General features: G+C 43.5%; 2 protein-coding genes and 1 long non-coding RNA gene across 9 annotated transcripts; 1 reads left to right on the forward strand and 2 right to left on the reverse strand.

Annotated features, from left to right (window-relative positions):
• Window positions 1–20,496: 20,496 nt before the first annotated feature.
• On the reverse strand, window positions 20,497–59,457 carry LOC147268734 (uncharacterized). 7 transcript variants are annotated; one of them, XR_015118988.1, is made up of 11 exons: window positions 59,314–59,457; window positions 58,777–59,054; window positions 57,620–57,860; window positions 47,889–47,934; window positions 47,354–47,635; window positions 46,743–46,817; window positions 46,210–46,290; window positions 45,858–45,932; window positions 45,660–45,737; window positions 23,386–23,483; window positions 20,497–21,630 (listed from the first exon to the last, which is right to left on the reverse strand). XR_015118988.1 is itself a non-coding variant. In XM_086222426.1 (11 exons), the coding sequence occupies exons 4-10, from the start codon at window positions 47,925–47,927 to the stop codon at window positions 23,418–23,420; spliced, it is 489 nt and encodes a 162-aa protein (XP_086078552.1). In that variant the 5' UTR covers window positions 47,928–47,934; window positions 57,620–57,860; window positions 58,777–59,054; window positions 59,316–59,457; the 3' UTR covers window positions 20,497–21,630; window positions 23,386–23,417. The 7 variants fall into 7 exon arrangements, 3 of the variants coding, with proteins under 3 accessions (XP_086078552.1, XP_086078560.1, XP_086078543.1); XR_015118990.1 differs by lacking the exon at window positions 46,743–46,817 and adding an exon at window positions 46,899–46,947; XR_015118989.1 differs by having other exon boundaries at window positions 47,354–47,640.
• A 12,272-nt stretch (window positions 59,458–71,729) lies between these two features.
• On the forward strand, window positions 71,730–100,196 carry vstm2b (V-set and transmembrane domain containing 2B). The gene is made up of 5 exons (XM_086222403.1): window positions 71,730–72,450; window positions 73,083–73,270; window positions 74,019–74,048; window positions 77,517–77,958; window positions 99,222–100,196. The coding sequence occupies exons 1-5, from the start codon at window positions 72,378–72,380 to the stop codon at window positions 99,308–99,310; spliced, it is 822 nt and encodes a 273-aa protein (XP_086078529.1). The 5' UTR covers window positions 71,730–72,377; the 3' UTR covers window positions 99,311–100,196.
• On the reverse strand, window positions 91,389–93,747 carry LOC147268736 (uncharacterized). Its single transcript, XR_015111137.1, has 7 exons — window positions 93,709–93,747; window positions 92,975–93,269; window positions 92,737–92,822; window positions 92,373–92,428; window positions 92,242–92,275; window positions 91,968–92,023; window positions 91,389–91,493 (listed from the first exon to the last, which is right to left on the reverse strand). It is a non-coding gene; the product is annotated as an uncharacterized LOC147268736 (long non-coding RNA).
• Window positions 100,197–144,179: the final 43,983 nt, after the last annotated feature.

Here is a 144,179-nt window from a genome sequence, read left to right on the forward strand (position 1 = left end):
AAGCACGACCAGTTATTATCCAGCTACTGACGCTCACACAGATGAAGGTCAGGTGAAGCTTGAAGAAACACTGCTGGAGCTTCACAGGTTGCATGTCTACCGAACTACTGAAGTGACTGGAGGCTAACTTCAAACATGAACACTAGATAATGAAACCATAATGTCTCCACACTGCTCATCTAACATGATCCAGGAGTCCTTGAGCATCGACTTGTCGAGCTGTTTGTGATGTACGATCAGCTTGCTGATGGACATGAGACACAAGTTACACATGACATGTAAAGTCATGTGAGGGTGACTACTTAGAACACACACAGCCTGAAAACGCACTATTGCATTAAAAGTGAGTTATTTTTTTGATCGCCACTTAAAGGAAGTCCAGTCCTGTTTGATCACCTTCACAATATTGCTACATTTGGCTTCTTTTCTTTCAGCTGCAACTGTGGATAAACAAATTCACCTCTGTTTCATCAAGCCTTTGTCTTCAGAGGAGTGTGTGTATTACACACCTCCATTATCTTGTGTAATGTGTGTCATGTCTGACAGGGCCACTGGAGACAGAGATCCTGTGAACATCCTGTTCCACCTGTCAACAGCCACAAACCCGGTGACTCGTCTGGATGTTAATATTTCATTCACCATGAGTAACAGTGTTGCTGGTCCTCCCGAATGTCCGCTAATACAAACCAGAGAGGAGAGGAGCTGCCGCTGTATCTCCCCGCCTCCTGCTTCTGTCTCTGTCTGGTCCACATGGAATCTGAGATGCCTGGCTGATGATGGATGTGGAGTCACACTGCTGATGGGACAGAACACAGGACACCACACAACACATCACACTCTTTAGAACTGGACCTATTACATTAAAAGTAACATGATTCCCTCCAATAAACTGCTGAGATGTTCAATGACCTACGCAGGTTACATATGTGAACATGGCTGCTGTGTTGGAGATTCAGAACTTGTCCCAGTTCCCAACACCCCACAATGGGAACAGGGTACTGGCACCTTCTCCTTCTGCAAGCGTCAAGCACACCGTGTGTCTGTGTCTAAACATAGATCCACTTAAACCTGAGTGTACTGAGGAGGAACTGAAATGAATGAGATGCGTGCGAGAAATAAAACCTTTCCTGTGACGGAGTGATAGAATGCTGCCACCAGCCAAGCAGTTCATACATCTCTTGTTATTGCTTGACTCCCCGTCAGTGAGGGTGGACTTTTAAAGAGGCCTTTAACTCTGCTTAGTAGCTCTCCATGTGATGCCTGTGTGGTACAGGGAGGAAGCAGCTGATTGTTGCGGAGAGCTGGAGTTCAAGACATGTTGGCTCAAGAGTGGCTTATGTTTATTCCCTGATATCCAGCCATTGCTCCTCAACTGGTGTCATTTAAATGAAGCTTTCTGGTTCTCTGATTACCTTCCATCCATCCATTCATTTTCTTCCGCTTATCCTGTTAAGGGTTGCGGGGGGGGGGCTGGAGCCTATCCCGGTGGCTTTCGGGCAAGAGGCGAGGTTCACCCTGGACGGGTCGCCAGTCCATGGCAGGGCCAACATATATAGACAAACAGTCATACCTACGGTCAATTTAGAGCAGTGATCCCCAGACTACGGCCTGCGGGACGGATACGGCCCGCCTCCACATTTGGCCCGGCCCCCTGAACAATACCAGAGATGCATTTTGATTTTTTTTTCCATATGTGTATTTGTATTTGATAATAAAATTGATAACTAGCTATTAACTATTTTCATTATTAACTATTAAGGTGTGTTCACGAGGGCTGCAGCGATTTTTGTTGACGTTGTCGACAAAAATCGATAATAGAAATAGTCGACAATGGAATTCATCATCGACTATTGTCACCAGACGCGTTTTCCCAACAGAGTGAGGCATCACACTTGATTATAATCTCTGCCGAGAGTCGCTCATGTGCAATAGCGTCTCTGTCTCTGAGCGGTAACATTCAGGAACGCGGCATCAACATCAGGTCAGCGTACCAAAACGTCTAAAGTTTGGTGGCATTTTAGCCTGGATACGGCGAGTAAAAAGACTACTTGTAAAGTTTGCAAAGCAGACCGTGCGTATCATGGCGGTGATGCACAAACATTTAAAGAAGCCCGTCGGGCAGTTGAACGAAACGGAGTCTGACTCGCCTCTGTGAGATTCAAGAAACATTCAAGCCAGTACGGTTTTCATGACATACATTGTACATTTTAGAAGCGTATTTTGGCTATAAAAGAGAGCTCTAGCGTTATGAGACTGTGCCTGACAAACGTATTTTAAATTAATGAATGTCAATAAAAGATGTATTTTTCATTGTACCCATCTTTCTTGTTTATTATCATTTGCCACATAATTAAATCAACTTCATGCTAAATTTAAGAAAAAATTAATAATTATCTGATTAGTCGACTAATCGTTTCAATAGTCGGTGACTAGTCGACTATTAAAATAGTCGTTAGTTGCAGCCCTAATGTTCACACCAAACACAACACGAATTTTCACGTCACTTTATTGGTGCGAATTTGATCGCTGGATCAATATGTTTATATTTGTGAATAAAGCGACGCGAAAATTCACATTGCCGTTTGGTGTGAACACACAGTCAATTGGGAACTATTTCATACATGCATAGAACGTGACATTCTATTCCACCCTTCTGCAGTCTGTGCCCCTATCTGGCAAGCCCAGAAAAAAATCCTGGACCTGAACCCAGAGAGGGTTATTTGGTTGTGTCATTCTAGATTTCCTGACTTTTGTTCTCTGAAGAACCCAGAGAGGGTTATTTGGGAGTGTCTTTATAGATTTCCTGACTTTTGTTCTCTGAAGAACCCAGAGAGGGTTATTTGGGAGTGTCTTTATAGATTTCCTGACTTTTGTTCTCTGAAGAACCCAGAGAGGGTTATTTGGTAGTGTCATTCTAGATTTCCTGACTTTTGTTCTCTGAAGAACCCACAGAGGGTTATTTGGTAGTGTCATTATAGATTTCCTGACTTTTGTTCTCTGAAGAACCCAGAGAGGGTTATTTGGTAGTGTCATTATAGATTTCCTGACTTTTGTTCTCTGAAGAACCCAGAGAGGGTTATTTGGTAGTGTCTTTATAGATTTCCTGACTTTTGTTCTGTGAAGAACCCAGAGAGGGTTATTTGGTAGTGTCTTTATAGATTTCCTGACTTTTGTTCTGTGAAGAACCCAGAGAGAGTTATTTGGGAGTGTCATTATAGATTTCCTGACTTTTTTTCAGTAAAGAACCCAGAGAGGGTTATTTGGTTGTATGGCTTTCTGGAAAACAATACATTTTTACTTTTAGGCAACCCCATGATTGTCACACATTTTCTGTTACAAACTGCCCCCGGCCCCCCATCAGAGAAGGGGAAAGTTAGGTGGCCCTCGCAGAAAAAAGTTTGGGGACCCCTGATTTAGAGTATTCAGTCAGCCTAGTCCCCATTTGCATGTCTTTGGACTGTAGGAGGAAGCCGGAGTACCAGAGAGAACCCACGCAGGCACAGAAGAGCACATGCGAACTCCATACAGAAAGATCCCATGCTCGAGCTGGGACTCGAACCCGGAACTTTCTTGCTGTGAGGTAACAATGCTAACCACTGCACCACCGTGCCGCCCTCTCTGATTACCCTCTTCAGAAATTGGATATCTAAAAAAAAAAATACACTGACTTTATTTTTGAATGAGAGAAATACAAGCAAATTAAATGAATTGCATAATATAATTTACTAAGATTTGTAGTGGTAATTAACTGTTTATCAGGCCATTATTTAATTCTGAAAAATAGCACATTGTAACTTGGTGACTGCTGCTGAAGGGCCACCATAGAGAACAGCATTTGTATGTGTGTGTGCGTGTATACGTGTGTACGTGTGTGTGTGTGTGTGTGTGTGTGTGTGTGAGTGCATATAAGATTGGTGAAGCACATGTTCATGGAAATGTGACACCTCCAGTCTCTGGGTTAAACTCGTCTTCTCTGTTGTGCGCTGCTATAGTGGAGGCAGTCACCCACTCTCATCTGGACTCACAGACTCATGAACCACAACAGCTCGTCAGCATATTTAACCGTAGTGTCAGGAATCGGTCCTGGTTGCCAGGGTGGATCCCAAGGAAGCTGTTGGGTCTTTGGTCGTCATCACGTGAATCGTGTAAATGGTCAGTGGGGTTGGGATTTGTTGGGAATTCAACGATTCCGAATCCTTAACGATTCCTTCCAAGCAGTTCCAAATCCTACAACAGATTCATTATACTTGCTATAAGTACCTTATCTGTTTTTTCTGGATGGAACCTACACTGTTCTTGACTAATAGTGTCTCCAGCTACTGAGAACACTTTCTCTGATGGGTTTGATGAGGCTTGCACACACATATGTGGCAGACAGATGTGTGTGTGACAGATGGGGATCTCCCACCACAATCTGTGCTTACAGCCAATTTCGATCAATAACATTACCAGTAGTGTAACGTTAGACAGGCAACGAAAACTAACACTTTTCAAAAAGTCATGCTGTTAACATTAGCGCTCTAGCTAGCCATTAACATTAGCTTATCTAAATGGCCAGGAGCACAACAATACACAGCATTTGTCCATCCATCCATCCATCCATCTTCTTCTGCTTATCCTGTTAAGGGTGCCGGGGGGGGGGGGGGGGGGGCTATCCCAGCAGCTTTCGGGTGTCAGGCCGGGTTCACCCTGGACAGGTCGCCAGTCCACCACAGGGCCAACACATAGAGACAGACAACCATTCACACTCACAACCACACCTACGGTCAATTTAGAGTACCTAGTTAGCCTCGTCCCCTCTTGATGTCTTTGGACTGTGGGAATGAGCCGGAGTACCAGAGAGAATCCATCCAGGCACAGGGAGAACATGCAAACTCCAAATAGAAAGGTCCTGTGCCAGAGCACAGGCTCGAACCTGCAACCTTCTGGCTGTGAGGCAACAGTGCACCACCATGCTGCCCACAGCACTTGTATCATATGAAAACAGGTCTACAGAGATTGTCATTTCAAGCTACGTAACTTAGTTAGTAGTTTACACAGACATGTGGGCTTGTATTGTTAGCACTAGCCTGGAGGGGCCCTGGCTACAGGCTCTCCTGGAGTGGGTTCATCCTGCACAGTCTGCTGGTGTGACTGACATTGCCTGAGATTATTGTTGTGTTTTAGGAGGTGTTTTATCATAGCAGATATGATAGTATCATCGCAAGTGATGACTGCTCCGCACTTCATACACTTGGCATCACTTTGTTTCCAATTCTCCAAGTACAACAAGGCTTTGGATGACTTCTGTCGCATGCTCATCTTCTCTCTCGCTTGATTGACACTATTCTGACATTTTTGGGCGGGTCAACTTGGCTCACTCATGGAGAGTGACGTGAAGTTACCACAGTCTTTCTTCTTTTTTTTTTTTTAACAATCTAGGAACTGTTTGTAGGAACCGTTGCTCCTACTGTGATGGAACCTGTTCTGGATACGGATATTTGGATCCATGAAAAAGAAACGGACCTGGATCCCAACTCTATTGGTCAATAATTGAACCAGCAGTGACTCAACGCTAAACTGATCTTTTGAAACCACTGATGATTATAATTAATCTGGAAGACCTTAAATAAGTGGATGGTTGTAGAAATGCCACCAATGTGTGTGATCCATCACTGTGATATCAGCACCATATTAGGATATTCCCATAACTGTTACAAAGGCATGCACACACACACACACAAACAAAAGCACAACGCACATTAACAAGGTATTACATTTGTTTTAACTGTTGAAATAAGAACACTGCCCCCCAAAAAAGTAGAAAAACGTAAAGATCACATTTTGAAAATTTTAAACGTTTTTAGACATTAATGAATGTAAATGGAAGTTTATTTGTGTGTGTTAATTAAAAACATATTCTGTAGTAGTTCCAATAAGCAATAAGTATAGCAATTTATGATCGACCTATAACTTTATCTGTAATTCTCTAAAGTTCCAGCCTCAAGTTAAGTCCCGCCCACTTCCATGCCAAACTGTGCCAGTTTCTGTTGGTGGTGCTGGAGTGGTTTTCCTGCTGAGTTGCACAGACATAACACAATGATTGCAGTGCTCTGGAACTGACATAACACTGATGGGCCAGTGTGTGCAGACCTATCAGGTGTGTCTCAGGCAGATATATCCATTAGTTTCATCTCATCCGTCCAACAAATGACATGTGATTGGTCTTTAGTCTACAGTTTGTAAACAAGCGCTACTGGCTGGATCTATCTTTAGCCTCGTCACTGCACATCCATGTCAGCAGTCTGAGCCCTCGTCTCTGGTGAGTACATTCTTTACACCATTTATCAAGGCCAGCGGTTTATAAACGCCGGTTCATGGATCTTCAACTTTCAAAGATCCTTGAACAAATTCATGTCTGACATACCTTTCTATCTGATCCAATAACTAAAAATGTTAGTACTTTATAAATATTGCCGTATTCTACCTGTCTCAAAAAATCTTTTTTAAAATCTCACCAAAATCAAAGCACTAATCAGATCTGACAGGTAAAAAAAATGGAAGCCTTCAGTCCTTTACTGACTGAGATTAATAGAGGGTTTCGAGATGCAATTGATGTGCTTTTCTAACATTTCAGCTTCATTTACAATCATTGAGTTTGAGGTTTTAAAATTATTTACAATATTTAATTGAGATTCAAGCAAAATAAATATTTGTCTGCTCTCACTGCTTCTACTGAGGTGCATGACATTATTCTGCAATGAAAGATAAGAAGTGTCAACAGCCCCGATACGTCTTTTCGATCTGGTCAAACCACTGGTGTGGTGGTCCCCCCCCCCCCCCTCTCTAGTTAGTGGAAATGTTTAATAAAGTGTATAGTTTTATAATAGAAGATATCCCATGTAGCTCAATATTAAGTATGAAATTATTTTTCAGTTATTTTATATCCATCACTCAAATGTCTGGTGAAAGAAAGGGGATCAACAACCCTCTTACTATAAAAGTGAACAGGACAGCAATTTATTTCAAACAACTGCCATACATTTGTCTGCTTTTTATTTCTACATTACTTGACCTCACCAGTTCAACGCCAGTTTCAAGAGAGAAAAAATGAGCACACAAGTGTTGAAGAGTTTAAAGATCAAACTCCAGTTTTTCAGGTTTTAGCCCAATGAGCTCTATGAACATCATCTTACACTAGCTGACGTTGTTCTGTCAATTAGGTAATGAGCTAATTAACACTGGAATTACATCGTCTGCATGTACCTATGAAGCTGAATTGAAAAAGCATATGAAACTAAAGAAAAACAATTAAAAAACACATTGAGCACGAAACAATATGCGGTGATAATGAGGAGACTGCCTGCTGAGGTCAGTCACACCACTCAGTACTATGACCTCATGTTGTGTGTCCTCCTTCATGCCCACACAGCCACAGGCCGTCAGTCGTCAGAGCAGCTGTGTGAGGTGGATTTCTGCTGCATCGTAAATTTTGATCAGAGTGGATTAGTCGGCAGGCTGGTGTGTCTCCCTCCCTACACTTCTGTGTACTGTACCATCTTTCTGATCTTCATCCGCAGACTTGAGCGAAGATGAAACCGGTAGTTGACATGTTGAAAACAATCAGCACAGCCCCTCCTGGCTGAAGCCCATCTGTCTCATGCATATAGCCTGGACACGCTGCAGACATGTGCAGGGTCAGCTGGTTGCAGTGATCCCACTGCTGATCACAGTCATGCACCTTTAGGTAACTGGTTTCCAAACCAACATTCCCACGGTCCCTCTGACAGTCTGTCCACAACAAGACAAGCCAACACATTTAAAACTGTCTTCCTCCTCCGCTGAGCTTAATGCTGGTACCTGGGCCTGGTTCTGCAGCACTAATCTGATCAGACAAAATAGCACACCTTCTCTGACACAGAAAACAAAAGTCTGACATCAAATTAAAACAAGATCCATCCATCCATCGTCGTCTACCGCTTATTCCTTACTAGTAAGGGTCGCGGGGGGGCTGGAGCCTATCCCAGCATCTACGGGCAAGAGGCGGGGTTCACCCTGGACACGTCACCAGTCCATCACAGGGCCAACACACAGAGACGAACAACCATTCACACTCACAGTCATACCTACGGTCAATTTAGAGTATCAGTCAGCCTAGCCCCCAAATTGATGTCTTTGGACGGTGGGAGGAAGCTGGAGTACCAGAGAGAACCCATGCAGGAACAGGGAGAACATGGAGACTCACACAGAAAGATCCCGTGCTGGAGCCGGGACTGAGGCCACAGTGCTAACCACTGCACCACCGTGCAGCCCTTTAAAACAAGATGGATAGTACAAAAAAAAAAAGTATCCCATGCATGTATATGTGTTTAAACTCAGATGTGACTTCAATCAAGTCAAGTCAGTTTTATTTGTATGGCACCAAATCTCGACAAAAGTCATCTGATAACTCTTTTCTAGTAGAGCAGGTGGAGTCCCTCACTCCTTCAGTCTCCACCCAACAATCCTCCTTGATCCAGCACATCTGAGACAGCAGAGATGAAAAACTTCCTTTAGCAAGCAGGAACGTGGAGCAGATCCAGGCTCAGTGGGGACGCATGTCTGCTTTGACCTGCTGGAGGGCGAGGGAGAGCAGGAGAACGAGGGCAGAGACTGAGACGGGTAGAGAAAGAGAGAGACAGACAAAAAGTGCAGAGAGGATTTGTCAGTGAAAAGAAAAACAGCATTAGTCTGTGGCCTCTGGTATTTCCCTTGAAGGCCAGCCCCTGACCCCGCGCAGACCTGCTGGTGACAGCACTGTCCTGACAGTAAGTCTGGTGCTTCAGTCTGGCTCACCTACCAACATTAATAGCATTTTTCCAGAGTGCAGGTCAGTGTTAATCTGTCCCTGGTGAGAGGGCTTTATCCCACGGATCACCAGCGTGGTCGGATTTAAATTGGTCAAAGATCAGTGAACAGCCCGAGTCACTATGAACAGACATCTGCCTCTACCCACCTGCAGCATGGCAGTCTAGTTACCACACAACCCAGTGAAGAGGACATCTTCAGGCTGACTGTTAAGGATACACGGAGGAAGCATTCCATCACTGAATTTATTCCCTCTCAACTGAAACCTCTGATCTGTTTTTTATTTTTATTTTATTTTCTTTCTCTAAACCAAATAAGAAATACAGAAAATGGACCTGATCTTTTATTTTTTTCTTTTCTAAAACCACCACTGACAAATTGTAAAATGAACAGCAAATAAAACACAGGTTTTCTAAAAGTTTTTCTTTTTCAAAATTCAAAAGGAGAAATGAAAACAAAATAATAACAAGTTAGGTTTCCCCGTCAATGCATGATTCACTTGTTCAATAATAGATTTGCACGACTCGCACCAGCCCGTCGTGAATGAACTCTGCCTTTCATTAAACCTTTTGTTCCCCTTCCCCTGTTTTATGTTGGAAGAGAAAGATCCTAAATGGCAAGTGCAGGAGGGTGAAGTCTCCAGAGTCTCCTGTCTACATGCACACATGATGCTTGAGTGTGAGTCAGAATGTTTCTGAGGGTTTTTATACTGCAGAGCTCCGCAGTGCCACATGCTGCCAAACAAACCTGTAGGTCCTTTTTCATTAGCGGATCACTGGATGTCTTCAGTTGTTACTCATGTTTCCTGTCTCATGCTTTTATTTTGGTTCTCACTTGTTGCTGTTTCATTTCAGATCCTCCACCTCCTGCCTCACCTGGCCCTGCCCTCATGACTTACACCTGTCTTATTGTCAGCCCTTCTCAGTGTATGTAAGACGTGTCCCTTTGCACCAGTTGTCTTGTCTCCTCTGTCAGCATTCCAGGCTGAGTGAGTCTGACCGTTTCCTGGTCTTGTCTGACGATTCTGAGCTGAAAGATTATATGTATTGTGACCCTGGACTTACTAAACTCTAAGCCAGTAGTCCCCAAACTACGGCCCGCCTCCACATATGGCCCGGCCCCCTGAACAATACCAGAGATGCATTTTGATTTTAATCCATGTGTGTATTCGTATTTGATAATAAAATTGAGAACTAGCTATTAACTATTTTCATTATTAACTATTAAGGTGTGTTCACACCAAACGCAACGCGAATTTTCACGTCACTTTATTGGTGCGAATTTGATCACTGGATCAATATCTTTATATTTGTGAATAAAGCGACGTGAAAATTCACATTGCCGTTTGGTGTGAACACACAGTCAGTTAGTAACTATTTCATACACGCATAGAACGTGACATTCTATTCCACCCTTCTGCAGTCTGTGCCCCTATCTGGCAACCCCAGAAAAAAATCCTGGACCTGAACCCAGAGAGGGTTATTTGGTTGTGTGGCTTTCTGGAAAACAATACATTTTTACATTTAGGCAACCCCATGATTGTCACACTTTTTCTGTTACAAACTGCCCCCCGTCAGAGAAGGGGAAAGTTATCCCTTACAGAAAAAAGTTTGGGGACCCCTGCTCGAAGCTGTTAGATCTTTTGTGTGAGTCTGCATCAGAGTCCTTGTACATAACCCCTGGTGACAGAATGTCATCATTGCTTCAGAAGCGGACAAACGAACCTCAAGTACTTCACACTTCTCTGCATTGACTCCCTGTCAAATTCAGAATAGAATTCTGAATTCTTCTTCTAACAGTCAAAGCCCTCAACAATCAGGCAACTTCATATCTGACAGAGCTCATAGTTCCCTACTATCCAGCTAGAACCCTTTGCTCTCAGGATGCTGGGTTACTGGTTGTTCCTCTCTGGTTGAAACAACATCCTCTTTCATGTTGTTGGGGAAGATAGCGAGGCATCACTCAGACGTCCTTGCGAGGACACGCCCTCAATTTTCATTATTAAGAAATGCAGTCTGGTAAAGCTTCAAACGAGAAGGATTAGTACGGGATCACCCACTTGTATATGATATTGGCATACCACCTGTGTGTGTGTGTGTGTGTGTGTGTGTGTGTGTGTGTGTGTGTGTGTGTGTGTGTGTGTGTGCGTGTGTGTGTGGTGTATGGTGTGTGTGTGGGAGCGGGCTGTTATGGACTTGCTCATTCTAGATGTGGGTCATTAATGATGTGCACTTAACCACCGTTACTTCTCCCTCTGCTTGGAGTCCATCTTCTCGTTAACTGCTGAGAAAATTTGGAAAAGACCTGAAATGTTGTGTCATTAATTTGTCAATCATCACCTGCAATAATGTCCGATTCATGGGATAAACATGATTGACGTTTGAGTGAGCAAACATTCACAGCCTGACCATCAGTTTATTTTACCTTTGTGATTGACAGCTTTTATTTCATGGTCAGCTTCAGTACTGAAGTCATATTTTCACTTCAAAGTGAAAAATCTAAGATGGCCGTTCTGTAGTCCATCTACAGGACATTGTAGTTTCATGGCACAGACACACATCAGCAACATGGCCATGAAGGTGTGGCTGAATTCTCTCAGCACAGCCGTTCTCTACGCCCGTCTCCTCAGGAAGTCCCCTAACCACCCTTTCTCAACCCCATGATCTTTTCCACTGGGGTGAAGGACAGATGGATAGCCACAGGAGATAACTATTTGAAATTATCCATCCATCGTCTTCCGCTTATTCCTGTTAAGAGTTGTGGGGGGGCTGGAGCCTATCCCAGCGGCTACGGGCGAGAGGCGGGGTTCACCCTGGACAGGTCGCCAGTCCATGGTAGGGCCAACACATAGAAACAAGCAACCATTCACACTCACATTCATACCTCTGTCACATACCTACCTATTGCATGTCTTTCAAACCAGAGTACCTGGAGAGAAGCCATGCAGGCACGGGGAGAACATGGAAACTCCACACAGAAAGATTCCATTTCTGAGCCGGGACTCAGGGACTTGCTGTGAGGCAACAGTGCTAACCACTGCACCACCGTGCCTTGAAATCATCCTTCATCCAGATTTCTCTTGAACCCTTAAGCCAGAAAACCCTCCTTCTCTCCAACTGTAACCCTAATGATCAGCAATCTTGACTTCAAACTCGTGGTGATTTCTTTTGATGGCTCAACATTGCATGGGTCGATCTCACTAGTGGCTAGTACAGTGATTATGAATGCCCTTCAGCTTGTCAAAGCAGCTTGTACCCTTTCTTATTTGAAGAAATGGACAATCACAACCTAAATTTTGAGAGAACTCTGATTTCATGCTTTTCCAAGGAATTCCAAGGTGCAGCCACCTTCAATCACAACAAATCTTGCATCCGCCATTTGTGCATTTGCTGGAGATTGCTTGGAAAACTCATTGAAGGGGGGTATTTCCAGTGGATGGAAACATTACTAATTATTATTTAGGTTCTACAGCACCTATTTGTCACCTTTGTTAATGTCAGTCCCAAACAACAAGTGTGCAAGCGCATGTGCTAACATTAGCCACAGATGAGGCTCCTTTGAGTCGCCAACAGATGACACTGGACTAGTGTGAATGCAGAAGGTCTCTTGGAGTGTGAACTGGTGCAAAGCAGGATGATCAGAAACATTTAGGTGTGAAAATAAATGACAATTTTCACATAGTTGTGAAGAAAACCAGGGTCTTTGGTCTCTTAAAGGCTGAGGCAGAACTCATCAGAGAAATTATGATCCAGCGATGTGATTGCATGCAACAAGCCCACAGTCCACACCCCATGGTGTGAGGTCAAATCTCCAGAGAATCAGATTTGGATGTGTCTAGAGCTTGACTGTATAATGAACTATCTTTAAATCAGCATTGTTTTAAGATTCAGTAGCAATGAGAACTGAATCCAAGACTTTTAGGGAAAAAGCTTGATGTTTATTTGAACTGTATTTGTCTTGTGGTTGTTGAAAACACTCCAAGTCTGTAGAGTGTCACAAGACTGCTATGGTTGAGGTTTACGTATGTTGAACAAAAATCTTATAGCATCATGATTATGTCCTCTTGACTTTGTGTAGATTCCACAGAATCACACTTCTGATAAAAGATCAATTCCAGATCAATCTGTCATTAAAATACTCTTTTTGACACATGCAGCACAGTTGACACAGTCCATCACATGCAAACAGCTGTCCATGTTGGTCTGTCCTTACTTCAACTGAAGTATTTGTAGTATACAAACCTAAACAGATGCAGTGTTTCCACGGTTTCAAAGTAAAACCTCACCCCTACCGCTCACAGCCTCCCCCCAGGGTTCCATCCATTTTAGCTATAAACTTAATCTTATGGTTAACTAAGTATCACTAGTAATTAATGAAGCATGAACAGTTGGTCAGATTACTGGCCGTAATGTGTATCAGTGAGAAAATGAGACGACTGGTTATGTTTTTATTCAACTTCAACGTCTTTAACGTCTCATCTCTGCTGCCAAAAGTACCTGCAAAGCTGTTGCTACTGATCCTGTCTTTAGTATCGCATCAGTTGGGGTTTTTCCGTCTTGCCTAAACAGCAGGTGTTCTCTGGTGGACTGCAGCTCAAGCTCAACAAATAAGATGCAAATAGAAGAATCCAGCTCAACTTTTATGCAATTTAGAAACCAGCCAACATTGTTTACGACCACATTGAATCATAAGAATCCTCCGCAGCTCCAAGGATTACCCACAATCCCATGCAGTATTGTATTCACTGGTACCAATCCACAACCGCGGATGGTGGATTTGGCTGGATTTAACCAGAACAGTTTCAACCATGTAACTCTACATTGTAGAAGCACATTGCAGGCATCCTTCCAGAACTGACACTGAAAAGATAAAGTGCCCCCACAGTGAATGAGACCAGAACAGTGGGACTCAGCATAAGAGGTGCAAATGAATGAGTGTGTTTTTGTAGCTTTATTTACATTATTTTATCACCATGCAAATCGGCAGTATTTCTACGGAAGAAAATTCTGTTCTTGAGGTTTCGGCGGCAAGGATTGTGAGATTGTCCTTTTCATTCAATTAACCTTCTACGTGTGTCCCTCTGTTGAATCACATCCTGGCACAGCTGCCTCAAGACTGAGCGGCAAATTACCGTGAGGCCAGTGGATGTTTGTGAAGGTCCGAGTCTGTCTAGAATATTCATGTCATTTAGTCAATGTCAAAAAAATGAAGAAATAAATGTAAATGTCCCTTACCATTCTGATGGTTACTGCTGGTGCCGAATTTGATTTTACTATAAATCAAACTCTTTTTTTTTAAACTATAAATCAAACTGGGGCAGCACAGTGGTGCAGTGGTCAGCGCTGTTGCCTCACAGCAAGAAGGTTCTGGGTTTGAGCCCTGGCTCCAGCATGGGATCTTTCTGTGTGGAGTCTCCATGTTCTCCCTGTGCCTGCGTGGGTTCTCTCTGGTACTCCAGCTTCCTCCCACAGTCCAAAGACATCAAGAGGGGACGAGGTTAATTGGATACTCTAAACTGACCGTCAGCGTGGCTGTGAGTGTGAATGGTTGTCTGTCGAAATGTGTTGACCCTGGGATGGAAAGGTGACCCATCCAGGGTGAAGCCCGCCTCTTGCCTGTAGGCTGCTAGGATAGGCTCCAGCCCCCCCGCAACCATTAACATGATAAGAGGTAGAAAATAGATGGATGGATAAATCAAACTACAAAACCAAACCACAGCTGTGTGCCTGTCACAGAGACTTTGACCTCTGACCACCACAATTACTGGGGTCATCCTTTTGTCCCAGTGCTATTATTGAAGAAATTCCCTCTAAGCGTCCAGATATATGACCAGAACAGTGGACAACCTGGAAGCTTAAGGCCTCGTGATCTTTTTTCAATGGCAATAATGAAAACTGTAGAAAGCAAAAAAAAAAATTCTAAAAAAAAGGAAGAATAGTGAACATGAGTCCAATACAATTAGCAACTCAGTGTAGCTGCTACCTGGGTAGCAGCCTGCAACACCAGCATCCTTAACCGGTCTGCAACATCGGCACCAACCTTGTACATACGCCAGCCTGCCATACCAGCATCAGCCTGCAGCACCAGCCTTCAACACTGGCCTGCTACACCAGCCCGCCACACCAGCCTGCTAAACCAGCTTGCCACACTAGCTTGTTACACCAGACTGCAACACAAGCCTGCCACATCAGACTGCTACGCCAGCACCAGCCTGTTACACCAGCCTCCTAAACCAGCCTGTGACACCAGACTGCTACATCAGTCCTCCCTGTCCTTCACTGGCTACCTGTGAGTTCTGATTTTAAGGTTTTGCTGTGTGTTTTTGATGCATTTAATGTGGATTTTTTTTTAACTCCCTTTGAGCTTGATGGCTGAGATCATCCAGTCAAATAGTTCCAGAATCATGACTTGTCTCGAAGGTTGACTGGGCCTTCTTCTCAATCTGGACATTTAACAAAAACCCTCTCAAAAAAACCTCTTGACACTAATATGAGCGACCACAACATTCAACAGTGTTTCCTCTCCTCATGTTTCTGAATCATTCCTGCACCGTTTTAGGAACTGAACATTATCTCATAGGTGTTATCTATTGACAAACCAAAAGCCAATACAGCCTCCAACATGTTTCATGCTCAGTGTCAAATGTGAATTATGTACCATCATGATATTTCCTTTATACTAAGTCTGAGACCAGACCCTGCCTCCGTGCTGTCACTTTTAGGGCGCGTTTCCACTGGCTCACTTCGGCTTGAGTCAGGTGGGGACGACTCGGTACAGGTGTATTTCCACTAGCACTTGGTACCATGTCAGCGTGGGTGGACTCACCGGCCGAGAGTTTCCTGGCGTAATTTGTGTGCGACACAACAACAACAACAATGGATGACACAGAGGCAGCGTGATGCCTGTTGCTCGGTCAGTGGTTTTTGCTTAAACTAAAAGTAAGGGATGACAGACAGGCAAGGCTTCAAGCGGTGAAACAGAACACCCAAGAGAAGTATAAAAGACTTTACCAAGTGATCAACCAGTATTCTGCTGAGGCCAAGAAAATATGAAGCAGTCGACATAAGTGGGTAAGTTACCCAGTCAGCGCCCGCTATGTGTTTACATCACATTTTAGTCCCCGCTCAGCTCGCTTGGAACCCCAGCAGAGCAGGGACCAAAATGGTAACAGTTAGTACCATATTGGGGCCAGTGGAAATGGGTCCAAACCAACCCACCCTGACACGAGCTGAAGACAGCCAGTGGAAACATACCCTTACACTTGTGTAATTTTCTTCATCACTAATTGGTTCAGAGGACTGAGTAGAGCTGTTATCCTGCTGCAGAGATATATTTGGAATGTGAAATAATTGCGAATTTGAAATGTTTTTATTAACAAAGCCAAAGACACAAACTGAACCTGCTACTACAGGCAGCTGCAGCTGAGCTCAGAAAGGAGGAGAAGTGTTGGATGCGTTGCTGAAGCAGCCATGGTGCATAATTAATGCTGGACAAAGCAGCAAGTGCACAGCGTCCTGCTCTCAACACTCCTGCTGTAGGGATGGAAGCCCCCACACCAGACCGTCGCACATGTTTAGCCTGAATCAGCTACCTGTACCGATGTCAAAGTGATAAGTCATAAGTTATCTGATAAGGTGATACAGTAAGCATGACATGTAGAACCAGACTCACTGGGTCTGTCTAACGGGCTGTCAGCTCCTTCTGTTTAATCCAGATGGCAAGGTGAAGGAGATTTCAGCTGAGTGAGCAAGATGCTGATTCTGTCACCATTGTTGCACAAAATCAACATATAACCTACATACTTTATAGACCGTGCTGCATGTGCATTAAAATGCACAATATTCAAATGAGAAAAATTGCAAAACACAACATTAAAAGCAGTGAAGATGAAAACAGAAAGCCAGTGAAGCACAAACGTACATATATGGGGATAAAGTATGGAGGCAAACAGGAACAAACAGCTCACATCCCAGGGGGGTCTCTTTGCTGTTCAGATTATCTACAAAAACACTTTTTTTAAATTAGATTAAAATGCTGGCAGCTGACTTGAGGCTAAGGGGGGTGAACGCTTTGTTTTTAATTCTGACTCTGGAGCAGCCAGAAGACCCAAACTGGCTGACCTGAGGGACTGATGGAACCGTGTGGCGTTGAGAGCTCAGTCACATGTACAATGCTGGTTTGTGGTTTGTATCAAAGTTCCAGTACTCCTCCATACATCAGTGTTCTGGAAGGCCCCTTTTGTGGAAGGAATTAATCACTTTCATGGTATTTCTGCATCACTGTCCAGTCCATGCTGAAACCTTGTCAACGCGTTCCTTTTAGACCGTGTTAACAAGGGTGAGACAGATATTGTGTACGTGACTTTGACTTTTGACCTCCAGAACCTTTCCAGCTCATCCTTTGATGGGGGGGGGATGTTAATGTGATGGACTGACAGACAAATTTAAGACACAATGCCTGCATCGAATGACGAGTGATATGAAAACACCAGAGAAAGTAAATGACAATCTATACGAACACCTGGGCTGCGTAATGTTTATACATAAAAATATTTCAAAGGATGAAAATATTTTGTCCAGCTTTTTGTTACAGTGTTGCCTCAACATATTTAATTGCCCCAATTTGATTGAAATTTTAAGAAACCCAAAACAAAACAGAAATGTTTCATGTCTCTCTGCAGTCAAGTGTCAGCTGGCTTCTCCTGGCAGCCTGCTTGTCAGCCTCAGTGGCTGCTGAGAGGCTGCCGTGACGCCCAGCATATGCATCGGCCCCAGTGGAGTGTGGCAGGAGGAGAACCAAGGTCACCAGAGACTTCCAGGTCCAGCCCCTAAGGGTGGAGCAGATGGCCTGTAGTTCACACGATGTTTAACTCAGGACACTCATGTGAAACTAGCACATGTCTCCAGTTTCATAGCTAACAGGCACCCTCCAGTGAGGTACAGCAGCTGAAAGCTGAAATATTCAGAATTCAACAGCTTCAGAAGTATGTTCTCTAATTGCTCTGTAGCTTTAAATCACTCTTTTTTTCACCATACACATTTTAGAAGGGTGCACTTTGGAGAGCTGGTACTGGGATCAGCTCTGGTTGAAATGTGTAGTCTCTCAGATGGCTTCCACTGCAGCGTAACACTGCTCAGTTCTCAGAGGATAATTCGCATCAGTTTAACCAGCATCATTCGACACTGATGGATTAAAGTATGTGCATTGAGAAAAGAAATCCTGGTACCAGATGTGGAAAAGTGGCCAAATACTGGCGTCTGCACATCCTCCATTAATCATGAAGATTTGGTTTCATGCGGTTCCCCTTCCTCTTTCAGTTCTTAGCCCTGAATTAAGCTGTACAGCAGCGCTGTGACTTCCAGCATCTATATAAATGCTAATGATTGTCAGGGCAGTGAGAGGCCACGATGCTTTTGTCATGTTAATAATACATTTGCCTCAGAGGAAGTTGCAGGGCTAGGAATGGGACTACTGATGACTTTTCAGGCTTTCAAGATTTAACACTTTATTATCGAAACTGAAATCACACGAGAGAGCAGGCAGTCTATCGTGGAGGAGACCAGCTTTTGAGGAAAAAACACATTTTCTCTTCCATATGGTGGCAGAACAGGATGAATGAGAAAAGATGAAACACTGGTGCTATGTCAGGTTTGATTTTTTATTTTTTTTTGTCACATTAATACAGGGACTCTTCTGTTTTGGTGCTCAGATCCATTCCAGAGAGCCTCTTGTCTCCATAGTTTGATTCCTGTATTTCATCGATGGATGGCGATTTCCAGCCTCCAGCCCTGAAATGCGCTCTTGTCAGGGTTAATTAAAAACAGCATGCAACCATTAACACTGACACACTGATGTCAGGAAAAAAAGAGTCTTCTCATTGCCAGAGTGACTTGTTTCGTCCTTCTATCCGTCCATCCATCATCTAGCCAGCGGTAGTGCTCTCTCTAGTGGTACGCGGGGGAATCCCAGATATTTTTTTTTAATAAGCCAAATTATTTAGAAACAAACAAAACTGTCCAAACAGTGAAAACATCTATGTGATGTAACTTGTAATTCACAACAAGTTCTCTCTTGTAATAGTTTTGTGTTGGACTGCAACATGGTCACGTTCATTCATGTTGTGCGATGGAGGCAGGTTGTCCATGGCTAAACCATGTGAAACTAGCTAAGCTACTGCCATGGTGAGATGATGAGTGAAGGTGAAATGAAAGTTTCAAATACTCTACAATTATGTCATCAAAAAGAGGCTGTCAAGAAGAGGGGTGTGAAGCAGAACGACATTATTTCCCGCAGCACTGTTGAAACTGAAGTTGATGACAGCGAGTGCAAGCGCTAGCAGCTGTTGGAACATCTCATGTTGTAGGGACATAAATCTGTAAACACACTCACATTGTGGGGACTCATCTCTCCTATGAGGACAAGATATATGTCCAAATAATGTAAATCATTAAATTTTAGGTTGAAGGCTTGGATTGGAGAAAGGTTAAAACTAGGTTTATGGTTAAAGTTAGGGTTATGGTTAGGCAAGTAGTTATGTGGGGGGTTAGGGTAAGTCTCCAGAAACTAATGTTACTTAATGTCATGTCCCCTAAAGTGATGGTCGTGCGTGTGTGTGTGTGTGTGTGTGTGTGTGTGTGTGTGTGTGTGTGTGTAAGAGTGATGTAATAGGGATTTGTTTTGACCAGCCGTCTATGAGAGGAAGGTCAGTCCCTTGGTGTGTGACAGTTGTGCAGCAGAAATGCTGGGGTCCCCCTTGGCCTTGCATCACCTGGGGTCAGCTATGGCCTTTGGGTTAAATGCCATCTCCTCAGTCTTGGTCACATTTAGCACAAGAAGGTTGTTATTACACCACTGGACAAATTCCTTAGTTTCAGAATGATAAGCTGATGATGTAGTTCTCAGGGTGTAGTCAAGTACAGTTGTTGGTAAGCAATGAAAGAGGGACTGAAGAGCTGACGGAGCCCTGAGGGTCACTGTGCTGACAGACCTGGGCTCTGAGAAAGTCTTATTAGCTCCAACCCGCTGGACACGATTTGTTAAAAAAACAAAAAAACAAAACAATTAAGAATAAAAGAGTTAACACTCATGTTTTCAGTGTCTGGACAGGTATGTGAGGCTGCAGAGTGTTAAAAGCTGAAATAAATCCACAAATAAAACGTGTGCTTAAGCTTTTGGAGTCTTCAAGGTGTTCCCTGGCCAGATGTGTAATGATGAATAATAATGAATAGCATTGCTGTGGCCACGCCCCTGCTATCAAGCACGCTGAAAAGGATCCTGATGCCTACCAATGTTTTGATTAATAATGACACCTTTACCTTTAAAAGACATTTCCTAACACAACAACAGGCCTGAAATCAATGTCTCCTTTGGACAAGGTTCTTTTTTGGTACAGGTGTAGTTACTTGTTTCCTCCACAAGGTGAGGATGGTGTGTGAGTCCCAGGAAATTCATCCCAAGCATGATTTGGCACATTTTGTGTCATGAGTACATCAGGTTGAGGCAGCGCGCCCTCTTGTACAGGCGCCTGAAGGTTCCTGAATCCACATGATGTCAACTTTTAGCCATAAAGTCAACATAAAACTGCTCCTGCTGCTCTGATTCTCCAGCCCAGGTCTCACTCCGGAGTCCCCTTGTCTGAGAACAGGACCCAAAGATATTTGAACCCCTTCCCTTGGGGGTCAGGACTCATTCCCTACCTGAAGTGGATGATCCTGCTGGGAAAGAGGGTTGTAAAAGTGGTTACAGCTAGTTAGGTATGATGATTCACAGTGCCCAGTGATTTAATGGTTGACATTGGCCAGAGGGTCCCATGAACAAGCTGTTTCCCAGGTCTCGAGGGGAGGAGGGTTCATTTCTCAGACAAACCTGTAGCCAGGAGACCAGACATGCGTTATGACAAGTATTCATAACTTGTGAGTGATTATCCTCATTGCAGAGTCAAAATATTTTGAAGATTTGGGGCACCCCGGTGGTGCATCGGTTAAGTGCATACCACATCGGCCAAGGCCATGCAGAGAACCAGGGATTGATTTTGGCCCAGGGTCGTATACTGCATGTCATCCCTCCTCTCCCTCCCCCTTCCTGTCATTTCTTCATTGTAACAATCTAATTTAAAAAAAAAAAGAATCTTTAATAAAAAAAATATTTGGAAGATTTTATAGTGATTCACTTCCATTTATGAACATGAGTTAAGTTTTATCAGCATTTAATACAGTTTATCACCATCAGAAGCTCAAGGTCCGTGTCACAGAAGTAATAGTAAACCAAGCCAGCAGTCAGCACCTGTCAGGTTATGTATTGATGCTCACAAAGCCACCGTCACCTCCAGGAAAGGGTTAATACAACACACCAAACATTCAACAATCCAGGTACTTCTTCCTGAACAGGTCGTGCAGCACCACTGAACAGAGAAGCGGGTTGTCCTTCCTTCCACTTCCTTTGTTGTTGCTGCTTTGAGAGTTTTAGTCCTGCCTGATCATCAGGAGACAGAAGACAGGACAGCAAAGCGCTGACGGAGGCCGTCCAGGGCAGCAAATGTCAGGATTGCAGCTTTTTCCGTCTACAATTACATTTGCCAGCAGGGAAGCTAATGCACTGTAAGATGTCTGTCAACATTCATGCTTGTGCTTAAGAGGCGGATCTTTAGATTTAGCCTCAGATTACCATGCAACAGAGTGCCTCATGTCTGAGAGCTCTCTCCAACATCTGACAGAGCAGTTTTGTCTTTGTGACTCCACTACCGTCCTCATCCTCTCCACCAATGCTCACTCCTCCCTTCAGCCTGCTGGATGCTGCCCAGTTCCCCTAGAAAAACAGGACATTTGTGATATTATGATTATTCTGTCTCAGTGTCCATTTTCACACTGGTCTACAGTCAGGAGGCTGCAGTGGACTGATACTGATAAAACTCTCTGCTGATATCTGAGATGAAGCAGCTACAATGTCAGCGCAAGCAGCAGCGACTGATGTGAACCATCATCGTTAGTCTTCAAATCACAGTAATGTGGTACAGTGTCAGAGGGTGAACATCAACATTATTTTCTTTTAATCTAGTCTGTTAATGATTTCACAAAAGTATTTATTCAAATAATGTATTTACTAAAAGAGAATTCATACAATGCAATAAATTGTCAAAAAAAACTAAGCCAAACCATGAATTCATCTTTAGAATCCAAATTAGATTGCAAAGTGCATTAAGCGACGTTACAGGGGGAATAAACAACAAAAAGGAAAACAAACAGAAGGTTCATCCAGGCCGCACTAGCGTACATACAGTAGTTCTACTACCTACCCTTACAAAAGAAAAATATATTGCAGTATATTGGAAAATATCATGTCATATATTAGGTAATATATTCCCACATATGAGATTTAGTATTTATATTTTCCAATATATTGCAATATATGTATTTATCAATATATACACATATATGGTCAATACATATATTGCAATATATGTATTGACCATATATGTGTATATATTGATAAATATAAAAAAATATATTGCAAGCAATTCCAAAAAAGTCACTATATTTTAACATATATAGTTTGTCTTATATGCTCCAATATAAAGCAATATATGCATGTACCATATATGGATATATATAGTACCATATATCTATATTTATATTGTGCCATATATGGATATATAGTACAATATATGGATATCTATATAGTGCCTTATATAGATAAATATATAATACCATATATGCATGTATATTGTGTCATATATACATGGCAAAATATATGGATATGTATAAAGTGCCATTTATGGATACATATAAAGTGCCGTATATTCATCTATATTCTACCATATATATATCATATATAAGAATTATGATTTATTTTTCTTACCTCTTCTACATTCCAAATAAACAACCATAGCATATACAAGGACCATACATAGGCATTGCTACTACCTTGTAAATAAAATACAGTGAAGACAAAAGAATCTGTATTACACAAATAACAGTTGTATATTTTTATTTATTTAAGACCACATTCATCCTTTTACATTTACTATATAAAAAGATTAAAATAACTATTCAGAGACTATTATTCTTTTTTCCTTAACAATTGAAATGTTATTTGCCCTTTACATTTTCAATCCTCCACACTGGATCTTGGAGGTATGCATGCATAGAGGCTTGCATGCTGTGGCAGATCAATTAGCATACATTTTCTTTTGAACAGTGTCACATCAAATATCTGTTTCCTGCCCCGGAATTCCCTTTTCAGACCAACTACATTTTCAACATTAATCAGTGTGCTATGTGATCTGTCATACTTTCTTCCAAAAGCAAAACATTTTCTGTCACCATGTTGCCCTACTACAATGTAATAGTATACAGTGATAATGTGTCCATTCTGCAACAGCACAGTGAAGCTGTTCCTTTTCACAACTCTTGTGAACTCCTGTGAGTAATACAGCTCCCCTTTGACTAGAGGTCGGCTGAATATTTTCACAACTGTATCTGTGGTGACTGAAAGTTGCTCCCTCATGACCAGTGAAAGTTTTTGCGAATAATGCAAACCAAGGGTAACGAGTGGATCACCTACTCTTTCAAACTGCTTTAGTCTTTTATGGCCAGTCAAGTTATTAAATAGCTGGATGCAAGCTGGATGGCAATAGAATCTCCACAGTCAGCATACAGGCTCTAGATATGGAGAAAAGAGAGAAAATTAAAGCTGCAAGCAGCGTTGTTAGGGCCTGAGCCCCCGCCTAACCGCGGCCGGATCGCCGGCCCGAATCCAACGGTGTAATCGGCAAATCCCTAGGCCTTGTAGTTTAGGAGATACGAGCCTCAGTGCGCTGCACAGTGTGACTGCAGAGCTGAGAGCCGGCCCTTTAAGAGCCCCTCCCTTCTCTGCTCGCTCTCTGCCATCTGTGTCAGAGTGGAGAGCAGAGGATGATTTGGCAGTTTTACTGACAAATACAGTCATAACTCAGCATATGTTGGTCAAAAGTTGAATGTAAAGACATCAGTGCGTAGGGTTTTTTGTCAGGAATTCAATGGTGTGTTTTCTGAAGGTGTGAGTGTTTTAGTTTAGAAGCTACAAGTGTTTGTTTGAGAGTATGTACATGAGGGCAGAGAAGCTCCAATTCTGGTTTCCATGACTACAGTAAACAAATCTCTGCCATCTGTGCTAGAGTGGAGAGCAGCTGAGAAATGCACATTTTTAGTGTGTGAAAGTCAAATAACTCTGCATTTGTTGCTTCAAACTGCAATATAATACCATATTTGTGTAGGGATTTTTCTGAGGAATCCATTGGTGTGTTTTGTTAAGCTGTGTGACTTTCAGTGTGGACGTGAGTAGCGTTTGTTCGAGAGTTTGTACCATAATAGGACACGGCCTCCCCATTGGCTTCCATTATAACGTAAAACGTGTCTCCCTGACTTTGACGGCTTATAAAATCCAAACCGAGCGCGTAGTATATAATTCTTACGCAACTTTTAATCAGCACAGTTGGGAGAGTAATGTGTGAAAGTTTCGAAGCGATGCCATTTACGGTTTAGGAGGAGATAGATTTTGTTCGGGGAGTAAAAAAAGTTGGTTTTTGGACAGTTGTGTCCAATTTGTGGACATTCTGTTGTAGATAGGTCAGAGGTCAGAGTGTATGAATTTTTTGTCTTGATGAGACGAGTGCAACGGTGTTGGTCCCGTGTGTGTGGGACATTCGTGCAAGAAGTTATAGCAGTCCAATTTTTTAGAATTGGTTTTTTGCCTCCCTAGGTGGCGCTATAGAGTTATTGCAATTTTTTTTTTTTAAATATCGAATTTTTCGCCAGAACCGACGTGCGTACCAAATTTCAGCGAATTTCATGCATGTTCAGGGGGTCATATTAAGCGTCAAAGTGGCGGGAGAAGAAAGAAAGAATTAAAGCTGCAAGCAGCGTTGTTAGGGCCTGAGCCCCCGCGCGGCCTATGGCCGCGTCCTTGACACCGGCCCGAATCCAACGGTGTAATCGGCAAATCCCTAGGCCTTGTAGTTTAGAAGATACGAGCCTCAGTGCGCTGCACAGTGTGACTGCAGAGCTGAGAGCCGGCCCTTTAAGAGCCCCTCCCTTCTCTGCTCGCTCTCTGCCATCTCTGTCAGAGTGGAGAGCAGAGCTGAGAGCAGAGCTGCCAGCTGGCCCTTTAAGAACCCCTCCCTTCTCTGCTCGCTCTCTGCCATCTCTGTCAGAGCTGAGAGCAGAACTGAGAGCAGAGCTGCCAGCTGGCCCTTTAAGAGCCCCTCCCTTCTCTGCTCGCTCTCTGCCATCTCTGTCAGAGCTGAGAGCAGAGCTGAGAGCAGAGCTGCCAGCTGGCCCTTTAAGAACCCCTCCCCCGCTGCACTGTGTCTGATCTGTGCTGGAGTGGAGAGAGTGGAGGATTCAGAGAAATGTAGTGTGTAAAAGCTGAATAAGTCGGCATACGTTGGTCAAAAGTCACACAAAATACCATATTTTTGTAGGGATTTTTGTCAGGAATACAGTGGTGTGTTTTTAAAAGCTGTGGAATGTATGGTGTAGATGTGAGAAGCATTTGTTTGAGAGTATGTACCCTGAGAGGACACGCTCTCCCCATAGACTTCCATTGTAAGGCGAAAAGTGTCTCCCCCACTTTGACGGCTCATAAAATCCAAACCGAGCGCGTAGTATATTAACCTTGAACAACTTTTAATCAGCACAGTTGGGAGAGTAATGTGTGAAAGTTTGGAAGCCCTGGCATTTACGGTTTAGGAGGAGATAGATTTTGTTCGGGGAGCAAAATTGTCCAAAATTAGACATTCGTGTCCAAATTGTGGACATCCTGTTACAGTTAGGTCAGGGGTGTGAGTGTATGATTTATCCGTCTTGATGAGACGAGTTCAATGGTGTTTGTCCCATGTCTGTAGGACATTCCTACAGTCTGGGGCGTGGTTTTTTGTGTATGTAGGTGGCGCTATTGAGTAGAGCGCCTCTTTTTTTTTAAATTATCGAATTTTTCGCCGCACCCGATGTGCTTACCAAATTTGGTGAGTTTTCATGCATGTTTAGGGGGTCAAATTTACTTTTGAAGTGGCGAGTGTGACTTTGAAACATAATAGGGTCTTCGCCAGGGACTGGCTCAGGCCCTAATTAAAGCTGCAAGCAGCGTTGTTAGGGCCTGAGCCCCCGCCTAACCGCGGCCGGATCGCCGGCCCCAATCCAACGGTGTAATCGGCAAATCCCTAGGCCTTGTAGTTTAGGAGATACGAGCCTCAGTGCGCTGCACAGTGTGACTGCAGAGCTGAGATCCGGCCATTTTAGAGCCCCTCCCTTCTCTGCTCGCTCTCTGCCATCTGTGTCAGAGTGGAGAGCAGAGGAGGATTTGGCAGTTTTACTGTGAAACACAGTCATAACTCAGCATATGTGGGTCAAAAGTGGAATGTAAAGACATCAGTGCGTAGAATTTTTTCTCAGGAATTGAATGGTGTGTTTTTTTGAAGGTGTGAGTGTTTTAGTTTAGAAGCTACAAGTGTTTGTTTGAGAGTATGTACATGAGGGCAGAGACCCTCCAATTGTGGTTTCCATGACTACAGTAAACAAATCTCAGCCATCTGTGCCTGAGTGGAGAGCAGCTGAAAAGTGTACATTTTTAGTGTGTGAAAAGCAAATAACTCTGCATATGTTGCTTGGAAGTGGAATGTAATACCATATTTTTGTAGGGATTTTTCTGAGGAATCGACTGATATGTTTTGTGAAGCTGTGAGAGTTTTAGTTTAGACGTGAGAAGCATTTGTTTGAGAGTTTGTACCATGAGAAGACACGGCCACCCCATTGACTTCCATTGTAAACGTGAAACGTGTCTCCCCCACTTTGACGGCTTATAAAATCCAAACCGAACGCGTAGTATATTAGCCTTTAAAGATTTTTGAAGAGCAGTGTTGGGAGAGTAATGTGTGAAAGTCTGGAAGCGGTGCCATTTACGGTTTAGGAGGAGATAGATTTTGTTCGGGGAGTAAAAAATTCCTTTTTTTGACAGTTTTGTCCAATTTGTGGACATTGTGTTGTAGATAGGTGAGAGGTCAGAGTGTATGAATTTTTCGTCTTAATGAGACGATTCCAACGGTGTTGGTCCCATGTCTGTGGGACATTCGTGCAAGCAGTTATAGCGCTCCCAATTTTTTTTTAGTTTTTTTGCTCCCTAGGTGGCGCTATTGAGTTTTGGTGAAATTTTTTTTTTAAATATAAAATTTTTCGCCGGACCGGACGTGTGTGCAAAAATTCAGCGAATTTCATGCATGTTCAGGGGGTCAAATTCAGCGTTAAAGTCGCGGCGGAAGAAAGAAAGAATAATAGCCAAAAAAACGCAGCAATTTCAGATATAATTTTTGCCACCATTGGTTTCAATGGGAGACCTCACCCCCCTGTCCCCCCCCGGACCCCCCTGTGATGTTTTTAGAGGCCTGTGATGCTCCTAAGTGTGTTTTTTTACTGCTTTTAGCGCTGACTTCGTGTCTCTCTGACTTCGAAACATAATAGGGTCTTCGCCCAGAAGTACCTTCTGGCTCAGGCCCTAATAATAACCCAAAAAACGAAGCAATTTCAGATATAATTTTGCCACCATTGGTTTCAATGGGGGACCTCACCCCCCTGTCCCCCCCCGGACCCCCCTGTGATGTTTTTAGAGGCCTGTGATGCTCCTAAGTGTGTGTTTTTACTGCTTTTAGCGCTGACTTCGTGTCTCTCTGACTTCGAAACATAATAGGGTCTTCGCCCAGAAGTACCTTCTGGCTCAGGCCCTAAAAACTTAACAGTTTCAGATATAATTTTTGCCACCATAGGTTTCAATGGGAGACCTCACCCCCCTCTCCCCCCCCGGACCCTCCTGTGATGTTTTTAGAGGCCTGTGATCCTCCTAAGTGTGTATTTTTACTGCTTTTAGCGCTGACTTCGTGTCTCTCTGACTTCGAAACATAATAGGGTCTTCGCCCAGAAGTACCTTCTGGCTCAGGCCCTAATAAAGCTGCAAGCAGCGTTGTTAGGGCCTGAGCCCCCGCGCGGCCTACGGCCGCGTCCTTGACACCGGCCCCAATCCAACGGTGTAATCGGCAAATCCCTAGGCCTTGTAGTTTAGGAGATACGAGCATCAGTGCGCTGCACAGTGTGAGAGCAGAGCTGAGAGCCGGCCCTTTAAGAGCCCCTCCCTTCTCTGCTCGCTCTCTGCCATCTCTGTCAGAGTGGAGAGCAGAGCTGAGAGCAGAGCTGCCAGCTGGCCCTTTAAGAACCCCTCCCCCGCTGCACTGTCTCTGATCTGTGCTGGAGTGGAGAGAGTGGAGGATTCAGAGAAATGTAGTGTGTAAAAGGTGAATAACTCGGCATACGTTGGTCAAAAGTCACACAAAATACCATATTTTTGTAGGGATTTTTGTGAGGAATACAGTGGTGTGTTTTTAAAAGCTGTGGAATGTATGGTGTAGATGTGAGAAGCATTTGTTTGAGAGTATGTACCCTGAGAGGACACGCTCTCCCCATAGACTTCCATTGTAAGGCGAAAAGTGTCTCCCCCACTTTGACGGCTCATAAAATCCAAACCGAGCGCGTAGTATATTAACCTTGAACAACTTTTAATCAGCACGGTTGGGAGAGTAATGTGTGAAAGTTTGGAAGCCCTGGCATTTACGGTTTAGGAGGAGATAGATTTTGTTCGGGGCGCAAAATTGTCCAAAATTAGACATTCGTGTCCAAATTGTGGACATCCTGTTACAGTTAGGTCAGGGGTGTGAGTGTATGATTTATCCGTCTTGATGAGACGAGTTCAATGGTGTTTGTCCCAAGTCTGTAGGACATTCCTACAGTCTGTGGCGTGGTTTTTTGTGTATGTAGGTGGCGCTATTGAGTAGACCGCCTCTTTTTTTTTTAATTATCGAATTTTTCGCCGCACCCGATGTGCTTACCAAATTTGGTGAGTTTTCATGCATGTTTAGGGGGTCAAATTTACTTTTGAAGTGGCGAGTGTGACTTCGAAACATAATAGGGTCTTCGCCCAGAAGTACCTTCTGGCTCAGGCCCTAATTAAAGCTGCAAGCAGCGTTGTTAGGGCCTGAGCCCCCGCGCGGCCTACGGCCGCGTCCTTGACACCGGCCCCAATCCAACGGTGTAATCGGCAAATCCCTAGGCCTTGTAGTTTAGGAGATATGAGCCTCAGTGCGCTGCACAGTGTGACTGCAGAGCTGAGAGCCGGCCCTTTAAGAGCCCCTCCCTTCTCTGCTCGCTCTCTGCTGTCTGTGTCAGAGTGGAGAGCAGAGGAGGATTTGGCAGTTTAACTGTGAAACACAGTCATAACTCTGCATATATGGGTCAAAAGTGGAATGTAAAGACATCAGTGCGTAGAGTTTTTTCTCAGGAATTCAATGGTGTGCTTTTTGAATGTGTGAGTGTTTTAATTTAGAAGCGACAAGTGTTTGTTTGAGAGTATGTACATGAGGGCAGAGAAGCTCCAATTGTGGTTTCCATGACTACAGTAAACAAATCTCTGCCATCTGTGCTAGAGTGGAGAGCAACCGAAAAGTGTACATTTTTAGTGTGTGAAAAGCAAATAACTCCGCATATGTTGCTTGGAAGTGGGATATAATACCATATTTTTGTAGAGATTTTTCTGAGGAATCGACTGGTATGTTTTGTGAAGCTGTGAGAGTTTTAGTTTAGACGTGAGAAGCATTTGTTCGAGAGTTTGTACCATGAGAGGACACGGCCACCCCATTGACTTCCATTGTAAGCGTGAAACGTGTCTCCCCGACTTTGACGGCTTATAAAATCCAAACCGAGCGCGTAGTATATTAACCTTGAACAACTTTTAATCAGCACAGTTGGGAGAGTAATGTGTGAAAGTTTGGAAGCGATGCCATTTACGGTTTAGGAGGAGATAGATTTTGTTCGGGGAGGAGCAAAAGTCCTCATTTTGACAGTTTTGTCCAATTTGTGGACATTGTGTTGTAGATAGGTGAGAGGTCAGAGCGTATGAAATTTTCGTCTTGATGAGACGAGTGCAACGGTGTTGGTCCCGTGTGTGTGGGACATTCGTGGAAGCAGTTATAATGATTCTATTTTTTTTTTAGTTTTTTTGCTCTGTAGGTGGCGCTATTGAGTTTTTTTGAATTTTTTTTTTAAAATATAAAATTTTTCGCCAGACCGGACGTGTGTGCAAAATTTCAGCGAATTTCATGCATGTTCAGGGGGTCAAATTAAGGATTTACTTGGCGTGGAAGAAAGAAAGAAAAATAATACCAATTAAAGCTGCAAGCAGCGTTGTTAGGGCCTGAGCCCCCGCCTAACCGCGGCCGGATCGCCGGCCCGAATCCAACGGTGTAATCGGCAAATCCCTAGGCCTTGTACTTTAGGAGATACGAGCCTCAGTGCGCTGCACAGTGTGACTGCAGAGCTGAGAGCCGGCCCTTTAAGAGCCCCTCCCTTCTCTGCTCGCTCTCTGCCATCTGTGTCAGAGTGGAGAGCAGAGGAGGATTTGGCAGTTTTACTGTGAAACACAGTCATAACTCAGCATATGTGGGTCAAAAGTGTAATGTAAAGACATCAGTGCGTAGAGTTTTTTCTCAGGAATTCAATGGTGTGTTTTCTGAAGGTGTGAGTGTTTTAGTTTAGAAGCTACAAGTGTTTGTTTGAGAGTATGTACATGAGGGCAGAGAAGCTCCAATTGTGGTTTCCATGACTACAGTAAACAAATCTCTGCCATCTGTGCCTGAGTGGAGAGCAGCACAAAAATGCACATTTTTAGTGTGTGAAAAGCAAATAACTCTGCATTTGTTGCTTGGAAGTGGAATATAATTCCATATTTTTGTAGAGATTTTTCTGAGGAATCGACTGGTGTGTTTTGTGAAGCTGTGAGAGTTTTAGTTTAGACGTGAGAAGCATTTGTTCGAGAGTTTGTACCATGAGAGGACACGGCCACCCCATTGACTTCCATTGTAAGCGTGAAACGTGTCTCCCCGACTTTGACGGCTTATAAAATCCAAACCGAGCGCGTAGTATATTATTCTTACTGAACTTTTAATCAGCACAGTTGGGAGAGTAATGTGTGAAAGTTTGGAAGCGATGCCATTTACGGTTTAGGAGGAGATAGATTTTGTTCGGGGAGGAGCAAAAGTCCTCATTTTGACAGTTTTGTCCAATTTGTGGACATTGTGTTGTAGATAGGTGAGAGGTCAGAGTGTATGAAATTTTCGTCTTGATGGGACGAGTGCAACGGTGTTGGTCCCGTGTCTGTGGGACATTCGTGCAAGCAGTTATAGCGCTCCAAATTTTTTGCGAGTTTTTTGTCTCCCTAGGTGGCGCTATTGAGTTTTGGCGAAATTTTTTTTTTAAATATCAAATTTTTCGCCGGACCGGACGTGTGTGCAAAATTTCAGCGAATTTCATGCATGTTCAGGGGGTCAAATTAAGCGTTAAAGATTCCCGGATGAAACAAAGAATAATAATAAGAAATTAAAGCTGCAAGCAGCGTTGTTAGGGCCTGAGCCCCCGCCTAACCGCGGCCGGATCGCCGGCCCCAATCCAACGGTGTAATCGGCAAATCCCTAGGCCTTGTAGTTTAGGAGATACGAGCCTCAGTGCGCTGCACAGTGTGAGTGCAGAGCTGAGAGCCGGCCCTTTAAGAGCCCCTCCCTTCTCTGCTCGCTCTCTGCCATCTCTGTCAGAGTGGAGAGCAGAGGAGGACTTGGCAGTTTTACTGTGAAACACAATCATAACTCAGCATATGTTGGTCAAAAGTGGAATGTAAATACATCAGTGCGTAGAGTTTTTTCTCAGGAATTCAATGGTGTGCTTTTTGAAGGTGTGAGTGTTTTAGTTTAGAAGCTACAAGTGTTTGTTTGAGAGTATGTACATGAGGGCAGAGACCCTCCAATTGTGGTTTCCATGACTACAGTAAACAAATCTCTGCCATCTGTGCAGGAGTGGAGAGCAGCTAAAAAGTGTACATTTTTAGTGTGTGAAAAGCAAATAACTCTGCATATGTTGCTTGGAAGTGGAATATAATTCCAAATTTTTGTAGAGATTTTTCTGAGGAATCCAGTGGTGTGTTTTGTGAAGCTGTGAGAGTTTTAGTTTAGATGTGACAAGCGTTTGTTCGAGAGTATGTACAATGAGAGGACACGCTCTCCCCATAGACTTCCATTATAACGTAAAACGTGTCTCCCCGACTTTGACGGCTTATAAAATCCAAACCGAGCGCGTAGTATATTATTCTTACTGAACTTTTAATCAGCACAGTTGGGAGAGTAATGTGTGAAAGTTTGGAAGCGATGCCATTTACGGTTTAGGAGGAGATAGATTTTGTTCGGGGAGGAGCAAAAGTCCTCATTTTGACAGTTTTGTCCAATTTGTGGACATTGTGTTGTAGATAGGTGAGAGGTCAGAGCACATGAAATTTTCGTCTTGATGAGACGAGTGCAACGGTGTTGGTCCCATGTCTGTGGGACATTTGTGCAAGCAGTTATAGCGCTCCAAAGTTTTTGCGAGTTTTTTGGCTCCCTAGGTGGCGCTATTGAGTTTTTGCGAATTTTTTTTTTTAAATATCAAATTTTTCGCCGGACCGGACGTGTGTGCAAAATTTCAGCGAATTTCATGCATGTTCAGGGGGTCAAATTAAGCGTTAAAGATTCCCGGATGAAAGAAAGAATAATAAGAAAAAAACGGAGCAATTTCAGATATAATTTTTGCCACCATTGGTTTCAATGGGGGACCTCACCCCCCTGTCCCCCCCCGGACCCTCCTGTGATGTTTTTAGAGGTCTGTGATGTTCCTAAGTGTGTGTTTTTACTGCTTTTAGCGCTGACTTCGTGTCTCTCTGACTTCGAAACATAATAGGGTCTTCGCCCAGAAGTACCTTCTGGCTCAGGCCCTAATTAAAGCTGCAAGCAGCGTTGTTAGGGCCTGAGCCCCCGCGCGGCCTACGGCCGCGTCCTTGACACCGGCCCGAATCCAACGGTGTAATCGGCAAATCCCTAGGCCTTGTAGTTTAGGAGATACGAGTCTCAGTGCGCTGCACAGTGTGAGAGCAGAGCTGAGAGCCGGCCCTTTAAGAGCCCCTCCCTTCTCTGCTCGCTCTCTGCCATCTCTGTCAGCGCTGAGAGCAGAGCTGAGAGCAGAGCTGCCAGCTGGCCCTTTAAGAGCCCCTCCCCCGCTGCACTGTGTCTGATCTGTGCTGGAGTGGAGAGAGTGGAGGATTCAGAGAAATGTAGTGTGTAAAAGGCGAATAAGTCGGCATACGTTGGTCAAAAGTCACACAAAATACCATATTTTTGTAGGGATTTTTGTCAGGAATACAGTGGTGTGTTTTTAAAAGCTGTGGAATGTATGGTGTAGATGTGAGAAGCATTTGTTTGAGAGTATGTACCCTGAGAGGACACGCTCTCCCCATAGACTTCCATTGTAAGGCGAAAAGTGTCTCCCCCAATTTGACGGCTCATAAAATCCAAACCGAACGCATAGTATATTAACCTTGAACAACTTTTAATCAGCACAGTTGGGAGAGTAATGTGTGAAAGTGTGGAAGCCCTGGCATTTACGGTTTAGGAGGAGATAGATTTTGTTCGGGCCGCAAAATTGTCCAAAATTAGACATTCGTGTCCAAATTGTGGACATCCTGTTACAGTTAGGTCAGGGGTGTGAGTGTATGATTTATCCGTCTTGATGAGACGAGTTCAATGGTGTTTGTCCCATGTCTGTAGGACATTCCTACAGTCTGTGGCGTGGTTTTTTGTGTATGTAGGTGGCGCTATTGAGTAGAGCGCCTCTTTTTTTTTTAATTATCAAATTTTTCGCCGCACCCGATGTGCTTACCAAATTTGGTGAGTTTTCATGCATGTTTCGGGGGTCAAATTTACTTTTGAAGTGGCGAGTGTGACTTCGAAACATAATAGGGTCTTCGCCAGGGACTGGCTCAGGCCCTAATTAAAGCTGCAAGCAGCGTTGTTAGGGCCTGAGCCCCCGCCTAACCGCGGCCGGATCGCCGGCCCGAATCCAACGGTGTAATCGGCAAATCCCTAGGCCTTGTAGTTTAGGAGATACGAGCCTCAGTTTGCTGCACAGTGTGACTGCAGAGCTGAGAGCCGGCCCTTTAAGAGCCCCTCCCTTCTCTGCTCGCTCTCTGCCATCTGTGTCAGAGTGGAGAGCAGAGGAGGATTTGGCAGTTTTATTGTGAAAACCAGTCATAACTCAGCATATGTTGGTCAAAAGTTGAAAGTAAAGACATCAGTGCGTAGAGTTTTTTCTCAGGAATTCAATGGTGTGTTTTCTGAAGGTTTGAGTCTTTTAGTTTAGAAGCTACAAGTGTTTGTTTGAGAGTATGTACATGAGGGCAGAGACCCTCCAATTGTGGTTTCCATGACTACAGTAAACAAATCTCTGCCATCTGTGCTAGAGTGGAGAGCAGCTGAAAAATCCACATTTTCAGTGTGTGAAAGTCAAATAACTCTGCATATGTTGCTTCAAAGTGCAATGTAATCCCATATTTTTGTAGGGATTTTTCTGAGGAATCCAGTGGTGTGTTTTGTGAAGCTGTGAGAGTTTCAGTGTAGACGTGACAAGCGTTTGTTCGAGAGTATGTACCATGAGAGGACACGGCCTCCCCATTGACTTCCATTAAAACGTAAAACGTGTCTCCCCGACTTTGACGGCTTATAAAATCCAAACCGAGCAACTTATATAAATTTTTTTCTCAACTTTTAATCAGCACAGTTGGGAGAGTAATGTGTGAAAGTTTGGAAGCGATGCCATTTACGGTTTAGGAGGAGATAGATTTTGTTCGGGGAGGAGCAAAAGTCCTCATTTTGACAGTTTTGTCCAATTTGTGGACATTCTGTTGCAGATAGGTGAGAGGTCAGAGCGTATGAAATTTTCGCCTTAATGAGACGAGTCCAACGGTCTTGGTCCCATGTCTGTGGGACATTCGTGCAAGCAGTTATAACGATTCTATTTTTGTTTTACTTTTGTAGTTCTGTAGGTGGCGCTATTGAGTTTTTCCAGATTTTTTTTTTTAAATATCGAATTTTTCGCCGGACCAGACGTGCGTGCCAAATTTCAGCGAATTTCATGCATGTTCAGGGGGTCAAATTAAGCGTTTAAGATGTCGCGGAAGAAAGAAAGAATAATAATAATAATAATAATAATAATTAAAGCTGCAAGCAGCGTTGTTAGGGCCTGAGCCCCCGCCTAACCGCGGCCGGATCGCCGGCCCGAATCCAACGGTGTAATCGGCAAATCCCTAGGCCTTGTAGTTTAGGAGATACGAGCCTCAGTTCGCTGCACAGTGCGAGTGCAGAGCTGAGAGCCGGCCCTTTAAGAGCCCCTCCCTTCTCTGCTCGCTCTCTGCCATCTCTGTCAGAGTGGAGAGCAGAGGAGGATTTGGCAGTTTAACTGTGAAACACAGTCATAACTCAGCATATGTTGATCAAAAGTGGAATGTAAAGACATCAGTGCGTAGAGTTTTTTCTCAGGAATTCAATGGTGTGTTTTTTGAAGGTTTGAGTGTTTTAGTTTAGAAGCTACAAGTGTTTGTTTGAGAGTATGTACATGAGGGCAGAGACCCTCCAATTGTGGTTTCCATGACTACAGTAAACAAATCTCAGCCATCTGTGCTTGAGTGGAGAGCAGCTGAAAAGTGTACATTTTTAGTGTGTGAAAAGCAAATAACTCTGCATATGTTGCTTGGAAGTGGAATATAATTCCATATTTTTGTAGAGATTTTTCTGAGGAATCCAGTGGTGTGTTTTGTGAAGCTGTGAGAGTTTTAGTTTAGACGTGAGAAGCATTTGTTTGAGAGTATGTACCATGAGAGGACACGGCCTCCCCACTGACTTCCATTGTAAGCGTGAAACGTGTCTCCCCGACTTTGACGGCTTATAAAATGGGAACCGAGCGCGTAGTATATTAGCCTTTAAAGATTTTTGAAGAGCACAGTTGGGAGAGTAATGTGTGAAAGTTTGGAAGTGATGCCATTTACGGTTTAGGAGGAGATAGATTTTGTTCGGGGAGTAAAAAATTCCTTTTTTTGACAGTTTTGTCCAATTTGTGGACATTGTGTTGTAGATAGGTGAGAGGTCAGAGTGTATGAATTTTTCGTCTAAATGAGACGATTCCAACGGTGTTGGTCCCATGTCTGTGGGACATTCGTGCAAGCAGTTATAGCGCTCCCAATTTTTTTTTTAGTTTTTTGGCTCCCTAGGTGGCGCTATTGAGTTTTGGTGAAATTTTTTTTTTAAATATAAAATTTTTCGCCAGACCGGACGTGCGTGCCAAAATTCAGCGAATTTCATGCATGTTCAGGGGGTGTAATTAAGGGTTTTTTTGGCGGCGGAACCGGAAAGAATAATAAAGAAGAAAAAAACGAAGCAATTTCAGATATAATTTTGCCACCATTGGTTTCAATGGGGGACCTCACCCCCCTGTCCCCCCCCGGACCCCCCTGTGATGTTTTTAGAGGCCTGTGATGTTCCTAAGTGTGTTTTTTTACTGCTTTTAGCGCTGACTTCGTGTCTCTCTGACTTCGAAACATAATAGGGTCTTCGCCCAGAAGTACCTTCTGGCTCAGGCCCTAATAATAATAATAATAGGAAAAACTTTGCAATTTCAGATAAAATTTTTGCCACCATTGGTTTCAATGGGGGACCTCACCCCCCTGTCCCCCCCCGGACCCCCCTGTGATGTTTTTAGAGGCCTGTGATGCTCCTAAGTGTGTGTTTTTACTGCTTTTAGCGCTGACTTCGTGTCTCTCTGACTTCGAAACATAATAGGGTCTTCGCCCAGAAGTACCTTCTGGCTCAGGCCCTAATAATAACAATTAAAGCTGCAAGCAGCGTTGTTAGGGCCTGAGCCCCCGCCTAACCGCGGCCGGATCGCCGGCCCGAATCCAACGGTGTAATCGGCAAATCCCTAGGCCTTGTAGTTTAGGAGATACGAGCCTCAGTTCGCTGCACAGTGTGAGTGCAGAGTTGAGAGCCGGCCCTTTAAGAGCCCCTCCCTTCTCTGCTCGCTCTCTGCCATCTGTGTCAGAGTGGAGAGCTGAGGAGGATTTGGCAGTTTTACTGACAAACACAGTCATAACTCAGCATATGTTGGTCAAAAGTGGAATGTAAAGACATCAGTGCGTAGAGTTTTTTGTCAGGAATTCAATGGTGTGCTTTTTGAAGGTGTGAGTGTTTTAGTTTAGAAGCTACAAGTGTTTGTTTGAGAGTATGTACATGAGGGCAGAGAAGCTGCAATTGTGGTTTCCATGACTACAGTAAACAAATCTCTGCCATCTGTGCCTGAGTGGAGAGCAGCTAAAAAGTGTACATTTTTAGTGTGTGAAAAGCAAATAACTCTGCATTTCTTGCTTGGAAGTGAAATATAATTCCATATTTTTGTAGAGATTTTTCTGAGGAATCCAGTGGTGTGTTTTGTGAAGCTGTGAGAGTTTCAGTGTAGACGTGACAAGCGTTTGTTCGAGAGTATGTACAATGAGAGGACACGGCCACCCCATTGACTTCCATTGTAAGCGTGAAATGTGTCTCCCCGACTTTGACGGCTTATAAAATCCAAACCGAGCGCGTAGTATATTATTCTTACTGAACTTTTAATCAGCACAGTTGGGAGAGTAATGTGTGAAAGTTTGGAAGCGATGCCATTTACGGTTTAGGAGGAGATAGATTTTGTTCGGGAGTAAAAAAAGTCTAAATTTTGACAGTTTTGTCCAATTTGTGGACATTGTGTTGTAGATAGGTGAGAGGTCAGAGTGTATGAATTTTTCGTCTTGATGAGACGAGTGCAACGGTGTTGGTCTCATGTCTGTGGGACATTCGTGTTAGCAGTTATAGGGCTCCCAATTTTTTGCGAGTTTTTTGGCTCCCTAGGTGGCGCTATTGAGTTTTTGCGAAATTTTTTTTTTAAATATAAAATTTTTTGCCAGACCGGACGTGTGTGCAAAATTTCAGCGAATTTCATGCATGTTCAGGGGGTCAAATTAAGCGTTAAAGTGGCGGCGGAAAAAGAAAGAATAATTAAAGCTGCAAGCAGCGTTGTTAGGGCCTGAGCCCCCGCGCGGCCTACGGCCGCGTCCTTGACACCGGCCCCAATCCAACGGTGTAATCGGCAAATCCCTAGGCCTTGTAGTTTAGGAGATACGAGCCTCAGTTCGCTGCACAGTGTGAGTGCAGAGCTGAGAGCCGGCCCTTTAAGAGCCCCTCCCTTCTCTGCTCGCTCTCTGCCATCTCTGTCAGAGTGGAGAGCAGAGGAGGATTTGGCAGTTTTACTGATAAACACAGTCATAACTCTGCATATGTTGGTCAAAAGTGTAATGTAAAGACATCAGTTTGTAGAGTTTTTTCTCAGGAATTCAATGGTGTGTTTTCTGAAGGTGTGAGTGTTTTAGTTTAGAAGCTACAAGTGTTTGTTTGAGAGTATGTACATGAGGGCAGAGAAGCGCCAATTGTGGTTTCCATGACTACAGTAAACAAATCTCTGCCATCTCTGTCAGAGCTGAGAGCAGAGCTGAGAGCAGAGCTGCCAGCTGGCCCTTTAAGAACCCCTCCCCCGCTGCACTTTCTTTGATCTGTGCTAGAGTGGAGAGAGTGGAGGATTAAGAGAAATGTAGTGTGTAAAAGCTGAATAACTCGGCCTACGTTGGTCGAAAGTAACACAAAATACCATATTTTTGTAGGGATTTTTGTCAGGAATACAGTGATATGTTTTTAAAAGCTGTGCGATGTATGGTATAGACGTGAGAAGCATTTGTTCGAGAGTATGTATCATGAGAGGACACGGCCTCCCCATTGACTTCCATTGTAAGCGTGAAACGTGTCTCCCCGACTTTGACGGCTTATAAAATGGGAACCGAGCGCGTAGTATATTATTCTTACTGAACTTTTAATCAGCACAGTTGGGAGAGTAATGTGTGAAAGTTTGGAAGCCCTGGCATTTACGGTTTAGGAGGAGATAGATTTTGTTCGGGGAGTAAAAAAAGTCCTGATTTTGACAGTTTTGTCCAATTTGTGGACATTCTGTTGGAGATAGGTGAGGGGTCAGAGTGTAAGAATTGTTCGTCTTGATGAGACGAGTCCAACGGTGTTGGTCCCATGTTTGTGGGAGTTTTGTGTGAGGAGTTATAGCGCGCGAAATTTAAAAAAATTATCTTTTTTTTGTGTGGCTCCCTAGGTGGCGCTATAGACTTTAGTGGCGTTTTTGTTTTTGATTAGTGAATGTTGAGACATACCGAACGATTGTGCCAAATTTCAGCGAATTTCATGCATGTTCAGGGGGTCAAATTAGATTATGCGCGTTATGCGCATTATGCGCATATAGCGCGCACTCATTGAGAGCAAGAACAGTATAATACCAGGTTTTGAATGGGTGTGTATGTGAAAACTGGCTCCGGGCCGTCTGGCCCAGTTGCCTCATGGGTGTTGGGGGGGCCTGGGACACTGTTTAGTGTGTGTTTTTAGTGTTTTTAGTGCTGCTGATGTGTTGCTCTGCCGAGCAAACATAATAGGGTCTTCGCCAGAAGTACCTTCTGGCTCAGGCCCTAATTAAAGCTGCAAGCAGCGTTGTTAGGGCCTGAGCCCCCGCCTAACCGCGGCCGGATCGCCGGCCCGAATCCAACGGTGCAATCGGCAAATCCCTAGGCCTTGTAGTTTAGGAGATACGAGCCTCAGTTCGCTGCACAGTGCGAGTGCAGAGTTGAGAGCCGGCCCTTTAAGAGCCCCTCCCTTCTCTGCTCGCTCTCTGCCATCTGTGTCAGAGGGGAGAGCAGAGGAGGATTTGGCAGTTTAACTGTGAAACACTGTCATAACTCAGCATATGTGGGTCAAAAGTTGAAAGTAAAGACATCAGTGTGTAGAGTTTTTTCTCAGGAATTCAATGGTGTGTTTTCTGAAGGTGTGAGTGTTTTAGTTTAAAAGCTACAAGTGTTTGTTTGAGAGTATGTACATGAGGGCAGAGACCCTCCAATTGTGGTTTCCATGACTACAGTAAACAAATCTCTGCCATCTGTGCTAGAGTGGAGAGCAACCGAAAAGTGTACATTTTTAGTGTGTGAAAAGCAAATAACTCCGCATATGTTGCTTGGAAGTGGGATATAATACCATATTTTTGTAGAGATTTTTCTGAGGAATCGACTGGTATGTTTTGTGAAGCTGTGAGAGTTTTAGTTTAGACGTGAGAAGCATTTGTTCGAGAGTTTGTACCATGAGAGGACACGGCCACCCCATTGACTTCCATTGTAAGCGTGAAACGTGTCTCCCCGACTTTGACGGCTTATAAAATCCAAACCGAGCGCGTAGTATATTAACCTTGAACAACTTTTAATCAGCACAGTTGGGAGAGTAATGTGTGAAAGTCTGGAAGCGGTGCCATTTATGGTTTAGGAGGAGATAGATTTTGTTCGGGGAGGAGCAAAAGTCCTCATTTTGACAGTTTTGTCCAATTTGTGGACATTGTGTTGTAGATAGGTGAGAGGTCAGAGCGTATGAAATTTTCGTCTTGATGAGACGAGTGCGACGGTGTTGGTCCCGTGTGTGTGGGACATTCGTGGAAGCAGTTATAATGATTCTATTTTTTTTTTAGTTTTTTTGCTCTGTAGGTGGCGCTATTGAGTTTTTTTGAATTTTTTTTTTTAAATATAAAATTTTTCGCCAGACCGGACGTGTGTGCAAAATTTCAGCGAATTTCATGCATGTTCAGGGGTTCAAATAAAGGATTTACTTGGCGTGGAAGAAAGAAAGAAAAATAATACCAAAAAACTTTACAATTTCAGATAAAATTTTTGCCACCATAGGTTTCAATGGGGGACCTCACCCCCCTCTCCCCCCCCGGACCCCTCTGTGATGTTTTTAGAGGCCTGTGATGCTCCTAAGTGTGTGTTTTTACTGCTTTTAGCGCTGACTTCGTGTCTCTCTGACTTCGAAACATAATAGGGTCTTCGCCCAGAAGTACCTTCTGGCTCAGGCCCTAATAATAATAATAATAATAATTAAAGCTGCAAGCAGCGTTGTTAGGGCCTGAGCCCCCGCCTAACCGCGGCCGGATCGCCGGCCCCAATCCAACGGTGTAATTGGCAAATCCCTAGGCCTTGTAGTTTAGGAGATACGAGCCTCAGTTTGCTGCACAGTGTGACTGCAGAGTTGAGAGCCGGCCCTTTAAGAGCCCCTCCCTTCTCTGCTCGCTCTCTGCCATCTGTGTCAGAGTGGAGAGCAGAGGAGGATTTGGCAGTTTTACTGTGAAAACCAGTCATAACTCAGCATATGTTGGTCAAAAGTTGAAAGTAAAGATATCAGTGCGTAGAGTTTTTTCTCAGGAATTCAATGGTGTGTTTTCTGAAGGTGTGAGTGTTTTAGTTTAGAAGCTACAAGTGTTTGTTTGAGAGTATGTACATGAGGGCAGAGAGGCTCCAATTGTGGTTTCCATGACTACAGTAAACAAATCTCTGCCATCTGTGCTAGAGTGGAGAGCAGCTGAAAAATCCACATTTTCAGTGTGTGAAAGTCAAATAACTCTGCATTTGTTGCTTGGAAGTGCAATGTAATCCCATATTTTTGTAGGGATTTTTCTGAGGAATCCAGTGGTGTGTTTTGTGAAGCTGTGAGAGTTTCAGTGTAGACGTGACAAGCGTTTGTTCGAGAGTATGTACCATGAGAGGACACGGCCTCCCCATTGACTTCCATTAAAACGTAAAACGTGTCTCCCCGACTTTGACGGCTTATAAAATCCAAACCGAGCAACTTATATAAATTTTTTTCTCAACTTTTAATCAGCACAGTTGGGAGAGTAATGTGTGAAAGTTTGGAAGCGATGCCATTTACGGTTTAGGAGGAGATAGATTTTGTTCGGGGAGGAGCAAAAGTCCTCATTTTGACAGTTTTGTCCAATTTGTGGACATTCTGTTGCAGATAGGTGAGAGGTCAGAGCGTATGAAATTTTCGCCTTAATGAGACGAGTCCAACGGTCTTGGTCCCATGTCTGTGGGACATTTGTGTAAGCAGTTATAACGATTCTATTTTTGTTTTACTTTTGTAGTTCTGTAGGTGGCGCTATTGAGTTTTTCCAGATTTTTTTTTTTAAATATCGAATTTTTCGCCGGACCAGACGTGCGTGCCAAATTTCAGCGAATTTCATGCATGTTCAGGGGGTCAAATTAAGCGTTTAAGATGTCGCGGAAGAAAGAAAGAATAATAATAATAATAATAATAATAATAATAATAATAAAACGCAGCAATTTCAGATATAATTCTGCCACCATTGTTTTCAATGGGAGACCTCACCCCCCGTCCCCCCCCGGACCCCCCTGTGATGTTTTTAGAGGCCTGTGATGCTCCTAAGTGTGTGTTTTTACTGCTTTTAGCGCTGACTTCGTGTCTCTCTGACTTCGAAACATAATAGGGTCTTCGCCCAGAAGTACCTTCTGGCTCAGGCCCTAATTAAAGCTGCAAGCAGCGTTGTTAGGGCCTGAGCCCCCGCCTAACCGCGGCCGGATCGCCGGCCCGAATCCAACGGTGTAATCGGCAAATCCCTAGGCCTTGTAGTTTAGGAGATACGAGCCTCAGTTTGCTGCACAGTGCGAGTGCAGAGTTGAGAGCCGGCCCTTTAAGAGCCCCTCCCTTCTCTGCTCGCTCTCTGCCATCTCTGTCAGAGTGGAGAGCAGAGGAGGATTTGGCAGTTTTACTGTGAAAACCAGTCATAACTCAGCATATATGGGTCAAAAGTGGAATGTAAAGACATCAGTGCGTAGAGTTTTTTGTCAGGAATTCAATGGTGTGTTTTCTGAAGGTGTGAGTGTTTTAGTTTAGAAGCTACAAGTGTTTGTTTGAGAGTATGTACATGAGGGCAGAGAAGCTCCAATTGTGGTTTCCATGACTACAGTAAACAAATCTCTGCTATCTGTGCCTGAGTGGAGAGCAGCTAAAAAGTGTACATTTTTAGTGTGTGAAAAGTAAATAACTCTGCATTTATTGCTTGGAAGTGGAATATAATTCCATATTTTTGTAGAGATTTTTCTGAGGAATCCAGTGGTGTGTTTTGTTAAGCTGTGAGAGTTTCAGTGTAGACGTGACAAGCATTTGTTCGAGAGTATGTACAATGAGAGGACACGCTCTCCCCATAGACTTTCATTATAACGTGAATTTTTGTCGTAACTTTGACGGCTTATAAAATCCAAACCGAGCGCGTAGTATATTATTCTTACTGAACTTTTAATCAGCACAGTCGGGAGAGTAATGTGTGAAAGTTTGGAAGCGATACCATTTACGGTTTAGGAGGAGATAGATTTTGTTCGGAGGGTGCGCTGGTGAAAAATTGGACATTTGTGTCCAAATTGTGGACGTCCTGTTGAAGTTAGGTCAGGGGTCAGAGTGTACGAATTTTTCGTCTTGATGAGACGAATCCACCGGTGTTGGTCCCATGTCTGTGGGACATTCCTCGGGGAAGTTATTGACGTAAACGTGTTTTTGGCTTGCTAGGTGGCGCTGTTGAGTTTTGCGTGTAAATTTTTTTTAGAATATCAAATTTTTCGCCGGACCGGACGTGTCTGCAAAAATTCAGCGAATTTCATGCATGTTCAGGGGGTCAAATTAAGCGTTAAAGAGTTCGCGGAATAAAGAAAGAATAATAAAACGGAGCAATTTCAGATATAATTTTGCCACCATTGGTTTCAATGGGAGACCTCACCCCCCTGTCCCCCCCCGGACCCTCCTGTGATGTTTTTAGAGGCCTGTGATGTTCCTAAGTGTGTGTTTTTACTGCTTTTAGCGCTGACTTCGTGTCTCTCTGACTTCGAAACATAATAGGGTCTTCGCCCAGAAGTACCTTCTGGCTCAGGCCCTAATAATAATAATAAAACGCAGCAATTTCAGATATAATTTGTGCCACCATTGTTTTCAATGGGGGACCTCACCCCCCTGTCCCCCCCCGGACCCCCCTGTGATGTTTTTAGAGGTCTGTGATGCTCCTAAGTGTGTGTTTTTACTGCTTTTAGCGCTGACTTCGTGTCTCTCTGACTTCGAAACATAATAGGGTCTTCGCCCAGAAGTACCTTCTGGCTCAGGCCCTAAAAAACTTTACAATTTCAGATAAAATTTTTGCCACCATAGGTTTCAATGGGGGACCTCACCCCCCTGTCCCCCCCCGGACCCCCCTGTGATGTTTTTAGAGGCCTGTGATGTTCCTAAGTGTGTTTTTTTACTGCTTTTAGCGCTGACTTCGTGTCTCTCTGACTTCGAAACATAATAGGGTCTTCGCCCAGAAGTACCTTCTGGCTCAGGCCCTAATAATAATAATATTAAAACGCAGCAATTTCAGATATAATTTTTGCCACCATTGGTTTCAATGGGGGACCTCACCCCCCGTCCCCCCCCGGACCCCCCTGTGATGTTTTTAGAGGCCTGTGATGCTCCTAAGTGTGTGTTTTTACTGCTTTTAGCGCTGACTTCGTGTCTCTCTGACTTCGAAACATAATAGGGTCTTCGCCCAGAAGTACCTTCTGGCTCAGGCCCTAATTAAAGCTGCAAGCAGCGTTGTTAGGGCCTGAGCCCCCGCGCGGCCTACGGCCGCGTCCTTGACACCGGCCCGAATCCAACGGTGTAATCGGCAAATCCCTAGGCCTTGTAGTTTAGGAGATACGAGCCTCAGTGCACTGCACAGTGTGAGTGCAGAGCTGAGACCCGGCCCTTTAAGAGCCCCTCCCTTCTCTGCTCGCTCTCTGCCATCTCTGTCAGAGCTGAGAGCAGAGCTGAGAGCAGAGCTGCCAGCTGGCCCTTTAAGAACCCCTCCCCCGCTGCACTGTGTCTGATCTGTGCTAGAGTGGAGAGAGTGGAGGATTCAGAGAAATGTAGTGTGGAAAAGCTGAATAAGTCGGCATACGTTGGTCAAAAGTCACACAAAATACCATATTTTTTTAGGGATTTTTGTCAGGAATACAGTGGTGTGTTTTTAAAAGCTGTGGAATGTATGGTGTAGATGTGAGAAGCATTTGTTTGAGAGTATGTACCCTGAGAGGACACGCTCTCCCCATAGACTTCCATTGTAAGGCCAAAAGTGTCTCCCCCACTTTGACGGCTCATAAAATCCAAACCGAGCGCGTAGTATATTAGCCTTTAAAGATTTTTGAAGAGCACAGTTGGGAGAGTAATGTGTGAAAGTTTGGAAGCCCTGGCATTTACGGTTTAGGAGGAGATAGATTTAGTTCGGGGCGCAAAATTGTCCAAAATTAGACATTTGTGTCCAAATTGTGGACATCCTGTTACAGTTAGGTCAGGGGTGTGAGTGTATGATTTATCCGTCTTGATGAGACGAGTTCAATGGTGTTTGTCCCATGTCTGTAGGACATTCCTACAGTCTGTGGCGTGGTTTTTTGTGTATGTAGGTGGCGCTATTGAGTAGAGCGCCTCTTTTTTTTTTAATTATCGAATTTTTCGCCGCACCCTATGTGCTTACCAAATTTGGTGAGTTTTCATGCATGTTTAGGGGGTCAAATTTACTTTTGAAGTGGCGAGTGTGACTTCGAAACATAATAGGGTCTTCGCCAGGGACTGGCTCAGGCCCTAAAAAACAACAAATTCTTATTATAGATGTTTCACAGACAGGCAGACAGAGAGACGCACGCACGCGCACACACACACGCGCACACACACGCGCACACACACACACACACACACACACACACACACACACACACACACACTAACTCAGTGCTCCTAGCCCCATGGGATGGTGAATGTGACAAGGAGTGCAGACTTCATGGTCTAAACACAGCCAGGTCAATGTAATGGGAGCATTACAATCAAAGACAAAGAGAGCAGGTGCTATGTTGGATAGGACATGGAAAACATTGAGACAGTTGAAACATACACAGACTTCAGCTCCTCCTGATACACTTTGTTGTCCACTGAGAGGAGTCCATTGTTCAGGTTCTGAATCATCGGTTACCTAGAGAACCAGATTACAAAATAAAAACCCATTTATAGTCTGCAACCCAAACTGCACGTAAGATGCAACATCGCTAGCTAAATAAAATACAACATGAAATGTACTGTACACTATACTCACGATAACAGGAGTTACATCATGTGCATCTTCAAGGCCATTGTCAGAGTCGTAGAGAGAGGAATTGTCATTTGGGTTCTGTAAATAAGTATACAAAGTCTTGATGAACTTAATTATAATTATCCCCCCAAAAAACACAGATTTGATCAAACTGTATGTATCCAATCACCTGGCTTTAGAGTTTTTTTTCCCTTTACGTGTTGACCAGGTTTTCCAAATGTGAAATACAGACACTTAGGTGGAAACATTTAACAATTGTGAGAGCCAAGCATCTGTTTAAGAGGCTTTAGGCTGGATTCTTGCTGAGGTTTATAGTATAAATTGTTCGACTAAACACCACACAGCTGAAACTTACACAGACTTTGGCTCCTCCTGAAACACTTTCCTGTCCACTAAGAGGTCTCCATGGTTCTGAATCATCATCATCACTAGTTACCTTAAGAAACATATTACAAAATTAAAATCAATAGATGGTTTACAAGCCAAGCTGCCTAGTTCTTAATATATGTTTAAGAAAAAACCTACAATGTTCTGCACACCAGGGTTTCTCAAAGGGAAATATTTGATCACTATCACTTCAGTTTAGCCACTTAGACCCTCTATACTTGACCTGAGTTGTGATATACTTGGTGTGATCTCTCTTCAATGTCTCTTCACCAAAAATAGAACAGGCTATATTGGTTAAACGCCAAGTATAAAATAAACAATTCAATCAGTCCTATAATGGATACAGGTTTTCTTTCAAGACATTGACTGTAGGGGGAAGGTTTAACATATTTCAAATAAATATAAAGATATGGTACAGTAACAATGTACTTCAGGGTGTTAAGATGAAGTTATTTACAAGTGTGAACTGAGACCAAGATGGGAACTACTGCAGTATACTACTGTAATGTGGCTGTTATCATGTGCATCTTCTAAGCCATTGTCAGAGTCGTAGTGAGAGGAATTTTCATTCAGGTTCTGTGTTTAAGAAAAAGAAAGAAAAAAAATAGTGATTAACTTTTGTTACATGCACAGTCGTCATCCACCAACAGTGCTCACCAATAGTAACGTGTGAGATGCTAATCCAACCAGTTGCCTTCCCTCCAAGCTTGATTAAAGAGATAAATTAGAAGTATCAAAATTAGAAGTATCAGCTCAGTTAGTAGGGAGATACAGGTGTAGTTTTTGCAGCCAATAATACACCACTTGTGTTACCATGACTATCCCTAACCTATCGCTGGCGTACTAAATTGTAATACATAAAAAGATCTGAACAGTGACAAACCCCACACACATCCTACTTTACAACTAAACCTATTCTACTGCTACACCAAGTGCTGTAAACACACGATTACAATTTGCAAAATGCTCAACAAAACTTGAGCTGGCTGGCTGATACCAGCAAAAAGCAAATATGTTAATATTGTTCTATAATGTTAGTGATACAGGCTTGATTATTGAAAGCATTGCTAAAGAATACACTGTATCAACACCACCTTACGGCTGAAACTTACAGAGTTTTCTGCTCCAGACAAACTTTCTTGTCCACTTAGAGGAACCCAAGGTTCAACTTCAGAATCATCTGTTACCTACAAGAATAAAATACAATGGGGGGGGGGGGGGAGAAATTAACACCTGTTCACAGTCTACCAACCAAAATAGCCCATCGACAAGATCTGCTATTTCAAGTTTTCCAGCAGCTGAAACTTCCATTGATAGCCTCTTCTGTAGGTCCTGATAGTCTTTCTGAAGATGGTTCACTGAGGGGGGTACAGGCATGAGAGCTGGCATGGGCTCTTGTCTAAACAAAAGAGAGAACAGTTTCACTGGAATGACTGTAACAAATTTGACCAAAATGTGAATATCAACAACAGTCTAAAAAGCATATTGCAAGATCCCTCACGATATAGTCATTTCCAAAATGTACTCGCAGGTTACACATATTTCTGGATATTGGAGAAGACCCCCGTTACAGGAGATGCATCTGGCAATACAATAGTTTAAGTGAGGTCTAGTCTTACCTATACATATTTGAAGTTCATGACTTACCAGATCCGGGTTCTGCTTATCAGTGCTGGTCTCTCTCATTGCTTTCCTGGGTACAAGTGATAGAAAATATTGATTGATTGATTGAACACTTAAGCAGTTTGCAGAGGAGAAGCACAAGACAGTGCATGCAAGATAAAAGGTCTAATAAAAGGATTTAAACCCAAGAATGCACTATGGGTTGTTTACATTGGGTGTCCTTTTGTACTTAATTCATATTCATATTTTTTTGGAAACACAAAGGGGTTTAAATGTGGTTCCCCTTCTGAGAAAATACATGAATCTAAATCAGTAGTTCACATCCAGTGGTCCTTGAGGGGGTGGTCCCCAGCTAAATGATGGTGAGTTGGTAACCAACTGGACCCTTACACATCTTTGGCTAAAGTGTAATATGGTTCCATTTGGTGTCATATTATTCTATCAAGAGTTATAAACATCTGCATCACGTATCAGGAGGTATATTCAATTAGACAATGAGAGTGTACAAATGGGTCAATTTGGTTCCATTTGTACACTTACATATCATACCCATAAGGGTCCATTTGGTTCCTAACTATCATTGATGAGGACCCCCTGGAACTCCCTCAAGGACCCCTTGGGGACCCCACTTTGAGAACCACTAAAACAGAAAAGGCTTGCTTGGGTTACATGATCATATCAAAAATGCAAAATGTAAAACACTTGTAGAAGATAGCTTCTAGCTAGCATTTATCAACAACAGCTATTTAGCAATAGCACTATTATGTTAACATTATCATGTTCAAGCAAACAAGACTAACCCTTTTTTCCATAATCGTCTTGTTCTTCTTGGAATAGCCGTCTGATCAGAACCCGGTAGAATATATTTCCTTTTCAATCAGATTCGGTCCATTTTCTACCTGTGTGTTATAACATTAGCTGGCAACTAGTTATTTGTTTTGAGCCTCCTTTGAAAGGCTGCTACAATAGGACTACGTTGACCAGAATGCTTAGCGCGACTGGCGCATGTGCAGGTCATGGTGCAGGTGCAGAACCAGAGCCAGCCAATCACAGCACACGGACGTCAAATGCGCATACGCATTGCTTGAGCGGGACTATGAAAGTAGCGCGAGCAGCAGAGGAGACGTACATGCCCTCCGAGGGACCCTTTTCACAGCAGGTGGGTCGACTCTGTGATAGATTCCTGTTGTCCATGACAAATACAACTCCCTCATAACTTTTGGAACAGCTGATGTTTGTTTTTGAGAATTTTAGAATGATTCCTTGAGCATAATGCAACTCCTGGTGAATGACTGGTGAGAAAAATGGCAAGAAAAGGCAACAACACTGAGGTAAAAAAGTGACAGGCTCAGCTTGGGGCAGGGCCACTGGTAAGCTCTTATCAATGTGCCACACATTTAAAATGTGAGTCATAACAGACGGAGGCACACAGGCAGAGGTGGTCACTCATTACACTTTCTTACTTCTCAATGAGCACAAAACACATGAACTCAGGTCTTTTCACTCTTTTTATTGTATTCTTGTTTTTTTTTTCCAACATCTCTTTATTATATTTTGGGATAAACAAATACAAGGACATGACAAACAGAATGGGCAAATAACAATAAACAAATGTATAAATTAGGATTAGGGACACAGGAGAAAAAAAAAGCCGTTTACAATCAATTCAGTTTTCCAATCTAAGCCTCAGTTTGTATCTCATTTTGTTCCAGATAGTTGTAAAAAATATGCCAAATCTTCCAGAATTTTTTCAATTTATTTTTAGTGAAATAACTTATCTTTTCAAGGGCAAAATTAAAGGACATTCCTTTCAACCACTGAGAAATTCCACTGATAGATTGATCCTTCCAAGAACGGGCAATACACCTTTTAGCTTCAAGAAAACAAATATTCAGGAGGGATCTTAGGCTTTTTGAAGCGACAAAATCATCCGGGTAAATATTTAGAATGCATGTTTTAGGGTTACATGGAACCTCTTTACCAATAATGCGACTGACTAGATCCACAACCTTTCCCCAAAAACAAGAAATTTGGGGGCATTCCCACATACAATGAATCAATGACCCTTTCTGGTGATTGCATTTAATACACGTGTCAGGAATATTAGGGTTAAAGTGGTGTAGCCTAGCTGGAGTAATATACTGCCTGCTTAACCTTATATTATAACTGGAAATATTAAAATATTATAACTTATATTGTAGTAATTTGGAGTGTGTTTGCAGTTTGAGTTTGAACTAATGAGCAAGCCTGTGTCCATTCCTCCTGTGTTATATTCTCTGTTAAGTCCATCCTCCATGCTTGTAAGATATTGTTAGAAGATTCTTTGCACTTGCTGATGAATAGGTCATATAATATGGTCACTTGTCCCCTACCTTGACAGTGTTTTAAAATTATTTCTTCCAATGAAGAGAAAGGGGGAAGCTCCAAACTACTACCCTGTCTAGACATTATAAAACTTCGTAATTGGAGATATTTGAAAAAGTGTTTTGTGGGAATATCGTATGTGGCTTTGAGTTCTTCAAATGACATAAATTTACTGCCAATGTAAAGATCAGCCACCTTAAATATACCTTTAGTGGACCAAAGTTTAAAGCCTGAGTCTGCCCTGCCGGGTTGGAAGTTGTCATTGCCAAAAATAGGAGAAAATCGTGATAGTTGTTGTGTTACATCAGTATATGCTAAAACCTTATGCCAAATCGTTATTGAATTCTTCAGAAAGGGATTTTTTGTCTGTTTGATCAATCTTTTTACCTCTGCCGAGTATATGTAAAGATTTAAAGGAAGTGAAATCGAGTGAGATTCAATCGTTACCCACACTGGGGGGTGATCCTCAACAAAATAAAACATGCTTGCCCTAATCTGAGCTGCCCAGTAATACCACAAGAAATTTGGTAGCTTCAACCCACCTCTGTCGTATGGAAGATAGAGCAAGGAAAGCCTAAGTCTTGGTCGCTTATTGTTCCATATGAAGTTTGAAAATATTTTCTTCAAAGATTGGAAGAGAGAGAGAGGAGGAGAGAGTGGGATCGTTTAGAAGAGGTATTTGGGCAAAACTGTCATTTTTAGGATATTAATGCATCCAATCAAAGAAATAGGTAATTTTGTCCACCTATTTATAAGTTGTGTAACAGCATCTGTAAGGGGGTTATAGTTCGCTGAGATAATTTCATTAACATCTGGCGTGATTTTAACTCCTAGATAATTAGATCCTTCTTTTGATATTACAAATGGAGTCGAAACTGGAGGGCTGAGTCTCTCTCTTTCTGTCAAAAACATTATTACAGATTTACTATTATTTATTTTATAACCTGAGAAGAGCCCAAAAGCCTGTGCCAAATTTAGCAAGGCTGGCAAGGTTTGTTTTAAATCGGAGCAGAATAGAATAACATCATCCGCATAAAGGGCTATGCGGTGTTCAGTACCACCAACTGTTATTCCCTTTATAATGTCATGATTACGGATTGCCATGGCCAGGGGCTCGATAGCAAGGGTAAATAACAGGGGAGATAAGGGGCAACCCTGTCTTGTGCCTCGATTAAGGTTGAAAGAGTTAGAAGCCAGGCCATTGGTCAAAATTTCAGCTTGCGGGTTAGAGTAGAGAAGGCGAATCCACCTAAGGAAATTTTCCTTAATACCAAACCTCTGTAGGACTTCAAACAAATACGACCACTCTATCCTATCGAAGGCCTTCTCTTCGTCCAACGACAGGACAGCGTAGCCAGGGATCCCAGACCTCTCAAAGAGAATATTAAGTACTCTCCTTATATTATGAAAGCCCTGCCTTCCCTGTATAAATCCATTCTGGTCCGAGTGGATCAGTTCGGGTAAAATACGTTCCAACTTCATAGCCAGTATTTTAGACAATATTTTAAGGTCATAATTGATGAGGGATATTGGCCTGTAAGATCCGCATTGATCCGGTGACTTCCCAGGTTTCAATAGTAATGTAATTGTTGCCATATTAAGAGAGAGAGGAAGGACTCCATTATTGAATGATTCTTGATACATTTCAAGTAGTGGTGGTATCAGTTTAGATACAAATATTTAATTATTTCTATTGGTATCCCATCTGGCCCAGGAGTCCTTCCTCCATTCAAATTGGATATAGCCTCGGACAAATCCCTGGCACCAAGATTAAATTCCAGAGAGCCCACAGAGTCCTTATCTAAGGGGACAAAATCTAGAGAGTCTAGAAAGTTCTTTTGGTGGTTTGTAGCTAAATCTGAGTATTCAGATTGATATAATCTATGATAGAAATTTAGAAATGTGTTGTTAATTTCAACTGGGTCAGAAGTTAACACCCCTTTGTCTGTTTGAACTGAGTTTATTGTTCTTTCTGTTTGCATCTGTTTAATGCGCCATGCCAACAATTTGCTGGCCTTTTCACCTTGCTCATAAAAGGATTGTTTTAGTTTTAACAGGCTCCTTGTAGCCTTATTTGTGGATAAAGCATTATACCTCGCCCTCAGTTTATGGAGCTCCATATTTTGATGATGGTTAGGATTCTGGTAAATTTGGTTTTCAATTTCTTTTATTTTTTTTTTCAAGTTGTTCCATTTCTCGTCTTTGGGATTTGTACTTAAAGCTTGTAAAGCTTATCATTTGGCCTCTTAAAAAGGCTTTAAAAGCTTCCCACCTTACACACGCAGATGCTTGGTCAGTGTTGTATTCAAAAAACAGATCAATTTGTGTACCAATAAATTTTATAAATTCAGGGTCTCTCAGCCAGCTTGTTTGCAGGCGCCATCTTAAAGAGTGGTGTAACCTGCCAGGCAGTCTGAATATAAATGAGGTTGAGGCATGATCTGAAATTAAGATACTGTCATACCAGGATTTTGTAATTTAGGGTCTTAATTCAGCTGAGATTAGAAAATAGTCAATTCTCGAGAAGGTCTGGTAGGTTCTCCACACATCAATCAAGTTAAAATCCTTCATACACAGAAATAACTCTTTCCTTGTTTGACTGTGTGAGGTGTCTACCCCAGTAGACCTATCCAGTTCTGGTTGAAGTACACAGTTGAAATCCCCACCAATGACAAGGTGACCAGATAAAGTGGCTAGTGATAAGAAAAGATTTCTGAAAAAGGTGGGGTCGTCATTATTTGTCCCATATACATTAACCAGGTTTAGTCTGATTGAGAAAATTTGGCATTGGATAATAAGATATCTGCCAAATTTATCTTGAGTAACATTGATAAGTTGAAAAGGTAATGATTTATGTATAAGGGTGATTACTCCCCGTGAGTGAGAGCTGAAGGATGCTGAAAACACCTGACCATGCCATCTCCTTCTCACCCTGACAATTTCCTCCGAGATTAAATGGGTCTCCTGTAGGAAGACTATCTTAGCTTTTAAATGTCGTATCCTACCCATGACTTGGTTTAGTTTGACAAGGCTATTTAGACCTCTTACATTCCAAGAGGTAAACTGAAGTTCAGACGTCATAAATTGTTTCTTCTCGTTCTTGGATAAAGTTAAGTTGGCTGCTAACAGGAACTACACCAAAACACAAAGAAAGGGGGGGGAAAAAACTACAGAGATGCGCAACTACAACAAACAGAGAAAGAACATTTGAACAATAACTGGGTGAATTTTCTCAACTGAAAAACACCCCCCCCCCCCACCCCACAATATGTAAATCCCGTAACGGGGCCCAACCATAGCGCTTTGCTGGTCCACACCAGCCGTCAGTGTGTCGAGGAACAGCATGCCTAACACAATAGGCCAAGCCCTACAGGAAAAAAAAAATTGTAAGCAAAAATAATGAAAAGCTAAGACAACCAAACATTATAAATCAGTTATTAGCCTGCAAGCAGCTTCACAAGGTTACAGTCCATTGTATATTTAGAGGCCAAACATTAACCAACATAAGCCGAGCAGTAGTGTTATAAAGGCATATTAGAGTTTTTGCACAGTTCTGCTCGTTACCTATTATGCCAAAAAGATAGAGAAGAAAAAAAAATACAGCAGACCAAGCTGTGTTAGTGTCAATAAGGCGATATTAGTATTTACCCACAGCCTGCTCGTTGTAGTCCCCGTATAAATTTCTCTGCCGCTGCCGAGGTGTCGAATACGTGCCGTTTCCCTTGGAGAGTAACCAGGAGTTTAGCTGGGTGAATAATCCCAAACCGTAGATCTGGAATGCTGAGAGAAGCCAAATCCTTCTTCACTTGGTCAAAGATTTTCCTCCGTCTAAGCAAGTCGGCGGAAACGTCGGGAAAGAGCATGATCCTCTGATTGTCGAGTAACAGCAGGCCCTTCGTCCTGGCAGCCTTCATTACTTCTTGTCTGCATAGTTAAGGAACTTCATTATCACTGCTCTGGGTCGCCCCGTTGATTGTTGGTCAGTTACGTTGATTTGGCCGATTCTGTGTGCTCTCTCGATCACGAGCGGCCCTGGAAAGTTGTCCGCTCCGAGCACATCGGTTAACCATTTCTCCAGAAATGTGCACAAGTCAGACCCCTCTTTCTTTTCGGGGAGGCCCAGCAGACGAAGGTTGGAGCGGCGGCTGCGGTTTTCCAGGTCGTCAACTTTAAGCGCCAGCTTCTCCACGGTCGTTTTCATGGTAGCATTTTGAGCTAGCAGAGATGCGATATCATCGTCATTGGAGCTGATTCTATCCTCCGCTTCCGTGACCCGCATAATGACCTCGTTCAATTCGCTTTTCACACTTTGTATTGCGTTCAGTAGTCCGTCAAATCTTGTCGTGAAATCTTCTTTCATTGCTTGGATAGCGGTCAGGACTTGGTCTTGGCTTGCTATCAGGCTAGCACCTGTTGTTTCTTCGCTAGCCATAGCCACGCTGTTAGCTTGCAGTACATGATCAGGTGTGGAGTCCGTTTTCGCAGGTTTTTGAGCTTGTTTTGCTGGTTTCGGAGCCATTGAGAATGAATCACACCACAACTTTAGAGCGAGGAGGAGAAAAAAAAACAAACAAACTGCTGTACAGGATTATTTTAACCGTTTGGTTGTCCAAAGTTCTATATTTTACGGAGAAGCTATGGCATACGTCCGCTCAGCATCGCGCCATAACCGGAAGTCGTATTCTTGTTTTTATGTAACTTTTAAGTTAAAGTTCGATCAATTGTGTGATGACAGTGTGTTGTTTCAACACAAAGTAAAACAAATTAGTAGTATTAATATGGGTAATACCACACCCGCACTGGTAAAAGGTTCACTATCTGTACCTCATTCCTAGTTACACAATGAAGGACTCACTGATACTTCAGATCCTCCTTGAACTTCTGTGTGCACACTCAAGTATCATGGTCAGGTGCAAATGTGGCGAACAGTTGTTGAAGACGTCATGAGTCGACATAGAAGATGTTGAAGATTGTTGATTCTGGATCAGACATCCTTTGTTGTGGGGTACTTGGCAGCAGTTTTTACATCAGTTACCTTGTAAAAAAAATCATGGTGTCTCCCTCCTTTTTTCTAAAAATGTGACACAGGGGAGGGGGAAACAATACTCTCTTGAGATGTCTGTGTAGGTTCTCATTCATCCAGGTCATCGTAGATCGAAGCGAAGTAAAATCTGGTCAACTGGACGTAAGTTTATCTTGAAGACGTTTCACCTCTCATCCGAGAGGCTTCTTCAGTTCTAGTGAAGAGTGTGGAAGCTCCAGCTTATAAACCTATGTGGGAGTGGTCAGTGCTATTGTGGTGGAAACGACCCTCCCGAGACTCACCTGGCCTCCCCAAACGACAGTTGTTGTGAGGTGTCAGGGAGTTTCAGGGGTGGTCGTTAGGGAGTTTCACCGACCACTCAGATGCTAATGGGCTGTGCTGGCATCAGCCGTTCCACATGGGTCTTTCAGCTGAACTCTTTGGGGAAGCTTTGAAAGGACTTGGTTGTAAATAGGTGAAAGGAAATGTCGCAGTCCACCTCCTCTGTTCAAAGATGGTTTCTCTATCCTGACGTGGATGGCTTCTTTAACTCCTCTTTCAAACCATCTGTCCTCTCTGTCGAGGATTTGGACATGGTCGTCCTGGAAAGAGTGGCTTTCTTCCTTGAGGTGGAGGAAAACCGCTGAGTCCTGTCCTCCAGAGTTGGCTCTTCTATGTTGGGCCATGCGCTTGTTGAGGGGCTGTTTGGTTTCCCCTATGTAGAGATCCGTGCAGGCCTCACTGCATCTGACAGCGTATACCAGATTGCTTTTCTGGCTGTGAGGGGTGGGATCTTTGGGGTGAACCAGTCTTTGTCTCAGAGTGTTGTCTGGTTTAAAAGACACAGGGATGCGGTGCTTATTATAGATTCTCCTTAATTTCTCAGAAACCCCTGCCACATAGGGGATCACTATGTTTTTTCTCCTGCCTTCTTCATCTTCCCTCCTCCTGGAGCTCTCCTCCTTTCTGGACCTGGAAGAGGATTTTACAAAGGTCCAGTCAGGGAAGCCACAAGTTTTAAGTGCTCTTTTCAGATGCTGCTGTTCTTTTTTCCGGCCTTGGACGCTGGTGGGGATGGTCTCCGCTCGGTGTTGCAGCGTCCTGATGACACCTAACTTGTGCTCCAGAGGATGGTGAGAGTCAAAAAGCAAGTATTGGTCAGTGTGGGTGGGTTTCCTGTACACATCCACCCTCAGGCTCCTGTCCTCTTGAATGTAGACGTCGCAGTCCAAAAAGGGCAGATGGTTGTCTTTCACATCCTCTCTGGTGAACTTGATGCTGACGTCTACCGAGTTGATGTGTGCTGTAAACGGTTGTACCTCCTGAACCTTAATCTTCACCCAGGTGTCATCAACGTATCGGAACCAGTGGGTGGGGGAGGGTCCACTGAAGGAAGTCAGGGCCCTCTGTTCCACCTCTTCCATGTATAGGTTGGCCACGATAGGAGATACGGGAGAACCCATGGCACAGCTGTGTTTTTGCCTGAAAAACTTCCCTCTGTACTGGAAGTAAGTTGTGTTCACGCAAAGGTCCAGAAGTTGGCAGATTTGGTCCGGATTGGGGTTGGTCCTGTTGCTGAGGGTGTTGTCCAGCTGTAGGCGTTTCTTCACTGTTTCCACAGCCTCCACGGTAGGGACGCAGGTGAACAAGGAGGTCACATCGTAGGACACCATGGTCTCATCTGGGTCCAGCTTGAGTTCTCTAACCTTGTTCACGAAGTCCATGGAATTCTGGACGTGGTGGGGGGTTTTCCCTACCAAAGGGGCTAAGATGGTGGCGACGTGTTTGGCGATGTTGTACGTCACGGAGTTTATGCTGCTGACAATGGGTCGGAGCGGGGCACCTTCCTTGTGGATTTTGGGGAGGCCGTAAATCCGTGGAACTGTGTCTCCGGGGTACAGGCGGTGATACTCCAAGCGGTTGATGATTTCCCCCTTTTGCAGCTTCTGTAGGTGTTCCACCACTTTCTTCTTATAGCTGCTGGTGGGGTCGCGTTTTAAGGTCTCATATGTGTGAATGTCACTGAGAAGAGAAATGATCTTGTCCTGGTAGTCAGTTGTGTCAAGGACCACCGTGCATCTTCCTTTGTCAGCCGGAAGGATGGTGATGTTCTCATCTTTGCTCAGTGCATTCAAGGCCTTCCTTTCCTGGACCGAGAGGTTGGCAGAGGGGACCTTCGCTTCGGAGACGGCCGCTGTGACCTTGAGTCGTAGTTCATACTACTCACACACAATACTCTCATGAGACTTTTCCTGCACCATGGGCATGAAGGTGTATCTGTGTTTGTATGTGTGTGTGTGTCTGTGTGTTTGTGTGTGTGTGTGTATGTGTGACCGACTGTACTCACACCTGCTGAAGTAGAACTCACCTCCCTTTCCTTCTGCATATCTGTCTTCCTCCATCATCTGTCTTTGTCTCTGTCCCGCTCTCCTGCTCTCTTTCCCCCCAACCGGTCAAAGCAGAAGGCCGTCCCCATTGAGCCTGGATCTGCTCGATGTTCCTGCCTTTTAAAAGGAAGGTTTTTGTCGCCGCTGTTGCAGGATGTGCTGCTGATGGAGAATTGTTGGGTGTAGATTCATTGAAGGAGTGTGGTACTAGACCTGCTCTACCTGTAAAGTGTCATGAGATAACTTTTGTTGTGATTTGGCGAATACAAATAAAATTGACTTGACTTGACTTTAATATTGCCAGTAAATGTGAGAAGATTTGGATGAAAACCTTTTAAGATAAATTCATTCTACCTCGCAAATAGTTTTCATTATCAAGTGATTATTCATGTATTCAGCAAATAAACAAAGTGCCTGACACAAGAACTCGGTCAATAATTTTCTGGAAAATATTTTCTGGAGGCGAATATCCCTGGGATCAGATTGACCCCTAGGCTAAAATGCGTTAGTAATATTTGAGGACAATAGGAGGGTTAGAGCATTGTTGCATGCCTTTAGAAGTTTTTTGACCTCACTGCATACCTCTTTATTTCCTTGGTCACTGTGACCTGGTCAGATTCTTATTGTTTGTTTGGTGGGTCTGTTCTGAATGCGGGGCCTGTATGCAGGTGCCAGAAACAGTCAGAGGTAGTCAAAATGTCCAAGTGAAGGGTTGGGGAATGCTCTGTACGCATCCTTCCTCGTACACCTGGCCCAGAATATGGGGACCTCTGGAGGAACGGTCCACATGCTGCTGGAATTTATGGAGCACAGTTCCTAGGTTGGCATGATTGAAGTCCCCCGCTACAATGAAGGCACCCTCTGGGTGGGCGTCCTGCTGCCTGCCAATAGCTGAGTGCAGCTGTGGTGGCACTAGCTAAGCGTTAACTTGAAGAGGTACGTAAACAGCCACGGTGTGAACAACATAAAACTCCCTTAACAGATAGAGAGGCCTACATTTCAGCAGAAGATACCTTAGGTCTGGCGAACAGGAGCTCTCTATGGCAGTGTGGTTGGTGAACGCCCAAAGAGAGAGATATCACAGCTGCATCATACACCTTGGTAGTTATTTTTTTGAGGAACATGCAGAGGAACTCACCTGGTCTGTATCATCGTGATTCTCTCTCTTTTGCGTTTTAAGTTTTCTGTTATTGGGAACTGTCTCTCCCCCATCAGCTGATCTTTCAGATCATCCACCGCTCCACTTCCACAGCAACACAGAAACCTGTTTCATCTCTCGCACCAACTGTCACAGATGGTCCAGTTGTGATTGGATGTCTCTTATGTCTCTTGTCTGCACAGTCCACTGTGGAGACATATGTGGACACCTGTGGAGCCATGACACGCACAGTCCACTGTGGAGACACATGTGGACACCTGTGGAGACATGACATACGCAGCATCACCGTGATCAGATCAGCATGGATCCTAACACACTGATGGCAGCAGCACATATATTTGTCACTGGTGTCTAGACAGGAGAGACCAGCAGACAGACACGTGCCCCCCCTCCCCCGACACACACACACACACACAGAGCACAGAGCTGTGGGGGTTGGGTGGCCAAACACACAAAGTCACACACACAGTCACTCAGAGAGAGAGTGCAGAGGAGCAGAATTGCTTGTTGACTTACACCGATGAGAAACCAGGAGTTCTTCTGGTGAGAACAGCCAGAGTGAATCTCCTGGGGAAACACTTCCTGTGTCCCTGGCGTGGGTTGCCATGGTGATGAAACCAGCTGAAAATTAAACCACCTTCATGACTTAAACCTGAAATGTCCTCACCAACCAGAAAAACTAGTCGCTCCACAAAAATGGCTGTGTCAGACCTATTTTTAGCACCACTTATACCAGGAGGTTCCAGCAGTGCCCCCCCTTCTCTCCTCAGATTGGAGTCAGATACAATTCTTCCATCCAAACCATAAACAATTGTTATTCAGCTGTCACACAGCAACCATGTCCATGTGGGCATTTTCCCTGTAAGATCTTCAGCTCATTTGCATTATTAATGATGTCATCCTGAGCAAATTTGCATGTAGAATAAACCACACCACTAAAATAGTGTCTGTGCCTCCCAAGAGAAGACAGAATACATGCTGAGTTTAAATTTTACATTTATATCATAGGCTTGTTACTACATACATGTTTTCACACAGCACAGTTCATTTGTGTAGTTTGACCAAAATGAAAATTGTTTGCGATATTCCACAGATGAGCCTGATAGTGAGTGAATGAGCTTCTGCCTGGACTGGATCTCAGTCTGTCAGTCTACCACTCGCTGACTAGTCCACAAGACCAGTCACATGGTTACCTAGTATTTAGGAATTTTAAGATTCTGTTGTTGAACTACACATTTCTCACCTGAAATGTGTAGAGAAACATACTTCAGTGTACCATTTGGAGTTTAGTGTAATATACTACCAGGCAAGCATCACCAATGAAGTTGTCTGTTTGTAGGGTTTGTACAGATGATTGTTCATAAGTTTAGTGGCAAATCACAACAGCACATCAAAGTACACAGCAAAACACTTTGATGTGAATAGCAGTGAATTGGGTTCATTGAGGCTTATTCCAGCACAATAAGCCCCACCAGACAATTGGACAAGTAGAGGAGCAAGCACAGGCTTGTTTCAGTCAACCCTTGAATGACAGAATAAGTCCTATTGGACTTCTAATTATGTTCTAATTAGAGGAACTCAATTGTGCCAGATGTCTAAAAGTTGTTGTCAGTTTCAGCACATCTCTCGTGTTCAATTTGATAACTGTTCTAATGACTCACAGGAAATTACAGACATGTCCCAAAGATTAATATTGTGTACCGGAACAGCAAATTAATCATTTCAGTACTGCACGGATTTATCTTGGGACCTCATCTGGCGGTCAGTTGAGCACCACTGGATAAACTAAATAAACCCTGTATAAACCCTGTATGAAGGAAAAGAAATATCACGATGCAGTTGAGTAACACAGTGACATGTGCCTGTCACATGACCTTTGACCAGCAAAATCTTTTCCATCCATTTGTAAGTCCAGTTAACATTATTGACAATTTGGAGAAATTGCATCAAGACGTTCCGAAGATATTGCAGTAAAGAGAAGGTGTCGGATGTGTGGACACCCCCCTGCAGAGATTGCCACCATGTTGTATCTGCTTCCAGCCTCTGTTCACCAAACTGTCAGCGCTCACAGTGCCGTCACTGGTCGCCCCAGGCACAACCTCCTAGCCTGGACCCACTTCACCATATCATCTATCTAGAAATCTCCCGCTAGCTGGAATGTTGCTGTAGGGGTTAAACATGTCAGCTGGAACCTGAGCCTTCAGCTGGTCCGCCATTGGCTGGTCCTCCCATCACTAACTCAGCAGGATGTTGGCGTCCCGCTTGTAGCGCCACCTTCAGCTCTAGAGGGTGAATTTCTCTGCTACTTCAACTCATACAAGCTTTTCCACCTCAGACAGTTGGCGATCGTAGCCTGCATCCATATAAAAAACATACACAACTACAAGGACTTCACTCTAGTCACAGGGGCTGATCTTCTGCATCTCAAATTGTAAAAGTATGTGGGGAAAGAATTTGAATTAATCTTCAGACAAGTCTGAGAGCTTTACTCAGAGTTCCTCAGCTGACCTTGAGCAGGAGGATTGAGGTGAAGCGGAAGCAGCAGCTGTCGCCATGGCATTCAGCTTCTCTGTAGAGTGTTTTTGGCTTCTGCAAGGACTGAAAAATCTGCACTGACGTTGCTCAAACTGTCTTTTTTCCAAAACAAGAAGAAGGGCAGATTTTTATTCTGTCAGTGTGTTTCTCCATCTGCTCAGCAGTGCCTGTGTTCAGCTGCAGTTATTAGCAGGTGCATGAGGAAGACAGACAGATGCTACATCTCGTAGGCACATTCAGGCTCTTTCAGATCCCAAGGAACAATTATATTGTCACCATTAACCCTAGAACCATAATGTTAAAATCAGCAACACCATTTCTAATGTCAGGTATATTTTATCTGATGTAATATTCCTGATAAAATATACTTTTCATCAAAATAAATTAAAGTACTACACTTTGTGTCAAACTGAAGTACTCCTCTTTAATTTCCCAATATGCAATGTCACATAAAATGAGAAAAGGTACCACGGGGGAGCCTAGAAAATAACATGACAAGAATCGTGTGGGTGAAAGTCATCCGACATTGGTGTTTGAGGGTTAATGCTGCAAGGTGGAAAAGGACCCAAAGGACATCAGGATCTTTTAGGAGAGCCCCTACTCAATGATTCATGAAAGTTAAGGCTGGAAAGCCCAGGTGATGGATTGGAACACGTTAGGTGGATTCTTGACAGTGATGCAGGCTGATACAGCACCTCAGAGCGATAGCCTGCTGATGGTCAAACAGCAAAAAAACAGGGATTCCTGCGCGCTACCGGACTGATGGATGATGGCGTTGTTTGGAGCAGTGTGTATGACGGATGGGCGAAGGCATCAGTGACAGAGGCTGACATGTGCAGACTCAAAGCTTCAGTGACCGAAGCAGAGGACTTTGACTGACTGCCTACATTTATTAAAAATACTGGCTGCAGATTTGATAGATTATGAGCTCATAACAGGTTTCGAGTTATGTGCTTGTGTCAAGACCATAGGTTGTTCAGACCAATCATGGTGCTTTGAGAAGGTTAGCGTGGATGCTACTAAAACATCAGGTCAAGTGGAGGGTTAATCTACTTTAGAAGAAGACCAAAGACCACTGAAGACATTCTCTGTGGAAACTCTCACTCTTTTACCGACTGATCAGTGGATCTGATTGGCTGATCAAACCTGATAGATGCTGATAGACAGATGGTTTGTGCAATCATCTGTCAAGTGTTTCAGGAAAGTGTGTGCTCCTCTCAGATGGACTTCTCAGATGGTTCTGTGCAACAAACTGTCTAGCGTGTCAGGTTTTGCTTTTTATACTCAACACACAGTGGCACAGGAGGTTTTAGACAGGATACACTGTTTTCTATTCTGGCTCAAACAGCTGCATCCCATTGCAGATGTGCTCATTTTGTTTTTGAGGCACCCGTCTGTCCATCTGTCCTTGTCTCATTAACACCATGTCTCTGGAAAAATTTAAGTTGAATTTCTCCAAATTTGGCCCAAATGTCCACTGGGACTCAAGGGCAGCCTGGAGCTGTCCACGATGCTCCATGTGCAGCACAAGCAGGACAAGCTCTGAGTTTTGTTTTTGTTTTTTTTAAATTATCATGATAACCGTCCTGAGCCACAGTAAAAGTAGAGCAATACATTGCATGGTCACAAACTTGTTTCAGGCAACTAGTGTGGTCAGTGTTGCTGCTCTTGTCAGGTGTTGAGGAGTATTTCTGGGTTTAGCATTGAAATAAATTTGGTCTTCTTGTAAAGGATCAAGAAAACATTTAATGAACAAAACCATTACCTTTACAGAAATATGATTCAGAGAAAATGCTGTAAACAGCATACAAGAAGTGTGTAGATGGAAAAAATACAGTAAAAATGCTACCTAAAGCAGCTAAAACCTCTTTGAGATTAAATAATCAAATTGAACTGTGTGAACCTGTTTTAATGGAACTGCTTCAAAGTCTTGCATTTGAAGTCGTCATAAATGTTGAACAGAATCCTATTGTATCCTTTTACTCGTTTTTGAGCTCCTAAAGAAATCTGCAAGTGAATGATTCTGTCAGCATGCTGTGTTGTCCGAAGCCAATAAATTGGCTCTGCTGAGGAGACTGTTAGAATCAAAAATGGGAAAAAGCACAGCGAGAGCAGCCAAGAGAGAGACAGAGGGAGAAGATGTGAGCTGAGATGCAAATGACATTTCTATCAGACCGAGAGCTGAGATAAATGTGCAGAGCTTTCCCTTCCTGTTACACAAAATTACTTTTCTTAACTTAAGAATGAGAGTTTTTTTAATTCATTGTCTTTCAGTGGAGGTGATTAAGATTGAGGTCCGATTGGCCATATGAAGGAGAGCCCACACATTCTACTCACTGAGGGAATGAAGTGATGCCTGCATTGACAGATCAAGGTCACTGCAGAAATGGCACATCATGTGAGTGCTATAGAACTGGAGACACACAACATGACTGCCAGATTAAACCATAATTAGAAACAACAGGGGATGTTGCAACAGGCGGTAGCTGTTCCTTCCACCTCTGCAGCCATGAGTCTAAGAGTGTTTGAAACCAAAAAGCATCAAACCCAATGTTTTAGTGGCTACACCTGCTTAACTGCTCCTTTTGTCAACTGTCTCCTCACTCACATGCTTGCATTCTTCCAGACACCTCCAGCCACAACCTCCAGCCTGAATGCACTTTCAGCGATTCAATAATAAGATTTAGATGCCTGGTCCATAGCAGTGGACCAAAGCTGTATTGTCCTCCAACATGCACCAGACATGGCCAAGAGGGCTGGTCTGTGTCTGGAGACGGAGAGCAGCTACATGTATCCCTGCTCCACCGGCGTGCATAGAAGGGCAGACATGCCAGAAGAAATATCATTCAATATCATCTCTGGTGAAAGGCTGCGTCGGCCCTGCAAATGTCACTGCAAAGAGAAACAATGGCGACTGCTGGGGTTTGCTGGCTTGTATGCCTGTTAGAAAAATGACTGATGGGAGTTTCTCATTGTTATGGAAACATGGACAAAGACCCATCTATATCATCTGAATTATAGCTGCTGACATCATCAACTGCCCTCGGTGTCGGGCTGCTATTTCTTCACTCCATCTCAGTTGCTCCCCTTACAGTTTAATGTTTAGCTCTGCATGCAGTACCGAGGTGTAGCACACATCCAGACACTTCTGCTGGGGTGTGTGTGTGTGTGTGTGTGTGTGTGTGTATGTGTGTGTGTGTGTGTGTGTGTGTGTGTATGTGTGGGGCGGATTCACAGCTTTCACAACAATATAGGAGAAAACAAAAAAAGATGATGAGGTGCTCTTCCATCAAGCGATTGTATTGCTGGAAGATGGCTGAAAAGCAACGTACCCTACATGGGTGTGATGAAATAGGAGAGAGAGAGAGGGGTGCTGGAGCCTATCCCAGCAGCTTTGAGCAAGAGGTTCACCTTGGATGTGTTGCCAGTCCATCGCAAGGCCAACACATATAGACAGACAACCATTCACACTCACAACCACGCCTACGGTCAATTAAGAGCATGGATTAACCTCGTCCCCTCTTGATTTCTTTGGACTCTGGGAGGAAGCCGGAGTACCTGGAGAGAACAGACGCAGGCAAAGGAGAACAGGCAAACTCCACACAGAAAGACCCCGTGCCCGAGCCAGTGCTTGAAACCAGAACCTTCTTGCTGAGGCGACAGTGCTGACCACTGCACCACCATGCCGCCTGAGTTAAAACTACAACTAAGAAAAAAGACAAGTCATCACCACATCAATGTACACATTATTAGGGCCTGAGCCCGGAGGTACTTGGGGGCGAAGACCCTATTATGTTTGCTCGTTATGCTTATGTTTTCATAGATGAGCTTGAGGAATGTTTGGGTCGCCTCATTGGTGTGCACGTTTCTGCCACCGATCTACAAGGCATGATGTCAAACTGTCACAACGCCGTCAGCAGAAACAGCCGTTTAATGTTCACTACGTCAGAACTTAGTTTCCATCTCCCAGTTTATCCATTAACTCTTTTTTCCCATGAGTCAAAAACCACCTCAAGCATTAAAACTTTTTTCCAGATTTTGTTGTTTCCTTCTCCCTTTTGTCAGTGTAATGTTGGAGCACAGTCAGGTGCTACAGTGTCCTGCAGCAGAAACTTTCCTCGCTCTTGCCAGGAGTTCCAGGAGGCCTACACTGTAAAAAAAAAAAAATTCTGTTTATTTTACAGATTTTTTTTGTATTTTTCTGTACTGTAAAATACCATTTAATTTACAAAAATAGACTGTGATTTTACACGTCAAATAACATGAAATCACTGTAACTGTGAAAACACACAATATTTCTGTTTTTTTTACAAAAAAAACATTAGAAATACATATATTTATTGTTAAAACTACATTCACAAATGTATCGTGATTTCACAAATATTTGTCTGTTATTTAAGGGAATAAACTGTAAAATTCAACTTTAAAACTCTAAAAAAAGGAAAAAAATCATTTAAAATTACTGAGAAATTAATAGTAAAAATTTGTAATTTTACTATAATTTCTTTGTTAATTGACTAATGTTTTCATTGAAAATAACAACAGTTACTGTAATTTCCTAGATGGTAACATTTATTCACATTATATTAACATTTATTATGAAAGGAAATCTAAAGAGACATAGAGAAAGGGGAAAGCTTGAGAGGCTGAATAATTTGCAAAGCAAAGAGTTGGACTTGAACTTACTGCCTCTGCTTATGGGTCATCAGCACTACCAAGTGAGCTGCAATTAAATGCTTTCAATAAAGAATTTTACTAATAGATATGCTGCTACTTTATTGCAGCTTCTGCTTCAGAACTGAAACAGGCACACTGTTTGATGACTGGATGTTCTGGTGTCACTCATGGCATGCTCATATTGTTAAGGGCAGTTTATTAGCCAGACTGTAAATCAGTTTAGACCTATCAAAGTTAGGATCAGATTTACAGTCCCATTAACACAGACATTTATTTTTGGTGGTGGTGGGTAGGGGGGATGTTATGTTACAGTACCACCACCTGATTTGAATCCAGGAAAACATTTGCAGTCTGAGTATGAATGGCTTGTCATGAGTTTCAAAAGGATTTCCTGCAGACTCTTGCTCCTGAATGACCACTGCCATCAGAACCACTCAACCTCCTGGTATACCTTCAGCATGTGTATAAGTACTGCAAATGTTAACCTTAATGTTGAGGTTAAAACCTAACTGCTATTTCACTTAATTTCATTTGAGCCATCTCGAAAGTGAAACTGCATACATCATGTGAAGATGAATGATTTGGACTGCTCTGTGTAGGCGACTGAAATGACCGTAGTTAATGAAAATAAACATTTGTCAGCTGCCTAGAACTGCTAATATGAAATGCAGTTTAAATGCAGCAATGGTCTCTAGGGAAAGTAAATGCTGTTGTATTGGCAAACAAATCTCAATATCTGTCACAATAAAACAAACCAAGAAAAGGAACCGGAAGTGAAGGAGGCCAACACCAGGATAAAACCACAAAAACTACATGCTTTTCATCTGTTTGCTCAACCTACCACCTGAAAGCATTATATTCTGTCATTCAGAACAGATTTTAATGACAGAGCATTAATAATCTGTGTGTAATTGCTTTTCAGCAATTCAGAGGTAAACAGTGAAAATATAATTTATAGGAACAGAAAGTATGAATCATTGCACACTGTAGGCTATTTATATTATATTGCTATTTATATATTATTTTATACATATATATATATATATATAAATATATATATGAAGGGGTCAGCCTGTCAATGCTCAGACCATACGCCGCACACTGCATCAAATTGGTCTGCATGGCTGTCATCCCAGAAGGAAGCCTCTTCTAAAGATGGTGCACAAGAAAGCCCGCAAACAGTTTGCTAAAGCAAGCAGACTAAGGACATGGATTACTGGAACCATGTCCTGTGGTCTGAGACCAAGATAAACTTATTTGGTTCAGATGGTGTCAAGTGTGTGTCTTTTTGACATGTTTTGAAAGATGAATCACATTATTTTGTGTCATATACTGTTATATTACATGAAACACAAATTATTATACAACCTCTTTCCATAAAATGTCATTAAAACCAATGAATAACACCACATTTCTGTAAATTTAAGCATTATTATTCGTAATGCAACGTTTACTTACCATATTTCTAGGTAATTTAATTGTTTTAAAATGAGAAAGTTTCTAATTAAAAGTTAAAAACAACCTGAAATTAAGGCAAAAAATTACAACTACAAACTGTATTTTAATTATGGAAAAAAAAACTGTATTTTTATGAGAAAGTAATTTTCTGTTATTTCATGGTATTTTTTTGGGCACCCCAGCTGCCGGAAAATTACCGTTTTTTTTAACTTTTTTTTTTTTAACATTGTACAAGCACAAGAAGCTGAGGTACCTCAGGTGCAACAGTCCAGGAAGGCTGCAGAGGGTGGACTGGTTTGGCAAACTCCCATGCCCCCTCCAGTGCCCTAGCGAGGGTGAAGAGCTGATCCATGGTTCCACGGCCGGGACAAAAACAACACTGCTCCTCCTCAATCTGAGATTTGACTACTGCCCTGACCCTCCTCTCCAGTACCCTGGCACAGACCTTTCCAAGGAGGCTGAGAAGTGTGATCTCCTGATAGTTGGAACACACCCTCTGGTCCCGTTTCTTAAAGATGGGGACCACCACTCCGGTCTGCCACTCCAAAGGCACCGCCCCCGATGTCCACACAATGTTGCAGAGACGTGTCAACCAAGACAGCCCCACTACATCCATAGCCTTGAGATACCCAGGGCGGATCTCATCCACCAACAGGGCTCTGCCATCGCGGAGTTGCTTAACTCCCTTGGCGACTTCTGCCCCGGAGATTGGACGACCCCTCCCCCCCAGCACTCCCCAAACTCTGTTTCCTCCTGGCGTATGTGTTGGTGGGATTGAGGAGTTCCTGAAAGTATTCCTTCCACCGCCCAATTATCTCCCCAGTTGACGTCAGCCTCCCGTCCCCACTGTAAACGGTGTGGGAAAGCTGCCACCTACCCCCCCGAGGCGACGGACAGTTTGCCAGAACCTTTTTGGAGCCAACCGATAGTACCTCTCCATGTCCTCACTGAACTCCTCCCACGCCCAAGTTTTTGCCTTGGCGACTGCCATGGCTGCACACCGCTTGGTCTGCCGGTACCGGTCGGCTGCCTCTGGAGACCCACAGGCCAGCCATGCCCTGTAAGCCTCCTTCTTCAGCCTGACGGCTCCCCTCACCTCTGGTGTCCACCAGCAGGTTTGAGGATTACCGCCGCGACCGGCCCCAGCAGCCTTACGGCCACAGCTCACAACAGCTGCCTTGACAATGGCAGAGCAGAACATGGCCCATGCGGACTCAATGTCCCCCACTGCCCCCAGGGTGTGGTCCATACTCTGCCGGAGGTGGGAGTTGAAGATCAGTCTGACAGGTTCTTCCGCCAGGCGTTCCCAACAAACCCTCACTACTTGTTTGGGCCTGCTGGTTCTGCACGGCGTCTTCCCCTGCCACCTGAGCCAACTCACCACAAGATGGTGATCAGTTGACAGCTCAGCTCCTCTCTTCACCCAAGTGTCCAGAACATGCGGTCGCAAGTCAGATGATACGACTATAAAATCGCTCATACACCTGTGACCAAGGATGTTCTGGTGCCACATGCACCAGTGGGCATCCTTATGTTCGAACATGGTTTTAGTTATGGACAAACTATGACTTGCAGAGAAGTCCAATTACTGCACACCATTCGGGTTCAGGTCGGGCCTACCGTTCCTCCCAATCACACCATTCCAGGTCACGCTGTCATTGCCCACGTGAGCGTTGAAGTCTCCTTGTAGGAAAATGGAGTCCCCAGTCGGGGCACCATCCAGTACCCTTCCCAAGGACTCCAAAAAGGGTGGGTACTCTGAACTGGTGTTCGGCGCATAAGTGCAGACCACAATCAGGACCTGAAGGTTCAGGGAAGCAACCCTTTCGTCCACCGGGGTAAACCCGAGTCCAGGGGTGATCGAAAAGCCCACCCCGGCCCTCCGCCTATCACCCGGAACAACTCCAGCAAAAGAAAGAGTCCAACCCCTCTCAAGGACTTGGGTTCTGTACCCGCAGCTATGTGTTGAGCTGAGGCCCCCTATATCTAGCCGGTATCGCTCAACCTCTTCCAGCAGCTTTGGCTCCTTCCCTGCCAGAGAGGTGACATTCCATGTCCCAAAAGCCAGCTTCCATGCCTAGGGATCAGACAGCCAAGGCCCCTGCCTTGGACTGCCGCCTCAGCCCCAATGCATTGGACCATTTCGATTCCTCCTATGGATGGTGGGTCCACAGGAGGACAAATTCATGTCTCTTTTTCGGGCTAGGCCCAGCCACCAGGTGCTCACTATCGACCCCCTACCCCGGGCCTGGCTCCAGGGCGGGGCCCTGGTGCCCCTCTGGGCTGGGTACACAAATTCCTTAATTTTACTTCCCTGAGGGGTCTGTTGAACCGTTCTTTGTCTGGCCCTTCGCCTAGGACCAGTCTGCCTTGGGTGACCCTACCAGGGGCAAAATGCCCCTGACAGCATTGCTCTTAGGGTCACTAGGGCACTCAAACTCCTCCACAACGATAAGGTGACGTTCCAGGAGGAGGAAAACTTTATTTCACTTACTCTAAATGAAACAATGTTTTCATGATGGGATTGACAGGACTTCCTACAGGAGTTCCTACATCCCATGCTGGAGTTTCCTGCCAGACTTTGTGACTTCTGTTCTGTGGAGGGTTTTCCTGCGATGTGGGTCTGATTTATATATCAGCCTTTATCAGCCTGATATGGGGGGGATCAAAGATATGTCGTATCATCACGCGTTTTCAGACATTAAAAAACTTTTATGACAGCTCCTAAAATGCAGTAAAAAGGCACCTATGGTAATTTAAAATGGTGCAACTAGTGTATCCTGCTCTGGACTCTCTGGTGCCTCTGCCTTATTTATTTTAATAGCTTACTGCGGTCTTTTGTCAAATGGTATAATGCTACATATCTTTTTATAAAGTTATTTGTTAAAGAAATTAGCCTTCTATCTTAATATAGTTGTATCAGAACTAAACTGGTGCAAAGTGAACATGGAGGGGGTGTATTTTCAGTCAAACATTAATTTCGCTATATTGGTTGCATGTGTATCTGTAATCAGGGATATTTGTGCTCTCCAATCAGTACTAGGCTCATATTGGTCAGGAAGCTGCAACGTGCGATGTATGTATTGCATTAAAACTGTTAATGCCATAACTTTATTGTGAATTAATTTTAGAATATAATACATCACAAATGGCTCATTATTTTACTTTGAAAGAACTGAACCATGTTCGCAATTGTACTGTGCACATTAATGAGTTACATCACCTTCATGTTACTTTCACCAGAGCAGACACAGAACTACAACTAAGCATCCTGTATTGTTTGAGGTGGACCGTGTTCTCATGTTGTGTGACCTCCTTACCTCTGCAGTAAATGAGCCTCTCTACGACAACATTAGTTTACCATTCCACTGCTTACAGCCTGCACTTCTTCAACATTGTCCTCCACCACCTGCCTGTTCATACCATCTCTCTTTCCTTTGCCTGGTGGTACATTCATCCTCCTCCACCTTGCTGGCTGCATCTCTCTTTGGTAGCTTAGATAGTGTTTTTTTTCTTCAGGTTTCCAGGGTTTCAGACATGCACTTGACGAAACAAAAAAATTAAAATTAAGTTGCAAAAGGTGAAAGGTGGTTTTGCATTTGTGGATTAATCACACATTCATACATATACAAATAGTTTGTTTCTTCAATACACACGCACATCTACTGAGATTGCTTTATTGTTTGACCCACATCCATATATTAACCATGAAATATATCAATATATACATACCCACATACATAGGCTCCAGCCCCCCCCCACCCCCCATCTTCCCAGATAAGTGGTACAGAAAATAGATGGATGGAGATTGCAGGTGGAATTACTCTAATCTGGCAAATTGTGAAACACCACAAACCACATCATGAAGCTGCACACAGCCCTCTAAAGAGACCACAGAGAGATTATTGTTTGTTTCTTTGTTAGTTTGTGTGGATTTAGAGAGAGAAACAAATCACATTTTAAGGCTGTGAAATGAAACTTGTTCCCTTTATTTATGTATTATTTTATGCGCTCAACAAGTTGTATCTTTTGGCCACGATTTAATTAAATCTAAGGAACAAGTAATATTGTGTATTGAGAGCTGGTAGCCAGTAAAATGAATAAGTAAATAATAAACAGGATAAATGATTTTAAGGAGGAATTTTATTCAGATGGGGATGTAATCCGAATGAAGCTTCCGGGACTGGCTCTTTAGATCATCTTGATGACTCCCTCTTATATGTGCAGGCGGATTCCGGGAATGAAAGTGAGGAGAAACACTGCTGCTTGAGGACAGCGAGAGATAGATGGATGGACGAGATGGTTGGACGAGAGAGAGAGAGAGAGAGAGAGAGAGAGAGAGAGAGAGAGAGAGAGAGAGAGAGACGCGCAGAGGGGGCAGGGCGCACAGGGATCACGGCGACGCGCAGCCAGAGCCGCGGGGAAGATCCAGTACTAGGGCTGTGAGGAACACGACCAAGATTCTAGTTCTCCGGGGACTAATTCTTATTTCGGAGAATCCGCCGTCCTCGCCCCGTCCCCGGCCGCTGCTGGCGCGGTGCAGGCTGTCGCTCACGCCGAGGAGCGGTTATGTAATGGGTCTTGGAGCGCAGCCTGGGAGAGTTCCTTCGCCAGGGGAGCTGGCGGGTGATGATGAAGAGGTTACTGTCGCCGACCGGAAAGTTGGGCTGCTTCTCACAGACGACGGGAAGTGAACGAGCACTGAGGGTATAAACGCAGAAGTATTGCAGTTGTCGTGGTTCCTGCGCGGGGTGAAGGATGCTGGAGCTCACCTTCGGATGGAACTCGTTGGCTGGCTGATGCTGAAGCTGCGTCTGTGCCCATATTTGGAGTTATTTGACTAGAGATTCGAGAGGACGCAGCACATCCAGGTCACAGGAGCGTCTAATGTCCGCGCTGAGTGGGACGACATGGGTACAATGGGACTCTACAGCCTCCTGTATTACTTCATTCTTAGTGCATCGTTTATGGTTTGTGCAAATGGTAAGTTAACCCCCCCCCCCACCCCCAGAGGAAGGAGGAGGGACGAGGCAGGAGTAGGACGTGAGGGACACTTGGAAATTACGTTGAAAAGATTAAAAAAAAAAAAAAAACGAGAGAGAAGAAGCTGGATTCCACGTGGAGTCCGGTTGTCTGCCGGGTTCAACATCTCACAGCATCAAAGTCCTGAAGTTGCTCACATGGTCACAGTCCTATTACCATATTTAAAATAGGATACCACCTTTACTGCCATATTGTATATATTATCTACTCAAAGACTAGTCTGATAATAGTCGAAACCATTTAATTCAAAATATTTTTTTCTGATGTTTAACACTGACACTTGTGATGTCATTGAACACTAAAGTATATCTAATTTCTTGTGTCAGTAACACTGAATTAATACTCATGGGTCAGAGTATATTGTCATCACAGTAATTGTGATATGATACTAGGGGCTGGAATATCACTTTCAGGATATTGATTGATTGGTTGATTTTATATTGATTTGGTTGAAACTCCCAGCTGGGGGTAAACACCAGCATGGCTGAGCTCTGGTGGGGGAACAGCCTCATGCATCTCATTAATCTCTGCCTCTGCTTTCTTGCCTCCTTTTTCCCTCCCCTGGATGGAAGCCGCATTTACTGAGGTCCCAAAAGATGTAAGTGTGGGAGAGGGGGAGGACGTGGAGATGCCCTGCGCCTTCAAAGCTATCAGCTCAGCGCCCATGTCTTTGGAGATCCAGTGGTGGTACCTGAAGGAGGATGTGGGCAAAGAACTACCTCAGGAGCTGCAGATCAGCTCCCCCACTCTCAGAGCCAAGGTAACGGGAGCCACACAGCTGGAGACACTAACGTTGATCTGGATCAACACCGCCTGACAGCTAAAGGTCCATGTATCTGCCAGCAGTATCATGTCTGCCTCTGTACCGGCGTACATCTGAGACTCCACTGCTGTGAATACCCGTCAGTGGTTTCTTGACACAAGCTTTAGTCTGCAGCTCGGCTCCGTTTTTTAAAAGTAGCAATCACCAGAGTTTACGTACAAATCCTGATAGGAGGCACAGTGAGTGTCTGACCTCTGCTGCCGCATTTGTTTGTCGTTAGACTGAAGCAACAGAGCATGTGCAGGATGAGGGGATGTCACTCTGACTGCAGAAAAGGGCACTTGTTGGTTATCAACAGCATTACATTCCTCTCAGGTCTGCAGCTTAGAACCACCATGATAGGAGGATATTGTGGCAGGATGCAGCGGGAATTACTTCCCTTCAGCATGACGAATCAGTCCCTCAGTCATGTGAGGAGTCAGGGACAATCACATCTGCTGCAGATCCTCTCTGCTTCAAGCTCATTTAAACGTACCGTGGGGGTAAAGAGAGCGGGGATGGGGGGGTATCAATGGTGTCTTTGAGACATGTAATCACACGCTTCATGACATTCACTTTCTCATCCAAGCTAAAGAAAAAATATTCCTTCATTGTTAATAACATGCAAGTTTCACAGCCACTGCAGCTGATGTTCTATTGATTTACAAAAAATGTTACATTTATTCACACTGCTTTCTTCTTCCAGGTTGTTCCGAGAGAAGCCACAAAAATAAGTGTAAGTGTCCAGATTCCTGTCTGCCCAGACTCCAGAGTGTCGACGTCATCTAACAGAGACCATCTTGCTGACATATGATGGAAAGAAAGGCCTGATGTTCTCGTGTTCTGTGCATGGAACCCTCAAAAATATTAATTCATAAATACTCACAAATATAATTTTGTTGTGATTCTTAAGGTTTGTTTTGCAAGGACGCTTATTGCTGTAAAACTATAGAAATAATTAAAGCTGCAAGCAGCGTTGTTAGGGCCTGAGCCCCCGCGCGGCCTACGGCCGCGTCCTTGACACCGGCCCCAATCCAACGGTGTAATCGGCAAATCCCTAGGCCTTGTAGTTTAGGAGATACGAGCCTCAGTTCGCTGCACAGTGTGAGTGCAGAGCTGAGAGCCGGCCCTTTAAGAGCCCCTCCCTTCTCTGCTCGCTCTCTGCCATCTCTGTCAGAGTGGAGAGCAGAGGAGGATTTGGCAGTTTTACTGATAAACACAGTCATAACTCTGCATATGTTGGTCAAAAGTGTAATGTAAAGACATCAGTTTGTAGAGTTTTTTCTCAGGAATTCAATGGTGTGTTTTCTGAAGGTGTGAGTGTTTTAGTTTAGAAGCTACAAGTGTTTGTTTGAGAGTATGTACATGAGGGCAGAGAAGCGCCAATTGTGGTTTCCATGACTACAGTAAACAAATCTCTGCCATCTCTGTCAGAGCTGAGAGCAGAGCTGAGAGCAGAGCTGCCAGCTGGCCCTTTAAGAACCCCTCCCCCGCTGCACTTTCTTTGATCTGTGCTAGAGTGGAGAGAGTGGAGGATTAAGAGAAATGTAGTGTGTAAAAGCTGAATAACTCGGCCTACGTTGGTCGAAAGTAACACAAAATACCATATTTTTGTAGGGATTTTTGTCAGGAATACAGTGATATGTTTTTAAAAGCTGTGCGATGTATGGTATAGACGTGAGAAGCATTTGTTCGAGAGTATGTATCATGAGAGGACACGGCCTCCCCATTGACTTCCATTGTAAGCGTGAAACGTGTCTCCCCGACTTTGACGGCTTATAAAATGGGAACCGAGCGCGTAGTATATTATTCTTACTGAACTTTTAATCAGCACAGTTGGGAGAGTAATGTGTGAAAGTTTGGAAGCCCTGGCATTTACGGTTTAGGAGGAGATAGATTTTGTTCGGGGAGTAAAAAAAGTCCTGATTTTGACAGTTTTGTCCAATTTGTGGACATTCTGTTGGAGATAGGTGAGGGGTCAGAGTGTAAGAATTGTTCGTCTTGATGAGACGAGTCCAACGGTGTTGGTCCCATGTTTGTGGGAGTTTTGTGTGAGGAGTTATAGCGCGCGAAATTTAAAAAAATTATCTTTTTTTTGTGTGGCTCCCTAGGTGGCGCTATAGACTTTAGTGGCGTTTTTGTTTTTGATTAGTGAATGTTGAGACATACCGAACGATTGTGCCAAATTTCAGCGAATTTCATGCATGTTCAGGGGGTCAAATTAGATTATGCGCGTTATGCGCATTATGCGCATATAGCGCGCACTCATTGAGAGCAAGAACAGTATAATACCAGGTTTTGAATGGGTGTGTATGTGAAAACTGGCTCCGGGCCGTCTGGCCCAGTTGCCTCATGGGTGTTGGGGGGGCCTGGGACACTGTTTAGTGTGTGTTTTTAGTGTTTTTAGTGCTGCTGATGTGTTGCTCTGCCGAGCAAACATAATAGGGTCTTCGCCAGAAGTACCTTCTGGCTCAGGCCCTAAAAATAGATCAGTGTCAGGTTTCAACACGATCAGTTGATTGTTAAAACAAGTTTCATGATGTAACGGGAAATTTTCATGTATTAAGATGATATTTAGGGTTGCAGGGTGGTGCAGTTGTTAGTGCTGTCACCCCCCTGCCAGAGGGTTCTGATCCACCAACTGTGTCCAGCTGGCATGTTCTCCCTGCATCTATGTGGGTTCTCTGGGTTCCTCCAGGTGTTAGTGGTTGTGTGATTTTATGTGATTGTGTGACCCCACCCCTTGCCTGGTGACAGCTGGGATAGGCTCCTCCCACCACAATGCTAAACATTATAAGTGGTTGGATTGAACATGATATCACATTATACTGTGAAACTTTTATTTTTACAACAATGTCAGAGAATATGAAGCATATATATTGTGATAGATAAGCTGAATTCTTGTGTTCATGTGGCTCTGATCCTCATGTTCTACAGACTTCATCACCACTGATCCCTTTAATGGGTTTAACCTTTTGTTCATCCATCCATCCATCCATCCATCCATTTTCTACCTCTTATCCTGTTAAGGGTTATTATGGGAGAGCTGGAGCCTATCCCAGTAGCCTTTGGGTGAGAGGCGGGGTTCACTCTGGACAGGTCAACACATAGAGACAGACAACCACTGGCTGTCACAGTCACACCTACGGTCAATTTGGAGTCTGGATTAAACTCGTCCCCTCTTGCATGTCTTTGGACTGTGGGAGGAAGCTGGAGTACCAGAGAGAACCCACGCAGACACAGGGAGGACATGCAGACTCCACACAGTAAGAGCCTGTGCTGGAACCTGGAACTTTCTTGCTGTGAGGTGACAGTGTTGACCACTGCACCACCGTGCTGCCCTTAACATTTTGATGTGATGTAAAACTAAAAAAATCCCCCAAACATTGCAAATCGCACAGGAATCGCATCATCAGACTAAAATGAGATGTTTTATCTCCAAATTGTGCTGCCAAATGGTTTGGTTGCAGTCTTTTTGTTTAATGTGCAATTCTTCTCTAGTTTCATTTATTTTTGTTGATCTTTTTTTCCTAAAGAATGGTCTCTTGATGTGTTTACCCAGCACAGGGCCAGACGGCCACAAGCCCCCTATTGCATGTCACAACTGACAAAAAAACACCAGAGAATTGGCAAGAAATCGGTTAAAAGGAAGTAAAACATATAATTCTTCAAAAATGATGATAAACTATTTAATTATTAAAATCTATGATACTGTGTGAGGTTTTCCTCAAACTAACAGCAGGGGAAGGTAGTCTGGTGCCTTCTCAAGGTTTTGGTTAACTCTCGTTTTGCTGAGGACACCCAGGAAGTGCTTCAGGAAGCCAGCGGTGATTGACTATTCTATGGATGATAATAAGAAGCCATCGTTCCTTTTGATAACAACCGTTGCTGCTCTTGTTCCAGATCTACAGAGTGAAGATGGCAGATATTTATTTCTGTCTGCTTTTATTCTGTCATGTTTTATGCCCACATGAGTCTGTGCACCAGGCTGTGGCAGTAATATGTTCCCTCCCGTGGTTAACATCTACTGGGGTCGCTGAGCTCTGTGAGAGTAACGTGAAGGTCTGTTGAGCAGTTAACTCGGGGTCGGGGGGTGATGGTTTGACGAGCCCCTTCCTTCACCTCCAGTTACAAAACGTGAGCCTAACGTTTTCACATGGATGAACACATTCAAACTGGCTTTCTTTTGTCGTCTTTCTCCCAGACGGTGCGTGTTCAGGGCAATGCCATCTCCCACCGCCTCAGCCTTTCAAAGGTGAAGAAGGAAGATGAAGGGGTGTATGAATGCCGCGTGTCTGACCTGTGGGCCGACGAGACTCAGGAATTTACGGTCCACGCAATGCTGCAGGTCACTGCAGGTGACGGCATGGTGGCCGAGGAGGCTGTGTCGCACATCCAGAACCGCTGGCCTCTGAGGAATACCAACGCAGTGCTGGGAGGGAGCGGAGCTGGGAGGGGCACCTCAGGACCAGACCAGGGACCGGCAGGAGGTCAACGGTCAGGGCATGGAAAGCATCGAGTGTCTCAGCAGGCCCAGCCAGGCCTACACCCCTTCACCACCACCACCACCACCATCTCAGTGGCCAAGTCCTCAGCCTCCCCGCTGCCAGCGCGCACAGCCACCCTCCGGCAGCAGTTCGGTGCTGGTAAGTGGAATTGGAACAGAGCCACAGTGACCTCAGCAGGGGGAGGGGCAGCACCTGTCTAGGGCTCCCTCACTGCTGTCCCTGCCGAGGGCCTCGGGGTTCATCAGTCTTAGCAGCACAAACAGGAGTAAATGTGCTGTTTGTTGTTGACCTTTATAAATGTCACTTCATCTGTGTGTGGTTGTGCAAGATGTTGTATTCTGAGATGCACTAGGAGGTGTTGTGACCTCCCCTTCGCCCGCCGTCAGTCAGTCATGTTGATTTTTCACGTCATCGTATCAGGTGGCATCACTGCGAACAGTTACACCCTTAGAGACTGTTGATAGCCATGTATAACTTTTTATTCTCATCCTGCATGTGAGGCAGCTGGTGCAGATTGAGGTACATTCATTCATTGGCCCAGCTTTTATGCTCAAACTCAGCTCCTTTGGTGAGCTAATATTTAGCATATTTGCTGTCGGAACTGTGCATGAGCGCATGAATATATTTTCCTCTAACATTGGTGTTGCTGCCAAACCTACATCAAAGCCTGTCGATCAGGGCAACACTTCCTTGACCTGTGCATGGACACGCAACACCTTTCTGTACTTCCTCAGGTTGACTGATGGTGCAATAAGAGATGGTAGTGAAGAATGAGTGTGTGTGAGTGTGTGTGGGGGGTATTAATCTACCTCTCCACCGCTCTCCTCTGTGCCCCAGTTGTGTTTGATGAAGTGTACTTCTGAATAATTAACCATCATTGAGGTCTAGAGGAGCTGTAGTGTTGGAGAGCAGCAGCCAGTCAGTCTGTCAGACACCTCGGCCTGTCGCCATAGTTACTTTATCAGTTTACAAATAAACAAACATGATAATCTGCTGACCTTAATATCATGATTAAATGTGTGTTTGTTTACACAGGAATCAGGGCTGATTCCCAATGTGAGTTTATCAACATATACAGAACTGTGATGCTCTACGTTGAAAATTTAAAAAATCAAAAGCTGAGCTAAAAATTAAGGATTGATCAGTTATCAGTATCTGTTACCAGCAGACAGGTTTTTTAACTGAAAATTGTACTAGAAAAATAAACAGTTCAACATTGTTTTGACTAGTCTGTAAAATCTGATTTCATCCATCCATTTTCTACCGCTTATCCTGTTAAGGGTTGGCAGGGGGGGCTGGAGCCTATCCAAGCAGCCTTCAGGTGGTGGGTGTCTGGATTCCCTAGACAGGTCACCAGTCCATCACAGGACCAACACATAGAGACAGACAACCATTCACACTCACAGTCATGCCTACGGTCAATTTAGAGTATCAATCAGCCTCGTCCTCTCTTGATGTCTTTGGACTGTGGGAGGAACCCAGAGTACCTGGAGAGAACCCACACAGGCAGAGGGAGAACAATCAAACTCCACACAGCACGATCCCATGCGCGAGCCAGGGCTCGAACCTGGAACCTTCTTGCTGTGAGCTGACAGTGCTAACAACTGCACCACCGTGCTGCCTTAAAATATGATTTTGCTGGTTTATTTTTTCCATTCAGTACAATTAACTGACACGTTAATGTCCCCAAATGCATCTTTACAGAGTTATTTAACATAATTATCTATTATTTATCAGACAGCTCAAAGCTAACATCAAGAGCCATAAAGTGCCTCCATGCTGCTGCCTGTCAGCCACATTTTTAGAGTCGTAGTTGGACGCTTCAGGAGACAGTAAAGCCTGGTTTATGCTTCTGCGTGGTATCGATGCCATACCTACACCGTCGACGCAGACCCCTACGCGGACCCTACGCCGTAGCGTGACGTGCACCTCCAAAAAATCCTGACTACGTGTCGCGTCGACGCGTCATGACATGAACGTCAAGGACTGTGATTTGTCCGTTCAGAGAAGGTTGCCGAATGCAGGAAGAGGTGGAAGAACCTCCGCGACAAATATGTGCGTCTCTTGCAGAAAATGGCCACAAGAAGTCATGTTGTCATGTTCAAAGTTTACAGTTTGATACATTGAACAGTCGTTCAAAGAAAAGCACTGGACATTCTGTTGTAAATAGTTTTGTCTTGGAATCCGACAAGAGGCCCCCAAACCCATACAAAGACACAGCCACACCCCCTAGCGGCTTGGTGGTGAATTGCAGAGCAAAGCGTTCCCTCAATGCAGAACTTTGAATGCTCAATGACGCGACGCAGAAGCATAAACCAAGCTTAATACACTTTTCACACTGAAAAACGCGTGTCAACGCGGGTTTCTGGACCCGTGTTTGCTTGGCATTAGGGCCCCATCACCTAGGCACTTAACCTGACTCTTCTCCTCTTTTGGGTAGAATAAGTCAGAGGGTCCAAGACCCAGCACTTAGTGATTATGTAGCACTAACTGTGTTGTGTGATGTTGTATGTCTGTTATATTAAAAAATAAATAAATAAATAAATAAATTTAAAAAAAGGGTGGGGGGGGGCAACACTTCTTTTGCCACTAGATGGCAGTACCTGTGACCAAATCACAACTGAAGCACTTTTGTGCTTCCTATGGACTCTTCCTTAATTAGGTCAAAATTCTTGCTTGTGTTGTACATCGCTTTGGACAAAAGCATCTGCTAAATGAAATTGTAGAATTGTAGAATTGTAGGGCGCATTCAAGCTTCCACAAGACCCGGGTATGAACTCCTGCTTTGAGGGCTGCGTGCCTGTGTTTTTTTCTCCCGTACGTCATCGCGCTGACAGCATAATCATTACACAAAAACGTGTGCTGGAACACTGGCTGCATCCGAATTGCCAAGTGGCAACCTACTTCCTACTGCTACAACCTACCGCTACAGCCTACTTCAACAACCTAAACCATGGGCACCATTCAGACACCCTAGAAGATTGGTGGTGAAGCATGACCTCTGCTGGCAGAGAACAGATACCGCAATTAGGTAGACAGCACCAACGAAAGCCCCACCTGCTGGCCTGACTGTCGTACTGCACTCCACTCTGAACACACCTATCACTCATTCTCTGTTATTAAGCACATTAACGCACCTGTAAAGGTGTGCTCACACACAGTCATCAAGAACGACTATAAATGTTGGTGTTGCATAAGAATGGGACACTGTTGGTGGCGCAAACTTGACTTGCGGGCCCACAAGTTCTTAGGGGATAAAGAAGAAGTCCGCGGTGCATTGTGGGCCATAGGTTGCTCCGTAGGATGCACCTGAACCGACCTACAATGTGGGCGTGTTTAGGCTGGAATTTAGATTGCAAAGTAGGTCGCTACTTGCGCCAGCTGTGGTTTTGGACAGCCTACAACCTACAATCAGACCTACTTGGCAATTCGGACGCAGCGACTGAGAGGTAAACAAAGGACATCATGGTCGTCGTCGAGTCGAACGTTAGCGTTGTCATTGCGTGCATTTCAATGTTGTCTCTTTTGCAGAGCAAGCAACTATGCGCAGATTGGAAAATGTCCTAGCGCTAATGCTGCGAAGGAGGATGGAGTTTTTGGCTAGTCTGGAAGGGAGCCGAAGAAGCTACAGGTGAAGCCTGACAGGCGGCACAGTGACAAAATCAGGATGCGATAGGAAGGTCGCGTGAAACCAGAGATGACGCCTTTTGCCTTTTTCACACTGCAGGCGAGCTGAACCAAGCCGAGCCAAGCTAAACACCTGGGTCACTTGGCGAGTCGGTCGACGCGGGTCGAAGTGCTGAGTCTACCCTTTCAGAGTGCCCAAAAACCCATGTTGACCCGCGTTTTTGGTGCAGTGTGAAAGGGGCTTAAGACTACAAGCGTGGCGTTTCGTGATGTTTTTTTCAAACTGCTTGGCATGTTGAGGCCTGAGGACACTCAAGATTACTTTGGATGAGCAAAAAGGAAATGATGGTTTTATCATGCGTTATTTATGGTGGGATATTGGCACAATATTGTGAACAAATATGTGTTATATTGCATGTAACTGCACTAATGTAACTGCTCTTTTGTGTTACGCTGCTTCACTTGTCACTTCCAATGTGAGTGTTTGACTCTCACACTCACTTATAGGAGATAAATTGTACTCCATCAATAAAATATTGATGCGGGACTTACATAAATCCTCAGGGGGAAGCATGTCACATGTAGGGATGAGGTGGATTTTCCACTTGAAAACTGGGAACTAAGCCGACTGTGTGTATCACGCTGCAGAAGAAAATAGAACTCCCTGCAGAAATATTTGTGCATGTTGTGTTAACGTCATCAGTGGGCTCTGACTTCTAATGGTCCTCTCACTCCTTCCTGTTTAGATTTGTTGTCTATGCAGTTAATGGCCAGTGACGTATTTGGCTGGTGGACGTAACCTACCCAGCATGCCGCTGCTCCAGACTCAGGCCATCACGTCTGCTAACAGCTCCTTGTTCTTAGGAGACTGTTCGACCTCATTGAAGTATCACTGCTGCACTGGTCCGACCATGAACCAATGGTTGGTATCCACCAGTGGCCTAAAAGCCAGCTTCCTGCTTTGTGACACATCTGATGATGTCATTTTGCTCATTAAATTAGCCACATGCTCCGAGCGTTGGTGTCTGAGGTTGACGGTTATCACCAGTCTCAGAGCAAAGAGTTGGGTGGTGAAGGGAGGTCAGACTGTCTGACAGTACAGCTCCAGCTTGACAGTCAGACAGGACAAAAGAACCTGGTCCTAATCCACAACTACTGCATTAGTTTCTATTATATTACTGTTACTGAAATGCTAATAATGTTGTTATTGAGATCATTTCTGGTGCTGAAAGGCTGAGTGTTGATCCGCAGCATCTTGGTGTTGCATCTGCAGCATTTCTACTTACTTGTGTGTTATCTTGTGAGGGTGCAAGTTAAAGGTGTCAGACGTATCAGGGTACATGGTTCATAATTAGCACCGCCTGATCAGCCGGTGACCAAAATTTGCCAATTTTACGTGATTGGCCATGACCGGCAACTGGCTGATCAGACAGAGATATGCCGATTATATGCCGGTCAAATTCACCACATGATCTACACCGTGCAGCATCAGCAGCACACATGCACACACATGCAGTGTTGCCAACTTGGCGTCTTCCTCGCTAAATCTGGCACCTTTCTAAATCCTCTTGTTGATTTATTGTGAAATCTTGCAACTAGCGAGAAATCTAGCAACTTTTCCTGGTCGTTTGAAGGTCAAGACTTGGTTTTAGGGTCGAGGTTAGAATTAGGTTCAGGTTAGGTTTAGGGTCAAGGTTAGGGTCAGGCAGTCAGTTGAGATGGTGAGGTTTAGGGTGAGGGGCTGGGGAATGCATTATGTCAACGAAAGTCCTCACAAAGATATAAGTACAATGATGTGTGTGTACGTGTGTGTGTGTGTGTGTCGCCATCTATAGGGAAGCTTCTGAAGAAAAATAAAACCCTAAAACACTGATGTTTGAAAATGCTCTAAACATCAGTTGTGCATTTCCTGTATCCTGCATCCAGACACTCAGACTGAGCTGCTTGTCATCAGCCTAGGCCAACGTCTGCAGGCACCGCTTGGCGTGCTAGCTGCTGTCATGTCAATCATCCTGTTAGTCACTGCTAACACAACATTGTCATAATTTGTTTTAAGAAAAACATGGTTTAGCATAGCAATAAAGCTTGTTACACACTCCCTGCTAGCATTAGCATGCCTCACTGCTAGCAGGTTTTTATTTTTTTCGGAGTTTGCTGGGGAAACACCAAAGAGTTCTCATCCATCAGTGTTTGTATTTTTCTGTTATTACCCTTTTCTCACTATCGTCCATGGCAACATCAATCCTATCACTTAACTTCACCACTGCAGCGCTGCCACAGTTGGTGTGACTCTTTTGCCCCGAGTGGATTACATCAACCCCTCCAGGACGCTGACTGGTGAACTGGAATTCCAACGAGGATAAATCCTCTGGACAAGAGTCTTTCCAGACCCTGAATTGCTTTGTGAAAATTTAGAAAATTCAGATTCAGGGGCTGGAGCCAGGCTCAGTAATGTAGCTCCAGTTCCTGGAACTCATCCCCTGCAGTGATTAGAGACTCCTGGAAATAGCAGCATTAGCTTGAACCAGGGCAGGGGCAAATAATGTGTGTCTTCAAGAGCTGCACCACCAGAGCTGGGCAGTGGTATAAATTCAGGAATATATCATGACTTTGTATCACAACACTGTATCAACACACCAGCCACTACAACCACAACATTACAAATATCTTCACTGACGTTACGGCAGCTGTATTTACTGGGATCATTGAGCTCCAAGGGCAAACGCTCACTTACTCAGTCAGATCATCATGTTGCTGGACAAAGTTCAGCTGAGGTGTCCTGCTGCATCCATGTCCCTTCAGCTGCACACCAGTTTACCACTGAAGCAACGATTAACAGAGAAGTGGCAGAGCCACGTGGCCACTGTTCAATTATGTAACCTACATCTGGATTCTGATGATTAGCACAGCACATGAACCCCAGATAGGAATCTGACGTCCACTCTTGGACTCCAGCCTCTTGGCTTAATCCCTCTTATTGTTTTGTCATTTCAAAGCAGAAACAGCGATGATATCACATGCCGCTGCCAACACTTCCATGGCAGCTGTTGATCTGCACTAGCTCCTCCCTCCATTCTAAGGCTCTGAAGTCAGGCGCATAAAGCTACTGGGATTAGAGCTCAACTGTGCAGCAGCACATGGTAAATCAGTCCAATACATGACAGTGTGATTTAAATAATAATAATGAAAAAAAAATAACAGCACCAGCAACGGGAAAGCCTGTGAGGAACAGACAAGTGGAGGCTGGGTTGGCAGACTAACAAACAGGTTTCCCCTGCCTTCTGTTTAGTGTGCAGCTGTGACAGGTTAGAATAAAAATGAATAAGATCTTTGACATGACAAGATTTCTATCAGTGCATCCAACTCACTGTTCACTACAGGCTCCAGCGTTTCCTTCTCTGCTCAGCCTCAGAGCTTCTGCACCTGCTTTGTGTCCCAACCTAGGTTTTTATCTCTCACCTTATATATTAAAATGATAAATTGTAGTAATAAAATATTTGGCTGTGGACGATATTTCCTAAACTCTCAATTAATAGTGTTTCCCTCCTAGTTTATGGCCCAAGTTATACCGTCTTTAGGATGAACTCATACACCTGCAGAACGATGCATGACAGCTGGCTCTCTTCACAAGAGGAGTGCAGCACTCCTCAGGTAGTTGCAGCTGGAGTGGCTGTGTAAAAGCTATGCTACAGTATCATGTTCAGCAGGAGCCATGAATATATAATGAACCAGCACAATGTTCAGGCTTTGCTTGACGTCCACATGTTCTTGGACATTTGGTAGAATCATTGAACAGCTGCCTTCCATTTCCCTGGTTTCACTCGTGTTGCAGTTACAGGTGTGTGCATGTTCTCCCTGTGCCTGCGTGGGTTTTCTCCAGGTACTCCGGCTTCCTCCCAGAACCCAAAGACATCAAGCGGGGATGAGGTTAATCCATACTATAAATTGAAAGTAGTTGTGGCTGTGAGTGTGGATGGTTGTCTGTCTCTATGTGTTGGCCCTGCGATGGACTGGCGACCTGTCCAAGGTGAACCCCGCCTCTCCCCTGAAGGCAGCTGGGATAGGCTCCAGCTCCAACTATAACTCTATGGTTCAAAATTTCGAGAACAGTTTATTAAAAGAATATTTGCAAAGCTGTACAGTTGCACACAGTTACTGAACTCCAAAGATGGCCACTATAACATAGATGGGTCATGATATTAATTTATGATCTTAACACAAGGGGCTGGAACATTGATGCAGCACTGTAAAAGGTAGATTTTACTGTAAAGTCCTAATTGCCAATATCCATCCATCCATCCATTCGTCCATCCATCCATCCATCCATCCATCCGTCCTTCTGTCATCTATCCATCCACCAATCTGTCTGTCAGTCCATCCATCCATCCATCCATCTGTCATCTATCCATCCACCTATTCATCCATCTATTCATCCATCCATCCATCCATCCACCAATCTGTCTGTCAGTCCATCATCCATCCATGATCAGCTCGTGGAGGTAGCCGCTCCAGTAGGAACCCTACAGTTCACTTTCCCTGAATCTTTCTGTGCGCCAGTCCTTTTGGTCATGAGACAAGGTAACTCTGCCAAAATGATTAAGAATCAGCCTTAAGAGCACAAAGACGTGGCCTCAAAGGGGAGACAGCAGGCTTGTTAACGATGCACCGCTACAAGGACTTAGGCTTATAACAAGAATAAAAAGGCCTGTTTGCTGTTATTAGACAAATATGTGTGAGATTACGTTAATCTGGAATTAAACCTGAAATTTATCAATGTTTTTGAGTGGAAAGGCCACAACATTCAGATTTTTTTATAACAAGAGTAGACTGCCAGTGCGCAGTTGGAGTCAAGCGTCTAATATTGCTGTAGTGTGAGCAGATACTTTCAGGCTTGAGTCCTTGAGTGGACTGTCAGCCAGGCCGGATAAATAAGTGTCTCCCTGACATTTTCTATTGACGGATGAAGCTGGGGGATTCAGGTTTTTCCCCCAGTTCTTCTGAGCTGATATGAACACAGTATTTGACAACAGATGGACGTTAAAAAAGAGGGAAGACATGAAAGATGAGCTCACACCGGCTCTTGCCTCAGCTGCCTTATCCACAGTAGTAATACCCAGTGTTGAAAGCTGAGGAACACTTGGCTGCTGTGTGTGTGTGTGTGTGTGTGTGTGTGTGTGTGTGTGTGTGGTGGGGTCAGGTGTGTCATACTGCCTCAGACACCAGATCCTTTATCATTAGTGTTGTGGCTTTGACTGATAGAACTGGATGGATGCACATAAGTATGTGTCAACTCTTGAATGGGGGTCACTTTCATAAAAAAGTCATTTTCGGATAAAAAGCTGAGAAACCAAAAAGCATTTTTGTAAAACAAGAGCCTTTCAAACATATGATTGAATTGATATTTATATCTATTAGTTTCCTCTCACCCATAAGGTTAACTCAACTGTAAAGTTTAAAATAATAAAGAATAATAATCTGCCTAGAGGGGCTGCACGCCCTCAGTAGACAACTAGAGGTTCCATCCTCCTGCCTGACTTCAGTGCTCTCAAATGGGCCTGGTGCAGCACCACAGGCCCCCTGGAGGAGCACAGCCTCCATCTGTCTTGATCAGATAAACACACTTGTTATTGTAATATTCATGTGGTAATTGTATTAAGTAGATGCAAAAACTAGAAGTGCGGAAGGGATTCAGTAGTAATAGCTTGCATCCATGGTAACAGGTGGTCTAAAGACAGTACTGTACATCGAAGCATGAATTATTATAAGATAAAACAAAATAGTGAAAGGAACTATTGATCTCTGATCCATAATTTTAAAGAATGCTTCCAGTATTTCATTAGTATTTCCTTCACTTGTGGTGGTTCATACTGAAGGAATTTATTAGCATTTATCTTGCCCCCTGGCCAACAGGCTGAGTTGCTGTCTCAGACTCAGGCTTCAAGGACTCTACCGTCCCCCAACAGGCCAGTTTCCTGAGACAATACAGTCAATTAGCCTGTTAAAAGCTCTGGGACGTGAACTTGCTTAAAAAGGTCATAAGTAGCATCAATAGGGGATATTTTCTCCCTGTTAGCGAGCACGTTCAGGCTGGTTTAGCATGTTCTGCAGCAGCTGGATCATACATGTATACATTTGTTGCTGTGATAGAGGCTCAGGATTAACTCCGTAGCCAATTTAAAGGAATGCTTCACTGTCTTTGGTGTGGAAATGACACTGATCTTTAACCAGCATTTAGAGCATAAATCATTGAAACAGACCCAGGATCAGTTAAGCGAAAGCATTTTGAACTCTTCTTTTTTCAGCATTCGAATATCAGATCCAAGTCTTTATTCTTCTTCCTTATGTTTGTTCCATCTTTCAAAACTCTGTTATAATATCAACCACAGAAACTGTTCCGACTGTCCAGGAGCCTCACATATAAAACAGTTAGGGTCTTCATTAAAGGAGTGCATGAGCACAAAAGTCAGAAGTTGCATCCCCCAAAAATATTTATATTTATAATTCCATGTGTTCGCTCACCTGAAAGACAGTTACTTTTATAAATCAGCGGTTGTCTGTATATGTCTGCACGTGACCTGTCTCATGTCCCACCCTCGAGCAACCATTCTCTGCTGGGGGAAGCAGCTCAGGAATGCTGAACGATTGACACGAGCTGGTGATCAGGGGTTCATCACCACAGCAACAACCCCGATGAGGAGGATGGATCATTTCACACCAGTATCGCTGAAGTATTCATGAGTTTACATGTATCTCACTGTGATGTCATTGATCTGAACATGCAGACATTGTGAGTATATAGGATTGTTTAGCGCGTGTGTGTGTTTGCAATATTTCAGTTGAGTTCTCTCTCCTTCTGCAGCCTTTAACTCCCATAAATTCATGCTACTACCTTGACTTCCTCTTCAGAAGAGCTTCCTCCCCTTGTAGGTTTTACCTCAGTGACCTGATTGTGCCAGAGGCAGCAGAGCAACATTGAGGCTTTTTTTTTCCTGAATTGAAATTGATCGATCTAATTGAGGCACTTGGTAAACTGGTGCAACCCGTAGATACTGTATATGGGATGATGTGGATCTGAGCCTTGTAGTGGCTCTTTGTCTTGAGGAATCCCACTTAACTACCTCAACTTCTAATGTAAATCAAAGGTCACTGTGAAATATGGACTTTGAATAGCGCAGGCAGAAGAATTTCAACATCCATTCACAGTCTTTTTAAGATTTCCATCCATTGTCTACCCCTTACCCTGTTAAGGGTCACCAGGGGACTGGAGCCTATCCCAGCTGCCTTCAGCGAGAGGGGGGGGGGTTCACCCTGGACAGGTCACCAGTCCATCACAGGGCCAACATACAGAGACAAACAACCATTCACACTCACATTCATACCTATGGTCAATTTAGAGAATCAATCAGCCTCGTCCCCTCTTGATGTCTTTGGACTGTGGGAGGAAGCCGGGGTACCAGAGAGAACCCACACAGGAACAGGGAGAACATGGAGACTCACTCAGAAAGATCCCGTCCCCGAGCCGAGGCTCAAACCCAGAACCTTCTTGCTGTGAGGCCACAGTGCTGACCACTGCACCACCGTGCTGCCAATGTTTTTAAGATTTATTTTCCTCAAAGAAAGCAGGAACAGAAGGGATCCTTCCTCTCCTGCTCTGGTAAAAACTGCCCCAATTGAACAAAAGAGCAGTAATAACTAGAAAAACTAAAACATTAAACTAGGAAATAATTAAAATCAACTAATCAACGGGGCGGCCCGGTGGTGCAGTGCTTAGCGCTGTCGTCTCACAGCAAGAAGGTTGGGACTGGAGAGCTGACGGAGCCCTGAGGGTCACTGTGCTGACAGACCTGGGCTCTGAGAAAGTCTTATTAGCTCCAACCTGCTGGGCACGATTTGTTAAAAATAAAAAAAATACCAATTAAGAATAAAAGAGTTAACACTCATGTTTTCAGGTGGCACGGTGGTGCAGTGGTTAGCGCTGTCGCCTCACAGCAAGAAGGTTCCAGGTTCCAGTCCCCACTCGGGCACGGGATCTGTCTGTGTGGAGTTTGCATGTTGCATGAGTGTGAATGGTTGTTTGTCTCTATGTGTTGACTCTGTGATGGACTGGCGACCTGTCCAGGTTGAACCCTGCCTCTTGCCCGTAGCCGCTGGGATAGGCTCCAGCCCCCCCGCTACCATTAACAGGAATAAGTGGAAGAAAATGGATGGAACTAATCAACGGAGAAAGAAAATACTAAAGAACTTTAAACTGAATGAAACAAACATCTGAAGTAATCAAACAGAAATATAACTCAAATTGCAAACAAAAATGAATGAAGATTAATGTGCTAATCACTCCTACAAGCCTGTTAGACAAAACCTAACATACCAAATTCTTCCCATCATCGGGTTTAGAGTATTCTGCATGTCAAAATATGAAAGCCAAGCATGGTGGGTAGAGACTTAAGACCTGCACAGCTGGATATGTCTGACTGCATGGTGTTAATTTCATCTTGAAAGGAATAGAAAGCTTTTTAAAATGGTCAGACCGTTACCACCCAGGGAGACAGGACTTGAGCAGATATCTTCAAGTTATGGTTAAAACAGGACAAATTTTAGAACATAGAATCACATCTTATCAGTGCACTCATCCATACATGTAAACTCAATTCCCATAGAAAACTGGCTGCCAAAATGTAGTCCTGCCTGCTGAGAATATCTCCACACTGTATGTTAATCCAGGAGTTTAACAGAGAGGAGGTACGGGCCAAATGCGGTGCAACGAGAAAACAGCTGCAAGTTAAGAAATGCTGCAAAAGCACAAACACAAACACAAGTGTAAAGGAGGTGTGAAAAAGACGAACGCGGTGCAAATAAAAAAACGTGATGCAAGAAACGAAAACAGATGCATCATCACATGTTGCGCTGCAAAGAGGGAAACGAAAGTTAGACCCTAACTTTTAGATTAATACACACTCACCAGGCATTTCATTAGATCTGATCTTCAACTGTAGAACTTGTAAATTTAAATTGTTTGGAGTTTGCTGTTGTGATTACACCATTATACTGTGAGGAGTATCAACTATTTTGACCACCATTTTTACATAGATGACAAATATAGTATATTACGTATCTTTCAGTGGGATGCATGCTGACACCGCCGCCCACCAGCACCTTAATAACAGACCTAAAACAGGAATGTTTACTTCCTTTCTGACAGTGTCAGCAAACAGACTGAAAACCTTTCCCAAGTAATGGCAGAGTTGATGTATGAGATTTGACTCATGAAATGAAATGCCCGGTGAGTTTACAGCTGCCTCTTTCTTTCAATTAGAAAAATGTATATATATATATATATATATATATATATATATATATATATGTATATATATGTGTGTGTGTGTGTGTGTGTGTGTGTGTGTGTAAATATAAAATATAGCTGTAAAATATATATATATATATATATATATGTGTGTGTGTGTATATATATATATGCATATATATATATATATATATATATATATATTTTAGTGCCACTATTAAAGTCAGTTGAAAAATACACATGAAAATGCATCACATGGTAAATTTCACTGAATCCAAGTGAAGAGCTAAAACCAGATTTTGAATCTCCTGTATGAATGAATGAATGAATGAATTTAATTGTAAACTTTGAAATGTTTTAAAATTTTAAAAACATGAAAATCTCCTGTATGAATGAATGAATTTAATTGTAAACATTAAAATGTTTACCTGCACAGTCCAACGTGAGAAATCGCCTGTCTTCTGGACCATCAAAAATCCACCTTGATCTCAGGCAGTCCATCAGCAGGGTAAGGAGCTCCCTTTTGGGACCACCAGTGTCCACTGCATCTTCTGTTCTCCCCTCATCATCAGTGAATTTGACCACAATTTCATGGGGTGGGTCACAAGACTGTCGCTTGAAGCCTCTGAGTGCTCGATCCCATACATTTGCCCTGTTGATGTTGAACCTGTTGTGTGCTGTATTTGGAATCTTGGAGGCCGATTCTGACACAATGTCTTCAGCACTCAAGCTCCAAACCTGTGGACTGTAAGACAATATCAGTATACATTATCAATAATTATATATATTTCCAGTAGTGGAGCACAAAATTTGAGCGACACCTAGTAATGAATCGTACTTTTCTACTGCAGGGCAGTCTGTGTGGTCATCTGTCTCAGGCTCACTGTCAACAACTACAGGTGCATACAAGTTTGTGGAGTTGCCACAGGGAAAAGGTTCATAGATTCAGCTGGAAGATCCACAGTGAACTATTTTTGTTTTGTTTTACAGATGCCCAGTGTGTGCTATTTATTTTGCTTTTTGGAAGGAGTTTGCAATCAAACAAAAGAATACACAGCCTGACATTCCAAGAAAAAAGGTGTCAAAAATATCGAAAGGTTGCAGGAAAAGGGCTAAATGTAACATAATGCCTTCCATGTTTTTAATTTATTATTTTCTTCATTCAACACATACACACAATAACCAAATATGCTAAGGTTGTAAATGTATGCCAACTTACCTTTTGCAGGTATTGGGATTCTGTGAAGATTTTAAATTATCCTTGGCAGTTGGTTGCTGTCCATCCCAGTTGAAAATAATACATTTTTTCAAATTAATCACGTAATCATTTGGCACTGTTAGCTGCTTAGAACTAATGCACGTCATAAATCATGGACGCAAAGCACTCAGGATCACTAAGTGAATATTCAAAATCATTTAACTGTATTTCACAATTTTATGTAGGATTATTGGGTATATGTCTTTAAAAAAACTAAAAAAACAAAACAACATACTTGATGGAATCCAGGTTGATGGCATCCAGGGGGTCTGGGATTATCAAAGAACCAAAGATTATATTGCTCCACTACTGATGACTTGATTTGCTCATGAAGCAAAGCAATCACTTCACAAAGGCAAACGTTACCTGTGCAAAACATTCTCCATTCTTGGGGTGCTTGTGACATCTGGAAAATCCCAGCCCTGCATACATCAATATAATATAAACCCATAAATCACAAATTATATTAAATACAATTTTCTTATTTAAAGGGATAGTTAGACAAATTGGCTTATTGTCATATTGCCAATCGTCATTATTTGATATTGTACATTACCTTTAAATATCAGTGCCTATTGTGTGCCGGTGGCGGCTCATGCCTCTGCTCGCCCACCCCCTTGGCTCAGGACAACAGGCCCTGATAATTAAATAACGTACCTACTCATGATTATAGGCAGTATTACAAAAGGCCAATTTGCCAAAATGTTGGACTTTTGCTTAAAACACTTACCACAGTGTCAGAGAGAGCACTTTCCACGGATGGTCAGTTTCCATGGACAACACTGTCATCTTCACCGGAGGACTGTCCAGTATGACCTTTGACAAAATCCAATTTAAACCCAAATTACTACAGTGTTTTGAGTAACTGGCAGAACTAATCTCGCACATAAAATAAATGGGTGAAAAAATTAAAATCAAACCATGAATGTGGTATGAAATGGAACTTGACATAAAAAAAAAACCCTTACAACTGCTTTCAAAATCCTCTGCAGTGCAAATGTAGAGTGTTATTCTTTGGTAGGCTTTCCCTATTGCCTCCTTGTGCTTCTGGACAGTGAAAGGGTCGTCTGTTCCTGGGATGTTTATCACTTCTCTGCCATCGGGGTACAACAAAACATGGACAACCTCCTGCATGTCCTGGTTCAAATCTATTTGCTTTTTAACTGCAGCAGCCAATAGCTGAGGCTGAATGTTAAGAGGAAGGGACTTCCCTCTAACAGGTTTTAGGGAGTCACCTGTCAACCTCATAACCCCAACATAGATCTGCAAAATAACATAGTTAAAGTGAAGTAGTTAGTAAGTAACATACAGGAAGTAACATAGTAAATAAAAAAGAAATTTATGCAATATGGCAAATCGATGTGATTGGTCACTTTACAAGGCGTGGGTCTGCATTGACAGCTAAATCTGAACAACCTATGCAAGAACAGATCAAACCTTCACAGGTTTCTTTTTCTCTTCACTCTGAGAGGTATCAGTCTCGAAACATTTTTAACTCATCACGATTAGCAAGCGGGTTAACAATACACATGCAAATTTGCAGCGTTGTACAGTTAATATAGTCAATATAGAAAACAGTCTGGGGTAAAATACAATAAAATGAACGTCACGTAATGTACAGCGTTGTACATTGATATATTTTTTATTATTACCTTTTTATGTGATCATTTATATAAATGTAATCAAATAAAAATCACATTACCGTGCAGTGTCTTGCCGCTGTTCTTCAAAACCAAGCGCCAGTCAGCTGTATCGTCTCCTCTCCTACAAGGTGTCTGCGTCGAGCTGTTGCGCTGAGAGCGCCCCCTGCAGGTTTCGTGGACTTCCGCTGTGGCGACTGGCTGTGCAGCGTTTTTATATTGGAGCTGCTTTCTCGGTTGCATCGTGTTGTGCTTTGCAGCGTTTCTCTCTTTGCAGCGCAAAAGGTGATGATGCATCTGTTTTCGTTTCTTGCATCACGTTTTTTTATTTGCACCGCGTTCGTCTTTTACACACCTCGTTTACACTTGTGTTTGTGCTTTTGCTGCATTTCTTAACTTGCAGCTGTTTTCTCGTTGCACCGCGTTTGGCCCGTGTCGGCCACCGTAGGGAGGACTGGCCCCACATCTGTAAACCAGCTTGAGCTCCTGTAAATGCAGAGAATGCATGTATGTGATCTAGAACACCTCAGCCTCACCCATTTTGCATCAGTTTATTGCGTACTGTGACATAGAGACAGAGGCGTTTGCTGAACCAGAATGTTGCAGTTCTGTCATGCTGTCTGACCACTGTGGCTTATTTACCGCCTGATCTGAGCAGGTCAAAGTGCAAAATACAATAAAGAGCGCGACCTTTATTGGTTTGAGTGCTTGATGTTGCAGCTCCACCATGATAATGTTTTTAAGCACTTAATCCAAATCTGACCTACCCGACTGTATCAAGCCTTGTCCCTTGTTGCTTGTCCTGCTTTTTATTTTGTTTGTATTTTTAAGGTCTTTAAAGCTGCCAGGCAATAAAAATATTACATCTGTTCTATTTGGATGAACTTTCAGTGAATGACTCAGAATGTCAGTTCAAAAGTTAAGACCAAATCTCATGTAAACCTGCTTTCTCTGTCTCTGCTGCTTTAGCGCAATGGGACAGAGGAAGAGTGCGGCAACGCTTAGTATCCAAAGATACTGTAAAGTTATAGATAGTCAAGTTTTACACAGGGTTTGATAAAAGCTTATCGAGATATTTATGAAAAAACACCCAGATTTTGTAAACACAGAGGACGTCAGATGGTTGTTTACATAAAAATATATTGAGTTATATTAAGGATATACTGCATAGTGTTTAGTGTGTGATGACGCTAAAGGTAACACATGTTTATGATCGCAAAAACTGAATGTGTAAAAGCTTTAAAGGGAGAATCCCGGCTGTCATCTAATTTATTTTGACTTTGATCTGGTTGATCTAGCACCTGTAGTGTTAGCTTGTCTCGCTGCAGGCAAGCTACAGCAACCCTGTCCTTCTTCCAAGAGTGATTATGGTTAAGATTATGGTTGCCATGGTCATTATGGTGTGTAACAATATCTCAGGTCAGAGAGAGAGCGAGAGCAGCGTCTGAGTCAACAACATTCGCTCCTGAGGCAAGTTAAAGGCATTTGGCTGTCCTTCAATAAGTTACAGTTAAAAATACCAAATCAGCCACAGGTGAGCACGTGTATGTGTGGCAGACCGGCAATGGCCAGGAAGCCAAAGTTCTTTTCAAGGTTCTATTGCTCTCCCTATGCTGGTTTGGAGGGGGAAAAGCCAGTTTCTTGGCTTTCCACATGCACCACTAATTTTTCTTTCAATCATAGGTATTCAGCCACAGCCAGCCTCTGTCTGCCGCTGGCTCCACACTCATCGGTTTTCAAGTCCTGTACACATGTTCTAGTTCAAAGACATTCAGCCCATGTCTCAGTGTGACTCTTGCGCCATCAAAAACATGACTGTCTGAACTGCCGCTCCAGGTACTGCTGCTGATTGAAGATGTATTCTTCCTCAGTGAAGTAGAGTCCTGGGACGGACTGACTTGTCCACATCCTTCTGAGTGAATTGGGCAACCCCATCCAAGACCATCTGTGACTAACATTACAAAGCCTTTAAAGTTTCTCTCCTAGTGAGAGCCTTCCTGTTTGTCCAAAAGCTCTCAAGAACTCATCCTAACTTTAATCTTCAGAGGAGGTCCCCTCCTCACAGGAGTAGCTTAGCATCCAGGGGGGAAAAAAAAACAAAACCCAAAAAACATGAGCATTCTTAGGCCAAAAGCAGTGTCAGAGAAAGACCTTTTGGGGGATAATGTGGCACTGAAGGAACAACAAGATGAAGCTTGTTGAGCTCAAACAAAAGAGAGTAATACCCTAAACCAAACTGTCTTCATCTACAGAAACCAAATGACTTCTTTAAAGTCGAGATGGCGACGATCAAACCAGCCTTAAGAAGTAGCAGCAGGCTCATGAGGCACTAGCAGTAGAGCTTGGATTATTTGTCTGCTGAGACTGAGTCCTGTATAGCAGTGAAACAGAGAGGGTTCTGCTGCAGGAGCTGGTTGCATCAGCCAAATGCAAGTCCTCCCTTAGGTTTGGGTTGTTGAGTCCACACTAAATGCTCAGTTGGAACTAGTTAGCTGGACACTAAATCTGTGTTCATGTCTGGTTGCACCGCAGAGACACAAGGTTCATCTCTACAACTCCTGCACTGACATCCAAACTAACCCAAACAGTGTTGCAGAAAGTGACCTTTTTGATTCAGGTGGTCAGTCAGTGGACAGCACTGTAATTACTACAGAGTTTATCACTGTTGTGTCTCGTGCTCATTCGTCATTTCCTTTGGAGCATCATTCCTTGAACTTCTGCAGGTTTGGCTATTTTCAATTCCATGAATTTTCTTGTTCCTCCAAGAGCATATCAGTCCTGTTCGATATATTCAGACCCGTCTCAAAGTGCCCGGGTTCCACTGTTTATCCTGGAAGTCCTGGATCCTTGTATGTGTGTCGTTTGACATTACCCAAGTTGTCACATCTGTGAAATACTCAACGCAGTCTAACTGTAAATGTGTGTCTGTGTTGTGACAGAATACAATCAGACTGACAGGAATACAGTACGGAGATCTTAGCCATAGTCAGAACAACCCTGAACAACATCAGAGATTGTCAGGGAGGATTTGTGTCATCACGCAACAGATGGCCCCGCCCCTCAACCGTTCATTATTATGAATTATTACATTATGGCATTATTACGAGTGGGCTCACCACTACCATTGTCCTGGTTTACAGCTTACAGTGTGTGTGTGTGTGTGTGTGTGTGTGTGTGTGTGTGTGTGTGTGTGTGTGTGTGTGTGCGTGTGCGCGTGCGTGCGTGCGTTGTGCTGCTCTCTGTGTAGGCAAGTGGGCCAGTAGAATGCTCTTTGAATTATGATCCTAAATCAGTTGGTAACATTAGATTATGTCTGTAAACCCCCTTACACTACAGGATCATTTAGGTTGATAATCTGTCCAGAGCACAGAACACCCCCGTGAGTCAGGTCCAAATCGCTCTGATTATCCTCTCGTCTGGAGCCAGCTGCTGCCAGAGCCAGGTCAGGACAGCTTGTCACTCAAACCCTAAACACACCTTCATTTTTAAGCAGAACCTGACAGGAAAAAGTCAAACATGTTTACAGAAACTGTCTATATACACGAAAGCTGAGGATGAAGGGGTGGGAATGAGAGACGTTACGACCCGTCAGTATCTCCTACTACCATCCTCCCCCTCTCTTTAAACCCGAATGTTGGCAGTATATTGTTCATGTCACTGTCGACAAGCACTGCTGCAGGTCAGAGTCACAATACTCAGTGTCATTTCAGCCACTAGAAGTAGATGAAGAGTGAAATGTGGCACAACCGGGAAATGAGTACTGAAGTTATTTCTGTCAATGATGAATACTGCAGTACTTCAAATTCTTGACTTGTATTTGTAACCCTGTCTCAAAATAAAGTACCTAAATGTAAAAGAAGGGGTGAATGAACTGAAATTAATTAAGAACATGAAAGGAATACTGTGGCTTATCAAAAGGGTGTTGTGTCTCTCTCTCACACACACACACACACACACACACACACACACACACACTCTCTCTCTCTCTCTCTCTCTCTCTCTCTCTTTCTCTCCCTCTCACTGGGGTTGTGTGAGGAGAATGTGTGCTGACGTGTTAGCTGGGATCACCAGGCTGACACATCAGTCTTATCTAATACACTTGCATGTTACCCTGTGTGACCCCTTGGCTTTGGCCTGCGGAGCGAAGGGATTGACTGCTCACGAAGACGACTCTATCTGTTTTCTGTTACAACAACATTTGTAAGGTGTGTTTGAAAAGTCCCTCCTGTCTCCTGTTCCTACCTCTCAATCCCGATGGAAGTGTCACAGGCCCAAGCTGAAGTGGAGGGGAGGATCCATGGGCAGACAGGGAACAATTTGGAACAACTCGAAATAATAAACCTCAGTACAGTCAGAGCAAGCATAAACCCTCTGTGGACATCTCTACAGGCAAAGCAGCAGTGGCACCTCCTCATTTCGAAACACACAGATTTCCATTTAATAGTTCATGTCAGTAAGGAGGTGGAAGCTTCCATGGCTGGTAACACACCCATGCTGTGGTGAGCTCCCATCACACAGGATCTAGCGAGCAGTGCCTCCTGGCTTATCTCTGTGTTTGTAAATTGTGTCTCTTGTTCCTCTGCCTGGCTGCTGACTCTATCATCCCTTGGCACAGTCAAACGCCACCTGAAGCTGCTCCACACAGTTGCTACCAGCTGTTGTTTCTGGCATGTGGCTCAGAAGAATGTTGACTGGCCAAACATGAAGATGTGTTCAGGCCAGTACAATTTTGAGCAGGTGGGAGTGTGCCGGGGGTGGGTACACCTCTGGAGCAAGAGGGTGTTGAGGGTTCAGGTAACCTTTTCACACTGGTAGGGGGCACGATGTGTCTTTTGACTTTCATACAGCTCACACAGCTGCTGGACCAGGGCACGAGGGAATCTGGACGACTGGGACCTGTATCAATAGAACCATTCTACAGGCTCTCTGGTCAATAGGAGGTACAGGCTTGGCAAATTTTGGGAAGACCTTATTAAAACTTGCTCCTTACCAGTCTTGGAAGGTTTTTACAAGGTGAAGCCAGGACTTGATCCCATGTGTGCACAGGTCTGAGGTTGAGAAGACTTTGGTAGTATAAACGACAAAGCCACTGTGACTGGCATCTACGTCAAAGAGGAATGGGAGTTTAATTTTTGTGTTTTGTTAGCCGGTGCTTCTGATGGAATCTCAAGCATTGTGTGATTGTTTGTGTACGGCCATAGTGCAATCCAGACGTGCCCAGTGGAATTCAAGGGTAGACACTGACGACTGTGCTATATTTAGCTCGTAGCTAATCAAAGTGTGCAACTTTTGAGCAGTTAAAAGTTAAGCTAAGAGTTAATAACACAGACTTTAAAATGCTCTGTCATAATATAACATTTACCCACAAGTTACCAACACAAGCAGCACCTTCATCCAACACGGCTGACATCTGATAGGCCCACTGGTCCTTGCACACACCAACACAGCTGTTGAGCAGCATGACAGAGTTCTCACTGATACAGTGTGCAGTCGCTGGATCCTGACTGATGTGTTGCAACAAGTGGGACGAGTGTAACACTGAACTCGTTGTTTTCCTCCTGTCTCTCTCATCCAGGCTGCAGCATAGTGAGCACCATGGACCCCCTCCTCTGCATCACTCTCCTGCTCCTGCATAAGCTCTTCCCCATGCTGCTGGTCCACTGAAGAGACTTCAACCAAAATGATATCAACCTGCAATGGTCCACTTACTATACCAAACCAATCCCAGCTGGAGTCAGTGCTCACCAAGCAGGAAAGGCTCACAGTAAATAGATGTTTGCTGCTGCAACACATCACTGCAGGCACTGAAAACAAGACGAGGCCTCAGAGGACAAAGGAGCAACAGAAGAGAGGAATAAAGAGGTAAAAAGAAGAAAGCTTCAGGCCTGATGATTGATGAGGAATGAGTGGTTGACAGGAGCATCACTACTGACCCACACAGCCTACACAGCGTGGCCACAGGAAGCGCTGCCTGGACTTTCACGCCATCTGCTTCACATGTGGCCCTCCTCAAGAACACCACAATAATTTTTTTGCAGTTTTTCCACTGTGAACACTTGATTACACCGATCACATCAGTGTGCGCCCCACTGCTGATTTAGTCATAGTATGGACAACATTTGACCAGCATGACCTGTCAATCATTTCCATACTTCTCTGTAGCCATGCCAGCTATCCTCGTCGTACAGAACCACCATTCATTAGACAGCGTGTTAGTCTAATGTATGTTTTGTACGCACCCCACACTCACACACACACACACACACACACACACACACACACACACACACACACACTTCTGTTCTCATAGCTGTGTTCCATAATGTAAACAATAATAAGCTGATATATTTTGATGAAGCGAAGGCACACCTGATCTTTGTTGTTGTTTATCACCTCCAATGATGTTTATTTTTATTAAATACATGGTGATGAAAGTGAGACATTTCATTTCTATTCAATCTGAGACCCACAATGATTTAATGGTATCCTGCCAACAGCGTCTGAGAGAACAATTTATTGTTTTTGTAATAAAATGAAGATTTGGAAGGTGTCACATATAAATGTATTTATTTCAATATTCATTATTATTCAAATTAATCTAGTGAACATGTTATTCACTACAGTCCTCATGTTGTGAAGACCCCTCCACTTCACTAGAGGTGAGGCTTAAGTGTTGTGATGTCATCATCTGACCTTGTTGTCCATTCCTCAAGCATTCACACCTTTCCCCTGATCCAACGCTTTAGTTCCTTCAGAGCTGATCCCCAGGAGCCAACAGTGGATGTTCTACTGAGGAAGTACCACCTGGCCCCTCCAGTTCACAGCCCTCGCTTTAAGACAGAGACTTTCATTAGATGTTTCTTGTTAATTTACATATTTTCCAGTGGTTCCTGGTTAATGAAGGGTTTATGGCAGGTTCTCAGAAACATCAAGTTGAACAGTAACATCATTCAAGTCATCAAAGCACTTTACACAGATTCAAGCAGTAGAATTCTCCAGGAAAACCACCAGGACAAGCAGTCAGAATAAGCATGGGTGTCCATCAAGACTTCCTCTCCCCTGATCTTTTCCATACTTCCATACCTCCACATCAATCAGAGGACACATTTCCAATCTCCGCTTTGCCAGTGACATTAACTCACCACCAGTCTGGAGGGAGAAGCCAGAGTGAAGAGAGTGGGGATGCTGGCAAAAGCAAGAACCTTGTCAGCAGCCACAAACACCAAAATCTAGCCAATATCAGACTAGATGGGCTAGTACAGTACTTGAAATACTTGGGGCATTTTGTTATGGATGATGGCAGCTCCACAGAAGAAATGAAAACAACATCAGCCATGAGATGCCAAAGTCAAAGGTCAAACTTTACCTCTCCACCCTCTGCCCTTGAGAGGATGCAGGTTTTGGAGAACAAGTGCTTCAAGGAGATGGATGATGCTACACATACAAAGAAGACAAGGAATAACGGAAACCATGGGCAGCAAGTTACGCCCCCTGCTGGAGAACAAGAACCACTTCTCACTGTAAACTGGCCTGAAATGGCGCCGTCACATTATAAACGTCCCTTCCAACCATCGTATGGAGCAGTAGATGGTAAATGCTGAAGATGCAAACAGAGAACATTCTGGTTTGACAACATCATGGAACGGACTGGCTGCAGCTTCCAGCCCAGAAGATAAGAGCTGTGGAAATCCTGACTGCAGCATCCACCAGGACACCCAAAACATGTGTCATTGAGTAGGCTGCCACTGTGAGGTAGCTCCACTGTCAGCATGTGAGAGAATGGGTGAGTAGAGAAAACATTGTAAGAAATGTACACCAGCCTTGTGCGGCTCTCTGTAGTGGTCCAACAGGCTAGCAGCTAGCAGGCTGATGGTAACTATACAGTAGTTCATAAAAGTTAGAAGGTACACATTTGTTAACTGATTCATAATAGTCCAGACATTCTTTGCTTAATTCTTTACAATACTGCATTAATAATATGATCAACATCAGTTTGCAGTTCATATAGTTTATCTTTCAGGTACATGGCACAGGTACATAGACAGTTTTTCCTGGTTTTTGCAATACTGAAAAGAAAAAAAAAACATCTAGGGTTGCCAGTGCAGGATGCATTTGATGGTCATGTTAAAACTTAGCATGAGTAATTGTGAGATAACACACACATGTTATGCATATTAAAAATATGCCAAAGTTCTGAAATTTGGCATGTTGGGTTATCGGTCAAGAGCAGTGACTGAAATCAAAGTCAAAGTTTTGTCCAATGGTATGAACATCATTAGTACAAGGGCAGAGTGACGGGACGAGACAGGTGGAGAAAGAATCAGAGGGATTGTTTAACACTGTGAGGCAGACGTCATTACGAACATCTGGCAGGGAAGTTCGTGGTGAGCTGCAGCTGACACATCAGACAGGCCCTCCAGTCCTTGCACAAATCTGATTGGATTCCACGTTAAATGAGGTCAGAAGAGATAACCAGAGGGCGGAAATGTGTTGCTGGGACACACACACGTGCGACCAGCAAGCGTGAATACCAGTGCATCTCCATGTCCCAACTATATCACTGCATACAACAGACATCATGAGGAAACTGGTGTTGATCATCAGTTGAACAAAAAGATGATTTAGCATTTGTTCTGTTTGTACCCTGCAGTGCAATCCTCCCATAGGCTGCAGACATGTGACTCAATTGCACTTGTTCTTGTACACGACATTGACCAAGCCCAGATTATACCCAGCCTGCTTAGAGCAGACACTGGCAACGTCATAATCTCAAGTAAAAACTACACCGTGACAAGCTGAGTTGCCTCAGAGCGGGCCACCTCTCTGAAGGTTTTCCCCCAGACATTAGCCTATCACCATGAAGACCTCATGGATGGCTGTGCTGTCATACTGTCAAGTTGTTTGTGACCTGTGTGACTCCAACACCCTGCTGGCACACTGCACCCTGTTGGTTTCCATCCAAATGTATTGTATCTAAACTTTCCAAGACTCTTGGTGTGTCCCATATCGCATACTTCCATACTGCATACTTAAAATTTTCAAATTGAGTATACTAAGCATACTATGTACTCAATCGCACAGAGCGCGAGTTTCGAGGGCGCAGTGCTCTCCCAAATCACATACTGCCGTGTGGTGCACTCTCCGGAAATGACGACGCGATGTCTTCCTCTTCTAGGCCAATTTGTGACCGGCTAGCACCGCATCAGCCTCAGTTAATTACCACCACCTTTTGCCTGCACTTGTTTGTCAAATTTTGAAGCTGTAAAACAGCATAATGAATGGTCATCACGCGTTGTTATGCCACAATTGGCGCCGACAATGCAATGTCCTCCTTCTACTGACTGAAGATGCAATGGTATGTATAGTTTATTTGTGTGATCTATTTAGCAAAACATTTTGGTGACAAGTCATTTTATTTTTTCAAACCCACACAGAATTTCAAACTTGTCCCCGTTATTTAATGTGAAGATGACTCCATGTGTGTTGACCAACCCTCACCACAGCTGTCTGCCACCATTTTTATCGATGAAATAAGTGTGGCAAGTGTCCACAGTCGCATACTAAAAATCTTGACCGATTTGAGTAGGTCATCCGGTTACTTTTGCATACTCAATTTCGCATACTATCCATACTTTTTTCCATTTTGAGTTGAGTATACTCAAAATTTTAAGTGTGTAGTATGAAAGTATGTGATTTGGGACACACCATCTGACAAAGAAAATGCAAATGTATGTGTTCCCAGCTGCTGCTGTAATGGGAGTTTTACTTGGTTCACTGAGAAATGCAAACTGGTGCTGATTCTCCAGTCTGGTGGAGAGGAGGGTTTTTTTTGGGGGGGGGGGGGGGTAAAGATTAGGATCTTAATGTGCACGCACTCATAGTTAGCAGAATCTTTAGATACATAAAATACATACAATATGTACTGAATCTCAACATCCTCCCACCCTAACACATAATTGCTCCTCTTATGCTGGACCTGTAGATGTGATTATTACTGGCTAGTTTTTGTTATTGTTAGCAGTCTTTCTCTGTGTTCACCTCTGTCCATCATTCTCTCCCCCTTAGTCTCTCTCCCTTTACGTCTGCCCCTTTTGTCCTTCTCTATATCTGTCATTTTCCATTATGGGTCTCAGTCTCTGTCCTCAATCTCCGTCTCATCCTGGATCTGCTCCACGTTCCTGCCTGGTAAAGGAATTTTCATCTCTGCTGTCTTAGTTGTGCTGGATCATGGAGGATTGTAGACTGAAGGAGTGAGGGACTCCACCAGCTCCACTAGAAATGAGTCATCACACACATAGAAGACAACTTGTATTTGCTAACACGTGAGGGGAGAGGTACTGCAAATGTCATCTTGACTCATACAGCAGTGCACTGACAGTCTCAGAGAGAGTTTAAAAACCTGCTTTTCCTCTCCAGCTGGTGCAGCAGCTTGGCAGACATCCATCACACCCTAATCTCCCATCAGCTACCATAAAAAAAACAACAACCAAAAAACAAAAAAGCTTCTTTTTTTTTTTCCGAGCCACCTAAACCCATAATAAAAAGCACAACATTTAATCTCAATGATGGACCTGTGGAAGAAGAATTATAAGCTTCATATCGTATTGCCATGACTTCATATCTGGTCTGAGCCATCTTAAACCTCTCTGCTGTCTTATTGCATTTTTGTGTACTGTTAAGGGAAATGAAGATGTAAGAATACAATAAAGCAACTATATAAGTATGTTATGTGCTTGTAGCCATGCAGTCACCATCTGTGCTCCAGTTCCCCCAACATCAAAAACATGCATGTTAATACAATGTCGGTGCTCCAGGGTCCCAGGTGTCGACTCTTGCTGCTCCGCAGGAATGGGTGGAAGGACAAATGGAGTGTATCTGTGTACAGCTACAATAAAGAGTTCCTCTGCTTTACCCCTTCTGTATATCCAGTTGTTCTGTGTTGACCTGAACTGGCTATGAGCTCCAGTTTTACATGGTGAAAATCCCCGCTGTACGAATAGCAGTGGGCTCCATCAGCTGCTCTGAGCATCAGCTCTCTTGCGGTGCGCAGTGAGAGACTCAGGCATCGATGAGTGCATACAGTTAATGGCTCTTTTATTGCCTGGTTCTACACCCCACAGCAACACCTCTAATGTCTGCTGGTCCATCCATTACCTGGCACTGGTGTGTGTGTGTGTGTGTGTGTGTGTGTGTGTGTGTGTGTGTGTGTGTGTGTGTGTGTGTGTGTGTGGATGAAAGGAGGAAATAACAGCATACAGATCATAAGCCACCTGCATCTCATATAAGAGTATTCATGCTGAGCCATTTTCAATATTGGATGCCCATAATTATATCTAGATGATTAGGTTTGCACGGACAGTAGATGGGCTGTACAGAGGAAAAGCATTAGGCTTTGACACAGCCGCTGTGTCCCTCTGGCTCGCCGGAATGACAAGAGACCACCACGGGTGCTTTCTGAAGCAAACTAATTACATTTTGACACAATAAGGCTTCCATGAAAGCAGCCGAGTTGACAAATGAGCACCTTTCAATTTGCTTTTATTTTCCCCGGTCCTGCCTTGCTCCACCATTTTAATCTCCTCTCCAGAAGGGATTTACGGAAAGTGAATTTACCGCAATGATTTGATTTGGGATGATTTGATAAACTGAAAGCATTCTAAATGTAAATGCCAAAGTTGGATTAGCCAATGCATGAGGCTGTCCGGGTTGAATTAGTTTGGGCAGTGGGGAGGCTACAAGGGTGACGGATTAGCAGCACTAATGTTGTCGTCATGGAAGTGAATGCGTGTGTTCCACCATATTATGCAGTTAGGTATAACATACATGTGCAATGTTGTGGGAGCAAATATTATGTAGCCATGTGGCACTGAGTGGCTTCATGTCACAGAGGTCTCGCTGGTTCGATCCTCGCCTCCCCAGAAATCCTGACAAATTGTCCTTGAGTAAGACACTGGACATGGAAACATTGTAAAGTGGTTTGAGTTCCGCTAAGGTAGAACAGTGCCGTCAAGGTACAAACCTTCCAATGGAGTTTTTCAGCTGAGACGCTCACTCAACTCTTAGCTGCAGCAGACGATGGCATCACTTAACAGTTATCAAATGTCATTATTGCCATTATACTGCAGCATGGTGATATAAAGTAGGGATGAAAGCAAGTAATGGCTGTCATTAAGAAAACTCAAGGGGTTAGTGAAGAAAGTAGTTCTTTTAGTTTTTTCATGTCTGTCTTGTCGAGCCTGATCCTAGATCAGTTACCTACTAAAAACGCCTTCCAGTGCAGTGATTCTACTTTCAAAATAAAAGCAGTAATGCTTTATTTCATCAGTTAGATGGGAAGGTGGGGGTGTGGTGGGGGTAGTGTGTGTAAGAGCTGGGTTATGTATACATGCACTGATTTCTGTGAAGATGGATAATGTGATAAAAGAAGCAGTGGGACAGAGGTAGGAGTCTCAACTTCATGCTAATCCTTTTCAAGCACAACTTGCTGAGTTTGATTTGCCTTATGTGGCATGAGGAAGGTGGAAATAATTAATGCTGACAACGCCACCTGGGGAGTTTTGCCCCAGGAAATAGTTAAATAATCTGACAAAGCCTAGATGGATATTAAAGGCAGTCACAAATTCAAATAACCATGGGCGAGAGACATTTTTATAAGAATATATGAATTTAAAAAAACAAGTTTTTTTCACTGTTAATCAATAAAATACATTCATTTACATTGGCTGAGTAATATCTAAACTGGGGCCAAAATGAAGGGGGTGAACAGGGCTGAGGGCTCACCACAGCGGCCACAACTCAAATCACGGAAGGACTAAACTAACAAAAAAACCCACCCGTGGCACTGCATACCGACACACATGCACACATGAGGGGCCCTGAAGAAGAGAAAGACCACCACCAGGGATTTGGGTCGTCGCCTTGGCCCACAGCACCTGTCCACAAAGAAAGAGCAGAAAATTGTAAAACAGGCCTCCAATGAACACAGCCCACACACAAGCAAACTCTTCTTGCACGCACACACACACACACACACACACACACACACACACACTCACACACACAAAAGCAATATATTTTAAGAAATAGAGGACAACAAATCAACCCAAATGAACACAAAAAAACAAAAGTAAATAAATATAAACAAAATTCACAAAATAAATGCAAAATCCTGTTTATGCCAACATCAACAACAAATTAACCAAACAAAATTCCTGGGGCTACAACGAGCCCAACACCAGCTCCACAAGAGTCTGCAGCAAGTCAACACTTCCAGTCCGCAAAAAATTCTGATATAATAAGTAATAAGTAAGTACCGGTAATCTGCTTCTGCTGCTAGCTTATTGTTAGCAGCTAAGCTAACATCCTTCAGTGTTGTGGGGGTTTTTGGTCTCTACTTACACCACTTTCCAAGTTAGACCTGCAACAGTTGGGAGGAGCTACTGTATGATGTCATTCTGTGATTTACTGTCCTCAGATCCTTGTGGCTCCAGTATGGCAGAAGTCTCCTGCCTGTTACTGCCATCATCTATCAACACTGATGAATCCGCTGGTGGACGTAATTCCTCCAGCCAGCCAGAATGACTCTCTGATATACTGACAATTCACTCCAACTGCTGCCTTTAAAAGATTCAGAGCAGCGTCCTCACCAGGAGCATCACGGTGTGGCAGCACCCCAGTAAAGGAGAGGAAGTGAAGAGGTTCACTAGGTCACAGCTCCCCTCCATGGCTACTCTGCACACCCACCGCTGCAGGAACAAACTCTCCATTCTCAAAGACCCACTTAAGCCCTGACAGTTTCTGGGCAGGTGGAGAAGTTTTATTTGCCAGCTGAAACTCCGGCAACCAGAGAGAATCAAAGCAAGTATACCTTCTATCACTGTGTGTTCACTTGTCTCCTTTAATATTAGTGTTCTTTACTATTTCTTATATTTGTGTAACTGACTTAGAGTTCCATACATGACTTCCGGAGCCCTTGTACTTCTGTACCTGAGCACATGTCACAATAAAGTCTTGAATCTCTCCAGCTTGTCTTCAACCACTTCTGATTCTGATCCTGCCTCCCTGACAAGAGTACTTTGTTGGCATGCAGCAGTAAGCTTTGATGGGTTTCGGGTTAGCTAACCTAGTTGGAAACGTCCATCACAAATGATTAGGGATATGCATCAAGGATATACCGTGAAACCTCTCCCTGGACCCAGCATCATTAAATACCTCCTCGAAGACGTCATGCCTGCTTACTTTTATTTCACCATCACCACCAGAATCATGAGTGCTGGCCGATAAGGCTTTCGCGCTAAGCCCACTCAACAAAGCCCATACCCCATTTGCCTGAAATATGCTAATCCGGCTTACTTGTCTTTAACTGTATGACATACTCTCATATGGGCTCCAGTGGACAGCATCAAACCGGATGCTGGATGATAAAGACATTTTCAACTCATCCACACTCTTAAGAGACCCACAGACACTCCAGCTTCTAGACAGTAAATGCATTGTTAACTGTGTGACATGGTTTACAGGTATGATCTGCTAATGGTCTGCTCACCTGCTGAGCTATCCCACAGATGTTGAGTACTAGATGTTAGAAATGTTAAATCTGGGAAACTGCCTGATGCCAACTTCCATATGTTGACTAATTAGCATGTTTAGTTTTTATTTTCATAACCTGTTGCATGTGGAAGATCTGAACAATATTTGAGTGGTTTGAGGATATTGAACCCATTTCTGGACATGTAGAATTGAAAAATAGCATTTTGATTAAATGGCTAATTAAATTTTAAAATATTTTGAGTTGATTCTGAAGTTTTTGAAGATATCTAAATGCTGGGATTCATATTTTATATTTCTAACATAAAAGTTTGGAGTACTCAACACAATATGACTCTGTTAACTGACAAATACGGATTTGGATTATTAGCTTGAAAAACAACTACATATTTTTGTTGAGTTCTCAGAGTAACATTCGCTGACATTGTCAAGAAATGCTTGAATGTTTGTTGATAACCTTTTATGCCCTTTTTGGCTGACCCTCGATACCTGAGGGGATTACTGACTATGAAACTCCTGAATGACTGAAGCAGAGTAATTCACACTCTGGAGCGGAATGTGGCGCCAGCAAGACAGACATGGAAGTTCCTGATATCCTGTTGAGTCAGACCAGCTGATGGAGGACCAGCTAATGGGTGCTGGTCCAGCTGACATGTGTCACCTTTATAATGACGCCACATCTGGCGGGGGATTTCTGGTTGATTTGAGGATGTTTATCCAAGCTTGGCGGTCCTGCCGAGAGTTGCTGGTGACGGGCATGGCGATGGTCATCAATGTCAGCCTGTATAAAGGTTGTCTGAATCATGTTGGTGTTTTGTACTGATTCAAATGTGTCTGTAGTAACTAAACATGAGGTGATGTTAGAGAAAGGAGCTCTGGGGACAGCTGAGCTAACTAGCAACTAGTTTACAACTATGTCTCATCACTCACCAGAGCGAATTGTCCACAGACAACTGCTTGACATCAAGTCAAGTCAAGTCAGTGTCATCAAGAGTCAACAACCACAGATTAAAAGTCTAAACACCTCTATTCTTAACTAAGAAATGGTAGTAGAACAGGAGCAACAATGTTCCCTCCTCTACTCGAGGAACCTGTTTATGACGCAAAAAAACACAAACAACTGAGCATCCAAAAAAAATCACACTAATGTCCCAGATGGAAATAAACTATCTTCAGGCCAATCATCTGTGAATGAAGTCCCCACAACATGAAACCAATGCAGTAAAAACCTGGAAATATTCAGACCATGAATTTGAGTCAGTCATATGAAATTTTGACAACTAAATGTTAATTAATGAAAATGTAATTCTAGCTGGACTATGTAAGTCTATCTACAGGGGGAGGTAAATCCTCCCATCTTTCTTGTCATCTACTTATGTGTTCTCCTCAAATCATGTTGCTTCATGCTGCATACTAACAGTGTTACACACGCAGTACAAAGATACAGCTGTACATTTGTCATCAGCACGACTGGCATAGTCCTGTTTCCCTTTTGCTTTGGAGCTTTTGTTAGAAGCCATCTTGATGAGGTCTGAGGAAACATGACAAATCAAAGTAAAAGCAATTCAAGGGCCAACAACCCACACAAATGAAAGGACAGCAAATATAGGACACAGTTTATCCATTGTAGCAACATTGTAGCTTGCATTCACGACCATCCCAGCTGACATTTATAGATCAGGATATGCGACAAGGATATACATGTTAATAGAAGTTGAAAAATAAAGTATCTCTATATAGTAACTCTCCATTTTTAAAAAGCCATCTTCACCACTAGAGGGGAGCACAGACCGCCATACAGCACCATCCTGCTCTTGGTGGAGACTGTCAGCATGCTGGCAAGGACCTGGAGAGAGAAACATGATTAGAATCATTGATTGTTGCTCCCATCTCATCTGAATCTGAAGCTATTGGTTTACATCTGGATAAAAGTGTCCTTTTGTTAAAATCAACCGTCAGGGTGTGACGTCAGCAGGTGATTTTAGCATGGTAGAGGAGGATAGGACTTTTAGAGGAGGAGAGAAAATTCCAAAATCCCTCAAAAATGACACTGCTGCAGTTTGTACTTGTAAGTGTCCAAGGTTGATGTTTGTGCCGGAGGAAAGGCCATCATAGCAGAACATTTGGAGGCAAGTACCCACTAAAATGTTTCAATGTGATGTTACAGTACGTTACTTGCGTGACATGGTTTAGACTCAGTTTATCCATTTAGTTATGAATAGATATTATCAGACTATCAAAGAATTATCATGTCATAGCCTAATATTTTGTGCATGCATCAGGACACGTGGTGAAATGACATGATTCCAGCCTCTCCGCTGAGAGAGTGGTTGGTTGATTCTGTGTCAAAGTTGATACAAGGAAGACTGCCAATAATTTCAGCCTCCAAAATGACCATTAACCTGAGTCCATGTCACATGAAGTGATTCAGTGGACAATGAACCTTACAATCCTCATAAAAAAAGTTGAATTGCTGGGCTGTTGTATTATATTGCATTGTTTTTATCTTAGTGTCCATAATAAACTGGCATGTGAGTGTAAATCTAGAGCTGTGACTTTAGTGGCCCCCTGCAGGACGGCCATCTCTCTGTCATTGGGACTTTGGACACATACTTTGGACACTGAGAACATTTTTATAATATCACCAGTCAACATTATCATAATCCAAAAAATAAAAGATTAAAGGCCCTCAAGTGCCCTGTGAACAATCCACTCAAATTAGTTACACAATCAATAAGCACTGTAGACGCGTGAGGTCTAGTCACGCAAGACTCTACGCACTGGTCCTTGGGCCTAAATTAATCATGAGTGTGCGTGTACAGACGTTACTGTGTATATGGCAGCATCTCTACTCTCCATCCACATTCATGCAAAATTTTTGTCTGTCAGGTACTCAAAAATAGGTGTAGGTCATAAAGAAGGCAGAATGCAGAAAGAACCAGCCACATATATGTAGCTAATGGTAACTGACCGCAACCAGCAGCATATTTGCCCAAAAATGTCCTTTTAAAAATGTCAAGGTCATCATTCGGAACATCTTCTCTATTCAGACGTATATTCAGCACTCAACAAACACTTTGATTTGATCTAAAAAGAAAGTTGAAACACTACAACGGGCGGCATGGCTCAGGGGAAGGGTGGCCATCTAGCAACCAAAGGGTCGATGGTTCGATCCCTGACCCCAGTGACCATGTCAAAGTGTCCTTGAGCAAGATACTGAACCCATAATTGCTCCTGATGAGTAGGTTGGCACCTTGCATGGCGTGTGTGTGAATGAGATGACACTGTAAAGCGCTTTGAGTACTGCTAAGGTAGAAAAGCGTTCATTTACCATTTACAACACTTCTGGTTCTGTGCTACTGTGGAGAAGTGAGGAGGGTGACCAGCTGGAGCGTTCAGTCGAACCAGCATACTTGTCCCGCTGGATAAAGCAGACACAGTTGGTAGTTTGTTATTCTATATTAGGCCTGAGGTTTATATCTGGGCTGGCTCTTTCTGTAACCTGGAGTCACAAAGAAGTGATGCAGGAAGGAAAAGAAGACACCTATTAGTGAGTACTTGACAGGTGAAATATACCTTTTTTTCCAGGCTGACTGGCTTCATAAAAAGCTAAAAAATATTCTACCTTTGCTGCACAGCCTACCTCTAGCCTCATGTGGAGGTGGAGCTTACTGTAGCTTCTCAAAGCTACCAGTACAACAATTTGTGTGTAAAACTAATCTTGTACCTCCTCTGAGCGGTCGACATCCTTTATTTAAGATCAAGGAAAGCCATACATGGAATTGGAAGAGCAGGCAACAGTCATACCTTATACTCTTTTTGAGTGTGTGTGTGTGTGTGTGTGTGTGTGTGTGTGTGTGTGTGTGTGTGTGTTTGTGAGGATGAGACTGCGGTCTGAGGGCTTGATCTACAGCAGGCGAAGGTGAACATGAGAGGGGTCAGTAATCCAGCATCTTAGGTTTCCTGTTAATCACTCTTAAAGGAAGTGTTCTGAAGTTCCCACACACACAAGACAATGAGCCCAGTCTTGGCTGCTGGAATGCAGCTTAAGCTACCTGCCATCCATCTATCCATCCATCCATACATACATACATGCACCCTTCTTCTACATTTCTTTCTTTCATACCTTGACTTATAAATGTCTTTCTCTGTCTTAATGTTCTATAGACTTGTATAGTTATGTTTCAAAGTGTGAAAAGCTTTCTATTTTCTCTTTATTCACAACAGTTTCTTCAAAAATAAATTTGGGTTTGTAATTCCCAGAAAAAACAGGCCCTTTTTGTGTTTATTTTTGATGTTTGTCTTGTAGCAACGGAAGGAGAAGTGAATCATACAAGAACTGAAACTAGCCACATTAGCATCAAAATGTCACAATGGTGGTTGCTGTTGATAATGGGAGGTTTCACATCCTATCGTTATGGTCCTCATAAAATGATCTAAAATGTACAGTATAGCAGATCTACTGTGTAAAGTCATGTCACCCAACAAATTACAGAGGAGGAGATTTAGCTGAAAAAAGACGAAGAAGAAAAACACACGACTGGATTTGAAAGATTGTTGCCATCTAAGCTGAGCAGTTACGGACTGACAGTATTCACGATCGCTTCTTCGTGCAAATTATGTCTCATGTTGGAACAAGATGCTGTAGTTGTAAATAAACAACTGCAGACAAAGTAGCTGGAAGTTCATTTTTTTAAAAGTTTTTCTGCATTTTAGTTGAGTTGTGATTGCTTGAGCTCCAAGTGAAGACAATGTGTGTCACTGAGCCTGTTGCCAGCAGCCAGTGGAGACTTCCATGTGTATCAGTTAAAAACCAGTGGTCAGTAAAAGTGAGCAGGCTACAGCTGCCTAGAAAATGATTCCACTGGACACTGTCCCTGAGGACAGGACGCATGGCATCACATCAAAACACAACCAGCTGATCATTAACACAAAACAAACTGAGCCCAGTGCAAGCATTGGAGTTGAAGAATGAGTCTGGCTGAAAAACTGGGTCTTGGGCTTTGCTCTTCGTGTGCATGTTTTGACTATGGTGCACGAGGGCCACCTGGGCCTTGTGAAGCTGAAACAACACTGCGGAGACCAGATATGGTGGCCCAGAAAGACAGAGACATTAAGGCCCAGGTCAAGGACTGCTCCACCTGACTTGTGAGTGGCAAGACAGGCCACCAGCTACCACCACCCCTGCAACCTCTCCCCTGGCCCTCTAAGCCCTGGGATCACCTGCAGTTGAACATTTAAGGCAAAATCAGTGGGGTTCCCCACTACCAACGCTACTTGGTGGTTGCCACGACCTACACTTGAAATGGCCAGAGCTCCCCCCGACCGGATCTGTCACTTCTCAGGTAATCATAAATTTCCTGGACTCTCTCTTCTCTCACAGGGGCCTCCCAAAGACCATCACCACTGACAACAACCCTCAACTGGTCTCTGCTGAGTTCACTGCTTTCCTTGAAAGCAAGGGCATTAGGGCATTCATCATGTATCCACAGCATATGACCATCCCCAAGCCAATGGCTGCATTGACCACTTTCACCGGTCTCTAAAAAAGGGGTTTAAGAACTCATGTGGCCCAAGGATGCTCCTCCGTGCTGGCCATCTGTTACACCTTGTTGCACTACAGGGCTGGGAGCTGAACATGCCCATTGACAGGCTCCGCCCTTTCATACCCCTTTACTTATTGCTGTTTCAGATAGATAGATAGATAGATAGATAGATAGATAGATAGATAGATAGATATCATACATCCAGTAACTAGATGGTCACAGGCCAGAGTAGGACCATGTTACCATTTGCTATCCACTATTAAGAAAGGAGCATAAGAAGATGTGCACCAAAAAAACAAAGACAAGCTTAGGTGCTACCTGTGGTGAGCAGAGATGACACAGCAGAGCGGAGCAATCAACCCGAAGGATTAGGTTCCCCATGAGGTACCACAGTAGTGGACAGGACAAGGTGGGTGGGTCGCCATTAATGCACAAGTTGGTTTTATTATTGTTTTTATTTTTTACTTTTGTAACATAAGATATGATTTCAGTGCTTTAGCTGTGACCAAATGGCTTCGTCTGAAGGATGGATGATGGATGGTTGGATGGAAGGATGGTTGGATGTTAGATGATAGGATAAATGGATGGAAAGATGGATGGATGGCGGATGGATGGAAGGATGGATGGTTTGATGAATGAATGGATGGATGGATGGATGATATATGGATGGATGGGTAGATGAATCAGTGGATGATGGATGGATGATTGGATGGATGGGTGGATGGATGGATGGTTGGATAATTGGATGGATGGTTGGTTCATGGGATGGATTAATTAATGGATGGATGATGGTAGATGGAAGAAAGGATGGCTTGATGGTTGGTTGGATGGATGAATGGATGATAGTTGTTGTTAGATGTAGGAAAGAATGGTTGGATGGATGGATGGATAGGTGGATGGATGGATGGTTGGTTCATTGGATGGATTGATTAATGGATGGATGATGGTAGATGGGAGAAAGGATGGCTTGATGGTTGGATGAGTGGATGTTGGTTGGATGGATGAATGGATGGATAGTTGTTGTTAGATGTAGGAAAGGATGGATGGATGAATGGATGGATGGTCAGTTGATTGGATGGATGGATGAATGGATCATTTGATTGATGGATGGCTGGTTGGTTGGATGGATGAATGGATAGATGGATGAATGGTTGGATATTTGGATGGATGGATGGATGGCTGGATGGATGGTTTGTTGGTTGGATAGATTAATGGATTATGGATGTATGGATGGATGGGGCCGCATGGTGGTGCAGTGGTTAGCACTGGGTTCGAGTCCCGGCTTGGGCACGGGATCTTTCTGTGTGGAGTTTGCATGTTCTCCCTGTGCCTGCTTGGGTTCTCTGTGGTACTCCAGCTTCCTCCCACAGTCCAAAGACATGCAATTGGGGACTCGGCTGATTGGATACTCTAAATTGACTGTAGGTATGACTGTGAGTGTGAATGGTTGTCTGTCTATATGTGTTGGCCCTACGATGGACTGGTGACCTGTCCAGGGTGTACCCCGCCTCTCGCCCGTAGCCACTGGGATAGGCTCCAGCCCCCCTGCGACCCTTAATAGGAATAAGCGAAAGAAAATGGATGGATGGATGGATGGATGGAGGGATGGATGGGTGCTGTATTTACACGAACAATCTGCAGGGAAATCAAAAGTTTACCTCGAGTTGTACATTATTTTAACATGTTTGATTCATGACGTCAGACTTTGTTAGTAGGTGTGTTGTTTCATTTTTCCACAAAGAAAATAGATCAAGAATCGATCAGAAAGAATAGGGCCAATAAGCAGAATCAATAATCCCACTAATATTATTACTATACTCCTGTCATGGCTGTGGGGTCAAGGAGTACAAGGGACTAGATAAAGAGGGATGAACAGGGATGATGTGTTAATAACTACTAACGAGGGATTACGGTCACACCCCCAGGCAGAGACAGCTCTCTGAGGACTGCTGTCCACTGCAGATATACTCTAATCATGGTTTCTCAAAACGGGCGTAAGCTACAGCAAGCTCATTATCTCAGAGCTAGCCTGGCGCTCAGGCCCTGGGTGAGCCCTGGAGGTCAGGGGTCAGCGTCCCTGGGTCACAAGGGGGGCTGCTGGTTACGCAGGCTGGGGTGAGGAGTCTATACAAGGTGTCTGACATGATGAACGTGGAGTGAGAGGAACAATAGGATTAGCCGGGGTGACGTCCCTACTGTGATCTTGATCTATAGTTGAGAGTGAGGTACAAATGGTGGGCAGCCAGCCAGCCTCTCCACCTTCTACTGATGAGGATGAATGGTCACAAAAAACAGCAATGAACACTTTTGTTGGCTGGGATGGAATCAAGGCTTGAAGAAAAACGGTGTTGTCATGAAGAAAAGAGAAGCCCAGCGTGACTAAAGGGCTCAGTGAGTTCACACATGACACTGGTGTTTATTATTTCTCTGCACAAAATACTGTATGTGGAACATTTGGGTACCCGTTTATAATACACACACACACACACACACACACACACACACACACACACACACACATCTATCTATCTATCTATATATATATATATATAGACACTCGGCACACCTACGGTCAATTTTGAGCATGGATTAATCTCGTCCCCTCTTGCATGTCTTTGGAGTGTGGGAGGAAGCCAGAGTACCCAGAAAGAACCCAAGCAGGGCACAGGGAGAACATGGAGACTCAACAAAGAAAGACCTGGTGCTTTAGCCGGGGCTCCAACCTGGAACTTCCTTGCTGTGAGGCGACAGTGCAAACCACTGCACTGCTGTGCCGCCCAGCTTTATTATCAATATTTTTAACATTTCCACATAACAAATGTATGTATCGGGTGTTCAAAAGTAAATGTATTTTCGACACTAAAATTTCTCAAACTCAGTAACCAAGTTCCACCTCAGAGGAACATAAACTCTCCAAGTAGCACCATGGTGACCAGAATTAAAATGGAGTAGCATAGTGACTCTCTTCAGTTCCAGAAGGGAGCCAACGTGGTTCCTCAGAGGGCCAACATGGTTTCACCGCTCTTATCCAGCTGATGGAGAGATATGCGAAATCAGCAAACAGCTGGAACCTCTCTTGGAGTACCTTTAATAGTACTACACGCTCAGTAAAGACACATGACACAGTGTGTAATGTGTCAATGTGGTGCAGGCAGGGCATTAAGCACTGCTCTTTGTCGCTAACTTTGTTTTGATAGTATTCTTTGTGTTTTTCACTTGTTTTATTTCAAAAAAATTCTTTGAGTGTTCCTCCGCGCACCATTTGAGGGAGCTCGCGTACCACTGTAGCGCTGCTTGAGAATCACTGCTATAGACAATAAGTCTGTTTGCTGGCTGTTTACAACCTTTAGTGATGGGAGTCAAAAGCTTCTCCTCTGTGTTGAGTCTGCCTGGTTGAAATGCTGCTGCCCAGACACCCGTCGTGCCAAACAGGCAGCTGAACTGGCCAGGCCACCCAGAGAGCTGCACCCTGCTGCACACATACACATTCTCAGGCTACAGTACCATGTTGTCTGTGGAGTGTGCCACCCTGGCTGAGGCTGGCAGCCTGTACACACACACACACACACACACACACACACACACACACACACACACACACATCAGGTCATGCCAAATCAGCAGTCTGTTAGCTCACGAGGCTGCTGCTGCTTCCTCTTCCTATTTCTCATTCTTTCTATCTGCTAGTGGTTTTGCCATGCTATGGTGAACAAAGACTTTACTGATTCATACATAAGGTCTTTGCCAAAGTTCATTGCGCTTATTATTGTGACCCATTTTCTTCAGACCACTTCCGCTCTCTAGAATTTAAGATCTCCATCAAAACGACAGCGCAAAAACTATGCAACTATCAGCATGCCACAGCAGTCTCACCTATCTTGAGTGCCCATGCAGTGTAACATGCTGTAATGTGGTGTAAGAAGCCATTCAAACTCATGCCAGTGCAGGTCATGCGCAGCAGGCCATCATAATCCCAAAGATCATTTCAGAAGATGGGATGAATGTGGTGAAAGCTAACGTTAGCTGGCTCGGTTGAAGTATTGTAAGCTAACGTGTTTGAGCAATCTACTTCTCAGAATCAGTGCAAACAAGCAAGGAATACTCAAATGACCGATTCCGTTAGCACTCACTGGTGAACAGTACAACAAGAAGAGAATTAAGAATGAAAGATAAAGAATTAGCCAGAGGCAAGAAATCCTCAAACAGTCCAAATCTTTCACTCCCCATTTTTCTCACTATTCCAATGAATGACACTTTTTAAGTGTTCTTAAAAATCTGTCATGTCCTCTCTTTTATTCACGCACCATCATACTCCTATTTATGTGGATACTTGTTATATTTGAAAATTTTTTCAACTGAAATAAATGGCATATGGAAAGCACAGTGTAGTGACAGTATGACAAAGAGATGGTGTACATACCTTTGGGTGATACCAGCCTGCATGTTAACAAACAAGAGCAAGGACAAAGATACATAGGACCTCTGCAGGTCTGTATCCCCCTGCAGCACCTGGGATCTTCGATGTGGGGAGCCCAAAGGCTTCGGAGAAGAAGACATATTAGTAACACATATGAGTACAGGAGGACAGAGAGGAGGAGAGAGAAGCCCAGTGCACCATGGGAGATCCCCTGGCAGTCTAAGCTTGCAGCAGCATATCTAAGGGCCAGCCTAAGCAGTCTTTACTAAAAGCTTTATCAAAAAAGGAAGGTATTAAGTCTGCTCTTAAACATAGAGAGGGTGTCTGCATCCTAGACCAAAACTGGGAGATGGTTCCACAGGAGGGGAGCCTGATAGCTGAAGGCTCTGGCTCCTATTTGCCTTTTAGAAACTCTAGGAACCACCAATAACCCTGCACCTTGGGAGTGAAGGGTTTTAGCTGGATAGTAGGGGACTATGAGCCCTGTTAGACTATGAAGGTGCCTGATTGTTGAGGGCTTTGCATTTTAGAAGAAGAATTTAGAATTCTATTCTGAATTTGACAGGGAGCCAATGCAGAGAGGCCAGTACAGGAGAGACATGGTCTCTTCTACCAGTTCTAGTCAACAGCAGCATTTGGACCAGCTGGAGAATCTTTGGGGACTTATTAGTACAGCCTGATAGGAGGGAACTGCAGTAATCCAGCCTGGAGGTGACAAATGCATGAGTTGTTATGCATCCTTTTGAGACGAGATGTGTCTGATCTTAGCAATGTTACATTGATGAAAGAAGGCAGTCCTGGAGATTTGTTTAATGTGGGAGTTAAAGGACAGATCTTGATCAAAGAGAACTTACAGGTTCCTTACGGTAGTGCTGGGAGCCAGGGTGATGACATGCAGATAAGGTGTTCCTCAAGTGTTTTTGGCCCAGCACAATAACTTCAGTTGTGTCAGAGTTTGGTAAAAAGTAATTGTGGGTCATTCTTGTTTTTATGTCCGTTAGACAGGCCTCAAGTTTAGTCAGCTGATTTGTTTCATGTGGATGCATTGATAAGTACAGCTGTGTATCGTCTGCACAACAGTGAAAATTAATCAAGTTTTTCCTTATTATGTGACGTAGTGGAAGCAGGTATAGAGTGATGAGGATTGGTCCAAGCACAGACCCTTGTGGAACACCATAACTGACTGTAGTGGTTTCAGAGGAATAATCATTAACAAGTACAAAATGAGATCAACCTAGCAAATGTGACTTAAACCAGTTTAGTCAGTTCATTCAATGCCAATAGCCAGTATGTTTGTAGTTGTGTTAATTGTTTTTGTTTCTGGATGTTCTATGTTCATGTGTTCTCTGTTGTGGTTCAGCAATATTAGTCTCTGAAGAGCCCTGAAGCAGCAGAACACAACACGTGGTTCAGCTAGAGATGTTTGGAATGTAGCTGGAGGAACTAAACTTGTCACTCATATTTTCAGAGGTTTGATTTGTGTGTTAAAATTGGGTTCTAAGAGAGATTACAAACACATCACTTGCTACTAGAGTATTAGTTCCTCTTAATTTAATCAATTACAATATTAATTTATCACAATCTCAGGATCAGGTGATTTGATGTCAGTGACATCAGAGCACTAGGGGCTCTGAAATATCACTAAACTAGCAGAGGCAACTAGATGGAGCCCTGCTGGGGTTTGAGTGGGAGGCAGCGCACAATGCTGCAGGGAGTGGCTGTTGAGTGAGATGGTCCACTTCAGGAAGCAATGGCAGCTGGTTCTCTCCCAGCTACTTCCCCACCTCACTACCTGCAGGAGACAACAGGTCTCTCCTCCTCCCACAGGAAGCAGCTTTCCTTCCTTTCTGTCACTGCCAGCAACAATAGAAGTCTCAAAAAGCATCCACCATACACTGAGATTGGTGCACAGCCTATCGTCTTCTCAGTCTGATTAATTCAATTATTGATACTGTAATGTCAGCTGAGGAGGTATTATGTGGTGGAGTATGCAAAGATGCATCAGGTTATAAATCAGATTAGCCCTAATCACCTGACCATGAAACTGCTGTGAAAGATGCGCAGGTGAGAATTTCTTTCTGGTTATTTTTTCTCCACGATACCATTTTAAAGTGAATATTGTCAATGTTCATCACTGCCATTGCAACCGTAATCAGGAAAAAAAATTAGAGTCCAGCCTTGTGTAACTTCAAAGGAAACCTTGATAATGGGAGAGGAATAAAAAGTTAAATAGGTGACTGCGGTTAAACCACAGAGCTCAGATGTCAAACAGCCCTCCAAACATGGACAACACTGGATAATACCCAACTGCTTCACTTTCTTCCAAAATTATCAACAAATATAACTAATCAACTCTCTCTCTTTCACACACACACACACACACACACACACACACACACAAACACACAAGCATGTATGCCTCTAGTGGCGCTTTTACACTGCCACTGATTCGCCCATCTTTTTTGCGGCTTGGTCCGAGGTTTCAGATAGAGTTCGGCAAACCTGGGGTCAGTTTTAGCCCGGAAATATTCCTCCTCCTAGGGCCTCCATTACAATGTACAGTAAATCGAAACCGTCAGTGTGCCAGCTCGTTGTGAGGTGGGCGGAGATGTCAATGACGCAAACTCGCAAACATAATGCTCGCTGGTTTTCCCGCATCAGACACCTCCAAGAAAGTCAACACCGAAGCTGCTGGCAGCCAGAGTGGCAAACTGCTGTTTTGAAACTTACAGACTGTCACTGGGCTAAATATTCTTCCGACGCATTGTCACTTCAGCTACATGAGCACCTGGGGAGCCACTGAGATCAGGGACCGGCTGACCAACATTGGCAAGAGGGACGTGGATAACCACCTCACAGGACTGAGAAGGATGGCTTGTTGTATGAAAAGATCACGGAGGAGCTTGGTCGACATAGCTATCACCGGATGAGGGAACGTCACCAGCAATTTAAAAAATGTATGAAAAAAGTGCCACCAAGTCTGTGACCACAGCAACAGCAGCAACAGAGGGAGGTTAGACTGGGACACTGCGAGGGTTGCCATAATGTCACAGCGTTGAATATTCTCCCGAGTTATATGTTGTACGTGACTGTTCACACGCAACTTCGCACTGCACGCCACGTCACATGTTTACTCCCATACAAGCAGCAGGTTTTTTGGAAAGAGGAATATAATGCCTCCATTTCAGACAGACAAGACGGCAAATTCCTGTCTCTACTTTGCCGCAAATTTGGAGCATTCTCTGTCTGAAAGGGGCTTAGGAAGCACCACATGATGCAACCTCTATGATCCCTTTATCCTAGTCACCTAGTCACCTAGTCAGGCATAAATAAACCGTAGTGGCACCTTTAAATGCTCCTGGTGCAGGCACGTGCGCACGCGCACACACGCACGCACACACACACACACACACACACACACACACACACACACACACACACACACACACAGGAAAGTGGTATCTGCTGCTAGATTTCCTTCAATTGGAGCAGAGGTTCAGGTGGGTCAGAGCTTCTCAGATCATGAGCTGAGATTAGAGAGGGAAAGCGGATGCACCAACCAAATCTGTCCTACTTGCTTTGATCATTTTACAGGTGGGGCCATTAGAGTGAAACTCACATCCATGATTATTAGGCAACTACATTGGGCTTACAGTCAAACTCAAAGCCAATTTTCCACTTTTAAATTGCAATGACTTTGCATTGTAAAGATATAAATGGATGCAAATTTGTTTCTGTTAATGCAAATGACAGTGTTGGTTGCAAATGGATGTTTGTCCATCATCTGGTGAACAGACCTGACGTAGGACACTATGCGTGACGTAGCTCCATGGGGTAGTTTGACAGAATTTTGAGGCATTTATAGCAGATTTCTGCAAAATCTAAATTGGAACTAGCAGTCGTTTTGATACGATTCCCGAAATTAAACTAGATTAGCGTAGTGACTCACTTCAGCTCCAGCAGGGGGCCAAAATGGTTTCTCAGAGAGCCAACATGGTTCCACAGGAACGCAGTCCTGCTCCTCATGAAGAATTATTAGCTTGAAACATGTTGCTTTTTGTGTGTGCTGTTTCAGCTGGCTTTGCACTCTGTGTGTTCCCAGCTTTTGTAAATGTGTTTTACCAGTGACATTAAGGCATCTATATATGGGCGTGGCTCCTGCATGCACAAAGCTCTATAACCGGCCCACCCCCTGGACAGCTTCAGAAGTTTTCCTGCTGCTAACCACTCGCTTCATAGGAAAACATCGTGGAACAACTCCCAGAACATGTTTCATCAGGTGTGAGGGAAAGTTCATTTTGTTGAGTTTCCAAAAGCAACAATCTGCAGGCAAACTTGGATGAGTCGCTTCTTCCAGGCCAGAAACAGAGAAATACCTCCATGATTATTTGTCCATTGATTGTTAGCTTCCTTTCAATAGTGATATTTGTGTTTGTGTGGTGTTTCAAATAGCATTTATAAGGTTAGATACTCGTCTCTTTAACACCACAGTTGATTTGCTAGTGGACCCAATGTTTTTGACTCACAACTTCTCCAACAGAATGCATCACATCACATCTAATTAGTTAATTAAGTTTTCATCAGTATTTAGATCAGGGGTCACCAACATGGTGCCTGCGGGCACCGGGGGGTCGCCCGCAAGGACCACATGAGTCGCTCGCGGGCCTGTTCTAAAAATAGCTCACCACAGCGCCACTCACCAGTGAGCTGCATCTAATTTTTTGTTTCTGGTTTTTAATCACACTTGCATTGGTGTGAATTTGAAAATGACAACAGGCCTGTCCCAGATTTATCTATGTATAAACGGGTTTTTATATAAAGAGGTAAAAAAACAAATTTTGTATGTATACAATCTCTATACAGTATGTGTGTCAAAATGGTAGCCCTTCGCATTAATTGGTACCCAAGTAGCAGCTCTCCGCCGCACAAAGGTTGGTGACCCCTGATTTAGATGAATAAGCTGATGAAAAGAAAACATAATTGGGAAATTCTTCATTTCCACAAAATGCCACTGTATGAACTGGTGAAGACAAAAAAGACATAGATATAGAGATTAAATCATCACTTCTGATATCAATGATGTGTTTACTGTTTGTTCAGATGCCCTCAAGTGGTCAACAAAATCCTTCTATCTTGAAAGCCACTTTTAAGTATGTAGTAGGTTTTAAATGACAGACTCATTTTGAATAAACAAAAACTCTCTGTTTTTGTATTATTGGATTGAAGCGCTGCATTTGATATAGTGGAACCCTCAATTCTTTAAAACAGACTTTGTAAACTGATTGGTCTCACTGGCACTGTTTTTAATTAGTTTAATACCGTACTGGTAGAAAATTATTTTGTTAGGCTGGGGGAATTTTCATCCCAAACCTTTAAAATATATTTTAAAGTTTCAATTTTATGGTTTAATTTTACGCCCTATACTTTTTAACCTTTACGTGCTACCACTTGCTAATGTCAACAGGAGGCACAGCATAAATTTCCACAGCAATGCCAGTGACACTCTTGGCATTGCTTTGCATAACCGTGTCCCCTGCCCCGGCTCCAGCACAGGGTCTTTCTGTGTGGAGTCTCCATGTTCTCCCAGTGCCTGCATGGGTTCTCCTCGGGTACTTCGGCTTCGCCCCACAGTCCAAAGACATCAAGAGGGGACGAGGCTGATTGGATACTCTAAATTGACCGTAGGCGTGTCTGTGAGAGCAGCCAACAAAAGCTGTGGCTTTAAATTGGATTCAGATCTTAACTTTGAACCACATATTAGAAACATAACTAAGATTGCATTCTTAAGTACATTGCGACTGTTTCTCTACCAAGCCAACACAGAGAAATTAATGCATGCTTTTATTACCAGTAGGATTGACTATTGTAATGCTCTCCTTTCTGGTCTCCCTAAAAAGAATTTATTTCATTAACAACTCCTTCAAAACTCAGCAGCACATGTGCTGACCAGGACCAGAAAAAGAGCACACATTACACCAATTTTAGGGTCTCTGCATTGGCTATCTGTATGCTTCAGAATTTATTTTAAGATCCTTTAATTGGTTTTTAAGCTCTGAATGGTCTTAATCCATCGTATTTATCAGATTTGCGTTTGACATATGAGCCTCAAGAATCCTGCTAATTGTCCCTAAAGTTAGAACTATAACCCACTGTGACCATCCTTTTATTATTCTGGTCCACGCCTCTGGATCTGCCTGCCTGAGGACCTGAGGGGAGCAGAGTGCTCATACTTTTAAACAAAAACTTGAAACATATTTTCTTGGTTTGGCTTTTGATTAAAAAACATATTTTTTTATGTTACCTCTAGGGTTTCTTCACTATAAAATGAGTGACCATAATAGCATTTCCTTAGTTCCAGTTATTGTTTAGCTTTTCATGAGTTTGGGGATTGTTGTGTGTGTATGTAAGAGGACAGCCAGTCTCGACGCCGAGTGACTGCTGCTGCTTTGTGTGTGTGTGTGTGTGTGTGTGTGTGTGTGTGTGTGTGTGTGTGTGTGTGTGTGTGATAAACAGGTACCCAAATGTTCCACAGTATTTTGTGCAGAGAAATAATAAACACCAGTGTCAGTGTCATCAGTGTGTGTGTGGTGTGTGGCGTGAGGGATATTGTTTTTGCTTTTATAATCTAACACTTTGTGTTACTTTTTGTATGAAAAGTGCTATACGAGACAATAGAACCCCCTTAGTATCAACACATTCATTTTTAATGGTCAGTTTTCAGACATAATCCGTCTTTCTGTTGTCCATGCTTCAGTGTCATTGCTGTAATCTCCGCCTCCTTCGACAGTCTGTTAATTTGGTCTCTGTATTACAATATCTGAGGTAAAGCCACATTGGACTGTTGACACACTTTTTATCAGACAGGTCAAAGCAAGGACATAACTTCCAGCCCCTCAGTGTCTGAAGTTTTGTTCTCAGCTACTTTTGCGCTCGAGCTTTTCGAAGTTGTTTCCCACCATTGTGATTTTCAAGGCTTCAATAAAACTCTCATAGAAGGTGAGGGAAGTATATCTTTAAGTCTGAATTCTTGCTTGTGTTGTGCGTCGCTTCGGACAAAAGCGTCTACTAAATGAAATTGTAGAATTGTAGAATCTTTAATTCCCTTTTACTTACAATAACTTGCGTACCTTTGAATAATTACTATGCTTATGTTAAGACTCTTTCAGAGAGAATCTAAATGTAGCTGAAATATTTGATAAATTTGGATTAATCATCAAGCGCTCTACAGTAACCTGTAAGGATGCAACAAGTTCCTGAAAAGATTTTACTGATTTACAGCTGATGTCAAATCATTTTTGTTTCATTCACATATTCTTCCCATTCAAGTATACAGTACATTTTCACAAAATCTTGATTTTTAAATCACTCGGGTAAATAAAACTAAAAAATCTTACATTTGAAATAAAGTGAGCAAGTCGTCATGTTTGTTGATTGTTCTTTAGTGTCAGAATGGTCACGTATTGAGCACATTATGTAATTTCTTTGACTAAGGGTCTGTCTTAATAAACACATCTAAAATAGTTAAGTAACCTTAGATATTCTCTGTCCTGAAAGGTACAATGAACCAATTTAGAAAAATGTGGTAACATGGTGCAGTGGTTAGCACTCATGCTTCACAGCAAGAAGGTTCTGGGTTCAAGACCCGGCTCCAGCACGGATCTTTCTGTGTGAGTCTGCATGTTCACCCTGTTCCTGTGTGGGTTCTCTCTGGGTACTCCAGCTTCCTCCCACAGTCCATAGACTGATAGGATACTCTAAATTGACCGTAGGCGTGGCTGAGTGTGAATGGTTGTCTGTCTATACTGTATGTGTTGGCCCTGCAAGGGACTGGTGACCCGTCCAGGGTGAACCCCGCCTCACACCTGAAAACTGCTGGGATAGGCTCCAGCCTCCCCGCGACCCTTGACAGGATAAGTGGAAGAAAATGAATGGATGGATGGATGGTGGTATCATTTGAGAATCATCCTACACGCTGCTGGAATTTCCCAGGGAGGAAGCGATACAAAGTGTTGTAATCTGTAACTTCACCACTAGATGTCACTCATTCTCATGCACTGGTCCTTTAATGACATTGTGTTTTCCCCCCATGATGCAGCACCACCAAGACAAACTTAACATTTTTAAACCCACTCTAATAGTGGTACTGGGAGAATCACTCAATTGTCATTATTACCATTAATGTTATCACACGTGTGTGATATGGAATGTAATTCCATGTGCAGCCTCAGGGGGTTGCTAGCAGAGCTCTAACCTTTAGCCTCAATGTATGGATTCATGATTAATATCAGAATTGCACAAACCATACAGTCGTCAGTGGTGATATGACTCTGGCTCTCACAGCCGCAGGTGGAGGTGTGACTTATTCTTGATGTGTAAGCAAGATTTTTTGTAACCTCTACTGATGTAAATGTGGGTAAAGTTTAGTTGAGTTTACCCTCCCCTGTTCACACTGTTGTTTAAAGTCATCACTGTTTATCTGAATTTGCTGTCTGGCTCCAGTATTTATGTGCAGTTTTCTCTTTATGCTGCCCTTTTAGTGCGCCAAGACACCAAAACTCTCTGCCACAGCACCCACCCACCCACCCACCCACCAGTCTAGTACAGTAGAGGGGCGACAGAAGGAGATGTGAGGCGATAGCCCCTTTTTTTCAGTGCAGAAAAAGACCCCAATTGTGTCTGAGCGCCCTCCTCTCCCTCGCCTCGCCTCGCCTTGCATGCCTCTGGAAGTGCAAAGAAAAGAGAGAAAGAGATTTAGAGAAAGGGAGAGGGAAGGAGGGAAGGCTGGTTCGCTGTGCAGCTGCTCCTGCGGATGCCTTTGGATTACATCAGAGTGGCTGAGAAGAAAGGAATGAGAGGAGAGAGAGAGAGGAGAGGGGAGAGGGGGGCACCTAGAGGAGAAGGAGCACCCACAGGAGGGTTTGAGGCACACTCCACAAATCAGACCTCTTTTTTCCATGCTCTCTTTACCCTGCTCCCTCTCTCTCTCTCTCTCCGTATCTCTCTATCAAGGGTTGTTGTGGAGCGGCCCTCCACAGAGCTATCATTGTTATCATCAGACTGAAGAGGACGCACATGCACAGACACACAAACATACACACACACACACACACACACACACACACACACACACACACACACACACACACACACACACACAGGACATCACCTTTATTGATGGGTAACTGACTAGCTTTCGGTTTTTTGTACTTTTCTTCACTATTGTTCATCTTTTGAACTAGTAGTTGTTACGTTTCTGTACTCAACATTGGGTTGTTTGGTCTGTTATATGACATACCTGTACATACATACAAGTGTGAAGTGGAAACCCAACAGCAATATGTGGATTCCTGATTATTACAACAGCTGATGATGATGAAGTCGGTCTGTTGCTTTAGACCTAAAACCCCCCAAGTGCCACTTTTGCACCTGCAGGGCTGTATGTGAGGACTTCTGGTCAGGACTGGACCCTTGAGGCAGACCTCAGAATTAGGGCCTGGAACTGGAGTCCAATTTGTCTGAATGTAAATCTGTGCTGAAGTTTTATTTCTGTATGTTGTAGGTTGGGACATGTTCTCTGGGACCCTGGTGGTGGTGCTGCTGGTCCTCCTCCTGTGTAGACGGGTCCTATGGCATGGCTTATGCGTCTTTGTTGGGGAAAAATGGCTCAAAAAGCGTGCAAAGACTAGAGGACAAGGCAACTGGAGACAGACTCGAGATCTCACGAATGAATGACCAGTATGAAGCAAATTCTTCATTATTGTTGATTTCTTGTGTCTCACTGTGAATCACACACCCAGACTGTCTCTTTCAGGTGGTGCCCACCAGTGAGGAGGCAAATGGCATAAATTCTACATTTCAGTGGCTCAGCTACACTTAGCATGTCAACATCTCTAATGTAATAAAATTGCTTCAGTGTCTAAAAACACATATTGGAATTCAATGACTTTGTTATCTTTTTCTGACTGACAGCTTGCTTTCAGAGGCATGTCCACTCTGGTTTGTCTTATTCTTGCTTCATAAGGTACCAGAAATATCAGACTGTATACTGACATGTGCCTGTTACAGTGCCCTTGTCATAGTGACCTTGACCTCTGACCTTTTTGCCCTTGTCATAGTGACCTTGACCTACCAGAAATAATGCATTAGCCAGACTGGTATGTGTTTAACCATGTAACCATTTCACTCAGTAATATAGAATATCAGTATCACTTCTCAGGACAGGAAGTATTAATATAAATACCAGCTTAATACAATACCAGCTTTCCTCTCACACATATTTAATAAAAATGTTACATTATAATTATCATGAATAATTGTTGAGTTGCATTGTCATTATACCTCATACTAAACTTATTAGATGGATCACAATGGATGTGCAATTATTTTAATAATTATCACATGGAATACTAGTGGAGGTGTTTTATTAGCAACAAGTTGAGGCAGTACAGGAGAAGTGTGGGGGTTTAGGCTCTCTCTGCTGCAGCTTCTCTTGTTCCTGCAGGTTCCACATGTGTGGCATTCTCGTGGTAAACCAGCAGACACATGAAATAAACACATCATTTGCTTAAATATTTGCAAGTTGACCTCATCACTCAGTTCCCTGCAGGTAGTCATGTACTGGTATGCTCCTGGTATGTGATAATACTACAGATAGTAAAGTGGGATGTGCTCTATCTGGAAACCCAGGTCGGGGGGGGGGGTCTTCTTGAGTGGGACAGGGGAGGGTTGGACCTGATGTGCTCACATACAAACATGGAAAAATGCCTCGTGTTTTGTCCACGCTTTCCTTTTCTGTCTTTGTCCCTTTTTCTTATACACCTTTGTCTATGTTTCCGTCCCCCCTACCCCCTGCCCCCAACTGATTGAGCCAGATGGCTGCCCCCCATAGAGCCTGGGTCTGCTCCACGTTCCTGCCTGTTATAAGGACATTTTCCGTCTTCTCTGTCACAGATGTGGTTGCTTTGGGGGGACTGTTGGGTGTACATTCATGGAAAGTGTGGTTCTCGACTTGCTTTACTTGTAAAATGCCGTGAGATAACTTTGTGTGGCTTGATCTGACTTTAACTACAGCAGGACTTTTTGGATGATGTTTCCATAGCAATCCTGACTCCTGAATCAATATCAACTTTATAATTTATGCCAAGAGATTACAGACATTAGCGCAAACGTGGAGGCAATTAACTCTTTTATCCAGCAGATGGAAAAATGTACTAGTGTCAGCCACGTCTCCAGCGGAAGGGAGCTGTGCGTGACCTGATGAGGTAATCACTTTGCATTAACCTGCTACATAAGCATGAGAGGGTGATAAACTCAAAATGTTGGAGGTGGTTATGGCTTTTTAATGTCTTAAATGGACATATAATCTCCTCTTGCAGCCATGAATGCACAGAGAACCAGCTCTTCTCCACTGCTCCTGGATCGAGCTGGAGAATACGTCCCACGAGACAAGGGCTAAAGGCTTCAATCAGTAACTGATGGAATGTAATGATGTATGCTATTGCTGTGATTAACTGCATAGATGGTAAAAGTCTATTATACATAAATACTTAAAGCATTCATCGCCTGCTGGCTCACTTGTAGCATGCTAACCTTAGCTGTTTTTTGCTAGCACCACATATTGAGGCAAATACCACAGCAAAAGTAAATGAAAGGAGAAGCTGTGCAAACACAACAGAAATCAGGTTTTAATCGGTAAAGAAAAGACCCCCAAATGTATTTCAGTTTTTCTCGATTGCTTACACACATTTTCTAAAAGCAAGCCTCATATTCTCAGAACTCTACACACAAATCCAAAAACACACACAATGGGCAAAACCCCTCACTTCTCCTGCAAAATGAAGCTTTACTGTCAAAACAATGTAATTACTTCTCAAAATGGTATTTTGTTGTCAAATGACAAACACAAACCATCAAATGAGTAGACATTCATAATAATCAGTTGAGCACTGATGTGCTTAACGTAAAACACCATGATGAATGGAAAACACTTTTTCTGCATTCATCATGATGACTTAGGCCTTTTTTGTTTAGTGTTACACTACAGACAGATGTAAAAAAATTTAGAATATTGCTTTTATAACAAGAACAGACAACAAAGAACGGTAACAAAATTATTTAATTTTTCCCAACAAAACAATGTACACAGTGTACATCCCATCCAACACAAAGTTGCAAAGACAAAAGAGAAAAATACAGTTACAGTAAAAAAAAAAAAAAAACACAAAAACACAAAAAACACACCAAAAAAACTATGCTGCATCCTGTCTTCCATTCGGGTCCCACCACAACACCTCATCCACATCACAGGCAATGTTTGCAGGGGGGAACTATTGCCTGGCATGGCGAACCCAGCCATGAAAAGAATCAGTTGTTATCCACATGTATCTTTCATAGCTTGCAGAAGGGGTATACGTGTTTGTGGTTGCTGGTCATACACCTTCCATCTCCAGGCAGAAAAAAATTCCTCATTCGGATTGAGGAATGGAGAATATGGAGGTAGATAAACAACTAAAAAGTGTGGGTGGGCAGTGAACCAGTCCTGAACCAGAGCAGCTTGGTAGAAACTTACATACGTACCTGAGCTGCTCTGGGTCGTCTAACTCATCTGGAGTGTGGTGTGTAGAGTGTCCAGGAATGTGGTCAGAGGGGCAGTGTTATAGGGGCCAAGGGTAGCATGGTGATGGATGATGCCGTGGTGGGAAATCGCTGCACACATTGTGATGTTCTTACTTATTCTCATTTCGGAAAGTCCGGATGATGGATGCCGCAGTGTACCTGCTCAAATTTGGCTGTCCTCTTTGCCCAGACTCCCTCATTGTTGGACCATGGTTGACCACATAGTCAACCAAAGTGGCTCGGTTCTCATTCTAAATTATCTGGTACTTGAGACACAATGACCACAACGTGTAACTCATGCACCAACTCACTGAACCATTTCTGCTAAACTACAAGCACAATTCCTGCTTTACACTCAAACTGCAGTTCTAAAACACACTTTTTTCAAAACACTACTCACAATTCTCTGCATTAGGCACAATTTTCATGGAGAAAATCTCTTGTTTTCACAAGGAACACACTGTCATTCAAAATTCTAAACTTAATTGCCCTACAATGCACACTGACTCATCACATGGGCAAAACCTTGTCACACAGTTTTACAATTAGCAATCAGAGCTTTAGCATGAAAGGGCAACAGGTGAGCTCTTCTATTTCAGAGCAATGAATGCCAACAGAGGCAGAGGCAGAGCCAGAGCCAGAGGAGTGAGAGTAAGAGGAGGAGGAGGGGGAGGACGAGGACGAGGAAGGCCAAGGACTGTGATTTTGGATGAGAGCCACTTTGGTTGACCATGTGGTCATGAACATGACCTCTTCCTGAGTCTTTGTGCTTCCCCACTTCCTAGATGCCCGACTGATGCTGCTGCTGGGGGAAGGTGCAGCCCTGAAGAGGCCCCAGCTGACATGATCCTGCCTGGTAAAGGAAGGTTTTCATCTCTGCTGTCTCAGGTGTGATTGTTCATGGAGGATTGTTGGGTGGAGATTCATAGAAAAAGTGAGATTCTACACAGTGATGCAAAAAGTGGGTATGCACTATGTGCGATGCATAGGGGAGCCACACCGGGGGGGCGTCAAAGCAATTGTAAAAAAATTAATAAAATAAAATTAGTGTTTTCTCTATTATCTGCCATTGTGCGTTTTTAAATAGTTTCTGTATTTCCTGAAGTTTATGTAACATTTTAGAGGACTAACATGCCAGAGAAGGGCATCCTATCTCATAAGGTTCCATCATAGAATTTTGACACAGAAGAGGGAGCAGGGGTGCCACCGTGAGACCTGAGCGAGCAGTCTCCTGAGGTTACATCCATGTCAAGATGGATAAAGCAAAAAAGCTGTTGGGCGCAAAACAGAAAAGAAGGAAGGAAAGGATGCAACAACGGTTAAACAAGTGGATGGGAAAGGCAACAGGTAGGATGATTTAAAGTGTGACGTCTGTACTTGGAGGCTTGCAGATATTTCTATTAACAGACTAACTAGCGTATGCTAACTGGGCATGTAGCAGCCAAATGTGAGTTGAGAGCTAGCTTCAAATATGCATAGCCAAGGTTACCGAGTTGTTAACTGAAAAATATAAGGTAGCACATACAACAAATGACAAGAATCTGAAAATCATAGCTAATGCAGTGATGCAATGCAAATTCTCTGGTTTAGCATGGAATCATGCATAGATTCATTACCAAATTGGAGGCTTGCAAATATTCATGTTAACAGACTGTTCTCGGATTAGCTAGTGTTTTTACTGACACTAACAACTGAAGTGGGGTTTACAGCTAGCATGAATGCAAACCAATGTTGCTGATAGCTATATTTAGATTTTGGGTAAACCCTATGTTACAAATCCCACCAAAATGCTCCACATGTCCAAATTTTATTAAGGTAAAATAACAACTGGTAAAAATATAAGGTAGCATGCACAATAAATTATAGTAAGATGGACAACATAGTTTACCATGGAATTAATTGATTTTGTGCTACCAGCTGTTCATGTTAGCTGTGCTGTCAGACCTACAGGCTTACTGTTGGTGACATGGAAGCTGGACTGCCTACAGGGTCACATCTCTTTAAAGGTCTGTGCTAAGTGGCTCTCTATATTTGGACTTTTTAAAATGCAAAATGTGACTATAATTTAAATAGCACAACCTTATACTGCATATTAAGTTTTTCTTTCTTTTTAGTTGTCTTGCTGATGCTATCAGTAGGCTGATTTAAGAATTGAATTGTGCTGCTATATTTAACAGTGTGTTCATTTTATTCAGGTGTGATTAATATTATTAATGAGGAAAAATGAATACGGAAAATCCTTAGATTATGTTTGTTTGACGATATTTCTGAGTGGAGAAGAACACAGGCAAGGAGTGTAAGAGACAGACATGAAGTCAGTGATGGCGTAAGTTATTGGGGAGGGGGGTGCCAAAATTGTTTCTGCATACCCCCCTGACACTGGATAGCTGTGCCCCTGTTCTGATGTTTTGGTTTGGTGCTATACAAGTTAAATTGACTTGACCTTCACCAGGACAGTTGATTTTATGTCGAAATAAAAGAGGGCTCTTTATTTTATAACTAGTGGACTCATTCAGCATAGACATCGGTGTGATGAATAAAGGGTCAGGGTTCTTCTATTTAGACATGTTAGGAAGTAAAGACAGTGTCTTGCTGTGGAGTTGAATTGTATGAATTCTTACGGCGATACTTCAGCCAAAAGGTATATTTTGCCTTTGAAGTGCTCACAATCTATTTCATATCTTTGTGAATAGCCAATGTATGTTTAGTTTGAAGCTAACTTTGACCCATGGCTTCCTATTATTCACAACAGTAAAGATATCAAAGCATTTTTCCCATTTTGTTAAAGGGATCAATAAAGTCTTGTCATGTAAACTTGTGGCCTGCAACTCCTGCTTTCGCAAGTGAAACACACACACACACACACACACACACACACACATTCTACAGGCTATGCAATAATATGACGATTTCCTGTTGCAAGCATATTCGGCGTGTTTTTGTCATGCAGTGAACACCCAGCTTGTTTGTGTGACCAACAGGTATGGATGAGGAGATGTGCTTGGAATGTGGTGGACAGATGTCAACATAAAGGCTCAGAGCCTTGGAGAGGAGGAGGAGGAGGCGACAGAGGGGGAGGTGCTGTGAGACATAGCAGAGAATGGGTCTCAGCTCTTTGAAAGTGAATTTCCTTCCCTGCAGCTAGAGATTAGTAGACCCTTCAATGCTAATGGCTGCAACAAATGGCCGTACTGTAGATAAGACGTAGAGGGAGGGAGGTTAGCTTCATGATACCACCATTTGTTCTTCACTCTTCCCTCCTTCTCTTTGTGATATTTCAGGGCCTCACTTGCTTAATTTAATTAAAATTTATTGAAAGAGCAACATTCACAGTTAAATATCACAGCGCTTTACCATAAAAATAATGAAAAAAAGAAGAACACAATCAAAAGCGAGATACAGAATAAACTGTTTTTGCAATAAGACAGCACAGGGATGCAGAAGATTAAAAAAAAATTGCAGATAAAGGCAGCAGGTCAACCCACAAACCACAGAGGAAAACAGATTGCAAAGATCTGATGGAACTCTGAGATAATGTAGCAAAACGCCTGTTTAAAATAAAAACTTTTCAACCACTTTACAAAGGTGTCCAAGGAATCTAGGGAAGGCCATGATACAGGGAGTTTGAAAAGACCTGAGAGCTCAACTGAGTGCATCAGTGAGACGAAGGTCAGCCATGTAGCATGGCGTTCAACCTCATAGGGAAGTGAATGCTAGCACTACTACTTTAAAATGGATTCTGAAATCAATGAAAAGCCAGTGCAGGGAGGACAGAGTTGGCACAAGGTGCGTTGCATTGTATTAATGGTGTTAAAAGCCATGCAGCTGCATTCTTGACGGATCGGAGACGGTTCACAGAGGTATAAAAGCAGATAAAATCATCTCCCTCCCTGTCCTGGACACCACAGATTTCAGTTTATTTTGTGGTTTTATTGCCTTTGGTAACAGTTCTTATGTTCTGCCTATGTTTTTTATTATTTATGCTGTATTTTACTTATTTATTGATGTACAGCACTTTGTTCATCCCTGTTATTTTTAAATGTGCTCTTTAAACAAACTGGATCGGATATAGGGACGAGCAAGTACACCGTTATCTGTATCTGTATTTGTGCAACCAAAATTATCTGTACCTGTTCTTAGAGGAGCAGGCTTAATTTTATAATCTTACAGTGTCAGATTGAGCTTCTAGTGCCACTGACTTGATGCTGGCTGACTGTAAATGTGTGTGTGTGTGTGTGTGTGTGTGTGAGCGAGAGAGAGAGAGAGAGAGAGAGAGAGAGAGAGAGAGAGGAGACACACTTCAGACACACATCTGCATAGGGCAGAGTGTTATTTCTTTGAGGCCCGATGACGGTTGGGTTTAGTTGATTCCTGTTTAAATGACCTGACAGTGGGACTGGTGATCTGGGGACGCTGCAGTTCTTGCTGCTACTTTGATGGAAGCACCTGGTCTACATTTCTATCGATCTCCAACCTGATGGTGATCCGATGGAGAAGAAAATAAAGCCCAGCTTCATTCAGCTGTGTCTCAGCACTAAGCACTCATTAATCCAAGCATTTGGCTCATTCATCTCTCCAAAAAAGTAGCAGTTTGGGACAGCTGACAGTCAATAACCTGCGGCATCCACAGCAGCAGCATCTTCTGTCCTAACATCCCTTTCCCCTCTCATGCATCACTTTGCTGACGAGCCAGTCTGAGAGGGTTCTCTCACCCACCTATCCACTGCCTCATCAACATTCTGGATTGATGAAGGCCGACTACAGCCGATGCTTGTGTGACAAACTGCAAAAACCAGGGGTGACAGATGCTCACCGTTGGTGTATCAGGAGATTTAAATGCACTTTAACATGATTTTAATCAAGACATTGATTCATAACACGTGTGCATGTAGTTCTGCTGTGATGACACTGGTTTCTGATAAGTTCTTATTACATGGGTGTTGAGTGTGTGTTCACTTTTCGCAGTTAAAGCTGCTCAAACACAGAAAGAGACATGGCTATCAGACTGAGAAATGTCAACCAAATTAAGGGTACGTTTCCACTGGCTCACTTCAGCTCGGCTTAGGTGGGGTTGGGTCAGTACGGGTGCATTTCCACGAGTGCTGGGTACCACGTCAGTGTGGGTGGACTCACTGGCTGAGAGTTCCCTGGTGTAATTTTTGTGCAACAAAACAACAACAATGGACGACGTGGAGGCAGCGTGATGCCTGTTGCTCGATCAGTGGTTTTTGCTTAAACTGAAAGTAAGGCATGACAGACAGGCAAGGCTTCAAGCGGTGAAACAGAACACCCAAGAAAATATAAAAGACTTTACCAAGTGATCAACCAGTATTCTGCCAAGGCCAAGCTGATATGAAGTAGACAACATAAGCGGGTAAGTTACCCAATCAGCGCCCTGCTATGTGTTTATGTCACATTTTAGTCCCTGCACGGCTTGCTTGGAATCTGAGCGGAGCAGGACCAAAATGGTAACGGTTAGTACCATGTTGGGGCCAGCAGAAACGAGGCCAAACCGACCCGACCTGAGCCAAAGTGAGCCAGTGGAAACACACCCTAAGTGTCTTGGACAGACTGAAGGAAATGTCAATGGGTATTGAGTTGAACTCCTCTTATCTCTGAGGCATGTGGCCTTCTACACATAGTGGAGAAACCAACGGATGAGAAATAGATATATAAAAGGTTACCTCGACAACCAGATCTTGGTCTGTACTTAGTGTCCTTATATAGACTGATAAAAGCAATACAATTTTACTTTGTTTCTTGTTTTTTAAAGTTTTGTTTGCTGGTACAACTACTACAGCCTTCATTACATCCTATTGTCCAACTCTCCTCAGTTTTCAGCATCTCTGTCTTTTCTGTTAACATTTGAATAGTTGTTCACTGCATTATTACACATTCGAATGTCCCGGAAAGATAAATCTAAGGCACCCTTTCACCAGTGCTTCTAGGTGGTAAAGCAAGTAGTGACAAAGGTGTCCATGGTCCTCACATAGCACAAAGGTTTTCTGTGTTGTTGGAATTACACAGAATATCACAAAATATCCCCCCCCAAACATCTCACTTGGCAAACACCTGCCTGACAAAACCCACAGCACTGGCTACCTGTCATCTTGCTCTTCGCAGCTAGCATCATCTAACAGTAACGATAAATAATGGAACCGGCTGGCCTCCTTCCAGCATGGATCAGAACACATCATGGTCGCTTCAGGAGCAAAATGTTTGCAGACGTGCTTTCTTGGTGAATGTGTGACCATGACTTGTTGTATAAGTGGCTTTTGTTAGACAGCTCATTTCCCCTCTTAACACTACCACATACGGCCACTGAATGGTTTGGTAGGATGCAGAACCGGATCATACTGACCTGTTTTCACCTCTGCTGATCCAACATTCACTTAATTGCCTTCCTTGTTTTATTTATATCCTCCATCATATTTGTTAAGGGAGGGTGTGTTACTAGAGCTCTGCCAGTGTGTGACTGGGAAACCCCAGTAGACTGAATGACCTGATTACCACCATCATGACACCACAGATGCACACACACCCACAGACCCAGACACACACTTCCTTTGTTCCTTCGTGATGTCTTTGCTGGCTCTTCGGGTCATTAAAACGCTGTTTAGATTCCTGGCTGGATCATCTGTGGATTCTCTGCTTCCAGAGATTTGATCTGGTAGTTGAAACATTTAAACAACATGTGAATCAAAGAAAAACTCTTCAAAGAATCTTTGAATGTGTTTCCCCTGAGGTGTGTGAGTCCTGAATCAAAGAAGCAGTTTTGGTGATCCAGGAAATCAAGACTGTTTGGGAGCACTATGCATCTAATGATCCTTGATGGGACCACCTTGGCAGTTAGGACCCCTGCAGGGCTGCTATAGACCTGCAGTGACCACTGTTCCCTTGTCTCTATGGGGTAAGACCATCCTTCAGGGAAAGGCATAAAACACTAAAGGTTTTCCCAGTGAGAGAGCGCTGCGTGGTTTACAGCGTAGGGGCTGTTTGCTCTTTATGGTGAGAGGAACGAACTTGTTGGACCTTTTATCCTCCCTCACTGCTTATTGAGTAGCTCAGCTCATTCACCATCCTTCGCTTAGAGCAGCTTATCGTTGCATCACTTGAGATGCAGATTCCTCTAAACATGTGTTAACAAGGTTCACGCCTCTGGATCAACAGTATGTTTGGACTAACAGCTGAATTTAGAGGGACATCCACTCTCAAGACTCAACAGTAAGGTTGGGTAATGAATTTGTACTCTGTATTTTGATGCTCATTTAGAAGGAATTCATTAATATTCTCTCAAGGTGGCTTTTAGTCTCTCAATAGATTGAATTAAGCTCTGACATGGTGAATATTTAAGCTCATAGCTGACCAGCTGTTCCTGCTGTTCTCATTTTCAGGAATATTCCCAAAGTTTGTCTTTGGATGGCAGCAACATGTCCAGTACTTACTGGTACTCCAGAAAAAGTACAGCTCTTCTTCTGCTCCACAGCCATGCATAGCATTACCTATACTGCCATCATCTGGTGGATTTACGTAGCCTGTTGAATTCACTTCCTAAAGGACTGCTGCATGGTAACTGCACAGAAAACTGCCTTCCCAGAAGAGGTGCAGTTGTTTTTATCCCACTTACTACATGTATACTGTCTTAAAATGTCTGTGTTTGAGAAAAGAAACATCTTTCCACCTTTGAAATTATTCCTCAGCAAAATTGGTCTCAATCATTGGATCCAATGTTTTATGTTCAAGTAGAACTATTAAAATTCTTAAATATATAAGGCACTTCATATTGACTTTATAAAACTGTGTTGTAAAGCTCTGGATACTTGGACACCAACAGTACGAGCTCCTCCGTTTTGTCTTCACATGTGATGCCTGCTGCGTCTGCTTGCCCACCTTCTTCTGTCTGATCAGCTGCCATCTGATCTGATCTGTCAGAAAGTTCAACCTTTTCTTGGTCCTACCACCACTTCCTCTACACTGCTCTTCCCTGGCTTAAACATCTGGAGGCTGTGCCTGAGTGCAGGCAGTGTGAAAAGATCTTCATGAGGTTTTCAGTTTGCTCATGTGGGCTGTTAGCCTGATAAACTTGAGAATTCAATAAGATAAGATAAGCATCTGTTAAACAGAAAAAGAAATTATTTAAAAGGCAACCGGTGGCAAATGAGTGTCATTATTCTGAAGATTCTACAATTCTACAATTTCATTTAGCAGACGCTTTTGTCCAAAGCGACGTACTTCACAAGCAAGAATTTAGACCTAATTAAGGAAAAGTCCATAGGAAGCGCAAAAGTGCTTCAGTTGTGATTTAGTCACAGGTACTGCCATCTAGTGGCAGAAGAAGTGTTGCCCCCCCCCCCACCTTTTTTAAATTTTTTTTATTTTTAATATAGCAGACATACATCACACAACAGAGTTAGTGCTACATAATCACTAAGTGCTGGGTCTTGGACCCTCTGACTTATTCTACCCCAAAGAGGAGAAGAGTCAGGTTAAGTGCCTCGGTGCTCTCTGAACAATTGAGTCTTCAATTGTATCTTAAAAGTAGAAAGGGATATTGAAGATATTGTGACAAGTTGCCCACTGAAGCCTGTCAGCTTAAACTGAACATCAAACTTCATGTTTGTCACAAGTGCAGCAAGATCACACCCAGGTGCAGGAAGAAGTCCACAATCACAATTCAATGCTCAAAATTAAAGTCAAGTCAAGTCAATTTTATTTCTAGAGCGCCAAATCACAACAAAAGTTATCTCATGACTCTTTACAGGTAGAGCAGGTCTAGTACCACACTCCTTCAATGAATTTACACCCAACAATTCTCCATCAGCAGCACATCCTGCAACAGTGGTGAAGAAAACCTTCCTTTTAACAGGCAGGAACGTCGAGCAGACCCAGGCTAAATGGAGATTCAAACCAATCTGCTTTGACCGGTTAGGGGGGAAGAGAGCAGGAGAACAGGGCAGAGACAAAGACAGATAATGGAGGAAGACAGATATGAAGAAGGAAAGAGTGGGACAGAGATAAAGAAGTAGGTAAAGTAAAGTCTATCCATCCATCCATTTTCTTCCACTTATTCCTGTTAAGGGTCGCGGGGGGGGGGGGGGCTGGAGCCTATCCCAGCGGCTACGGGCAAAAGGCGGGGTACACCCTGGACAGGTCGCCAGTCCATCACAGGGCCAACACAGAGACAAACAACCATTCACACTCACATTCATACCTACGGTCAATTTAGAGTATCAATCAGCCTAGTCCCCAATTGCATGTCTTTGGACGGTGGGAGGAAGCTGGAGTACCTGGAGAGAACCCACGCAGGTGCACAGCTTAAATAGACTGTGACTTAATGAGCAACAGGTGAGCCAAATTAGGCCAGCCAGGCGGGGGGGGGGGGGGGGGGGGGCTTCTGAGATGAGGGGAGAGAGAAAATTAGCAAGAGGATAAGCAGGAAGGCGGCATGGTGGTGCAGTGGTTCGCACTGTCGATCACAGGATCTTTCTGTGTGAGTCTCCATGTTCTCCCTGTTCCTGTGTGGGTTCTCTCTGGTACTCCAGCTTCCTCCCACCGTCCAAAGACATCAATTTGGGGACTACGCTAATTGGATACTCTAAATTGACCGTAGGTTTGACTGTGAGTGTCCATCCATTTTCTACCACTTATCCTGTGAAGGGTCATGGGGGGCTGGAACCTATCCCAGCTGCCCTCGGGCGAGGGGGCGGGGTTCACCCTGGACGGGTCACTAGTCCATCGCAGGGCCAACACATATAGACAGACAACCATTCACACTCACAGCCACGCCTACAGTCAATTTAGAGTATCCCATTAGCCTAGTCTCCTCTTGATGTCTTTGGACTTTGGCTGTGAGAGGCTAACCTTGACCCTAAACCTAACGAGAACCTAATCCTAACCTCATCCCTAAAACCAAGTCTTGACCTTCAAATGGCCCTTTGAAGATGTGAAGACCGGCTAAAAGGTCCTCACTTTCCAAAAATGATCTCACTCTGTTAGTTAATAACATATTCTAGTCCTTAATATGTACCAAGTACAAGAGCACGCACACACACATACACACACAAACACGCAGGCACACACACACATCCATGTAACTTTATCTGTGTGAGGACCTTCATGGAAAAATGTGTTTACTAGCCCTTCACCTTTACCTTAACCATCACATTTAAATGCCTGACCCTCAGCCCTGATCCAGACCCTAAACCTAACAAGGACCTGATTCTACCCTGGACCCTAAAACCAAGTCTTGACCCTACGACAGCCCTAGAAGTTGTGATGACTGGCCAAAAGTGTCCTCACTTTGCCAGTTAGAAAAATAATTCTAGCCCCCACTATGTAGAAACAGCAAGAATGCACAGACACACGCACACACACACACACGCACACACACACACACACACACACACACACACACACACACACACACACACACACACACACACACACACACAGGAATTAGGCAGGGCTCCTTTTATTTCTACACATCCCACTGCAGAAACGTAAGTGGTTCTAATTCTAGTTGTGGTCTCCAGTTTTTCACCTCACATAAGGAGAATTCTCTCTGTAACTTGTAAAATCTGCATTGATGAACTCAGCAGATGCTTTCATGTTAGGAGATTTCAGTGCTGCACAGGTTATTAGAAGTCTCTAATAAAACACCATGTTCTTTGGCTAAAATACAAATGCTTAAATTCATATATGAGGGAAAAGCTACAATGCCTCTCCAAAGTCTCTTATGTTACACTATTTACAATGTGGATGTGCAGTATTTTCTCCTGTTAGCAGTAAAGCTGAGCACCACAAGGTCTGCGTGTCTGTAACCCTGCTACTTTTTGCTCCTCAGGCTCTAGAGTCTAAGACAAGACAACATTTTCACGTTTGCATTTAGTGAATGTGTAATTATAGCATATTGTGTCTGTCAGCCATCTCAGTCGGCGCCTGTCCACTCGCATTAGGTTGACTTAATTGTGTGAACACCTCGAGACAGAACTGGCCTGGTTTTGGCCCGGGGGTGCAGAGTGTGAACGTGACTGACAATGGTTACATTTATAGAAGCACAACCTCTACAGAAAGATGCAGCCTTCCATTTGGCTGAGACTGCAGAAGATGGAAATAATTATATTATATATTATATACACTATATATATTTACACACACACACACACACACACACACACACACACACACACACACACACACACACATATATATATATATATATATATATATATATACATATACACTAGCATCATGCACCTGATATGTGTATATATGTATTATACAGTATATGCATGTAATGTATGTATGTATGTATGTGTGTGTATGTGTGTGTGTATGCGATGTATGTGTGTTTCTTTGTATTCAGTTGTGTGTAAGTGCTTGTGCGAGTGCATGTGTTATGTGAGCCTGCTGGCGTGGGCAGCTATTAGCATGCTACATGATCCCTGGTGAATTGAGGCCTTATCAAAGACAAGCTGGAGGATTTATATGTTGAGTTCCTCCCTCCTCTGAAAGCGACCTTGTCCCTCTCTGTTCCTCTACACTCCTCCATTCAGCCGCCAACATGCCTCCGAGCAGTGCAACACTTGTTGGAGGATGTTTAATGTATGCACACACACACACACACACACACACACACACACACACACACACACACACACACACACACACACACACACACACACGCACACGAATACAGATGTCCACCTGCCACCGGGCACATGTTCACACAAGTGTACATTCATCTTGGTGCAGGCACATTTGTCCTTTGGTCATGTTGAAAAACCTACAATTAAAAAAATGTAATTTTGTTCTTTTTTGACTGACGGTTCCTTTGCTAGTTAACGTGGTATCTCTGGAACACCCTGTAGAATTTTATTTAAATGACGCTCAATCTTCCACTGGGCATCAGTGATGAAGTGGTAAGATTTGGGTGCTCAAAGATCAGTGTCCCTGTGACAGCGACACAGTGCTGATGTAGGAAATTGCAATGCAATGTTTCTAAGTTCCTATTGCAGGTTTACCCTCTTAGAAAATATTGGTAACTCTCCTGTGATTGTAGCAGGAACGAATGGGGAAGCATGAAACATGCAGCACCGTTACGTTAAGTTCTCGTGACGTCTTCAAGAACAAAGCTTTCAACTGATGTTTGAAGAACATTTCAGGCACCGTTCTCATTTCAGACAAAGTTTGAATAAGGTTCAGAGTTTCGGAAAAACATTTGAACTGTTACATTCTGAGGCTGATTTGGGACATGGACTATGGAATGATGTCCTATGAATCAAACACTCCCACAATGTTATGTAATAACAAAGAAAGGACATTCTCAGGTTCCAAAACCATGTATTAAATGTTCCTGTAATGTGAAATGCTGACAGAGATGGAACCTTTTCTGTTCCCTGCTAGCTGGGTAACTGCATTAGCATTTCTCATGCTAATTTGCTGTCCACATCAGTCAAGTGATAATGCAGCAGCCGAGGGAAAGCTAACTAACATGAGCTGTCACGTAAAAGAGTGTAGCATTTAAGGAACCAACAACAGATACCTCAGCGGATATGAATGGAAAGAAGAGCTTTGAAAAGGAAGCTTCAGAAAGGACAGTCTTCTAGATGTGTCACTGGTTTTCAGAGCTGCAATGGGGAGAAAAATCAAGTCGAACAGCGTTTAATTATCTAGCAACTAGCTACAGGAGAAGGAGGACCAACCTGTGAAGCTCCTGACTGTCATTTTAAAAGTGTGTCAAGAATTGAGTCACTGATACTTCTCTCCCCCATCTGACCTCACCTTGTGTTTACATTTTACTGCCGGACATTGGTCTTGACTTCCGTGCCAGCAGTGTTTAAAGCTCTTATAGTCAGGGAGTCTTCAAAGTCACCGACATGTTATCACTAACCAGTCACTGTTTACCCTCTATAACAAACAGAGATACTGCAGTTATGACCAGGCTGCATATCTCCACCTGCTAACCCAAGACACATTGTCTTTTTTGCACATTATTAATGTCATTTTCCTCATCTGAGTTCTTCTGAGAGGCAATCATGCAAAGATGAAGGCTTTTGTTAACCAGTTAAAATACTTCTGAAAAGGTTCACTGGTGAAATATGCCATGACTCACAGGAAATGTTCAAATTACATGCTTCGTTGTGCTGCACTGTGATCTGAGTTATTGGGGTGAAAGAGCATCTTTTCCTCACTGACCAACTTAAGCGGTAACATGCTAACTTTTATCAGGAATGATTTGAGTAATGAAATGAATACTTAGTATAACCAAGAGATGAACTGGTTTTCTGTATTTCAGGAGAGTTGTGTGGGTGGATTTCAGTTTCTGCAGTATCAATGCAAAAAGGTTCAGGTATCAAAAGATATCTCAGAAAAAAAATAGCTGAAATTCATTTCACCCTGAGAAATG

This window comes from Aulostomus chinensis, chromosome 2 (assembly GCF_037954235.1).
Source record: "Aulostomus chinensis isolate RoL2024-O1b breed Wild chromosome 2, RoL_Achi_v1.0, whole genome shotgun sequence".
In the NCBI taxonomy this organism is placed as follows: domain Eukaryota; kingdom Metazoa; phylum Chordata; class Actinopteri; order Syngnathiformes; family Aulostomidae; genus Aulostomus; species Aulostomus chinensis.

What these genes read in the sequence shown, in the direction of transcription:
- LOC147268734 (XM_086222426.1), bottom strand. Translation starts at nt 47,927, where the DNA reads ATGAGAGAGACCAGCACTGATAAGCAGAACCCGGATCTG. An exon ending in CAGGAGGAGCCAAAGTCTGT is followed by an intron (nt 45,933 to 46,209) that starts GTAAGTTTCAGC and finishes ACTTATTTACAG; the next exon opens with AACCCAAATGACAATTCCTC. An exon ending in ATGATGTAACTCCTGTTATC is followed by an intron (nt 45,738 to 45,857) that starts GTGAGTATAGTG and finishes CTGGTTCTCTAG; the next exon opens with GTAACCGATGATTCAGAACC.
- vstm2b (XM_086222403.1), top strand. Translation starts at nt 72,378, where the DNA reads ATGGGTACAATGGGACTCTACAGCCTCCTGTATTACTTCATTCTTAGT. An exon ending in GTTTATGGTTTGTGCAAATG is followed by an intron (nt 72,451 to 73,082) that starts GTAAGTTAACCC and finishes CCTGGATGGAAG; the next exon opens with CCGCATTTACTGAGGTCCCA. An exon ending in CCCCCACTCTCAGAGCCAAG is followed by an intron (nt 73,271 to 74,018) that starts GTAACGGGAGCC and finishes TTCTTCTTCCAG; the next exon opens with GTTGTTCCGAGAGAAGCCAC.